Source organism: Amphiura filiformis, chromosome 6 (genome assembly GCF_039555335.1).
Source record: "Amphiura filiformis chromosome 6, Afil_fr2py, whole genome shotgun sequence".
Classification (NCBI taxonomy): domain Eukaryota; kingdom Metazoa; phylum Echinodermata; class Ophiuroidea; order Amphilepidida; family Amphiuridae; genus Amphiura; species Amphiura filiformis.
The window spans coordinates 48,244,860-48,389,038 of NC_092633.1; the positions used below are offsets into that span (position 1 = coordinate 48,244,860).

A 144,179-nucleotide genomic window follows, 5' to 3' on the forward strand; every position below is an offset into this window, starting at 1 on the left:
GCAGTCTTAAAGTGCTAATATTGAGCACATTAGTCTTATTTGTACTATCCCAATTATCTCAGTGACGCGTGAACGGATTGATCATTTTGTACCATTTTGAATCTGTATGAAAGTGTTAATTTTACTGCCAATACTTTAAAGTAAGTTCCCCAATCCACATGACTTATTTTGGTTGTGACACCCTATAGTGATGATTTGCAAATAGATTTGAAACTACTCTGCCAAGAAGTACGGGAATAAAAACACAACTCGACGTTTTAGCATAATTTGTTCTTAAATATCAATTTAGTCAAATCCATTCAGATCATTATACTTATCACAACAAGTAAGGTAGTTCAATATGTGTATACCACGTGTCATATTGGACAGCGAAAGACGGCAGGTGATTTTTGGTTCTTACAAAAAAAGAGGTTTTATTTTAAGAGGTTATTTTGAAACGAAATGTATAATGTAAGTAGGGTACTGAGATATTCACATAAAAGTCTCCGATACAATTTTATTTTAATAGATAAAATCATAAATTCATAAACATATGATGATCTTGTGTAGCAATACTTATTTTTAGAAATCGCCTGGTCAATCTTTAACGTTGGCGCGTTGAGCATTAAGGGATCTGAAATGAGCGTTTTGAGCGTTTTGACAGTATTTGTTGTGGGACATGAGAGCACATCAGACATATCAAATTGCATTCTGAATACGAAGAATGTCTTTCTGATATCAAATAATTTTCATTTTTGAAATTCACGATATAATACAAATTTATTTTTCACATTTTTGATATATAGCAGTCCTCGAAGTAAATTTTATAAATCTAATGATATATTTTTAAAGTGTATGTAGCTGGGAGGAAAAGCCGACGATCAATTGAAAATTTTGACCCAAAAAGACCTATTTTTTGTGGTGTTTTGGGAAAAAAATCCATATTGTCAATACATAAAGTCAATATTTTCAATTGATCATCGGCTTTTCATCCCACCTACAAACACTTTAAGTACAAATGATCAGATTGATAAAATGTGTATTACATTGCGAATTTCAAAAAATCTAAATTATTTGATATCAGAAGGTCATTCTTCGTATTCAGAATGCAATTCGATATGTCTGATGTGCTATAATGTCCCACAATAAATACTGTCCAAACGTTCATACCCAATCCCTTAAATTACACATTCGTATTCTAGAATTACGTGTCCATTTATGAACACCTGGTTTGACACTATTGGTCAAGAGACCAATGTGACATGCAAATCGTATGAATCGATTTGAATAAGCCCATATTAACCACTATAGGGTGCACAATAGTAATAAATTTCCCTATACTTTTGTGTACAAAATGGCCTCTCTATTCAAATGGCTCTACCTACCTTACGAAGCGACTCAATTTTTCAAAGTGATGTTTTCCTGACTGACAAACATACAAGCAAGTAAACAAACTAAATTAAATATATTGGTGACCATTGAATTTTCGAGCTACCGGACCACGAATGCAATACACTTTTTTCACCCAATTTTCAAAATAGAAGCACTTGTGATTTTACCTAGAAGCAGCCGGTTTAAGAAATACATGAAAAATCTGAATAAAAGCCCAGAATCTTTTCCAATCTTGGTAGATGCTTAGATTCAAGCCTACATTTAGTACCTGGCACAAATTTTTCCCAAAATCTGCACAATTTTTTTGGTTTTTAATATTGATTTATCTTTTACCGAAATGTAAAAACACCGCAGATCAGGACGGAATCCCACAAGAGACATTATTTGGTGATGTGAAATCTATAGCAAAATTCATTTCCGTTATAGATTGTCAAAATAATTTTTTTTCTATACGTTAATGTCGTCACCCTCATAACAAAACTGCCTAAGTCATTTTTACATGTTTCTCATTTGCAATTTTGATTTTCTGAGTAATAAGCCCATAATTAATCAAATTTCCAGCCGCATTCTTCATTAACCTGTGGAATATATCACAGAGATGTATTCCACAAGTTAATGAAGAACGCGGCTGAAAATTTAATAAATTAAGGGTTTATTACTCAGAAAGTCAAAATTGCAAATGAGAAACATATAAAAATGACTTAGGCAGTTTTGTTATGAGGGTGACGATGTATGAGACTCAGGCAAGTAACATACATTGTTCACAAGATAAGCCCCCCCACCCCGGACATTTTAGTATAATCCAAAAAGTACTTGATTTATTTTCTTGTTTTCATGTTTGGAACACACACACGTAATAGTTATGCTTCAAGTGAGCGGTTTCTGGCTACCTGTTTATCATTTACATTATCATTGAGCAATACAGCTATTTATATGCAGCATTGCGTCAAAGGAAATTTAATTTGGTCATCTTTTGAAGAATGTAACCAGTCAGGGTATACAATTGACAATCGAAATATGAATTCCGTTGATTCAGATTTATAGTAATTCGTTTTACCGTTTTACATGCATGCACTTGAGATTATTGAAAGACTATTTTAATATGGTTTGACCAGAGCGACATGAAAAAATGAAATTAACATTCCAAATGGATATATTAGATTAGATGTTTCTTGTAAATTTGCATTGAGAACTTACAATTTTAGAAAATGACAAATTGGTAACTGATTTTACACAATAACCAAATAACGGGTACAAATGCTTTTGCACACTAAAAACTTGGTTAGCCTGACTAACTTAAAGTTAGTCCAGATGGTGCCTAATTTGACTATCAGGAGGCTAGTTAAGTCTGGTTGACTAACTTGCTGAACAGGATGCCTATCAAGCCTTCTTGAATAACCTGGAGAGACGCTAGGCTAGTTTATGACTAACTTTAATTAACATAATTATTTATTAATTTAAAACTTTAAAGAAACTAAAGATAAGTCTTTACTCCATCTATCTCTAGTGTTTCATACAAATTCTAACATTTCTTATGTATTTCTTTTTCTTTTAAATTACCTATTTTTCCACATTTTAGTTTTGTTAGCCTACATGGATGTGCTATGGTATCCAAAGTTTCAGGGACGGTGTATAAGCTTAATATCCAAATTCTCTCGCCAGCTTAAATAAAGTGTTTTTTTTTTTAATTAATGTTTAAATTTTTGATTTTAGGGAAATTTAGAAACACATATAAAATGAATAAGAAACACTTAATTAAAAAAAAGTTGGGGAGAGAATTTTCTAAATTTGATTACCTTTCATATGACACTTTGTTTGTTGAAATTGGATCTATAGTTAGGTAAAAAAATTCTAGAATTTAGGTAATTTAGTGTTTCTAGAAAAAGTCATTTTTGCAATAACATATTCATCATCATCACCATCATCATCATCACTATCATCGTTATTAGCATCATAATCACGTCACTTTGTTGAGCATACTACATAGCCCCACAAAGAGAATACATTAGCATAGTTTTCACTTGCAAACTTAAGTCCTTCGCAGGTTGCAAGTAAAACCTGAAGGCAAAAATACCTTTTATTCACTGCCATTAAAAGGTGTAACAAAACTGGATTTTGCTGCATGTATAATATCGAGGGGAGATGTGTATATAAAAACCTGCTAAAGTAGTATTAAGGGTCCATTTTGATAACCCAGTATATCCTATAATACCAATAATAATTGCTTTGGACACCGTATGGCCATTTCTAAATAATTCATGCGGAGTAATCAGAATTGACCTATCAGTTCCTGAAATCAAGAATCATGGCAAATAGGCTCCATCATTATATAAGTATAGAAAACCACACATAGATATATCGAACTTTAATTCATACATGTGTTTTAGAGTAAAAAAAGACAGCAGTTGCTATTGTGATAAATAATATTACTGATTTATATCGTTAACCCTAGAACTACTGAGCCATATTTTGTAACATGGACTGCGGGGGGCACCGAATTTTCTCCTCAATATCAAAGGAAATGACTATTTCAACATAACTGACAAGTAAAAAAAGTCAGTAGCTCTTTAAGTAATGGAATAGAGTGAATTGAAAATCATTGATTTTACTGTAGAAACCAATGGCCTCATCACCCCCTGGTCATCTTTCACGGTCGCTGGGGTAGAAATTCTATCACTAAAATTGTTTTTTTTTTGGGACGAATACAAAATCTTAGGGGGGGGGTTCGTAGTTCTAGGGTTAAAGATGTGAACTTTGATGATCGAAATGTGTTACCCGCTTTGTTATAAATAAATGCGTCATATTCGCTTATACATAGAAAAAGACTAGAGTAGTTGGCGTAGTTAATGTACTAGTGGTCTGACTAACCTTTAATGATCATAAAGGTGCCTCTTGGCAAAATAAAGTATTTAAGATACTTATAATAAGAAGGTGTTTTTCCTATCTCTCAACATCCACGCGTCCTATGATAACTATTACTTTTACTCCTGAAGTAGTAGAAACAAAATGGATTCATTGGCCACAGGCAATCCCCTTAATGTGAGTAGTCATGGAAACGTGTTCAAAGTATTGATTGTTATTTTGTTTCAGACAGGAACATACACTTAGTCGTTTCTTGCCCAGGAGGTGGAAACTTTTGAATGATAAGTACATTCACGAATTAACGGTTTGAAAAAGAATGAAAACATCCAAGAACAATCATAAAACACTGATAGATGTCAAAACAAAGATCTATGGAACTGTTTCCCTTCAAGTTATTTTTGCTCTGTTTGAAAAAAAAAGTATCAGGATGACTTCTGAGTAGCTTTTCCGAAGATAAATCGTATGTACGTTTCCTTTTTTTTTTTTGTTGATTGGATGACGTTTAAAAAATTTGAGATCTTGGTACTGGAAACCACTGGCTACATAATGTTTATGTACAAAAACTTCCTTGCCGATTAAATCGTTTAGAAAAATATCTTCAAATTTGAATTAATACTTTATGGTATATCAGAACGAGATGACAATAGAGTTGTGAATGGAGCAGTTCAAAATGAGACCTTTTCATCCTGAAAATTAGGCGCATTGCATGAACTTCGACATGTCGTAAAATCAGCTTATTTCTACGCAACACCAGCGTTTTATATACGACGTTGGTGTCCAAAATGTGAAATCGCAATATCATTTTTATACGCAAAGTATCACACACATTTCAATGGGCAATCTCTGCGTATGGACATAGCGTGTAAATTTAGTCAATTTTTAACACTACGCTGTACCTTTATTATAATGGTTTGTTACAAACAAAAAGGATCATAATAAAAAATTAGATTTTCCTTCGTATGTTCATTATCCTTGAGTGTCTTTAACATATTGTGAAATGGACACATTTTGTGCATTTTTAACGATGTATCTACGTTGATCTCGCACGTGGAAAATCTTAAAAAACTGGCTAAATACGTGACTTCGCTTCGGTACAGGAGAGTCGTTTTGAATAGATACCTACGTTTGGAAATCGCAATCTCTCTAATATCTTAGCTTTTACTTCGTGTCTTTCCTAGTTCAGGTTCAAACGCTTTGCCCGATCGCCCGAGTTTGGCCACTTTTTGCCAATTTGGCACATCAAATTTGTACTGCGTACAATGAACTCTCATGCTTATTGTCAAAGATCTCAGAACAACAGAAAATACCTAGTCAAAAAACAAAAGTTTTCATATACTTACTTGACATTAGTAAATAATTAATATGATATTTATTTGAAAATAATAAATTTAAATACCACTTTGCCCCCATTGTTTAAAATTACCCATCTTAAGAGCACCGACCAGATGGTCCATGATTCAACTCAATTCATTCACGTTTGCTACAAAAAGACACGAAAGTGGTCTAAGCTGTCAGTTTTAGGGACTACTTTACACAATTGGCTATATCTTCTTGAAACAAAGCTTACGTAGTTGCTCAAGAAATTACATTGACGACCAAGTATACGTCAATACAATCAATAAATGGTTGCATAATACTATTTTCGAAATTGTATTATTTTTTTTTTTGTTACAACCTGTAGTAGTAAAATATAGTAGTTTTTGTATTATTTTACTCTCCACACAATATACATGAATGGATTCCGCGTGTTTGATGTTTGATTTGTTTGTACCTCCTACATTTCCCTTTTGATCTTGTTGACTCAGGCAATAGAGACAGTTACAAATCCGTGTCTAGGTTTCATGCCATTGTTAACTTATAATAATTAGTTACTGATTACTGATGACAATTGAAGAACTACCGTACCCGAAGGCGACAGTGTTCGTCTGGAATTCACATAGTAAACATCTCAAAAAAAGTAACTAACCCCCTTAAATAAGGGCCATTATTCAAAAGGGGGCTACTGTATAGAAAATCTGTAAAATGCATTGCAAGCAGAATTTATTTCTGCGTATTTTGACACCTCATTTGATACGATAGCCCAGAAAACAATAAAACACCGGTCAATTTAATGTAGTGAGGTCCAGATTTGAAAGTTGCACTTACATACAATTTTTTACAATACAAAAACACTCAAATATCAGTACACAGATTTCCTTCCATTACACTGAATGCAAAATCAATAGAATTTACTGCAACTTTCAAATCTTGGGCTACATTGATTTAAATGTACGCTGTGATGTCAATATTTAGTCAATTGCTACAAATGAGGTGTCAAAATGTGCAGATATAAATTCTGCTTCCAACGTATTTTACAGAGTTGTAATACAATCACCCGTTTTTGAATACTTGTCATTATTTAAGGGGGGTCAGTTACTTTTTTTGAGATGTTTATAAGGTAACTTATTGAACACTACTGCTTCGGAATAGTTGTTAATATTATTCAACGTAAAGATACTCGAAAATGAATGCAACAGGCGGCAGTAAAAGGGCATAGAGGTAATTGTTGTCAAATAAGTGATAAGTAAAGTCGATAAAATGTTATGACTAATATATACCAGATCAATGTCGATAGCAAGAAGCTTTCTTTGTGTGGAGGGGTGTGGGGAGTGTGGGGTGTGGTGGGTGTGGTGTGTGTGTGTACTAGTTGGTGTACTAGTTGGTACCACGGACGAAGCAAAGCTACACCACACACGCCAGGAAACACAAAACGTTTTTAAAACGTTTTCAACAGGTTATGTATAGTTTGGATTTTTGGTTTTGGTAAAATCATTTTAATAACATTAAATTTGAATGTCGTCAAGTAAGCAGTCAATTGCTATCATGTTTTTGTGTCAACTATATATTAGCATTTTGTCTGGCCTAGGTAACTTCGTTCATTTCATTTCCCAAACTTATAGATTGTTAAACAATTAAAGTGGTACAGTTGTAATTTCGTTTCTCTGAAGAAAATAAAGGAGATCATGGTAACAATATTATATGCAGTGGAATCAGTTTTTGGCTAACGTTACCTTATTTCTTTACTAGTTAGGGCTAAAAAGCTATGCTCAATTAACTAAATCGTCCAGAAAACGAGTTTGGCCACTTTTTTTTTTTTTTTTGCGCATATCATGCTTGCATTGCGTAAAATCGACTTTCATGGTCAGCAATTGCATTTTGTCTTTTCAGAAACATATAAAAGAGGTCATTGCGTAAATGTGAGATATCAGCAATATCTTGCCTAACAGAAAAACTTTAATTGGTGTCTTTACTAGTTCAGGTTCAAACGATATGCCCGATTTGATTTAATCGCCCGAGTTGGGCCACTTTTTGCCAATTTCGCACATCAAGTTTGTACCGCGTAAAATGAACCCTCATGTTCATCGTTAAAGATCTCCAAGGTTTTTCATGTTTTTCGCTCACTTGATTTACATTAGTAAATAAATAATATGATATTTATTTCACGATCTTCAATCAAAATACCACTTAAAATACCCCAATGTTTAAAATTATCCATCTTAAGAGAATCAACCAGATGTTCATGATTCAACTCAATTCAGTCACTTTTGCTACACAAATACACGAAAGTTACACAAACTGTTTTAGGACTGCTTTACACAATTAGCCATATTTTCGCTTGATTTTTCTGAAACGAAGCTATTGTATTAGCTTAAGAAATCACCTTGACGACCAAGTAAATTTCAATACAATCAATATTGACATATTTGCCTAGTACTGTTTTCTAGTTTTTCTTTGTTACTCTTTTAAAACGAAAGATTGAAAAATCAATCTTAAAGATTGTGTTGAGGGAAAAGTCTAAAATTAGATTGAAAATGCAATGAAATTTAGTTTGATTTTTCAATTTTTAAGACCGATTTCTCAATCTTAATTTGGACTTTTCCTTCACCCCAATCTTTCCATTTAAGAGAGTACAATCTGTATTATGCAGATTTCATAATAAGCTCTCATTTTAAAGACCCATTCAGTGATCCCAATCCCAAAAACTAAATTGTTTGTATATAACTCAAGAACCGCAGCACCTATAAAAGTATATCTGTGATATTTTAATTCTTCTACATGCTCGCTATGAATTGAGCAATGCAATTGCCAAAGCTCACTACCATTCGTAAGATGCTGCGAACTACCAAATCACAACAGTTTAAAATAATTAATAACCTTAATGGGCCCTTAACCCTAATATGGTATTGTACAATTTTTGTTATTGTTATTGTTATTGGAAATATATCTTATATATCTTATATAAACATATAAACAAAAAATACTAATGATAATCAGGACTGAATTAATAGCAAAACTAATCTTCTACATCAGGCTAAACTTGAAATCGCCATTGCCTTAAACAAATAATTTTCATGATAAATCTGGCCAGCTTTCCCTTTCCTGTATGCTGTTTCCGAAATGGTTGCAAAATAAAAATGTTGTTCATCTTTTATTAATTTCAGAGATACATAGTTTTGACGGGTTAATAACCTATTATTATTAGCAAGGTCATTTTGGTTACACTACACCCATTTAATTATCTTTGGTCGGAAAAACAACTACAAATACCTACGTAATCCTAATACAGAGTGTCCCTAAAAGAAATGTATCGTCAGAAACTTCGTTGTTTGGGTATTTTAACGCCACAATTAAACATAGTTAAATAACTGGTGTGGTTAAGGAATAAATCGGCTGTCGCGTACTTTTTGAATTTTGACAATTGACCACACCGTTCTTGAAATATAAGAATTTTGCGAAACTCCCTAATTTTCAGAACTTTCCGCGGAAATCGATGATCTGTGCTAATCACTGCGCATAATCAGCGCATGAGGCGTCTATTGTCATTGATAGATATTTGACTCCGTGGAACGGTTGAAAATGAGGTAGTTTCGTAACATTCTATTATTTGTAAAACGGAGCGGTCAATTGTCAAAATTCAAAAAGCATGTAATACTAAGTAGCTGATATACCGTATTCCTCAACCACATCGGTTATTTAGTTGTGCCCCATTTATGCTTTAAAATACCCAAATAATTCAGTTCCCGACGATACAGTTCTTTCAGGGATATCCTGTATCATCAATCGGAGAGATTAATCAATTTACAAAATTGCAGGTGAGATAAATGTAAAAACAGAAAAAAAAATCACGCTGTGTGGCAAATGTGATCACTTTCCCCACAAATCAATACATGTAGAAATCGTTTCGAATGATACTTGATTGTTTCACAATAAATAATCTAAAGTACAAATTCAAAAGCTAAACGTTTGTTATCAAAGGGGTGAGTTTATGGTGGGTGGGTGTGTGGGGTTGTGTTGATGGTAAGATAATTGTTATGGATGTGTAGGTAGGTATGTACACTTTGGGTTGCATATACTGTTTTTATACGATGTCGTTGATAGTTTTACAAGTATCAGTAATAAAATAAATATACCAGTATAAAGGGGGTAGTATGTGTGTCTGCCTCTGTCTCCGTGTGTATGGGATGTGTTCGTGTGCAAATACAAGTGTGGGGTGTTTATTATTTTGTGGAGTGTGTGTAGTTGAATTAGATAACGAAAGCAAGTATTTGTAAAATATTTTCAATGATATGTGCATTATCTCGCGTGACACATGTTTAGCTATTACAGCTTTGCATATAGTTTTAGCTCAATCGGCATCGGCTTCCATAAAAAATGAAAAATAAAAAGATGAAAATGTCATAGACTAACATGGAAATCGTTTGGAAACGAGATGTATTCATGACTACGGGAAACATAAGCAGCTAAACTGGACTTCCATTCATCTTGAAATATGCACCACGCATACAGAAATGGAACGTTGCGCTTACTACCTACTGCAATAATGGTTGAACCTCGAGGAGTTTCACTAGTCAGGTTTACCAATCTATTGCACACACCTCATCTATGTCAAACCACGTATACCAGTCCAGAAAATGCAGTGTTGTTAATTAACTATCCTTACCAATGTATATACGAGATACTTTTTTGTTATTGTGCACAAAGGTAAAGACCGGAATATGACGAAATGGTTTGAATGGAAGAATACGGAACAGTAACAAGGAACAAAGGAATAACGCTACATTTTTATTGTAAAATACTTTTCTGTATCGTTTACTTAATTTAACACTTCATCTTGAACGCAAGGGTGTTATTACAAACGTAACGGGCAACGGACGAATAGTTTCAGCACTAAACTTTGGTTCGCTGTTGGCGTAGGCGGTCTCAGCGATCACTAGACGTCAAATCTATACAACTTCCATTTGGAATCTATTTAAACATTGTGTTCTACCTATGCACATTGTCATAATACAACACATCAGTTGGTTTGTAAAGCAGAGTCACTGCTAATTAATTCTAAGAAAGACGGGAAAATGAGGAGTTGTTCTATGTTGCGGCGGATATTGCCAGTGGCTTTCATCTTCGCTTTACCAATATTAGCCATAGCAGAAAACAGACATTTGGATAACGGTAAGAGAAATGAAACTAACTCTTCTTGTGTCTCAGTGACTTAGTGTAATCATGGGCATTATTTTTTCTCTTTGCGTGATGTTTGTTATATTCTGCGATCCTTTGATCATTTGCTTCATTTTTAATATCATTTTATACATCTCTAAATCATATATTAACGAAAATACATATATAGCTTTAATTATCAAAATCACACCCCAAAATATTAAATAATAAGAGGATTACTACTGTACGGAAACAGTATTTTTATTAAATAGTTTTTTGTGTACACTGACAATTTTCATTTAAAGCTTCGCTGAATCATATATTAACGAAAATACATCTATAGCTTTAATTATCAAACTCATACCCCCAAAAAATCAAATTCTAAGATGATTACTACGTTATTTAATAGGTTTTTTTTTTATGTGTACAATGACAACACAACTTCTTACGCAATGGATATGTAACAAGCGAAATGACTGATAGAGGGACAATACTATAATACTATAATTGGTAATTCAACTAGAAACAAAAGGGCAATACAATAATTAACAATAACTCCTAAATACTACTTCAAGGAAATGGTGTAATACAGTTCTTCGTGTGTTATATTTCGGGCAATATTTAAGACAAAGCTGTCCTTGAAAAAGTAGAAAGTTGAAAATTTTGTTGAATAATGATAATACCCTAAACCAAAATCAAAATTTTATTTTTGAAATAAGTTATTGTGTCTGCTCTCGCGAATGCATTTTTTTTCTTGTTACGGTGATACTGGATTGCAATAGCTGTTTGCTTGTTTTGTGCTAACAAAATTATCAACGGTCAATTATGACAATTATTGTAGCAATTGTTTTTCCACATGTGTTTAAAAGGAAACCATATCGTTTTGGCTTAGAAGTAAACATTTCCAACGCAATACCGTTGATTTTTACCCTAGTTTATAACGAGTTGGTGGTGTATTTGTAGTATGAAGTTTAACTTTAAAAAACGGGTCGGTATTTCTCATAAATAATTCATAAATAACTGTTTAACAAAATAAGCAACACAATAGAGACACCTCGCTTCAAGAATAATAACGCTCATGCTTAAATGAATACAACGTGTAGATTGTATCTGACTATCATATAACATGTTTACCTACCGATACTTCACACATTAATGGTGATAGGCAGAAGAAGTAGTTCACTCAAACCGTTTGTATTAACCTTTTACGGTAAGTAATTTCGACCATTAAGGGGTGGAGTATGAACGTTTGGACAGTATTTATTGTGGGACATCAGAGCACAGTAGACATGTCGAATTGCATTCTGAATACGAAGAATGTCCTTCTAATATCAATTAATTTTGATTTTTTGAAATTCGCAATGTAATACACATTTTATGGCAAATGATTACAAATTGATATTTTTAATATTTAACAGTACTCGAAGTAAACTTTATAAATCTGATGATTTATACTTAAAGTGTATGTAGGTTGGATAAAAAGCCGACGATCAATTGAAAATTTTGACCTTTCGTATTGAAAATATGGATTTTATTCTTAAAACACCAAACAAAATTATGAAAAGTCAAAATTTTCAATTGATTGTCGGCTTTTCCTCGCAGCTACATACACTTTAATAATATGTCACTAGATTTATAAAATTTACTTCAAGGACTGTTATATATCAAAAATGTGAAAAATATCAAATTTTTATTTTATAATTTGTCATAAAATTTGTATTATATCGTGAATTTCAAAAAATGAAAATTATTTGATATCAGAAAGACATTCTTTGTATTCAGAATGCAATTCGATATGTCTGATGTGCTCTCATGTCCCACAAAAAAATACTGTCGAAACGCTCAAAACGCTCATTCCAGATCCCTTAAGATTTAGATACGTTACCTATAAAATAAAAAGCTTAGTTTAGCACTATAACAACAATCTAAATGTAGAGCATTTCAGTAATAGAGTACCGCTGGACTTCTTCAATGAAATGACGAGTTTAATAGTAATACGATCATTTTGCCCCGTTTTGCATTTGCAGCTATTAAGTATTGGTACCTCCATATTTTACACATCGAGAAAAGAAAGTCGTCACTACTTTGAGTGAGTGTTTATACCGCTGGATACATAGAATTAACACAAACATAAGAAAGAAAGTTGGGTACATATGTGACCGTCCACGTCGAAACACTCGTAAAGTTTTCTTTTCGTGTTTAGAAAATATATATCATAAGCTTTACAATGATATATAATTTGACTTCAAACAATATCCAGAAGCGGAGTTATATTACATATCAAATTGTCATAATTGGCGGTCACTTCAAGTCATCCTCAAGTCAACAAGGTTCAGGAATGTCCTCTCATTGTTGATTGTTAATTAACCCACCACTTGAACAGGATTTGGCAAAAGCAAACAAAGACTAAAGCTATTTACTAACTCTATACATAAAGCTTATTATCCTCTCCAACAATAGGATTAAAGATTGGCGTTTGACTGACACTAAAATGAGAAACATGTAGGACAAACATTAGGTAAATATGAATACAACCTTTATGCACATTTTGCACTGTAACTCGAAATACAATATGCCGACTTTATGTGCGGTTTGAGATGGATGGTCACATATGATTAAAAGCAGTACGATGAACGGATGATACTAGATTACACATTATGAAATATTGCACAGCTAAACATGCTCCGCTCACCTGTAGTAAGCTGCGGTCAGCGTGTGTTATCAACAGATAAGAAACCGCCTTGAACTTCAACTAAGTAGTGGGGTCTTTTTATTTTGATGTGTTATTAAAAGATACTGATAGGCTGTGCAGATAAAGATGGCATTAGTTTCAATGGTGTAGAGGAGTTTGTTTCATTCATGAGGATAACGGTGAATAGAATGTTAACCTGATACTGACCAAATATAGATTCATGCATCATTTAATGTTTTGCGTGCTAGCCACAGGCGCCAACCAACAAAAATCGAAGTTTTGAGAATTTCTCAAAATATCAAGAATTATCTTAAGAACTACTGAAGCAAAACTAGGCTTGTTTGTACTCATTTTAATGCATTTTTAATGCTGATTCCAAATATGGTCATGTGAATGTACAATTCTAAAGTTTTTGAATTTAAACTTATGTTCTGCAGTCCACACCCGCATTGATAGAGTTATAGATATAGATATGTATGCTTGTATCAGTTGGGTATTTCTGTATCTTTTACGGGTGACCGTACTATGTATAGGTGTAAGGAATCCAAAACGTCACACTACAGATTTTGTACTTTTGTAGTTTGTTACTGTTTTAAGTATTATATACGAAAAGCAAAAGAGAAACATAAATTTATACTGTCTTAAGTAGCATCAAAAGCAAAGCTGAACCAATATTATATTTATAAGTGAAAAGTGAAAGTTGTAAGTATAAGTGAAAACAAAAGAATTTAAGAACAAAGAGAAAATACGAATTTCCCTTACTTGTGTTACCTAGAAAGGAAAACAACCATAGTGGCTTTTTTTTCTTTTTTCTTGGTAGAAATAAAATGATAAACGATTATAATAGTGGGCCTTAGTTTTTTCTTGGGTGAAAACGAAAATGATCGGCCGGTCATATACACAGACCATTGTATACCGAGAGTACAGGGTGTAACAATAAAATTTGTACAATTTTGAAAATAGAATGACACAAGTGTGCCGCTTATGTTGTGGTTTGATATTTATATGTCTATCAAGATAATTTCTTTAGCCATCAGCTAAGCTTTGTTTCAATAAAATCGACGGTATAAAAGTGAAGATATGGCTAATTATGTAACCTAGTCTTAAAATTGCTTGGGCCACTTTTGTCTAAACTGTTACAAAAGTGACTGAATAGAGTTGGAACCATGAACGATGCTCTTATGATAGGTAGTTTTAAACAATGGGGTATTCGAAGTGATAGAAATGATTACATAATAGAATATCTCCTTGAATTTTGGAAAGTCACAACTAATCACTGACATAACAACCTCATTTACTAGAAATCGTGGCTGCAGCTCAACAACTTCAACCCCAATTCACGTTGGAAGAGCGTATTTTTATGGTTGTGGCATTCGGTAGCACATGGAGTCAAGCAGAAACCATAAGATTGTTTATAGCTCATTTTCCAAACTCATGTCTTCCATCAAAGCATACAATTACATACATACATATACGAATTTTTTATTCAATAATGAACAAATACATTTGGGCCACCAAAGCGGCATTATAAATCATTACATGAATAAATTACAAACAACATGAAAATGAACAAGAAGAATTACTTGATTTTGGTGAGCCTATTTCGCAGTCTCCAAATGATGTTGGTTCCAATCATGGAACTGACAGAAGCATACTTGGCAACAGCCTTGGAAACACGTTTAGGGAAGCCAAGTTTCTTCAACCCACTTCGGAAACATGAGAGCTTTTGTTACACGCCATTTCAAAAGATCACAGCGTGAAAAACCAAAACATATGCAAAATATATACAAGAAACAATTGAAAAACAAAAGAAAAATGAAGCAAGCAAAATTATGTTTGCGGAAACAGGTGGGTTTTGAGGCCTTTTTTAAAGGCAGAGACTGTTTGAGCACTTCGCACAGATGACGGTAAATTGTTCCAGATCAGAGGTGCATTGTAGGTAAATGCCTTGTCGGCAGCGGATTTAAAAGTCCAACTGCGTATGATCGGCACATTCAAACGTGTGCGATCTGAGGCGGATCTAAGTTACATATAACTATGAGAAGTATGTGGAATTTGTTAACAGAAATGATGGCAATAGTGGTCGCCCCAGAACAGCTAGAAGCCAAGCTGAACTTAATTTCAAAATCCTATTGTTTTGTACTTATAGATGCAAAAACTGTTCTCAGTTTTACCAACGATATCTCAGGGATATGAGAAATTACTTTATTTATAAGATAATTTGAAAGAAATTTCATGACTTCATTTATAGATTTTAAAGAAAGATCATATTGTCATTAAGTTCATGTTAATTATATGAAGAAACACGACTTATAATTCTTTTGTGTCAGTTCTTTGATCATGTTGATGTTTAATGCACGATAAGCATATCTACGCGGTACAAACTTGATATGTGCAAACATGACAAAAGTGGCCCAACACGTTTTCTGGACGTTTTAATTAATCGGACATAACTTTTGAACCCAAGCTAGTAAAGAGACCAAATAAACGTCTTCTTTTAGCCAAGATATTACTAATTGTATTGCATATAACAATTGTGCCATAACTCTTTTAGTTTTTTCCTGAGAAGTCAAAATGCAATTGTATAAATTTTATTGTTACACCCTGTATAACGTGGTACTGTAAGTACGTTTTTGGCATGTAGCAGTTCGTTACAGTCTTATCTATGATATGCATGGGATAAAATTATTAAAAACATAATCATAAGACGGGTTATTGTTGGAACCCTAATGCAAACGATCCAAAGGCCTTGGTAATTGATAATAATATTACGTTGATGCGAAGTGAATTTATGCGAAAGTAAAAAAGTTGTTTTTACCTGTATAGCAAAAACCACTTATCAATGTCAATGATCATTCGTGCATTTTTATCGTGATAATGTAGTACGATATGTATCGCCATGATCAATGCCCTACGTGACGACTAATAAACTTATGTCGACATACCAGGGCCGACATATAGCTTCTTTAGCATGGTCGGCTATAACGTAAAAGTCGTGTTTTGCATATTGGTAGGATTTTATCACAGTGTTTTACATTATACGAAGTGTTGATACACTGAATACAATGTAACATGGACATGTTTGTACATCAGATGATGCGATAAGAAGGTCGTACATCCTGATTTTTCACGGGTTAGTATCATGTTTTATTCTTTATCTAAAGGTGATTGACTCTCAGTAGGTTGGTACTTTAGGTATTTTACATAAGTACTGTCCTTTAATATACCGACCTGAATTCGTGTAATCATCCGCACCTGAATGATTTCAACTCTATTTCGCTATCCAATTGTTTGATGGTCATCGTCCTCTTTTCTTTAGACGTTTCAAACAAAACAGTGGAAAATGGGTGGATGGTGTAGCTGGATCGCAACATGTTGCACAGTTTTTAGCAGTATGTTACCATAAAACAGACCAACAAAATCCTAGATCGACTTTTAATTTAATTCGAAGACACATTTAAAAATGTCTATAAATTGAATTTCAAAAAAATCTAAATCATTTGATATCAGAAGGACATTAATCGTACTCAGAATGCAATTTAGTGTGTCTGATGTGCTCTCAGGTCCCACAAAAATAATGTACATACTGCAGTTACTGTCCGTTTTCCTATACGCAATACACAGTGCTCTTTCCCATTGACGCGTGACCTTTACAAATAGCCCTACGTTAACAGTATGGGGATATGACTAGTTAACGTCGCTGTGTGAAAAATAACCGGCCAATATTAAAAGTACTCTTCTAAAGTTCTAGAAAATATAGTTTTTTAACATGTCCTAAATTTTAGCTAATTTAGATGTTTGGAAATATTCGTACTTTGGTGTTTTAGTTAATGTTATAGGTAATAGTACATTGCCTAGTTAACGTCGCTGTGTGAAAAATAACCGGCCAATATTAAAAGTACTCTTCTAAAATTCTAGACAATATAGTTTTGTAACATGTCCTAAATTTTTAGCTAATTTAGGTGTTTGGAGAGGGTCGTACTTTTGTGTTTTAGGAAGGACATGTAAACGACAGATAACACCAAAAATATGAAGAAATTATTTCCAAACCGTGTTAAGTCAAAAATCATTATGTTGCTCATTTTCAAGAATGCTGGTTTACAAAACGCACGCCATTGTCTGATTTCGTGAACAAAGCCACACATAACATTGTTTCCTTACGTTTCCTTTATAATCGGTTACCCAACTGAAGCTATGAATACCAGCTTTATTGCGATATCGCACATGAAAACAGTCACTTGTGCACAACCAGAGAAGATCCGATTTAATCAGTTGAGCTGTTTCAATGAGTGTTATCTTGGTTTAATAGCTTTTAATGGGGTTAAGTCCTGCAAAGGTCGAGATGAATTCTACTGTAGACATGACTGCATCATGATAAACGTCACTATCCGAGCTCTTAGTTATTCCACGAGAACAAACAGAGACAGCACCGAGATTCGAACTCGCATACACATTATTGCACAGGTATCTAATGCCTTGCCGCTAATTTGACTGCTTGACTGATTATTAGTATTTCACATTTTATTGGGGTGCCACTACGTACATAAATAAGCAACGTCGCTATTGAACAAAATAAGCAACACAATAGAGACACTTCGCTTTAAGAATAAAAACGTTCATGCTTAAGTGAATATAACGTGTAGATTGTATCTGACTATCATATAACATGTTTACCTACCGATACTTCCCACATTAATGGTGATAGGCGGAATAAGTAGTTCACCCAATGCAGTTTTATTAACCTCTTACGCTGAGTAATTTGGATCATTTAGATTTAATAGTAACTATAGCTTTAGCACCATAACACCAATTTTCTTTAGTGTAGAGTACGTCAAAGCTAGATTACTGTTTGTATTACAATGATATTTTTAGCAATGTGATCAGAATGCCCTGTTAAGCATTTGCAACTTTCAAGTATTGGCATTACCACCATATCAAATACAAAGCGGGTGGTATGTTTTGTATGGATAACGATGCATCGCGAATTTGTTGCAAATACGGTGACATATTATAGTGATAACCTGATACTTACCAAATATAGATTCGTGCATAATTAAAGGAGTATTTCGTGATCCCAGCATCCTCTTTTAATGACATGTTTCTGTAGATATTCACAAAATTTCAGTTTATTCCGATTTTGCGGGTAATGCATGATTATATGTAACGTGTCATGTCAAAAGGACACACTTTTGGGCAGGTTATGAATTTTGAGAATTTTACATATCTTAAACATAGAGATATTTTGCTCCACAACGCCGTTTTCCCCAATGAAATCGGACATTCCTAAGCGAAGATATTGAGTTCGGTAGTTATGGTATTACAAAATTGGAAATTGAAATATCGGCCTTTAAAAATATTATTGACAATGTTGAGAGTAGGAATTAACTTGAAAAATGTCTCAAAAAATACAAGATGCCAGTTTTATTCCGGTCTGAAACTATCAGACAATATTTTTAACATAATAACATCACAAATTCGCAACAAACCCAAAATGTGAAAAAATCACCCACAGACAGACTTTTGGCTATTTCTCCATTTACGATCCCGCCCAAAAGTGTCTCCTTTTGACATGACACGTCACATATGTGTATTACACTCCTCCATAGACAATGTAGTGTAATTTCTTTCTATTGTACCAGAACGTAATTCAAATTTCAAGATATTTTTGCTAAACGAATAAATCAGCAGGAACTTTTTTGTTCATAAACATTATGTAGCTAAAGGAATGCCCTTGTAAAGGAATATTTCAATCAGGAATTGGGATAACGCATATAAAACTCAATGTAGAATAATATATTCATTTGGGTAAGTTTTTTCTGTACCTTATAGACGAATCCAACGAGCCAAGTCATGGTCAGGATTTAATCGGCCATTGTATTACAATGATATTTTAGTAATGTGATCAAAATGCCCTCTTAAGCATGTGCAACTTTCAAGTATTGGCATTACAAGTATTGACTGCCCAATTGGGTGGATTAAAGCCGCTTAAAATTCGATGTTAGATTCTTTTATGTTGTAAACTGTCACCATTCTTTTGTCTACGTGTAACACGGGTGATAGAATTTTAGGTGAGATGGAGCCGACGAGGACCCAAATATGGCTGCCATTGAGGTGTAGGAATGCGTGAAATTGGATTCGTCTATATTAGGGAGACCGTCACGATGTTCCGAAAGTCATGCTACATTTTGAGATTACTTTTTTAACACTGCACACAGCTTTCACGTTCATATGTGCACTTTATTTCAATCACGTAATTTCTTGAATTAGATCACCACTAAAAGTAACAAAATGACTCTTTAAGGTGGTACTACACCCCCTGATAAATTATGTAACTAAATTGGCATATTTCTCAAAAAATACCTACACACTGGTAACAAAAGTTATGTAGGCTATACTATAGGGGTAAGAAATCCAATTACTTCACTGAAATTTCAGTGATTCAAGACAAGTGGTTCATTATATATGTTAAGAAATGAGGTATATTCTAGCGGTACCTCTTTTCTTATCATAAATACCGTACCGCTTGTCTTGAGTCACTGAAATTCCAGTAGTAACTGGATTCCTTGCCCCTATAATATCAATAACTTTTGTTACCAGTGTGTTACATAGGCGTAGGCAGCTTAGGGGACAAATACATTTTTGGTGGCATCATACAATACATATACCGGTTTTGTTTTAATAAGAGACTGTGCTCTTCGAGCTTTAAAGGGTTCATTGTGACGATGTGCGGAAAATATTTGTATTTTACACTATTTTAGCCCATGATCGGGGTGAATTTTGGTGGGAAAAGGGGCTCCATGCCTCTTTTCTTTTCCTTTGCCCTTCAGAATTTCTCTTTCGTTTTTTGGCAGAGGGGCACTTTTTTCATTTCTTTTTTGTCAGGTGGGGTACTCTGCCCCCCCCCGCCACCACGCTGGCTACGCTACTGGTGTGTTATAGTCCAAATCAAATTTATCCAGGGGTGTAGTACCACCTTAATGTACCACGAGCATAGAAAGTCCAATAACCGAGAAGAGACAAAACTTTGACATTAAACTATACATCATAGAAAATGTCACACAGAATCAAGTTTTCAATATTTGCATTTTATTCAGCCCTAAAAGGCTTTTAAAATTATTACTATTGAGTGCAGACAGCAACTTGGGAGTATAAGTACGCGGAGACTGGACGGTCTTTGGTACGTAACGGCTCATCACAGTCTTACCCATGATCTGCATTGTGATAAAATTATTACAGATATTATTGGACGGTTTTATGTTTTAGTCCTGATATTAAGGTGGTATTACACCCCTTAATAAATTTGTGATAAAATGTGTCAATTTTTCTCAACAAATAATAACACATTGGTAACAAAGGAGCAAGAAACGCAGTTACCACACTGGAATTTCAGTGACTCAAGACAAGCGGTACGTTATTTATGATAAGAAAAGAGGTACCGCTAAAATGTACCTCATTTCTTAACATAATTATATAATGAACCACTTGTCTTGACTCACTGAAATTTCAGTGAAGTAATTGAGATACATAACCTTTTGATACCTGTGTGTGGTTATTTTTGAGAACAAAAAATAAAATTAGCGAAATGTATCAGGGGGTGTAGTACCACCTTAATGTCACAGAGGCATTTAAAATTAAGGTACTGCAATTATTCATGTAATGAAGAAAGGAAAAATCATTTCACTTGTATAGTACAACCAATTACCTGGTGTCAATGATCAATCGTACACAGACGTTATAATCATGATCTAGTACGATATGTACCGACATAATCAACGCCCTAACGTGACGACTTAATGCAGATATCGTCACCCGCATAACCAAAGTACCTAAGTCATTATTACATGTTTCTCATTTGCAATTTTGATTTTCTGAGTAATAAACCCGTAATTAATAAAAATTTCCAGCTGCATTCTTCATTAACTTGTGGAATACATCAAAAGAGATGAATTCCACAAGTTAATGAAGAATGCGGCTGGAAATTTGATTAATAGAAATGAGAAACATGTAATAATGACTTTGGTTATGAGGGTGACGATATGTAGCATCTTTATAATTCCCCCACGACAATACGAAAAGCCATGATTTATGCAATGTTGTGTGATCAAGCAAAATCAGTCTGAAGTCGGTCATATACAATTTTCAGTTTCTTATTGGATTGTAACAAGCTACATTTTACAGCAAATCCCATTGAAACTGAACAACTTCTTCAAAATAATATGAAAAGTTAAAGAGTTTCCGAAACAATAGGAAACAAAAGGAAAATTTCCTTTGTTTGGCTATATCTCAAGATTAATATACCCGACTTCCGACTGATTTTGCTTGATTACGTCACATATTGGTATCTCTTTTGATGTATTCCAAGTTAATGAAGAATGCAGCTTTTTTTTTTTTTTTAATTATGTGGTTTATTACTCAGAAAATCAAAATTAGAAATGAGAAACATGTAATGACTTAGGCACTTTGGTTATGAGGGTGACAACATTATATATACGAAGTGTTGATGATATGAATACAATGTAATTTAACATAGCTAGAGTAGACATGTTTGTACATCAGATGGTGTGATATAAGAAGGTCGTGCTTCTTGATTTTTCACGGGTTATTATTATTTTTTTCCCTTTGATTACCGACGTGAATTCTTGGAAGCAGTACTCACCTAAATGATTTACATAATATGCCACTTCCAAAATTTTTTTTTTTTAATATAGTAATAAAGTACCAAAACTAATAAATATAAATCTTTTATCTCCTCGTGTATACATTTGGTGGATGTTTGCTTAGCAAAGTTGTGATGCAGTATCTAAATTTGAAATTGAAATGTGAATCATAGTACGTACATTGCAGGTCAAAATCTCACAAATTGTCATCACAAATCAACATACAAAGGTGTTCCCGTCCGGGGCGGCACTTAACACAAATGAACATACGGGCATTTCCCTCTGATAGCTGCAGCTCCGAAAGACCCTAAACGAAGACCTTTGATTTTTATATTTTTTTTTCAGCTCTAAAAGACGCTCCAATTGCTCATTCTTTACATTTCTGGGGGTTTTCAGATTCGCAGCTCCAAACGACCCCCTTTTACCGGTACGCCATTAGCTCAAAGACCCATCACATCAAACGTTCATGGGAGCATACCCACTAAAAATGTATGATGTGCCCTCGTCATGGGATTCCCATAGCTAGCATGCCTATAGACAGTTTTATGCGTTGATGTAACTCGTATCTGTTCTTATTAAAACAATGCAGACGATAATGAAAATCCAATGTTTATCCAACTTACTAAACTTTAATTACGGTATTTCAATTTTGAAATCGAGCCAGATTTAAAGGAAATTAGTGTAGACAACACGCCGTACTAGATAATGTAGACATCGCGCGAGCAGTTAAGAGCGGCAGGTGACACCCACATTCTGCATGGGGTTTAACTTAATAACTCAACAAATTACAATACCTTTTCGGATGCTCGCTTTGCAATGCAAATGCATTGCAAAGAATGTGTAACGTTTTTGCTGCATTTGCATGTAAAATGTCATTATTTATGTCTTCATCATCATTATGAATGCCCAATAGCATTTCAAGTGTTTACACTAGACAGATAAAACATACCTGCTACGATGCATGAAGTAAGGAGTTATGAAATACATGCAGGGATAACTCATTTGTGAGTGGACGCGGCGAATCAGCCGTAAACTCGGCAAATTGTATTCTGAGTTAAAGTGTAAAATGTATGCGAAGGTCGCATTCATAGGTGTATCAATTCGTTGCGACAAGTATCTTATCAAACGCTGTTTAAATCAATCAATAATACTACTGCTGAAGAGGATAATAAGCTTCTACCTATTTCTATAGAATAGTTCTTGTCTTTGTTTGCTTTGACTAAATCCTGTTCAAGTGGTAGATAACAAAGCATTGTATTTCGTCTAGGTATGTATAATCAACAATGAACAATGAGAGGGTATTTCTGAACCTCGTTGACTTGGGGATGATTTGAAATGACCGCCAATTATGACTGTTGGATATTTATTACCAGAAATGTAGAAAAAGAGACACATGTAGAACCGATAAAAAATACAATTTTGTCGAAGGAACAGAGTTCAACAAATCATAACCGCACTTTTGGATATCGTTTAAGGTCAAATGATATACCATTTTAAAGCTTATGGTATATATTTTCTAAACACGAAATAAAACAAAATTGACCGGGGCCGACATTACGGCTGATTCGCCGCGTCCAGTCACATTTTGTCTTCTGTACTACCTGTGTTATAGCTATTGGTAATGGATAGCGAAAGGAGTACCATGTAATTCTCTTACGACCGATCGATTGCTGGGATTCCGAAGACGACGCAAGGAATAACAAAACCTGGAAGAAATGTGTTATTATGACCTATTATTATTAAAATGACCTATTAACTCTGATTACGAGCATCTAATTACCCAGGCTAAATACAGAAACACTCTTGGTCAAAGCACTTTTTGTACCAATTTTTTGCCAAGAGGGTCAACTTGGTAGGCCGACTTTCTCTTTTCCGCAACTTTGTTTCTTAAAGATCGAAATAACAACTCCAAATGACGGAACACCTGGACATATAGATCTGGAAAACTTGTTTAACTGGTCGAACGCTACGAATTTCCTTCAATCTAAATCCAATAAAGTTTGTGTATTACTTATACGTGGGTACGTTAACGTATAAACCAAACATAACTAAGTAACTGATGTGGTTGTATCAGCTAGATCACCTACTTTTTGAATTTTGGCAATTAACTGCTCCGTTTTTGAAGTATTTTACGAAACTACTTCATTTTCAGCCCTTTCCACAGAGTCAAATGTGATGTCCCATGTCAAATTCAGCCACTTGTCTAATATTTGTAACATTAATAACATTACAAATTCGCAACAAACCCAAATTGTGAAAAATCACCCAGGCAGATTTTTGGCTGTTTTTCCATTTACGATCCTGCCCAAAAGTGGCTGACTTTTGACATGGGACGTCACATTTGACTATGTGGAAAGGGCTGAAAATGAAGTAGTAAAATAACAAAATTGATAACCTGCCCAAAAGTGTCTCCTTTTAACATGCACGTCACAAATACATATCAATGACACCATATGCGTTGATGATGCACAGTGATAAACACTCAGAATACAGATAATCAATTGACTGTTTAACGTTACCTTTCAAATAAATATTGTGGTGATTGTCACTGTGAGCAAGTAACTCCTTTTCAGGTGTTTTTTTTATGTGCTGATTATATCTTTTATCAAAATCTGAACTGGGTTACGGGTTAAATTTTAAAATAATATAGTTTGAGTGCTCAGTGCCAGAAGTGGGTAAGCTTCCCTGTTTACACATGGCAGCTACACATGACAGCTATTGCACATACCCACTTCTGGAACTGAACAGTCGATATATCAAAGCAATAAAGCTTGAACAACCTCCCCAATTTTTTTCCGTCATAAAAAACCGCCCGCATTTACGCCCAAACGACCTAAGATAATCGTCGATCCATCCTTGGCGCTTATTTTAGTGATACAATTTTGACCCCAGCACCTTACGGGGGTAGGACCGGCCATCAAAGATGACCAGGGGATGAGCCTATCATTGATTTCTACAGTAAAACGAATGATTTTTATTTCCTTGTTGTAAAATTATTCCAAAAGCTACTGACTTTTTACATGTTAGTTAGGTTGAAATAGTCAATTTGTTAAATATTTAGGAGAAAAATTGGTAATAATAGCATTTTTTGCCGAATTTTGAGCCGAAAATCAAGCCAGAATTTCCCAAATTTACATGGGTGACCTCCCAATATGACGTCATAGCGACATTATGTGAGGAATGTTTGTACTTATTTTGATATCACTGGATATAGGAGACCAATTATAGCTATATATTGGTGACGATTAAAATTGAAAATTAGGGGGGGGGGGTGCAACAACCCCCACCCATTCCGTGTTACAAAATATGGCTTAGTAGTTCTAGGGTTTAAAAATAAAAACACTCACGCTTAAGTAAATACAACGTGTTGATTGTATCTGACTACCACTGAAAATATTTACATAGCCACACTTTTCACTTTAATGGTGATAGGCAGAATAAGAAGTTCGTCCATACAGTTTAATTTAATTACTCACCATAATGGCTAAAAATCCTTTATGGTGAGTAATTTCAACCGTTTGGATTGAAGATTTGTACTAACATATATTTTCTGTAATGTGCAACAAACCGCGCGCTTCTACGCCTTTTACTGTAATAACCAAAAATGAAATTTCACTTTCATATGCTAATTGTATACAATCCCTCATTTCAAATATATAGTTTTGGTTTCTCTTTTGTTCAGAAACCAAAAATCAAGGGATTAAAAAGTAGAGCTGATCTGATCTGCAATCATAACACTATTATGCTGGGAGGACACAGTATAGGGTATATAACCAGAAGTATACAATAGCCTATTGTGCTAACATAATTATTATCATGATTGATATCGGAAATCTATCCGCGGACGACAGTTGATGCTCTCTGTCGAAGGTAGGTAGCATATTACACTCACGAGTTCTAGGCCTAGAAATCATATACATGCGCGTATACTGAAGGATGGGGTGGGGTGGGGGAATTTGTTTGTTTGTATGAAACATAAACGATGCATGGAGATGATTTGATTATGAATTAGTTTATTATCCCCAGGAAGCACAACCCATACCTCTTTAAGAGGGGCTCCCTCCTATATAACCACCTCTTTCCTAAATTACCCCTTTCCCCTCCTCCTCCCCTACATTCGATATCTTCATCTCGAGCTCTCCTCCCCTTCTCTTTCACTTCCAATGCTCTCTCTCGTATGTTTCTCTCTCCCGGCCCATATCCCCTTGCCCTCCAACCCCCCCCCACTCCCACACACACACACCCCAATCTTCTCCCCTCTATCTTCTACTTTTTGCAGTAAAATTGCTTCAGTAAAAGTCATTAGGTTATTAGAGGTCATATAATGGCCTTCCATCGATTCTGGTACATGGGATTAAGGACATGAATCGATTTTGTTTATAGCACCTATACAATTACAGTAGTGGTCCCTTTTGTAATGTCGAATGCAAATATTTCGATGGTCTATATATTTTCACAGTGAAATCAGCTTAGGCTATTTCGTAGTCTCAAGCCAATGCTTTCAAACTAAATCAATGCTTTCAAATGTAGACTGTTTTGTTCGACTTCTCTGCTCGTGAATATTGCACTGCGAAATTTAAACATTTCTTTTGTATACTTAGGTCAGGTAACTCGAAAATCCTGTAATTTTATTCGTCACACCACTTATAAGAAACTGAAACCAAAACCGAAACTACCTGTCACAAATGTTTAGTTTTAAACAAAAGGTAGAAACAAAGAGTTCGATATCTTGTGATTCAAGTGGTTAGGCAGGACAATAGGAAACCACGTGACCAAAACCAAAACCAAAACTAAAACTATATATTTGAAATGAGGCAATGACCATGAAAAATCACATTTGTACCCATCCAAATCTATGTAGAAATTATTGAGAGCGTTTTCGTCAACTTGTTTGTGAAAATTTTGACGGTTCAATGGTTCCTCAACCCCCGATCGTCTTAGCTATAATACTTGAGAGGGCAATCGTTTATATCAATACCATTGGTATACAGTAGTAAACTTATACAGTGATTGATTTACGTGACAGGTCACTGAACTGATGACATATTAGATATTGTTTTCCTTAAATGTTCAAACTAAAATATCAATGCAGCAATTAATTATCTATTGTTTTGTTGTAACTGATCCACTCAAAAAGTATATGATGGATAAAAATACTTCGCAAAAGTGCATTCGTCAAGATAATCGCACTTGACCGTGGATTTATTGAATTTAGCTACTTTTCTATTTCTGTAATCGCAGAGTGACAGCGATTGGTTTTTAGCCAATGAGAAAGGGTGCATTTTGTTGCATTGAGAAAAGCGCGCTACTTTATTGGTTAAATACCTATCACTCGTCGCTCACCGATAGAGTATAAATTCACCTTTACATAACAAAGTTGCCGAAGCAATATCACGCCGAGAAATAACATGACACTGGATGAAAAACAAAATCCTACTACACTACAATCTACAATCTTAGGCTTATAGGCCCTAAACTTTTATACTCTACTATACAATCTTAATCTAACTTACTCTACACCCTTATCTAACTTACTCTACACCCTTATCAAACTTACTCTACACCCTTATCAAACTTACTTTACACCCTTATCAAACTTACTTTACACCCTTATCAAACTTACTCTACACCCTTATTAGACTTACTTTACACCCTTATCAAACTTACTCTACACCCTTATTAGACTTACTTTACACCCTTATCAAACTTACTCTACACCCTTATTAGACTTACTTTACACCCTTATCAAACTTACTCTACACCCTTATTAGACTTACTTTACACCCTTATCAAACTTACTCTACACCCTTATTAGACTTACTTTACACCCTTATCAAACTTACTCTACACCCTTATTAGACTTACTTTACACCCTTATCAAACTTACTCTACACCCTTATTAGACTTACTTTACACCCTTATCAAACTTACTCTACACCCTTATTAGACTTACTTTACACCCTTATCAAACTTACTCTACACCCTTATTAGACTTACTTTACACCCTTATCAAACTTACTCTACACCCTTATTAGACTTACTTTACACCCTTATCAAACTTACTCTACACCCTTATTAGACTTACTTTACACCCTTATCTAACTTACTCTACACCCTTATTAGACTTACTTTACACCCTTATCAAACTTACTCTACACCCTTATTAGACTTACTTTACACCCTTATCAAACTTACTCTACACCCTTATTAGACTTACTTTACACCCTTATCTAACTTACTCTACACCCTTATCAGATTTTCTTTACACCCTTATCTAACTTACTCTACACCCTTAGACCTATGAGCGCCAGAATGGTACGTGGGTAAAAGCTGAATTTGTAAGCATTTATTTCTGGTCCCATGACTTTAAACTTGGCAGGATATTGACGGATACGAAATGCTGTCTGTTTCTGAAAATAATTACAATCTTCTCTGCTCAAGGGTGGGCTATTTAAGTTTATGCAGTATGTTGATCATTGCACATGGTGATTTTTTTGTAGTTTTCTCGTAACAAACCTTGCGGCTCTACGTTGGACCAACTCGATTTTGTAAATATCCGATGTTGTATGGGGGTCCCAAACGGAGTACGCGTATCCATGCAAGGGTCTGACCAGAGTAAAATGTGACGTGTCATGGCAAAAGGAGACACTTTTGGGCAGGTTATCAATTTTGAGGTTTTTACATATCTTAAATATAGTGATATTTTGCTCCACAACGCCGTTTTCCCCAATAAAATCGGACATTCCTAAGCGAATATATTGAGTTCGTAAGTTATAGTATTATAAAATTGGAAATTGAGATATCGGCCTTTGAAAATATTATTGACAATGTTGAGAGCAGGAATCACCTTGAAAAATGTCTCAAAAAATACCAGATGCCAGTTACATTCCGGTCTGAAACTATTAGACAATATTCTAAACATTAATAACATCACAAATTCGCAACAAACTCAAATTGTGAAAAAATGACTCCGGGCAGATTTTTGGCTATATCTCCATTAACGACCCTGCCCAAAAGTGTCTCCTTTTGACATGCCACGTCACAAATACACCTGTTGTTTAACCGCTACTGGACATCGTTTAAGATTTCTGCTGCGGAACCACTTTGCTCGGTTTGCTTTTGCTGTGATGTTATCATGTATTGAGACCATTTCAGTTCAACTACAAGATACGGATGGTGTAGAACAGATTCCAGTTGATCAGATGCCATCTTGTAGGTATGCATTATCGATTGTTCTTGGTAGCGATTCTTAAAGTTTTACATTTCTTTGTGCTGAATGACATTTGCCATTATGTTAGACCACTCCACCAAGGTATTTAGGTTAGACTGATGAGTCTCACTATCTGATTTGATAACTCGGTAGAGAATGCAATCATCGGCATATAGCCCTAGTTCTGTTTCACTGTGAATATTATCAGCAATAGATTACAAACTCAGTGGCCCCAATGATGTGCCCTGGTAGACTCCAGACTTTTCATGAACTGGTTAAGATGTTTTCCCCTCGATGAGCTAAATGCAATAAATCGACCAATGTACTTTGCTTAGTGAATTATTCTGTCTCATCGCATTCCCTGCCCCTTTGTCTATGATTAGTATTTTGTTTTTATGTTGTCTTGTCACTCTGCCTTTGACAAAGATTCTGCGCAGGCTATTAACCCAATTTTGAATTTAAATAGGGGTCTGTAAATTATGCAAGTAGAGTCCAGAAGAGAGTTTCTGGAACATGCAAATGACAACATTATCTATGCAATAAAATAGTATTAAGTTTGATGGCTTATCCTGAAATTTTTAATACAGATTACTTTAGGATTTATATTCAACTGATTTGAAGAGAGAGAAACAAAATCACTGTTATATTAAGACCACTTACCCGATATTCGTACGCATGACCATCATGATCAACGCCATCGTGGCGACTAAAATAATACAGACATGCATCATCTTTAGAAGTCAAATAATAAAGTCATGATTTACATATTGGTAGCCCCCCCTATGGTCATATTCGATGGCCGGTCCTACCCCGGGTTAGGTTCTGATTAGGTAAAATATTTATCACTAAAATGAGCTCAAATAATAGATCTACGATTAGCTTAGGTCGTTTGGGCGTATACGCGCGCGTTATTTTTGAAAGGACAACCAATCTTAGGTGGGTTGGTACAACCCCCTCCGTCCTCCTAGTTCTAGGATTAATAATATTCTGTCTTATCTAAAGGTGAATGACTCCCAGTTCGTTGGTACTTTTTTGGGGATATGGTGGAATCATCACCTGCCATGCCCACGCAAATGATTTCAACTTTAGTTTGTCATTAAATTGTTTTTATAGTCTCGCCGTCGCCATTAATTTGCATTATTTGATATGACAATGGGTTATTCTATTTACCTCCCTTGCTGGAGATTCTGCAATTCCAACCAAAGATAGTAAGCTATCTATTCCCATCAAACACATTGAAAATACCTTTAAACTTTGGTAAGTGTGGTGTATGATTTCCCATACAGCAGCCAAATTGTGTTTAATTCAACGGGACCTCCGTCTTTTTTACAGCTTTCAGCTACATTAGCTATAAAACGTAGATGAAAAAGATATCTGTCAAAATATTCATTTGATCGTCGGCTTTTTATCCCAGCTACATACACTTTAAGTACATATCATAAGATTTAGAAAGTTAGAATAAGTTTGAAATGTCTCACTATTCAGGAAAGTAGCTTGTGACCATGATCATTCTTTTTACTGTTTTCTTAAGGGCTCTGGTATGAACGGTTGGACAGTATTTTTGTTTGAAATACTTTCATAAATATGAACACGAAAGGTTATCCTTTGATTGATTTCAATCCATCTCCGTCGTATCTAAAAGACAGAGTTGGGAGAAAAACATATTAAAGATATTGGGCTGAAAGGCTGCATAATGAGCAACACTAACCAGATTTTAGTTCAGAGTGAATTAGGGATTCAATCATGTTTCACCGTTGTTCATCGCCGTTTAACAACGATGCGGCCGCGTCGTCTGCGTGGTTTACTTCGCGAGGGCAGCTTTAGCTGCCCGAGCGAAGTAAACCACGCAGACGCGCCGGACGCGAGTTGTTAAACGGTGATGTACAACGGTGAAACATGATTGAATCCTTTCAACAACGAAAAGAAGCTAAATATCGTATAATTCACGATTATTTTACGAGGAATGTCAGTTAATTATTGCCACTCAGCCTTACAAAAATTTCGATGATTTCTCTTTTGATATCAGCAATAAAACTACAGAATAAAACGGCAATGTTTAGCCGCTACCTGAAAAATACTGAATTCAACTTGTATGCTGGCATACGCACAAAGGTTCCAGGCATGACGAATTTTACGCGCTCTCGCGTAACGCGTAGTCTCGCACGCGTTCGCGTACACGCTACAGTAAAAGTGTGGGTTCATCACGGTTTAACAACGGTTGGCTCCTGTACAAAGGTATAGGAAGAGTTGTTGAATGTCCATTTGACTACTTTCTCTAAACCACTGAATTAGAAAACTGTGCAATGTGTCCCATAGAATAAAAGTTTATGTTCTACAAAACTGTATTATACAAAATTTCATGCATCCAGATTATATTGTATTCGTTTGCAACCAGCCTACGTAACGAATTCGGGAACATTAAAATCTCACATTATGCCGAGAACTTTCGCCGGGAGCATCAACCCCAGGTGCCACACACTCATAAGGGTTTAATTGCAATTCATGAAACTGAGGTCGAATTCTTTCACCATTAACGTTATGTTAAATAGTAAGAGCTTCCAGTGTGCGCCGTTAAAATTGTTGTACTGCCACGAGCTTCTACTCCAGGAAATATGCAATTCATGATAAAGTTTGAATCGAATTTTGGCTCAATGTTTGCCTCTCAAATTCTTAATTCTTTCCTGGTATTCTTAGCTTTTAAGTTTTTCAGTGCTTCGCCCCCGTTCCGCATCTTTGGCCCTGGAACCCTTTCTCCTCAAGCGGGCCTCTGAACCCTGAGCTAGAAATCTATAACTACTCGCATCGATTCGTGACAATGGGTAACAAGGACGTTTTCCCTGTTCGGGTATATCAAACGGAGTCCGAAATGTCAGAATGGGTACGAATTAATATTAAAAAAAAGTAATAAAACTCGACTATTGGTTTTAAAATAACCGTTGCAATATTGTAACGATAATAGATGAAGCTAACTCCAACATTAAAAGTCGTTTAAGGTTATGAAAGACGAATAGAAAATACATTCTCCTGGTTATATATTATTGTTGTCATAAAAGGACACAAAAGGAAATCACGAATGTTTGGCTGTGAAATGCAGATTATTAAGATGAAAAGTAACTTGAATGAACGTATTTTTTCAACACCTGTTCTTGGAATTAATATATATATATATATAGGCTATATATATATATTATATTAGTATATTTTATACATAAAAAACTGGTGAATTCTAGTCTCGACTGTGGAATACCACATTCAATACTAATTCGACAGTTTTTTGGTCATATCTTCGGAAATACACCGATATGTTAATGAGAAAAATTGGAGCTTTCATTAAATATCAATATATTACAGGATTATTACGGGATTTTATCATTTATAAAAACACTGTTGACTACCAGTATCATGCTGTATAAATAAACATCTAAAAAAATGACTAACTCCCCTTAAATAATGACCATTATTCAAAAACGGGTATTGTATTACAAATCTGTAAAATGCGTTGGAAGCAGAATTTATTTCTGCGCATTTTGTCACCTCATTTGATACGATAGCCTAAAAAACAATAAAACACCGGCCAATTTAATGTAGCGAGCTCCAGATTTGAAAGTTGCACTTACAAGTAAGTTATAACCATTCAAAACACTCAGATATCATTACACATATTTTCTTCCATTATACTGAATACAAAATCAGTACAATTTGCTGCAACTTTCAAATATTGGGTTACATTGATTTAAATGTACGCTGTGACGTCAATATCTAGTCAATTGCAAAATATGAGGTGTCAATATGTGCAGAAATAAATTCTGCTTCCAACGCATTTTACAGATTTGTAAATGTAATCACCCGTTTTGAATAATGATCATTATTTAAGGGGGTTAGTTACTTATGTGAGATGTTTACATGAATGTACATAAAAGGGACGACATTTTGTGTTATACGTCCATTTAAAAGAATTTCATTTTTTAAACATATCGGACCTACCGTTTAGATATCTGGTTATTCTTTTTATACTATATGTGTTGTAAACTGTTTCACATTGAACTGTCTTTACTTCCATCACAGGCTCCAAAATGTTCATTCGAGGAAGCATTCACAAGTTACACTACAGAGTGTCCCAGAAAAAAATACCGAGTGAATAAAATTGAGCGTAAGACGAAAAATAGACATCAGAATAAAAAAAAATTACATGTAGCGCATAGCCTATTCTATTGTGCATCAGATACCAACATTTTATTTGATTCGGTTGACTGGTTGCGAAGAAATTAACGATTACGTAATGCGCGCATCAATGCAGTTCATTCCAAGTTTGATCAACAGGCGCTTTTTTCATACTCGCTCACCGCTTCCTAAAGTTTATGTATCTCATTAAATTTAGTCAACATTATCTATTTTATCATCCGTTGGTGTTACGTTATTCTTGCTTTCACAGAAGATGAATAACAGTTTTTCCGAGAAACCCTTGATTTCTGCAATTTGAAGCTTTGAAACTTTCTTTAGGTTGTGCATGTAACTTTCCAAAGAACATTTGCGCCAAGAATGACACTGATCAAGTGCTTACAGCTTTACGTGTGATTTTTGACACCATGCAACATTAATATTGAAGTTTTAAAAAAGATTTAAACTTTGCATTATAATTTCTTGGAAATATTCCAAAAACATTAATGTGCGTCAGAATTTGTCAAGCCAGCTGGAATTCTTTATGCAATAATTCTTTTTGCAACATTTATATCAACGTTAACACCGAGCATCATCTTACATGCAAGCTTTCATTTTCAATATCGTGCAGGTTTTCAAATCTGAACAAAACCTAATTAAATGTTTAGCAAAAAACGTGTTGTTTAAAAAGAACGAAAAGGATTTCACCGGGCAAACTATGAAGCCCATTGACACTAACTGTTAACCACTTGTATATTGCGTATTTTGTGTTAATGGATCTTACTTTCAAACTTGGAATGAAGTGAATTGACGCATGCGTTATGCAATCGATCATTACTTCGCAATCAGCATTGGATTCTGTTGTCTATTTCTCGACTTACGTCCAAATTCATTCGCCCGGTATTTTTTCTTGGACACCCTGTATGTACAAAAATTATTTGAGTGTTACATCATATGTTAGATTCTTATCTTTCACGTGACATTCAAACACTCTCTTTGACATTTTGTTTCCTGACGATTCCTGACTATGTTTAGTGTCCCTATAGGCTATACAGCTCTAGCACTTTCAAAGCTTAAATAGATTCTGTAGATGTTACCTTAACACAAAATGCCTAATGCTAAAGAAATTCTGATATATAAAATTCTTTCTATTTAATAACATTAAAGATACACACCAGCCCATTCACTTTTTTAAGTATCTAAACATCTACCACAAAGTAATTTCCGCCATTCAAATAATGGCCATTATTTCTAAACGGTTGATGCTATGTCAAATGTGGACATGCAGTCGAAGCAGAATATATTTCTGCGCATTATGACACCTCATTTGTTGTAATGGTGCCGATATTGATGTCGCAGTGTACATCTAAATGAAAAAAGTAAAGTTTGAAAGTTGCAGCACAAAGTCCTATTACGTGGTATTCAGTGTTCATGGAAGAAAATGTTTTCTACGCTCATACAATTTACCGTTTAGGAATAATGGGCATTATTCAAAGAGGGGTAATTACTTTTTTGGTAGATGTTTATAAGATTTGCACGACAGCTTCAAATCATTTGATTGCAATTTGATCGCTATTGAACCATACTCCATTCAACTTGTTCTGTGCGACGCCAGTATTTACAATATGTCGAAACATTATCGTTAATGCTGAAAAGCTCTGAAACATGTTGATACACCAAACCATATGTAAACAAATTTACTTTTTTCAGATTAATTGACGGTACACAGATAATGTAAAGAGGCGCTTTTTACAAATAGTTAGTCAAGACCAACTACAAGCGTAATAGCCTTATGCTTACGTGATGTAAAACCTATTACTAAAACAAGAAAGCCGCCTATGATTTGCAATAATGGTAATCTAATACTTTGTTCTCATAGCAAAGAGTTTTTCAAAAAAAAATCAATGTTCATCGGCAGGAGTTTAAAGCAGGAAGCCATAGACAACTGAAACCTTGGTTCAAGTATAAAGGATATATTAAAAGAGATATTGAACAAGTTGATTGCCATGAGTAATAACACCTCACGTCAAAACTTAGAAGAGTCGCACTATGATAGTGCTTATGCATACTTGGACCGCTCACCGCTGTATATTCAACGGGCCACCTGATCGAAAGAGTCCTTTAGCGTCCGAGTAATGGAAAGACGATATGGCGAAACAACATAATAACATTTCAAACAAGGGGAATCATTGTTGACTTGAGTTTATCATCCTTCCAGATGTCTTCAAAGTCACTTTTTTCCTAATGTCAAGAAGTATAGTATTCGATTGTATTTGGCAATACCAAAAGAGAATATAATGTAATAAATAATTACACAAGCATCTCCAATGGTAGTGAGCTTTGGCAAAAATTGCATTGATCATTTCATAGCGAGTGTGGTTTTTGAGTTATGTTGTACAGAGGGCTGAAACAACAACACTTTTGTAAAACGTACATAATTCATTCACAGTAAATCAGGCAAGTTTTCAAAGTATATGATTTGTACAAAGAACTTTTGCAAAAAGTCTTAGTGCTATTTTTTCGATAATATATTGATTTAGAAAATGAAAATCAATTTGTTGGCTGCTTCGACCAACAATAGCTCGTCTACCCTTAACCTATCCATACATTGAATATCCGGGTTATAAAAACAGACCAAAGAAAGAGCATAAAATATTGAATTTGTTCTGTAGTATTAATCATGAATATAATGACAGTGCATGAACATATGCGTTTAAAAAGGCTTTTTTTTCTTCAAATGTATTAACAATAAAATACTATCAGTAATTCTTCTTAACTCGGTACTAGTGCAATTTTGAGGTTTCTTCAAAAATGAAATACAACTGTAGACAACATTTAAACGACACATATATCCATAACTTTGTTTGAAAGAAATATTCCGCTTCCATTCTACATCCGCAGCAGCTGGAATTAACATAGATATCAAACCAGTTAGAATAAATAAATAAACTTGGTAATTGTTATTACACCTATAATTTATTAGTTGTTTCTGTCCAGACTGCAGCTAAAGCTAAACATATATCACGATCTAACAATCAACCGGATGGAAGACAATGGTATTGTTTATTCATCTCATTGCATATAATATAAGAAGCAACTTTACATATCACAGATAAATCACAAATCCCGAGGCAAAGCTCACATACATGACCTTGAAATGTCCTATACAAAGAATTATTAAGGGCTGGGGTATGAACGTTTGGACAGTATTTATTGTGGGACATTAGAGCACATCAGACATTGCATTCTGAATACGAAGAATGTCCTTCTGATATCAAATAATTTTGATTTTTTGAAATTCGCAATGTAATACACATTTTATGGCAAATCATTAAAAATTGATATTTTTGATATTTAATAGTACTTGAAGTAAACTTTATAAAACTGATGATTTATACATAAATTGTATGTAGGTGGGATGAAAAGCCGACGATCAATTGAAAATTTTGACCTTTCGTATTGAAGATATGGATTTTTTTCCCAAAACACCAAAAATAATAGGTCTTTTTGGGAAAAAATCCATATCTTCATTATGAAAGGTCAAAATTTTCAATTGATCGTCGGCTTTTCCTCCTAGCTACATACACTTTAAGAATATATCATTAGATTTATAAAATTTACTTCGAGGACTGTTATATATCAAAAATGTGAAAAATATCAAATTTTAATAATTTGTCATTAAATTTGTATTATATCGTGAATTTCAAATAATGAAAATTATTGATATCAGACAGACATTCTTCGTATTCAGAATGCAATTCGATATGTCTGATGTGCTCTCATGTCCCACAAAAAATACTGTCGAAACGCTCAAAACGCTCATTCCAGATCCCTTAATAACGGACCAATATTAAATGAAACTTTTATTTTTCCCACTTTTTGTCACAGAAACATTGGTCTACTTTTCCGCTTGTATTTTATACATTGATACTCAAGAATAGAACACAATTTATATGCATCATTTGCAAAAAATTAAGAAATGGTAATAATTACATCAAATGCAATTATTGTCTACATGTTAATGCTATTTCATTATACTAGTATGTAATTGGGTTGTTATAAAAATGCGTACGCTTTTGTTAATGAAAACAGAAACTGGCTAGGATGTCTTTATGTCTTCTTCTTGACCTTTGACATGATAATAGAATGACAATAACACGAGTTACCAACTGCGCCAAAAAGAGAATCTTTACACTTGGAAAAATAATCACAATTTACAAAACTGAACAATATTGGATTTTTAATAGATGCACAATATGACACCACATTGAATCCAATGTGACCTCAAGAAGTAGAGTTACAAGAAATTGAATAGACGACGTCCAGTTTTAAAAGTGACAAACTGGCCTATACAAGACGCAAAAAGATTCCAACAAGCGCAACATAGTTTCATCAATGAAGCTTTATTTAAAGCAGTTTTTATTTCAGTTTTTACTTCTCTGTACTTTTCATAACTTTCATTTTATTTGTCAGTTCTTTTGTTTCAGTTTTCCTTTTGTTTCTTTTATTTTAAATTAAAGGCACTCATGAATTAGCCATTCACCACTCTCAGACCAAATGTCTAGTCTAATCAAATTTGTCTAACTGTGCTTCTTGAAGTCACATTGGATTCAATGGGATGTCATAATGTGCAGGATTAGATAGTTTACCTAAATTAGAAGATTTATCCAAATATAGTTTAGTTTTAAAATTAGGATTTTTCTTCCAAGTGTAAGGATACTTTTTTGTCGCAGTATACTTGTAGAAAGTTATTATGTTGCTGTGCTATATATATATCGCGTTTCAAATACTCAGACGCTAAAGCACCCTTTTCTTCACCAGGTGGCCCATTGAATATAGAACGGTGGGTGGTTTATATGTGCGTACATGGCCACTTTCGTGGTTTTGACATTAAGTGGTTACTCATGACAATCAACTTGTTATCACTTAAGTGCACAAGGGACATATTAACCAACCATTGAGTTTTCCGTGGTTTCTTGTTTTAACCTGTGTGTGGAAGAACTAACCAACTTACAAATTTCCTTTCAAACACACTGTGCGTCAGGCGGCATGACGTTACGTTCGAGGCTGGCGAAAATACAAGGCTGACAGCCCCATTCAAAATACACGGTTAGCATTTATAAATTGAAAAATAACATACGTACAGCGTGGTACATTGTCGTACCCCAACGGTTTTAGAGTAAGATAATTTTGCTTTGACACCACATAACAAATTTAGAATTGTTTGTGAAGATTTCATGATTATGTGTTAATCCAATGGCGACGTAAAAAATTGCGATATCGCTTCCACCACCACCTACTGGGCGCTCAGAATAAAACATTACTACCGGTATAATCCTGTTACCATTGGTTTCATTTGATTTTAACCTCACTTAAAGATGGTGCTATTAAGCCTGCAGCTGTTTTAGACTAAGTAACTGCAAATAGCATCTCCTTATATTATGAATATTTTTTTTTGAAATTTCTTGTATGTCATTCATCAATGTGCCATGACGTGATCAGAAAAGGGGCAATCCCAATCCATGTTGTTTGCATAAAGATTCAATAATTGGGTTTCTAATCTTTGTTGCAACATTATCGAGATGTCGCGATGTGGTGTAAATCTAATACCTAGAAGAACTGACAGGAAATAATGTACATAAACATCTAAAAAAGGAACTAACCCCCCTTAAATAATGGCCATTATTCAAAAAGGGGCTATTGTATTACAAATCTGTAAAATGCGTTGGAAGCGGAATTTATTTCTGCGCATTTTGACACCTCATTTGATACGATAGCCTAGAAAACAATAAAGCACTGGTCAATTTAATGTAGTGAGGTCCAGATTTGAAAGTTGCACTTACATACAAATTTTTACAATACAAAAAACACTCAGATATCATTACACAGATTTCCTTCCATTACACTGAATGCAAAGTCAATAGAATTTACTGCAACTTTCAAATCTTGGGCTACATTGATTTAAATGTACACTGTGACGTCAATATTTAGTCAATTGCTACAAATGAGGTGTCAAAATGTGCAGAAATACATTCTGCTTCCAACGCATTTTACAGATTTGTTATACAATCACCCGTTTTTAAATAATTGTCATTATTTAAGGGGGGTCAGTTACTTTTTTTGAGATGTTTATTATAGAACTTGCGCAATATACCGTATTGCATTCAATTAATACTCATTACCAAAGGAAATGATCGTGTAAAACTGGCAGTTGATGGGCCAGTGAGTATTATTTTATTTAAGCAGAAAGATCAATTTGAAAGGTTATAAACTATATTTAACTGTTGCGATTTGGTAGTTCACAGCATCTTGCGAAAGGTAGTAAACTTTGGCAAAAATTGCATTGATCATATCATAGCGAGTGTGTAGAAGAATTCAAATATCACAGATACACTTGTGTAGGTTCTGTGAGTTCTGTTCTTGAGTTATGTTGTTAAGAGGCCTGAAACAACCAAACTTTTCTAAAATGTACATAACTCATTTATCAACAATAAATCAAGCACGTTTTCAAAGTATATGATTTGTAGAATGAACTTTTGCAAAACATCAAAGTGTTATTTTTCAATAATTTATTGATTTAGATAATGAAAATCGATTTTTTTTTTGCTGCTTCGACCAACAATACCGCGCATACCTTAACCTATTTAGCCATTGTGTGTTATGGTAACATTTACTGTATAGCCGGTGGCCTAAAGGGAATCTAAACATAGAGGAACAACTATCATTGATCTTATTTTCAATGGCATGTGAATGATACGAATTAAGAGCAAATGGAACTAACATTAATGAAAGATTACTAATCATATTTTTATATAAACAAAAGCAACGATCATTCAATTATTATTGTTTATTATCTTTACTTAGGGTATTCCCTAAAACTTGTTTTTATTGGACCCTGCAATGTACACAATTACCAATTGCTACAAAACTGGTTAAAATTACAAACGTTACTTACATACATTGTGTTTTAATAACTTAAAAGATATTAAAATTGCCCAATTTACAAATTGCAAGATCACTTGTAACAACATAATCATGATGAGCAACTTTGTTTGTGGATTAAAGCCTAGCATATTACAATTTTTTACCTAACCCACTCCATGGGTATCGACTACAGAATTGTACATTTTCATGACAATATATAGAATCAGCTTAAAATGCATCAAAATGAGTACAAACTTATTTGTTTTTGATTATTTGCTTGCTTGCTGGCTTGTTTCTATTTTCTTCCTTTAAAAACAATCGCTTGTTTTCCGTCAGATAAAAATCTATTGAATCTATTACGACTGCTTGAAGCTGCTATGTCAGCATTTTTCTCCGTGACTGGCACCAAGGCATTCCAAGAATAGTCTTATTATATTTTCTCTTATTTCTTAGAGTTAGGTCTACATATTTACAAACTGTTTATATATGTACGCTCGTAATAATCTGATATTTGAGGCCGTTTTAAAAACCAATAAATTGGTTGTATAGTATACTGTTCCTCTTGTAAACACTTCATAGAGTTTCTGATCACGAATTACCTATATAAACATCATAAACAGTCATGAATACGTCCATTATCCAAATACAGCTTTCAAAACAGTGAGAAATGGTAAGGGTATTGGCCTGAATAGTTCGTGATAGTGCTTAATTAGCACTGAATTGTATTCACACCATTAAGATTTAGATTTAGGGCTAGAGGCATTATATTTAGGTAGATGCTAATTGCCCAAACCTTCCAAGTTAGTGAAGAAGTCAATTTGGGAAAAAATGTCAGCTATTCGATTTTGTCGTAGTAAAGCAGTTTTAACTGCTTTTTGTGAAATAAAATGGGTATTTTTACCCCGGGGGGGGGGGGTTCTTCGAAAAAAAATTTACGGGGATGTGCCACGCAGACTTTCGGATGCTGACTCTATACCTACTTTTTGCTGTTTTTGCCACCCATCAGTATACCAATTTTTCACAAAAATCACCCAAAAAGCACCCAAATTTGCCCTAATTGGGCGCTTTTAGGGGCACTTTTCCCCAATGCGCCCAATTGGGCGCATTGGTCTCCACTGAAAACCCACCCATCCATATACCAAAATTGCTGAAAAGGTACCCCAAAACCGTGGCACATCCCCGTCTACCTTCAACCAGGGAGAACCCCCCCCCCCCGGATTTTGACTTACGTGTTCTTGTTGACTGCTTGTTTTCTTAAGTCCTTATTCCTTTCATTCAATTGTGAAGGACAAGTTTTCCTTTGTACTAATAAGGAATATAAATCGCGTATATATTCCATTTGTGTTACGTGATTCAAATATTCACGTCCTTCCTGTTTGCTATATGCGATCATAATGCTGTATAAGGGGCCAAGGATCCATGGTTTTGTTTTCATTTCATATTATAGATTTTATGAACTAAGATATAATGTTTTTGAATTAAAAATATTATTTTATTTTGTCAGACGATGAAACATAGCACAATCTATGAAGTGTCAATACAAGTTATCACTCCAAATTCAATCATTTTTAGTAGAAAAAAATTATAAAAAACGTGAACTTATAAGGTGCGGTTTTTGTTGTTATCGTTGCTGTTATTGCTGTTATTGTTTGTATACATCATTTAACGGCAATAGTGATTTCAGTCTATTCATTCCTTAATAATCAATGAAAGACAAAGGAGTGAAACTAAGTGTGGTATGCAAGCTCTTCTGCATGATTATAAGTGTTTAGACTTGAACCAAGTATGTGATTTGGTCATATTCATCTGGTACAACAGAATAATATTTTGTTAATCCAAACAATTTGTTTCCTGACATCAGGAGTAATAACGTTTTCCTAACACAGAAACTAATACATATCCGGTGTAACCTTGCTTTAACAGCTATATACTGAGTTGGAAATAAAAGTCATGCACCCCACCCAGGTGCAATGGGACGCTGTTAGGGGTTGTCACAGTCGTTGTACTGATGAACCCTGCGCCAATTGTAGGATGCAAATATTCTAATGACGGCGGAATAAATGTAAAGCGCTTAGAGGCTGTTTACGGCAAAAAGCGCAATATAAATATCTACATTTACATTTTATTTTTTATTTTTTAGGCATAAAGCAAGGATGATGTTGTTAAATATCTGATTTTAATACATATACAACAACATGTACGCAATTGCAACTAAGCAAAATTACCAATAAAGCAGATGCCGTTGGAATCACTAAAACAGGAACGAACTTCAACCCTTTATATCGCACCTGCTGATTGAAACTAATATGATATTTGTTACGAAGGTAAATACTCAAGGCCAAATACATCTTTTCCCAGTACTCATAAGAATGCACAACAACAACGCACTGTCTGATTAAGCTATCAAAATCTGAATCTTTAATGAATATTGTATAATATGATTGACAATGATTCTGCACATAAATTTAAATGCACACACTTTATAAATTTCTCTACTAATGATTACTAACCCGGCAGTCTTCTTCTTGTTGATTACAAAGTTCTGTTGCACTCAGTGTTCCGGACATCTGATATATAATCATGTTTAAACTTGTCTTGCGAAGACCACTGTTCAGCGATGTGCAACAGCCTTGGCCTTATGCTACTCTAGTACTAAATATGTCTGCCCAGTGTGGGGAAAATCAACTCATGCCAAGAAGGTGGACCCATCACTCAACTCATGCTGTCGACTTATCACTGGATGCCTCCATCAACACCAACGGAGAGTCTCTACACCTTAGCTGCTATAGCCCCTCCAGATGTACGCCGACAAGTGACCAGCATGCAAGAGCGTGAGCGTCTGACCACTGATATGAAGCACCCCATGTTCAACCAGCCTGCTGCACCCAAACGCCTTAGATCCAAAGGAAGCTTCGTAAGCAAAGTTCATCCTCTTGGGACAGTCTCCAAGGAAGCGGAAAGACTCACTCTGAGGAAAGAGAGATCTCCTAAGTCACCAGCTATGGAACTGCAACCCAATGAGCAGCTACCACCTGGAGCTGATTCCACATGGCCTCAACAGACTAAGATCAGAGGTCGGAAGGTGCAAGGTCGCTTTGCAGAAATGGGGCTACCTACCAGAAGGACAAAACAATACCTGTGAGTGTAGAACGGACGGTTCCACAGACTATGGAACACCTGTTGGTCTGTCAACCGATGGGGCAACATTGCACACATGAGGACATAGCTGAATTCAACGATTTTGTGCTCGTCACTGCGTCAGCTATTGGCTCGGGCGCATTTGACCCTGCGCTTGGACACGCTAAGAAGAAGAAGCGAAATGCAGTGAATTTATATGTCTTTTGTGTACAAAATCCTCGCACACAGGAGCAAAAAAAGGTCAAAATTTAGGTTCTTTATGTTTTCTTGGTCAAAAAGTCCAACATTTTGGGCAAAGTATCCACTTTTCTGAAAACTCTGCATGTTGATTTCAGACCGGGATTTTAGACGGTACAGCGCAATATTAATCAATGTAATATTAATTTGAAACTTTTGCATGCACATGTGTTATTTATCTCAAGTTGGCCATTGCTGTGTCACGGTTGTTTGATGGGATCATTTATTAGATTTTCAAACAAAACATCAAGTATAACCAAATTTTAGGCTTAAACAGCTAAAAGTGATATCGATCTAATATATACAGATGCTTTTGAGGTGTTCTCAACTTTAATTTGCCCTCTTTTACAAAATTATTCACGTTTACAGTATTTTTTAAAGCTTTTTCGGATATAAAATGTACCTATTAATGCCAAAATTGGTGGCGCTATTTAGTTACTGGAAAATACCCTTTCAAGCTTTTAATACAAATAATTCCTTTTTCAAGACGAAGATGTCGAAAAAAGAAAAGAATATATTCTATTATATTAACCTAATATCGAAAATGAATTGATGAAAAAACATAGTTTAATATGATTTCACCCTGTTTAACGACATGTCCCTATTTTTAGAAGGCGTTGCACTGAAAGCAGAGAATAATATCAAACGTAATAATATGCAATAATATTTGTTACATGTCTGTGTTTGTATCATCCTATCAGTGATTTAAGAACGAGATATCGAACCAAAATATTTCCTATATGCAAAGATTTATACAACTATATTATGCACATTTGAGTCAAATTCGTTCTTGCTTGTCAGAATAATTGCATGAAGATTCGAACAAGATTGTTTTGCTGTGGCACACAAGAGACCTCAAACACAATTAGGCTAAGAAAGATGTGTCACGTAAAACATACGCGATATGTGATTTGTAAGTTGCAAAAGCTATTTCACATTTATATTTTGGCTCTTTCCTTTTGCCTCGCGGCCATTGCATTCTATGCTTTTTTAATAGAAAAATTTATACAAAATATCTTTAAAATCAAAGAATGTATTTGCGAGTAACTGCAACTTTTAAAAGCAATCGTATGGTCTACTGAGACAAACCTTTTTAGCTTTTCACATATTTTAAATGTCAAAACTAGTATATGATAAAGCACAGGAAACCTTTTTGCTCGCACACTAAATGAGTGCGTAAACTTTAAACAAAAACAATCAAAATATCATAATTAAAGGAGGATTTCGTGATCCTAGCATCCTCTTTTTATGACATTTTTCAGTAGATATCCACGAAAAAAGCTTATTTCCAAAATTTCAGTTGATTCCGATTTTGTGTTTGCGAGGTATGCATGATTATGTGTATTACACTGCTCCATAGACAATGTGTTGTAATTTCGTTCTGGTGCACCAGAACGAAATTCAAATTTGGCGATATTTTTGCTAAACGAATTAATCTGCAAGAAATATTTGGTACATAAACAATATGTAGCCAGAGGTATCCAGTGGTGTAAAAATCTCAACTTTTTTTGGGAAAAGTGGGGGGATGAGGCTGTGGATCACGAAATGCCCCTTTAAGCAAAGAAAAAATGTTATAAATTTTCTGCCGCTTTTACACTGCACTATTTTCTATTACTGTGAAAGTAGCAGCACAGTTAATACCTTTTCTTAGAATTAACACAATACAATAAAAGACAATGCAAAGAGCATTTGCGCCATTTCCAAAAGGCTCACAGCGCTTAAAACACGTTAATAATGTTATAGCTATAAGCGTGTATTTTTTAACAAGAGTTGGTAGGTTTATAAGTCTAAAAAACCTATTTTATCATTTTATGATTTTCAGGTTTTTTTTAAAATTTAAATTTGAATTTTTTTAATCATTCATATTCATAAATTGATATTTCTTAACAAATCAGACCATTAGTTTAAGTAGTACAAATAGCCACACATATATATATTTAGCTTTTATTCTAAAATGCTTACATTAATTAATTGGCAGGAAAAAACAATACCGACTTACCTAGCTTTGGAGCTGAAAGGGTAACAAATATTTTGAGTAGCCATTTTTATATTGTACGAACAAAAATCAGTGCCACTTTCCAAACTAAGTTTGTCATGGTATAGTAATACAATAACTGTCTTTCCGTTGCTTTGTTTTTATTTCAACTTGTTAATATGATGCTAATATTTATCTTTACCCGTTATTAAGGATGTCGTGGTCTCATTTCTATCCTTTGCTTTGCTAAGTCAAATAAGAGAACAGCAATAAAATATTGTAACAACGTCTGTGTTTAATTGAAGGGTTGACAATAGACTAGAAAAAGTGTGTAACTGGGTTTGTATCTATGCGGTGTTTGTAAGCGGCTTGGGCGGCGTGAGGCCTCACCTATGTTCGAGTTTATTATCTATTTGACCCATATTAACCTGATGTGTCTTCCATTCTAATGTCCAATTTATTTACTAATTTTGTTATCACGGAAACTATTCTAGCATCGAGTAGTTGAAACTGGGGCTATAAGTTCCACGCCTGTAGGTTGTAATTGTTTAATTTGACATTTTCAATATGTAACAAGAGGCTATCGGTTTTGTTCTATTCGTATATTGTTCATGTTAAAGTATTAATGTATTACATTAATTAATTGGCCGGAAAAAACAATACCGACTTACCTAGCTTTGGAGCTGAAAGGGTAACAAATATTTTGAGTAGCCATTTTTATATTGTACGAACAAAAATCAGTGCCACTTTCCAAACTAAGTTTGTCATGGTATAGTAATACAATAACTGTCTTTCCGTTGCTTTGTTTTTATTTCAACTTGTTAATATGATGCTAATATTTATCTTAACCCGTTATTAAGGATGTCGTGGTCTCATTTCTATCCTTTGCTTTGCTAAGTCAAATAAAAGAACAGCGATAAAATATTGTAACAACGTCTGTGTTTAATTGAAGGGTTGACAATAGACTAGAAAAAGTGTGTAACTGGGTTTGTATCTATGCGGTGTTTGTAAGCGGCTTGGGCGGCGTGAGGCCTCACCTATGTTCGAGTTTATTATCTATTTGACCCATATTAACCTGATGTGTCTTCCATTCTAATGTCCAATTTATTTACTAATTTGTTATCACGGAAACTATTCTAGCATCGAGTAGTTGAAACTGGGGCTATAAGTTCCACGCCTGTAGGTTGTAATTGTTTAATTTGACATTTTCAATATGTAACGAGAGACTATCGGTTTTGTTCTATTTTTATATTGTTCCATGTTAAAGTATTAATGTATTAAACGTATGAAAATTATCTCTTCTCAAAATCGTTTTGTTTTGATCCTTTAGTCGCCCATGCAACAATTATCCAGTGCTAAATAATGATTCGTTTTACAAATGAGGTTTTGAAGTTTTTAATCACCAGTTGTTTCAAAATGATACAATTACTAGGGAGAAGAAATAAGTTCTCCATGTACACATTTGACCAAAAGGGTGAGAATTTACCTGTAATGGGTCGGTTGAAGCATCTTACATTTAGCATCTTGATCTAAAACAATGGCTTTCTTGGATTAAGATGTAACACTCATTATGTGGCCACAAGAAATTAGCTGCAGTTTAAGAGCTTGATGCTGACATCCGACTAATTCAACCAATCACGGATGGCAATTTCTTCATTGACATGAACGCCTTTATCCACGAGCGCTGTTGCTCTAGATCTTTGCAAATGTTCCAGTCTCACCATTTACAAGTGAATTTGTCATCTCTTCTTGCCAGCGAAAGAACTACTGCTCCTATAGTGATTTAAACATTTTGGAAACACCGACTGAATAAATCCTTCAAAGAAACCCCCATACATAAAGATGATTGCATGGGTGGCTGAATTATTGTATACATAAAATTAACGAAAACAAAAGCACCAATAAATCAATCAAAACATTGATATTGAGAATGTTTTTGTACATTATCTTGAAAAGTGCAACTTTTTCTGAAAGCATCATTTTTGAAAAATGTAATTATTTTTGACCTAAATAATTTTTTAGAAGGAATAACTTTGGGAGGGTAGCAAAAGGATTCCTCTATTCACAAGTTTTGAATTTTTTTCAAATCAACGAAATGTATGTCAAGTTATACAACGAAATTTTAGTAGGGTGGGGTGAATTCTTTATTTAGGATGCATCGTTTCAATGGGAATTTTGATTTTAATAATAAATATATGCCACCTGATCAGGTTGGACTCTAGTCGGTTCCAAGAAAGCATCAGAGCTAACAACATCGGCTGATGACGAGGAAGTTCCTCGAAAGCGCTCCCGGTAAGCGAAATAAACAAGTAGTGTTGAAGGTTAAATTAATATTTGGCAAATATATTGTTGTTTGATCAAGACAGAATGACCAAATTGGAAGCAGACGCAATATTCAAACAATAACAACTCCGTGTAAAATAGTCAATAAACCAGCAATTGGTATGTGGTTTTCAATAAATAGGGAAAAGATCTGATAAAACAATATTTTGCCTGATTTTCAATGAATATATTAGCTATAGCATGGTTTTCTTAACAAACTTCATGGAGCAAAGCAGGTGCTATTGGTTGCAAGACTTTTATTTGGACAGGCTGTAGCTACTACTATTGGAATAGGTTGGAGCTGAAAACTCTCTCCGTGTCCGTGATGCATGTTGCCTTGGGTGCCGGACAACGTGCTGGGCTATTGACTTAATTGGAAACGTTAAATTCAGGCTACCGTCATCCCCTTTAGAATAGATGTTATCCATGTTCTATAAGCTGCATGTCCTATCAACGACTGCTATACCTTGTTTAGGACATTCTAAAGAAGTACCTGCATGTGCAACCATGACTGTTTCAAAATAGCCCGCCAAAGTCATGCAGGTAACTCCGAGGTCGTGCATTCGATTAGTTTGAATGAGGAATACTACGGGAACCAGTGCCTTTTGTTAGAAGTCACACATGAGTGAAGTGGATAACCTCTATTGGGTAAATGAAACACGGAGTTCCGTCATCCTTCGGATGGGACGCTAAACTATCGGTTCATGTATATCACAGTCAGTTTTGTAAAGGGAAAGGCGTTTACCCATGGCTGTTCATTTGGGCATCCTCCTTTTTAAAGCAATAAAATTGGAATAAAAACAAAAACTAAATTAAGAGAAAACGTAGTAATTTATAGCGCGCTGCGCACCGGCACAACGCGTAGACACTGACCAACTAGCCTCAGCACACTTTACAGGTTGTTGCTGACCAATACGACCCCATATCATTCCACAAACCATTAAACACAGGGACTTGCAGCTAGGTAAGCAGCGCACACCCTAGACATTCCACAATTGACCTTCCTACCCGAGATTCGTACAGGTTACAACGAGACAATTAGCAGTAAGTTCCTTGTCTGGGGAACTCCAAACCACCGTCGTGGTCAGAATTTGTATTGGACTTATTTCTAAAACTACTGGTAGAGTTGGCTCAATCATCTCTATGCTTGGTAACAGTAATACAAATTGATAAATCGTTTTATCTTCATTTGGAAAAACGTCAATTACATGACTGCAAATTTGATCGAATCATGTAAAAATGGCTAAACCAATTTTGTCAGAAAATCTCTAACTTACATGCGTTAATGAACAAATTACAATTTTGTATGCGTTTCAGGCTAGAATAAACTAAGCCAACAAATTAATGATCTTATGACACAGTTAATTGTTTTATTGCGCAAAATTGTAAGCTTATGCTTAAAATTATGGAATAATTTCTCTTGATTATAAGTTTATTTTTGATATCAAAGCGTAGTTATCACAATAGAAGTTGACATTTTCAAGGAAAATTTAATAATTATAAACATCATTTGGTGTTCAGTTTTTGTGAAAATAATTGTTGCCTCGAGCGGTGATTTTTCATGTACGTAATTTTTAGAAAACCACTTATTCTAAAGTGGTTTGGAAAAAATATATTATTTAAATTAAATATAGATGGATAGTGTTATGGAAAAAAAATGAAGCTACTTTAAAGTTTGGGCATATATTCCATTACCTAGAGTTGTGTTAGCATTAGTAATATGTTCACATACCGGCATTTGCGCTTTTTGATTATAGATTTGTCGGGGTGTGTGTACGTTGGTATTTCTTTGACTCAAGGTCAGAATTTAGACAGAAACATCTCCACTTCTTACTTGTTAATTTTGCTGCACTTTTTATTCGTTCTGTACAACAAATTCAACATTTTCACAGTTTACAATATGTGTGTTCTATAAAAAGTCCATGCAAAATTTGTTTTATATTAACTGAGAGTTCGCATGCTTACCGAAAGTTTAGTATTTCAAAATAACACTATTAAAAGTTAAAGCAATTTTCGTCCTAAAGCTTCCACGAAACATAGCTTATACACAGTGAAGGGAATTCGCCAGCGAAGTGTTAATACGTGTAACCAGATTAACAACTGGATCATGTCTTTCAGTTCTACACCACGATCGTAATGATCATTCATTATTCATTCATTCATTCATTCATTTATTATTTATCACTCATCAAATAGCAAAAAGCTAGAATACATACATTCAAAATCATAATATAAGTGAGAGTGAATGAATCACAGAAAAGGCCAAGAAGAGGCCTGAAAGTATGTGATCCCGTGATTGATTAATTCATCATTTGACATGGCAGCAGATTGTCACTTCAATGAAGTAACAGTAAGCTGTCATATCTTGATATGAATTAACCTAAATACATGAAAAATAACAGTTAACAATAGTAAACAAAAATGCACAACACAAATAATTAAGTAATATAAAATATAAATATCCAATGTGGTCATATAAACCGCATACAATAAGAGTTAATAGTAGCTTCGCATAAGATGTTTTTAAATACATGGCGGAATTGAATAATCGATGACGAACTTTTAATGCTGTTATCAACATTATTCCATAACTTAGTAGCTGCATATTTAATACATTTTTCACAGAAAGCTCTTTTGATAAATGGAAGCCTCAAACGATCTTTATTTCTGGTGTTTAAGTCATGGATCTTAGATGGTTTTACAAACAAATCATCAAAAACACTTGGTAAAAATCCATTATCATGTTTGTACGTCGTACATAAATAAATCAAGTTCAAATGTATACATATCCCTGACACTAAAAGTAAAGATCGCAACACAAAGTCTATGGCACGTACAATCAATTCCAAAAGGTGCGTAACGGAACCAGGAGTAACGTAACCACTTGGCTGGCGAATGTGTCTGACAATTTTACCTCATGTGCTGTTATGACGAAACCAAGACGCTAAACCAGCAGTGGAATCATCCCAGCAGACACAAAACGTTTTCGACATCATTCGCAAAAGGTTATACAAAGTTGTCAGAAAACGTTTAAATGTCGGGTTATATAAAGGGTATATTAAGGGTATAAAACGTTTTCATAACATTAACACAATTTTTATAATCTACTGCTCATCAAACAAAAAATGTTTTAGAGAAAACATTTAAATGTCGGGTTATATAAAGGGTATAAAACGTTTTAATAACATTCCAAAAACATTTTTGGAAACTTAATACAAAACATTTGAAACAAAATGTTATTTTGGGGTTGAAAAAATATCTTAAGAACATTTCTGTGTTTGCTGAGTGCAAATATTTTAACATAATGTTATTTAAGTGTTGACAGAATATTTGGCAAAAAATGTTTGCCAAAATAGTTTACAATAACATTTTTGAAAAAATATAAAATATTGTTGTAGTGTGTTTTCATACAAAACGTTTTAAAACGTTTTCATGACCTTTATATACCCCGACATTTTAATGTTATTGAAACGTTTTCATGTAAACCAAAAGCCAAAATATAACTTATTTAAAACGTTTTTGTGTTTTCTGGGTTTGTTTACATTATTGACCTGTTAAGGGGTTATAAAACCTTTACGAAATTGATCTCGCCTTCCAGTAGCTTTGAGATGATTAATATGTAGTGGAGTCGCTAGCAATCAGCGATTGATTTTTGATCAATGAGCTAATAATTATATTATTTCCGAAGCAACAGTGCAATATTGGAAAATTTCAATTGTCATAGGCTGGCGATGCTAGTATAATCATTTAAGCTTCCAGATGTAGATCGCATATTGAATGGAAATGGCGTATAATATAATAAAAGATCAGAAGTGGTTCACAGTTGTTACAAAGACAAAACATTAACAATCAGGTTTTTTTAAAGCTTATGCACAAAACATTGTTTCCAAGAGTACTTGTGTGTACATGTTATTTACTTATAAAAATCATATTACAATGCATTATATTCAAATGTACATAAGTTATTCATCTAGTACTGTATTGTCATTTGTTTTCTTCAACGTCAAGGATTGTTCTTATGCCAAAACATCTACAAGTTACTGTATATTGTAAGATACGACAAAAAGTACCAAAAAATGTCTTTTCATTAAAATCCACATAAAAAGGCAGAGTGCATAAGATGTTAAGTGGTTATGGTACTTCCTGTTTTTCCTACGGCACATTTTTATCCGAGCATATCACACAATTTGTTCGATTTTGCTACGTTTGCTTCAATTTGTAGCCACAAATTTAAGTATGTTTGACAATATTTCTTAATTAACCCATGCATTGTACACGTTATCACCGTCAAGTGGGTTGATGGTTTTTAATTAGTAGTAGCTATTTAACAATCCCACTGTTAACCATACATATTATTATTGCAACATTGTATTCGGAATAGAGCATTCTTAATTAAACATATTCTTCTGTTTCTCATCCGCAGAGTAGTTATACAATTTGTTTGATATATTGATTTTAGTTAGTTGTACTTAAGAAGTTTAACACAGATTCGTTAGTATCCCCATATAAATTGCTATTCGCCGTAGAATTAGCGATGTAACAGGTTTAAATACCATATAAGTGAAAACAATGTATTGCCCTGGACTAGACATACACTGTAACTCTGCATCGCACCAAATAATCAAAGAATAGGCATAAAGACCTTCATCGTAATTCTGTGGAAATTTCACATTCCGTGGACGTTTCACTCGCACCTGCGCAATTAGTGTCCTTGCAAAACTTGCAATGAGTCCATTTAGGACCTTGTTGATCAAAAAGTATCGAAATCTTAATGATTCAATTTGACATTACGTCAGTAATGAGCACTGATGTGAATATTGACACTTGTTATTGATTAATCACATATTTCGATCCCATCCGAATGCATGAAACAACAAGAATAATCCAACGAGAGCGGAACAGATTCCCTTGAATGGATACTGAAGGCAGCAGGATTTTACTGCAACTTTCAAATCTTGGGCTACTTTTGTTAAAATGTAAGCTGCGACTTAAATATTGAGACCATTGAAACAAATGAGGCGTCATATTGGACACAAATTAATTCTTCTTTGCCTGCATATCCTAAATTTGGCATACAAATATAATAACAGTCATTATTTAAGGGAGGGTAATTACTTTTAGGTAGATGTTTATATAAATGACCATGAAGTATCTTTCTGTTGAATGAAATTTGTCCCTACAATTTACCAAAGAATCTTTGGACTAATATTGTTTATCTGCATATTAGAGTATAGGCTAAATCTATATCATTCCACAACTATTTGGATATGTTAGATATAATGTAGATTTATTAGAGTATATTTAGCGACATGTATTTAGCGTCATATATTTAGCGTCATGTATTAAGCGACATGTATTTAGCGACATATATTTAGCGTCATGTATTTGGCGACAGCTATCAATTAGATTCCTGCAAAGTCAACGAGATTAGTCGTGTATTTAAATAGTGAACTGTTGCCAATGTCAAAATGTTCTTTACATTGGATCAATAGACCTGACATTAATTGGAATGATAATAACACACGCCCAAGTCACCAGCTATTCCACTTGTTGTTGTGCCATATCGCCTTTCAAATACTCAGGCGCTAAAAATACTCTTTCCTTCACCAGGTGGCTCATTGAATATACAACAGTTAGCGAGGTAAGTATCCTTGTATGGCCACTTGTATGGTGCGACTCTTCCAATATTTGACATGAGGCTACTCATGACAATCACCTTGTTAACACTTTAGTGCATAAGAGACATATTAAAGGATATAGCGTTGCATGTCTGCAGTGCTGCAAGTCTCGTTCCATTTTAATTTTAACCTCACGTAAGGATTGGGCTATTCTATTTAATATCCACACTACCCTGTGGAAGATTTAGCTGAAGTCTTCCACAGAGGGAGTATGACTTTCGAATACAATAGACAATTGGGTAACTTCCATTTGAAATACTCACTCCAGTTGTGGAAGATAAAGGTAAACCCATACTACAGAGAGAGTATGGGTTTCAAAATGATTAACCCTGATCAATTACCTTACAAAAACATACTCCCTCTGTTGAAGATATTTCCAGAATCTTCCATTGGGGTAGTGTGTATTTCAACTGGAAGAGCCCATTGTTGTGCTACTAAGATCGTAAAGGCAAAACAGAGTTGATGACCTCTCCATTCAATAAAGCGTGCAGACCTTTCAACTAATGAGCCCGTAAAATCGTTCACTTACCAAATGACTCACACAAAATGTATTAAGAACTTTTACAGAGAACACTGCTCGTGTTATAGCATCAGAGAAGTAGTCTACATATTTAGAAATTAGTACGTAGACCAAAAATACACTCTTTCATGTCTTAAAAGCTACCGTTCAAGCATATTTTATGTTTGAGACAAATTTCTTCGTAGGTTCGATGAAATTGCCGTTTTTCTAAAAAAACCCAACAACAAACATTAACGTGTAGTTTGAACTGAGGCGAAACAAGTTCACATGTCGGGGATAAAACAAAAACTATCCCCTTATTAATATTACTATTAGAATAATAGAACCTACACCATGCAAGTATATCATCATTACAATCATTATCTATAACTCCATTCCACAGGGAACTAGGATCTAAAAAAAACAGACGGGCTCGGGACTCGAACCCATGCATTTAAAACGCTTGAACAGAATGACACATGTGATGCGATCAGTCGGAACTCGGAAATATTGATTTTGAGATATAGGCAAACAAAGGAAATATTTCCTTTTGTTTCTTCGTGTTTTGGAAACTCTTTAATTGCTCATATCTTTGGAACTGGTTGTTCAATTTCAATGGGGTTTTCTGCACAATGCAGCTTTGTAAATGCTTTTAACTATTCAATAAGAAACTGAAAATTTAATATTTCCGAGTTCCGGCTGATTTTGCTTGATCGCATCACATATGCGATGCGATCAAGCAAAATCAGTCGGAACTCGGGAATATTGATTTTGAGATATAGCCAAACAAAGGTAATATTTCCTTTTGTTTCCTTTTGTTTTGGAAACTCTGTTATTGGTAATATCTTTGAAACTGGTTGTTCAATTATAATGAGGTTTTCTGCAAAATGCAGCTTTGTAAATGCTTTTACTATCCTATAAGAAACTGAAAAATTAATATTTCCGAGTTCCGACTGATTTTGCTTGATCGCATCACATATGACCACACGGCCCATTATAATACCAGCTGCTTAGTGGAGTCACAATATACTTTCACATTGTGAGTGCGTTATGTGTTGTGAAAGGGTCTTGAGTAGAACAACTGGCACTTGCAGCGTCTAAAACGTGACACTACGATTACAGCATCCAATCTCTATATCAAATTTCAGCACAGGACAAGGGAACCTTAACTCTTAGATCATATCACTCATTCATTTTTGGTAGAACATGGACTTTTTGAAGACAAAAAGGAGAGAACTATTCAGCCTATTTTAACACCACGTTTATTTACTGACAGAGAATGATCCAAACTTCTTCTTACTTTACATGCTTTATCACCCACTGCTCTGGTATAGTTCTGCATGTCGCTTATTTATTGTTATACAAAATAATTGATGATTATAACTATTTTATGATGTAAGATATATTCATTCATAAGCCAACTGTGCACTCGGTCGGACATCCGGGAACATTGTCCCCTTTGCACAAGCGCGCACATAGCAACCAGCTCGAGAAAGGGGTACTGCACATGCGCACACTGGTTTTACAAGGCTATTTCCCCTTTGTGACGTCAGCCGGACCGAGAGAATGCAATAGAAAACGTCTGATCAGTGCGCAACTAACTAGCGTCTCCTGACATTATTAAAATAATTGGTCAACTTTCTTATCTGTCATTCATCAGTGGTCAGAAAAAAGACAATCCGTGCTGTACATTATAGAACATTATATAATTGGCGGAATAATATTTAAAATAATGTACTTATCAGGAAAAAGCGTGATCGTGTGAAACTGCACTTCAACAAAATGTACAGTAAGATTGAACGTATTATTTAGACATCGCGTGTTAAAGGAAGTGTCCGGCAATCACAACATTATGTCCTATATGTTGGAAAAATAATTATCAAGCACGAATGACATGGTTTTATTTAAAACAAACTCATATTGACCATAAAAATGAATAAAAACAGCAATCTCTCAACACGCGATATTCGAAATTCCGCGCCGAAATGTTCTAGAGCAATGACGTCATTGTTATTTGTACTCATTAATTTGTCGTCAAGCTTCAATGAATTATTGGGACGTCATTGCTCTAGACAATTTCGGCGCGTGCTTGATAATTACTTTTCTAACATATAAGACATAATGTTGTGATTGCCGGACACTTCCTTTAATGTAAATCAAGGTGTCATTTTAAATTTTGGAGAACTTTTGGAAATAAAAGGGGAGTTAATAGGACAAGACTGGAGAGCTGTAACAGACTCGTGACACCGTCTCTTTTATTTGAAAATTGAAACTGAATTTGATATAAAAGAAAACATAAAACGTGTAACTGTTTTCAAACACAGGTGTTGTATAACACTTCTAAGGATACCATCTCATATTTGAACTATCACGAAGGTGTAAAAAGCAAATCTATTCCAGATGTGTAATTTAAATTATCTTGAAGATGATTTTCAAGGAAAAACTCTCTTGTCATTACACTTCTGGTAGAGTCTAAGCCGCAAATGATTATACTCTTCTTCTTTTTTTTTCTTTTTCATTTTGTTTTGTAAATAGCTTATGTATAAAGAAAACCTTAAAAAACAATATTTCATAGACTATGTATGTTTCCATGGCCGAGTGGCTTTTGAACCACACTGGACATGCTCTGCTCAGGAAATTAATAAGTTAAATAAATTTCCCACATTTCAAATTAGACGAGCATCGTAAACATAATCATAACCATGATAAGGGACGCACCATTAGATTCTCAGGGTGGGGGTAGGAAGTTTTTCAACAAAAAAAACTTCACCCACTACATGAGCAAAAAAAAACTTTCCCCACCAACACTAAAAAAAAAAAAACCGAAAAAAAATTTCCCCCGACCCCAACTTCCTACCCCCCCCCCTGAGTATCAAATGGTGCGCCCCTAAGAAGCGTGAGCGTGAGCACAAACGTGCACTCAAAATGAAACCTATAATTAAGGCATACAAAATAAGAACAATAAAGATCTGATCAATAACATACATCCGATGTCCTTCAAATGAAGCCACCCTGTGAAGATATATTTTGGCCTTCTAGTAATTAACCTCTCTTGTTTGCCTAATTGCTTTGTTGTTGTTTCCTCTAATAACAACATTATGACACTGCATTAAATCCAATGTGACCTCAAGAAGTAAAGTTACAAGCAATTGAATAGACGAGGGTCCTGTCAAGAAATAAAGTTACAAGCAACACTGAATAGACGAAGGTCCCATTTTAAAAGTGGCAAACTGACCTATACAAGTCGCAAAAAGATTCCAACAAGCGCAACAAAGAGACGACACAGTTTCTTCAATGAAGCAGTTTTTATTTCAGTTTTTATTCTCTGTACTTTTCATAACTTCCATTTTATTTGTAATTTCTTTTGTTCCTTTTGTTTTAAGCTAAAGGCACGCGCAAATTAGCCGTTTACCACTCTCAAACCAAATGTCTAGTCCGTGGAGTTTTGAATAGACCAGTTTGTCAATTTTAAAACTGGACCTTCGTCTAATCAAATGCTTGCAACTTTGCTTCTTGAAGTCACATTGGATTCAATGGGGTCTCATAGTGTGCCGGATTAGATATTGCATCTATAAAAAAACAAATTTACTCCAATATGGTTCAGTTTTGAAATTGTGATTATTTGTAATGATACTTTTTTGGAACAGTATATTACGTCTATAATAGAGGTAAAAGTAAAGGTAAAGGAGATGATGCTGTATATACAGTGATCGGAGTGCCCATCTCTTTCATTGGCGATTGAGCTACAACTTCTCCATAGCAAGTATGTTACCTTCCCAGCATTTAAGAATGCCGGTACCCATTTATACAACTGGGTGGAGGGGCGCTATCGAGATAAAGTGCCTTACTCAAGGGCACAACACGATGTCGTCGCCGGGGCTCGAACCCGCAACGATCCAATTAATGAGTCGTCGGAGCCCTTTCCGCTCGGGTACCGTGCTCCCTAGAAGTAATGATATAACAGGATTAATTACTATAACGACAGATGAAAACAATTTTTGAATGTATTGCTCTGCACTATAAGTAGGCTGCACTCATCACATGTCATACGTGTGCAATGATAGATTTAATACAGTACCGCTTTTATGAAAGATACTAATCGTACAGGTGTGAGTAAAACATAAATTGATGTGAAATTTCCATAGAATTGTGATCCAGGTCTTTATGTATATTCTTTGATAATCAATGACGCGATAAATTCAGAAATTGTTTTCACTTATCGCTATGGTAAGTCATCCTGTTACGTCACTACCTCTGCAGTCAGCAAGTTACTAGTGCGATTTTGGCCTGCATGTTACATAACCAACGGAAGAAGTTGAAGTTTTGAAATATTTTCGCAAAATATCAAGAGCTATCTTAAGAACGACTGAACCAATACTAGGCTTGTTTGTACTCATTTTAATGCATTTTTGTGAATATGCTCAGAAATTCTTGCTTAAAGTAGAAAATTCTGATTTCAGACGGATGGGTTTTCAACACATATTAACACCAGCGTTTGCAACATCTGTCAATCTTTATGGGAGGGCGAGTTAGCGTAGCGGTAGTTCCCTCGCTTTGCACCACTGAGGTCCCGGGTTCAAGCCCCGGCGCGGCCCAAGGACTCACGTGCACTTGGTTTATACCGATTCCATGCTCACTCTCGCAGGTTTTCTCCGGGATCTCCGGTTTCCTCTTGCTTTCAAAAAATCGGTGAATAGTTGTTTGGTTATCAAATACTTCCTTCACCCAATGGAATTTGGGGAGCTGCACAGATAATTGGTGGATGTTACAATCTAAGTGCGGATAGGTCTGCGCCCGATGTTCGGCTGCATCTGGCCTATATGATGCGATCTGATTTTGATGATTCACCATGGCAGCGAAATTACAGCGCTTTGAGATCTAGCTGGAAAAAGGCGCTATATAAATCCGAAATGTATTTATTATTTATTATTATTTACAAGAAAACGTGAATATAAACAAGATCAAAATAGGCGCGTACTCCCGCTTCATCCATGAGCAATAATACATGAAACAATATCGACGTCATTCCGTGTTGGTTGCGAAAGTGTAACTCCCGGTGAAGCATCGTCGGTTATAATGCAAGGTATGCACAATGCAATAGATTTACTAACACGTGTGATCTATCCCTCTAGCACTGTCTTGTAGAAAAAGGAGGTATCTGAAGTAGCGGCTACATATAGAAACATGTCTTAAACCATGGTCTAATCTTATAAAGTACATAAAATTGTATATGTCTTTCAGAAGAGTTGCTTGTAACAATTAACGATGTTGGAATGTCTCTGGAATAATAACACAATAGCAATATACAGACTATGTACATCTGCGAATTATTAAAAAAATACGAAAATAACGCAGATATTGCAACAACAAATAGATAGTATTTACTCAACAAACTGTCTACTGCATAGCAGAATTTGGTCAATGTATTTTACCATAGCAACGCGGAAAACGTGTAACATAACTGTTTGCAAAATACATTTTTGCTGTAACTTTGCATGTATTTCAAAATAATAAAAAGAAAGCTTCAGGAAGAAATTCAAGATGTCATTTATCCAGTAAAAATGTCAATTATGCGCTTTTACGTAGATATATTTTTGACATGGGGGGATGGGTTGGAAAAAATGCTTGAAATATAGTGAATACAGCACCTTTGGGCAACAGAATAAGTTTATGGTACAAATGCGCGCGAAGCTTGCGTAAGATTTTGCCAAGCTCAAATGGTAAAATCTCAGTGGTTTTAAAGTTGAACAAATTCACTTGAAAAAGCGCAAAAATGGGCACTTTGTAGGTTATTCTGACAAATATGAGCTTAATTTGGTAGGAAACTCACATATAAGCGTCAACATGTTTGCATGGGCCATCCTCCCTTATCAAAATATTAGGAACGATTCATCCCCTATCCCCCGCCAATCTACGCGTGTGCGTCGTATTTAAGCAAGCTCATAATACGGTACTTGTCACGCGTTTCTTTGTTTTCTTGTTGACTCCTTGTTTCCTTACTTCATATCCTTTCATTCCCAACAATTTTGAAGGGCAAGGTTTCTCTTGTACTTTATTTAAATCACGTATAAATTTCATTTGTACTACGTGATTCAAATATTCACTTCCTTCCTGTTCACGATTATATCACTGTCCAAGAGGCCAATGTACCAGAGTTTATTTTCATTTAAGGTCATAGATTCCAAGAACATAAAATCCATGTAACCTCGCCGTAGCTATACATACACCGAGTTGACAAATATGTAGACAATTTGGTTTCTTAGTTAATTAAAAAAAATTCCGAGTGACCTTTGCTTTGCATTTTTACAAATTTAAACAATTTTTATTTCGTTAAAGAAGGACTACAAGCTATATTAAAATGATTGGTACTCATCAATTTTAATATTTATTATAAAGCCAGCTTCTCCCAAATGTAACTTTGTGTCCTCTTGAAATGGCCAAAATTGTTAGTTTATGACCATTTATACCATTTACCTACAGATTAGGTGGATCTTATGTTGTAATTTGATACGACAGTCTTGTTAATAATCAGTCGAAACTGTTGGGTACCAATCATTTTGATACAGCCTGTATGTGGTTTAGATTTTAATTAATGGTGCTCATAATTATGAAAGCATATGCACGCAATTCCAATAACATAACGCTTTGCACTACAGTTATTTAAATTTTCTCTACCTCGTAATGAAACCGAATTCAGACTTATTAATACAATTAAAACTATCAAATACAAAAAATGTCATTGAATATCATTATAGCAGATACAAACTACAATCCTTTACAGTACTGCTACTAAAACTAAAATATCGTTTCCATTGAAAATTTACTTTGATTTGGGAACGAGTTTAATTCAGAATCTGCTCTTTTCAATGATATTTTATCTAATACAGCGGAGTCCTAGATTTCGTACAAAAGCTCCCCAAACACGAAATTACTTCATTAATCACTCTGTATCACTGATATTAAAGACATAGATATCGAATGAATATATTTCCAATATGCAAATAGATTGTAAAAACTATATTATTATATAATGTACATATGAGTCAAATCCGTTTTCTAGGAATAATTGCACGAAGATCCGAATACGAAGAGAAACAAAACATTGCAACTTTTAAAACTTGGGTTAATCTTGGTATAGTAATCACACAATAAAGGTCTTCCTATGTTCCATTTGCTTTTTAACATCAACATGATGTTAATGTGTATCTTAATAATAGTTGCTAGAGATATCTAGGTTCCGGCCCTAGCATTTGCTTTTCTAAATCAAATAAGAGAACATCGACACAATATTGTAACGACGTCTTTGTGTAATTGAATAGTTAACAATAACCGGGAAAGAGTGTGTAATTGGGTCTTTATCTATACGGTGTTTGTTAGCGGCTTGGGCGGCGTGAGGTCTCACCTATGTTCGAGTTTATATCTATTTGACCCATATTAACCTGATGTGTCATTCATTCTAATGTCCAAATTATTTGCTAATTGCGTTACCGCGGCAACTATTCAAGCATCGAGTTGTTGAAACTGGGGCTATTATTTCCGCACCTATAGGTTAAATTATTGATTTTGACATTTTAAATGCGTTAATAGAATCTATCGTTTTTTATCTATTTTTATATTATCTCATGTAGAAATATTTAAACGAATGTAAAAAATGATGACGTTTGAATTTGTTGTTATGCTCGTGTGATATGATTTTCTTACGAAATATAAGAAAGAGAATAATCAGAAATAATTAGGTTGATTACTACCCAGCAAACACAAAACGTTTTTGAAACGTTTTTAACAGGTTATAATTTGGATTTTTGGTTTTGGTAAAAATGTTTTAATAACATTTAATGTCGGGTTATATAAAGGACAAGAAAATGTTTTAAAATGTTTTGTATGAAAACACACTACCAAAATATTTTAAAAGTGATTTCAAAATGTTACTGTAAAATATTTTTTGCAATATTTTTGCAAGCGTTTTTGCCAAATATTTTGTCAACGTTTAAATAACATTATGTTAGAATATTTACAGTAAGTTATTACAAAACGTTTTTGAATGTTATGAAAACGTTTTATAAAATTCATGTACCCTTTATATAACCCAACATTTTAACGTTTTCTGGCAATCTTTTCTAACCTTTTGCGAATGATGTCAAAAATGTTTTGTGATTGCTATGTAATGCCTGTTTCAACCATATTTTCATTATTTTGTACTTTGTTTTCAAAATTACAAAAACAATGGCTTTGTGTTTTATCTGGTCACTTTGCCTTTGATAAGCTACCAAAAAGACTCTGTCCCTGCAACGAAGCTCAAAAAAACCTATTTAGGATGCACCTTTTCAAAGGGAATTTCATTCAATAAGAAATACATTTTGTCAGACAATAACAACTACGTGTAAAGGAGTCGATAAAGCAACATTTTGTAAGTGGTTTTCTACAGTATTTTTAAAAGATTCTAAAAAAACAATATTTTGAATGGTTTCAAGCAGATATGTTAACAATAGCATGGTTTTATCATATAGAGAGCACATTTGATTGTTTCATGTGTAAAAATGTATAAAGCAATGTGGTCAGAAGAAATTACATTTATTAATAAAGCGATAATGATATTATATAAAAGTGTCGATGAAAATGGGAACAATTTTGTGTATGTTTTATGCTAGCCAAATAAAATATCTTATAAGGAAATTGAAAGACTGTTACGTGTTTTTAAATAGTAAGCATAACCCTAATTGCTCTTGATTAAAACATTTATCAAAGTTTATCTATCACAAGAGACTTCAAGGATGATTCACTTTAAAAAAGATTGACTTGATTTGGGTTCTGTGAAAATAATGGTTGCCTGGAGCGTTGATTTTATTTCTCAAAAAACTACTTCTCCCGAAGTGGTTTGGAAAAAAATGACATTATCTAAATTAAATTTAAGAAGTAGTGCTACATACTGCTATTGAAAAATAAAGCCACTTTTAAATTGTGGACACATAATACGTTAACCATAAGTTTGTATTCCAAATATTTTCATAAATATATATATATATATATATACTATTCGAATTCTAAAAAGCTAAATTTAATAGGATCTTTCGAGTAAAACATCAGTATGATTTTCAGTGAAGTTCCCGTATAAGATCAGCTAGGCAGCCATGCACCTGTCGTCTTTTATTTGACTCGAAATATAAAGGAAACTTTGCTGTACGTAGAAGTTATTAATTTTTGTTTTAATATTTTAAAGGTGTTTCGTGATTTTATGTCAATTGTAAGTGGCAATTATGTGACAATGTATGTGATTGATGCTTTGCTGATTTAACGCTTTATGTTCATAGTTCATATAGATGTGTCGGTGTACTAGTGTGTGTGAGCTGGTATTTCTTTGACTCTGCACCTTTGTTCCATAACCATTAAGGTATAGGACATTTTTTGTTTTTGCTATAGCCCCCGAATGAAATGTATTTAATTATGTTTGTACACATTCAGGTAGCATTGTGTGTGAATTTTACATCCGAACTAAGTGCTATTCTTTTTTATGGGCATTTTAGTGTCTAAAATGACCAAAAAATGAGGGGTTTTCAATATTGCCGTCCATTTCTAATCGTCACCCACATAGACTTTACATGTAAAATAAAAAGGCTCATACAAATTTAATAGCACCTAGTTCGGATGTAAAATTCACACAAAATGCTTTTTGAGTGATTACAAAGATAATTAAATACTTTTCATGCGGGGACTATGTGGAATTTTTTTTAAATGTATTCCTTGTACAATGAAATTGCACAATAAAAAGGTGTCTGGTTACGACAGAACCGATTCCAATTCCCACTTGTTAACTCTCTCCACGCGGGTGCCGACTGCAGACGACAAGTTAGGTTTTTTTTTAATTAAAAAATTTCGGAATTGTACATTTTCAAGACCATATTTGGAAATGCAATAAAATATATACAAACAAGTACTGGTACAGTGGTTCTTGAGATAGCTCTCAATATTTTGAAAAAATATTTCAAAAGTTGAACTTTTTTATATTGAAGGCTATGGCAAGTACGCCGAGCAATAATGTTCGTATGTTTACCGACAGCTTAGTATTTCTAACATTACAACAATTACAGAACAATTTTGGCAAAAACAGTTCTGGCTGCCGGTAATGCCATACATTTCTTTGAAACACAGCTCATATTTTGACAGTGAAGAGAATAATAGTGTGCAATTTTAACTCAAAGGATGCTATGACAAGAAAAGGCGCAATTTACAGCGTAATCATCATTGTTTACACATACATCTTGGGGATTTACAGCACCGTTACCAAATTGATCCAGTAGCTTCAAGTTTAATCGGTAGCTACACGCGATTGATTTTAGACAAATGTGCTACTTTTTTGTTTCCGAAACAAGAGTACGATCCAGCTCATTTATATTATTAAGCTTCAAGATCTAGAGTGCATAATCAATGGGAAAGGCATATAGTTTGATAACAGATCAAAGGTGTTCCCCAGCTCTTTCTGTAAAGCATGTTATACAACACAACCCGAGTTTTACCTTTAAAATGGGATTCCAGTGTTACTTTTTGTGTACATGTATTTGACATGTTAATATCTATATAAATAAAAGGAAGTCGCTAAATCTTGTGCACGAATAGACTCAGAGATGATTTCACTTTCAGCTCTGATTTATTCGTACATTGATCGGGTACATGTTGCCATTAAACCATCTGAGGTTCATTTTTGCAAAAATTGATGGTAACTAAGATAATAACATAAAAAACTGTCGTGTTGCTATGCAAAATCGCATGCAGTGGCACAGTGTGAACCGCGTAATAATATTTCCATTAAAAAACCATACGCAGAGCAACATTGCCCTGTTTTCTGCCAACTGCGAGGTGGCCAAGAAATGATTCAGGCTATCTAGATGCACAACATCGCGTACTTTAAGAATGATCTTACGAGCTTTTCGCCCCTACGCAGACCTACGCACCCCATTTTCCACCACTGCACCGAAGTTGGCAGCCAAGAGATTAAGGCTACGTCGCGTGAATTTCATTATTTATTCTTGGCCTATAATGAATCGTCGTTTAGTTTTACAGCCACATTCATACGGGAGATTGAGGAATATACGGGGAACGCATTGCACTTTATTTGGTTGGAAACGGTCAAGACCAAGAATTGGCCTCAAAATCAGTGAAAATATGGTTAAAACCGGGGTTTTTCCCGGGATTTTTTGTTGTCAAAACTCAGTGGTAGCCCGGTGGTAGCGCGTACCGTAACTAACTGGCAGCAGGGGGTTGGCGTTAGTACGTCGGCGTACTGAGCAATGTGACGCGCACGTACGGGTGCATAATATGCACAGACCAAGTTTCCGTGCCAGAGAAATAGAAAAGAAAAGAAAGGAAGACAAAACTGAAAAGGTAGGCCTATGGATGGGTCGGGTTGAGGATACGAGAGGAAAAAAACCTAAAATAATGAGAACAGAATTAAATAGATAAAATTCAAACGGGAAATCACAAGCTAAGCAGGAAATATGAAAAATGGGAACAAAATGTAGAAAAAAAGCCAAAACTAAAAGGAGAAATGTAAGAAATGGTAGATTTATAAAATAATGCATGGGAACGGGGCTCAATAAATGAATAACATGGAAACGGAAATCACGAGCTAAGCAGCATGGGAACAAAATAGACCTATGCAAAAGAAACTGAAGAGAAAGAAAGGAGCTAAATGAATAGAAAAAAAAGAAGAAGACAAAAAAGGTAGGCCTATACGGGTAGGCCTATATTATACAGTTTATGATTACAGTAACTAAATGAAACGGGAGCAAACTAAAGAGGGAAAGAAAGAAACTAATCAGGAAAATTAAGGGAAAAAAGAAGTTAAAATTAGAAACTAATCTCGAAAAATAAGAAAAATAAATAACAACTGAAGGAAACGGGAAATCACAAGCTAAGCAGCTAATAAAAATGAAGCTATAAAGGGAAACGTATAAGAAAGGATAGATTTAGAAAATAATGGGAATGGGGTTAGGCCTAGATAGATAAATAACATGGAAACGAAAAATCACAAGCTAAATAGCATTTTGTTTTAATGGAAACAAACTAGGTCCGTGCAATAAACTGAAAAGAAAATGGAAATGCAAGAAGGGACAGGTTTAGAAAAATAAAATTTACCTTTCAATGATTCTACCTTTTCAGTAATTCCTCCTGTTTTAGTGATCGCTCCCATTTACTCATCTAGCGGGGACCCGCGCGAAGCGCGGGTATCCCGCTAGTCACTTAATATTTCAATGTATAGTTATATTGTTCAAAATCTATTGTTTTAACGTGTACATACGTCATTCTTATATAGTGCTGCCTTGCCAGTTGTTTTCTTGCTTGCTCTTATGGAGATAACATCTACATGTGGTTGAATATTGTGCGATAAGGCATAAACACACAAAAAAATCTTTTCATTAAAAAAGAAATCCTACAAAAGTCAAAGTGCTTCACTCATTATTTGAATCCTTGACGATGTTAAGTGGTTGTGGTACTTCCTGTTTTTCCTACGGCACATTTTTATTTATCCGGGCATATCAAAAAAATCGCGTTCGATTTGCCTTTGTTTGCTTCAATCCCAAGCCTCACATTTATATATGAGCTAGTATGTTTCATACTATTTCTCAGTGATCCCATGCATTGAAAAGGTTATCATCGATGCAACATCGTACAGTAAGCCAAAGAATTAAGGTACCGGTTATGTTCACCCCTGTATATCTTAAATAAAGACAAATATGTTAAAATTGAAACAAACAGTCAATACCTGTACTCCTAAGCTCTGATTTAAGACCTTATGTGTTGAAATTGGTTGAGGATTAAAGAAACGGTAATCTAAAAACCTAATGAAGAAACGAAATCAAAAATTGCAGTTTCGTGTTCTAATCAATGAAAGCACGATGCAAGTTTTAACGTGCTAATCAATGGACGCCCAGCGCTAGTTCTCTTGTTCACGAACGCTTTGGGTACAAATCAATAGGGCATTTAATGCAGCAAAATGCAACTTTTAAATTGGTATCTTCTTTGGGTTTTGGGATCGCCGTGACTTTTTTCTTGAACAATTTCAATGAATGAGGTCTTAAATTCGAGCTAAAAGATGCAGATATTGACTGCTGGTTCCAATTATGACTTATCTGTCTTTGTTTAGGATATACAGGTACCTTAATTTTTTGGCTCACTGTATTTCAAAATAGAGGATCATTAGACACATTCTTGTGTTTCTCATCCTAAGAGCAGTTATACAATTTGGAGGGTATATTGTTTTAGCTGTTTTCACTTTCTGTTGCTAACAAATTCTCCGGTATTCGTATTCCCACATAGATATTGATAAAATGAAAAGGTCAAACGAAATAGCAATTGTAATGGTCAGCTTGCTTAACAGAATGACCACACGCTTACGATCGATATTCAAACAATAATTCTTTCACTTTAAGGGATCTAGAATGAGCGTTTATGGCGTTTCGACAGTATTTTTTGTGGTACATGAGAGCACCTCAGACGTATCGAATTGCATTATCAATACGAAGCATGTCTTTCTGATATCAAATAATTTTCATTTTTTGAAATTCACGATATAATACAGATTTTATGACAAATTATTAAAATTTGATATTTTTCAAATTTTTGATATATAACAGTCCTCGAAATAAATTTTAGAAATCTAATGATATATTCTTAAAGTGAATGTACATTTTAGCTGGGAGGAAAAGCCGACGATCAATTGAAAATTTTGACCTTTTATATTGAAGATATGGGTTTTTTTTTCCAATAAGACCTATTTTTTTGGTGTTTTGGGGAAAAATCCAAAATTTATTGATCGTCGGCTTTTCATCCCACCTACATACACTTTAAGAATATATCATTAGATTTCTAAAATTATTATCAAAAATATCAATTTTTAATGATTTGCCATAAAATGTGTATTACATTGCGAATTTCAAAAAATCAAAAATATTTGATATCAGAAGGACATTCTTCGTATTCAGAATGCAATTCGATATGTCTGATGTGCTCTAATGTCCCACAATAAATACTGTCCAAATGTTCATACCCCTTCCCTTAATAACATTGCTCATTGTTTTCCCGCTTTATGCCATATTGTATTATTGACTTGTTCAATAAATTTAGTCCAATTCATCTTTTATTTATAAGTTCAATGGCGAATTGAATTCATGGTGAATCTGATATTTGGTTAACTTGTTGTGTACAATAGACGACACTTGCTCTGTAATTGCATTTCAACGGTCGTTAACCATTAAGAGGTTGAAACCATCAACCAGCGTTCCGTTCCGCCCGTTCCGCCGAGCGGAACGGGCTAAGACTCATAATCGGAAGGTTGCGGGTTCGAGCCCCGGCGACGCCATCGTGTTGTGCCCTTGAGTAAGGCACTTTATCTCGATTACTCCTCTCCACCCAGGTGTGAAATGGGGAGCTGTTATGAATATTGTCCATTGAGCGCCGCCCAAAGGTATGAGCATGCCTTGGGCATTGTATGGCATTCTAACGACGGCGGAATAAATGTAAAAGCGCTTTGGTACATGTTCACATGTGAAGGGCGCTGTATAAACACCAACATTTATTTTTTATTTATTATATGAAAAAATATATTCTGCAGAATCAGTATTAACAAATGTATCCCTTCATCCTCAATAATTATTGTGGACAATTGAGGCGATGTTAAGGTTTGATTACTTTAAAAGGTAAATACAGATATTCTAACACATGCCAGCCTTTATTAGGGCAGTGGTTATGTGAACATAAGTCTATGTGAAAACAAGTCAAAATTAGACAAAAGGAATGCGTGGGAATGGCTTAATTAAATTAAATTTAATTTGATTCACTTGGAACAAAGACAGTAATGAGGGTAATTGAATTATATTATCTTGTTTATCCTATATGATTCTAGAAAGTCAAAATGTGCAGTTGCATGAATGGTTCACATGTCCTTTCACTACGGACCACAATAGCTTCATCCCAATAGCATAGTCCAATAACCTCAATTACATAATCATAGTTCAAACTTTGACCTCAAGTTGCAGAGTATGAGTTTTTGCACCCAAATCTTCAAATTGCATTCAATTAATGTACACATGTATTGGGGTTTAAGAACTGTTCCCCTGATAGATGAGCATGATGTGGATCCTAGTGTTTTTATGTAAATTAATAAGGTGAAGGGTCAGCTTGTCTTACTCCCAAGTTGAGTTGATAATGTCAAGGGTCGTCTCGTACTGACAAAAGGAAATAAAGAATGGCCAAATTATAATTTAATTTAAAGCCATAATGCACGATCTTATTATAATGAAATTGGTTAGTATTTTAAAAACATGATTTTGTGGCATATTTGTAACATTTACACATGTCCCAACTTACACCTAAATTTAATCAGCTCGATATGGTGTGTGTGTGTGGGGGGGTCAACAGGGCAAATTGGACATACGGTTGTAATTATGAAAATAAGTCCCCCGTATAACGGTCAAAACATCCAGCGTTTTTGTTTGTTTTTTTGGGTTTTTTTACTATTACTTTGTTATTTCGGCTTACAATAGACAGAAACCCTTCCTCAGGCTGACAGTTGTTACTAATATTATTTCAGCACATTGGGTAAAGAATGTCAAAATAAAAATTTGATGGAAATCGTACATTAAGTCTTTAATACTAGTATCATCCATATGGAACAAAGACGGCAATGAGAGTAAAACCCGCGGAATTGACGAAAGTAATTTTAGATAAAAAATTAATATTCATTTTTGATTCTTGGCAGTTTATTTGAGCAAATGAACAGTGCTAGCTGCACAACTAAAGGAAAGTTACTAATATTATTGCACAACCCGAGAAGTAAAAGCGACCTTTCGTATTTCATAATTAATATCGTGAAGTAATATCATTAATAATACGATGGTATTTAAGTAAAAACGTGTCGACTATTATACTATTATGCACATGTACACTATAATGGAGGTGCTTATTTGCATCAATATGAATTAAGGGGTAAACCCTTGTATAATAATAGTCAATAAAAACGTGCAAAAGGGTCTGTTACTAAGCGATCAAATATCGTACTTTGACGATAGGGTTTTTAATTTTCTGCACCACCTGCATGGAATTATTTATGCCATCTACCTGTTGATATATACAAGTAGCCAATCGTTACAAATGCTTGCTGATAACTAAAAATGCTCTATAAAAATTATAAAAAAAATGGTACTGTAGGTATTTTGTGTATTCATTTTTTTTTTTTTCAATTATATGTTAAAATTAGGAAGTGATATGGCCAACAAGAATCCTCTTGTTCAGATGAATATGGCAATTTTATTCGTACTTAAATATAAATAAATTTCGGATTTATATAGTGCCTTTTTCCAGCTAGATCTTGAAGTATTCAAAGCGCTGTAATTTCGCTGCCATGGTTACGCATTACAATCAGATCGCATCATCTAGGCCAGTTGCAGCCGAACCTGGCGGAGACCTACATGTATCCGCACTTAGATTGTAACATCCACCAATTATCTGTGCAGCTCCCCAAATTCCATTGGGTGAAGGAAGTTTTTGAGATAACCAAACAACTAATCACCGTTTTTTTGAAAGCAGGAGGAAACAGGAGATCATGGAATCGGGATAAACCAAATGCACATACAGTCCTCGGGCACGACCACTGCGCCAACTCGCTCTCCCAGTTCACTTAGAGTAAGATTATTTTTTATTAACGTGTGAACTACTCTTAAAGTTCTCATCCCCGTAATTAAATTATCTTGTACCACTTTTTGCAGAAAACGTGTGCTAAAACCCAGAGCTTTAAAGGTTAATTCATTTGCATTTGCATCAAGGTTTGTCCCTTCCGACACCTGCACCTGGGGCTCTAGTTATTCTTGCAGGTGCTAACCTGTACGCTGCACTGTTATTGCGTCCTTCCTTGTGGTTTTTAAGGTGGGACAAGGACCTAAGAGGGACATGTTGGCTCAGCAGTCTAAGACTTCGACTCATTATTATAATCTTCATATCACCCCTATTCCTACTCCCAGTTGTAAAAATGGGTACCGGCTTCATTTAATGTTGTGAAGTTAACAGACTCGCTCACAGGGCCATCTAAAACCACGATCTCATACGTAGATTGACTTGTTTGATGTTTCTGCTAGTGAATATTGCACTGCGAAATTTAAAAACGTCTTTTATATACTTTGATCAAAAACCCAGATTTTCTGTGGGTCACGCGTTTAAACTGAAATGAAAACTGAAGGCTTTCTACAAGTTTTAAGTTTCTAACAAAGGGTACAGACAAAAGTATCGGTAATGACGTCAGTCAATAGCTTAGGCAGGATAAAAGGAAACCACGTGACCAAAACCAAAGTAGAGGTGTTAATTTGCATCAATATAGATTAAGAAGTAAACCCTTACACAATAATAGTCAATGGCCTGACAAATCAACTGTTTAATAAAACGTGCAAAAAGGTATGTTACTAGCAATTAAATATCGTACGTTAAAGATACGGTACAGTATATTATAATTAAATAATATGAATCTTCCATCTATACCGAGGCCGGTCGACTGCATATTCGTCAGTACACGCTTTTCAATACGGAATAAATGCTAACCTCTCGTGACATCATCCAAGCAGCAAAGTTCATTTCCCATTGAAAAGCGTGTAAAAACGGATATGCAGTTTACCGTTCTGACCACTCATTGTTAGTACTGAATGACGTTTAAATCAAACTGTTCAGTATTTTTACAAAACTGACCACAATACCTAGAAGGCACGCATCACACAAACGCAGTATTCACGTAGAGCGTTCACCAACAGTGATTGAGACTAATTTTGATACCGCATGACCCTCTCTGATGGTACGGTTCACCGACGTTGTGTGGAACAAAACATGGCATCTCCGCAGACACAAAGGCGTTTTGCAAGCGTAACCAAGGAAGAATATGAAGAAATATTAAGAAATAAAGATATTGAAGCAACAAGGAAATCCACCGAGAAGGCTATCAAACTACTACGGACATAATCTTAATGAAAAGGGGTAATTGCGGTGAAGAATTTGACAAGCTTACAAAAGCCGAACTGGATTCAGTACTGTGTTTGTTTTATGTGGATGGACATTGACGTGTGGTAAATGTTTTCATTTATGAGTTTCAGTCAGCTTCATATTATATAATATGTGACTTTGTTGACATAGAAGGTTGTATGAGAATATACTGCACTTGACATGAATTATTTTCATCTCGCCTTACCGATGATGAATATCATTCATGGCGCGTGCAGTATATTCTAATACAACCCTCAATGCCATCCAATATTATATAATTGTCCGCATCTACAATCACGCAATTACTTATATTGTGTCAACTACTTGTTAACATATGGAATTGACCAATCGATAGACGTGCGCTGAATAGTTATGTTCTAAATATTTTGTGTATTTATATATACTTTGCGACAACAATTATGTAACTATGCTGTCTAAAGCAATACGGGAAGTAAAAGATCTAATTAAATATTTTATACTAATTAGTTTAATTTGAAATCAGTAAATAAAAAAGGGAATCCAATAAAGAGAAACTGGGATGTTCTGATCTTAAAAGTCTGAAAGAGCCAGTTGAAGTTTGCATCTTTGCCGTGCAACAACCGCTCTAATTTACAGTAGCGTAATATGAAATACCACTGAAATACTTTGTTCCTTTGATCTTAACCCCCTTTTCACTACTAGTCATCTATTAGCATTTCTGATTGGTTGATAACTTGAAATGTTCATTCTAATTGCCAATTATAACTAGCCTTTTAAACTACTTATAGTCAAACTTGCATTTACAGATGATCTTATTAATATGTACCCTCCTTGATTGGTTCAAAATTGGACACAATATTCATTTTGGCCAATCAGCAGGTAGTTCTCATAGGGTTCAAACATGTTAATGCAATAGTGTGCCAAGATGTTTTAAGTGCTACGTTTTACGAACCCAAATCATCTTTTTATTAAATACAATAAAGAATATTTCGATTGCTACTGCTACATTCCATGGAGATTTGCATGGCTGTTAGCTTTTATGATGAACATAGAGGGTATGATAAAACAACGTTTCTGATTCGCTAATATTAAAGGTTTTGTGAAAATTACTCTTTTCTTCTCCAGACTCCAGTAAGTGGTATTGTGTAGGATTATTAGGATATGTGTTTTTAATTATTTGGAGTGTGTGTGTTTATCTGTTGCCAAAATACAAGAATCCCTAGACACAATAGGAAGAAGAACCAGGATTACTGAGCTACTTTTTTTTATAAAACACAAAATAATAATAAGTAATGTAAAACAAAACAGGCTCATCTACTTAATAAAATAATCGGATTGTGTGGGTATCTCCATCCAGCTGAGAGTGAATCCTTTAATACTATTTTATGCCAGAAGTATTGCTTGCACTTCCGACGATGTTCTTATGCGTCAGGTGACGATACGTCGGGGTGACGATGTTCTTATGCGTCAGGTGACGATACGTCGGGGTGACGATGTTCTTATTCGTCAGGTGACGATACGTCGGGGTGACGATGTTCTTATGCGTCAGGGGTGACGATGTTCTTATGCGTCAGGTGACGATGTTCTTATGCTTCAGGTGACGATATTTCAGTTGACGATACGTCAGGTGAAGATACGTCAGGTGACTATGCTCTTATGCTTCAGGTGATGATTCGTCACGATTCGTGACGATGTTCCAGGTGCACTGCCTATATAGTGTACACTTAGCTTTTTAAATAAATATATGACATACTATGTCTATACTACTTTATGCATGCTATGTTCACTGGTCATGCATTGCAGATTATTGTAATTCATCGTCTGCAACTTTGTCATAAAATGTGTTGTTTTGATACTTTTACCAGATGGCTGTCTATTTCAGACTTCACAATTTAATATTGCGTCAATTTATAGGTCAATATGTTTACATGTCCATATAATCATGACTCTTTTTTGTTATTATATATTTGAAAAAAAAGGTTCATTACCATCAAAACAGATCATGTTTATTATACCACCCAAAATAACTTTTAATAACCTTTTCTAATATCCAATTGAACCACTTTGAGGTAAAATTCTCAGAAAATAGTATAATGGACTTGTTTGTAGGCAGCACCCGTGCAGAAAAAATAAACAGACTTTCATTGAAGTATTGATATTATAATTGACATGCAGAAAGTCAGTGCTTAAAATCCATATAAGAGTGTATTTGACCTAATTCTAATGACATTTAATAAACACCCTGTGTGGATTTTATCAATAACACTTAGGGATAGACGAAACACCAATGCAGCGTCAATACCTCCTAACAATGCAACATACACTATTGGACTTCGTAACGCACGTCGGAATGTACAAGTAGAATGATCTAAAAACGATATTTTAATCTTCCATATCCGGTACTGACACCTATAAGCACTGTCAATTTAAAACAGATCACAGTACAAACACTTCCCACATCATGCATCAATGATCTGTTCGAAACAGTGTTTTGAGTTACATTGCTAATTGCACTGTGTAATTGAACTATGTAGAGCTTTATGATAATTGCATTAAGATTTCTATCCTCGATAAAAAAATTCAAAAGCTTGTATTCCCATATCAAAAAATGAGACCTATTCCGGATAACTTCCCGATAGTCACCGGGTAGACACCGGCAAATTTCACATGCAAATTAGTTAGGTAGCGGGTGACTACCCGATAAATTTTTGGGAAACCATAGTGGATACCTTTCAGGTAATAGGTACCGGATGACTACCCGATGACTTTTTTGGGAAACTAGCGGGTAACTACCCGGTGACTTTTTTTGGGAACTAGCGGATAACTACCCGGTAACTTTTCGGGGACCTAGCGGATAACTTTTGGTGACAATATACCTGGTGACCTCTTTGGAGACTCCCTGTTGACCTTTTGGGGAATGCAGAAATACAAATTCATGAGTATGCACAAATTTATTAGACAGTTATAAGCTTATTATTTGAATTGTAGTTTTTTGTTTATTACAACTCTGTAGGCATGGCAGTTGAGCTTATAAAGTGCTATCTTGCAATAAGAAACTTGAAAGTGTACAATGTAATTGTAGTTATTGTACAAAAATATTCTTCTGATTTAATTTGGTTCATGCACACCTTTATAAGGTGCATACCTTAATTAATGTGCAACCAAATTGTTATGATATAGCATATGTATTACAGCATATAGCATTTACAGTACCTAAATGTGATGACACAACCTATAATTTTTATATCAAATATTATAATTTATTTACAACAAATAGCTTAACATAAAGTTTATATGCAGTTAATTAACACATTACATGTAGCTGATGATTAGTAATTTAATTGACATTAATTTACTGTCAAAATCATGTATGATTTACTAGAAAAGATATAAACTAAAACATTCAAATGTGTCATAGGTACATTGTACATGTACATTGTATAAAGACTGCATCAATATACAAATCATTTCATACAAATTTTCCTACCTGCATTATCATATGAAATCAAGCATTCAATGGTTTATAATTCCTACAGCATGCTCCAGATTAATTAGTAAACATCTTGTAATGTCCTACATGTAAATCCATACATTTTGGACCACAAATAACTTGAATATTCTGCACAAATGTATTCCAACTGCCAACAGCTAGCTGCTCCATTTTGAATTGATTCAGTGACCTTTGACCATACACCCACCCACAATGCATTCTTAAGATGCTTTATGCTATTTTCAAGGTCAAATTAAAAGCGGATAACCACCAGGTAACTCCTGCAAAGAATCTATGTTTCTGGGAACCTTCTGGGTAACTCATTTGAAATATTTGAGTTTATGGGAGACTACCGGATGTCTACCCGAAAACTTTTGGATAACTTAATTAGGTATCCGCAAGGTATCCGCTAGCGGGCACTTTTGGATAACTCTGGAAAAGGTACCCGAAAGGTTTCTGATGACCACCGAATGGTCATCGGGTGGTCACCGGGAAACTTTTCTTTTTGCTATGGGTTGTTTAAAGAAAAACAGTTTAGAGCTGAATCCTTAGTGTACCTCAACATATGAGCCATTAAAATACCAAAATCACTGGATTAATTTATCTAAAAACTTGGAATGAGATAGTGTATGCCCCCTCCCCCCACTATTTTGGTCATTCGGGGGAAACGGGGGGAAAATGTTAAAAACGTCACAATTTGCTCCTAATCAGACTCCATTCGGGGAACTGAACAACCTGGCCCCCTCACTTTAAATGTGCTGCGCACGCCACTGCTTAATACGCATTTTTTGCATGATCGCTATAGAATTTTACCAAATTTACATAGCAATACCACTCACGTGACGACCTGCCTTAACAACCTAAAGTGTTAAACGCTGCACTGTTTTGTTGGCCAGACCAGCGAAACGCCCATGGCTACCGGTTGGTGATAGAGTGATTGGCACGCTAGGGGTCTGATATTCGAATCCCTACATTAACAAACAACTTCTTTGCTCAACTCTCTCTTTTTCGTTCTTCCTTTCCTTTCCGATGACCCCAAACCATTTTTAGTGATATTCATCTGGGAATCAAACCATTTTTAGGATAGTTCCACTTGCCGGGATACAGGCACCTATAATTCAATTCAATTCAATTCAATTCAAGAAACATTTATTTCACAACTTCAAAAATACATAGTATAATGAAAGACAAAGATAAAAAGACTAGTTTGCGTCTGACGTCACTGTCAATCAAATTCTCTACGATCCTTGATTGGCTAATAGCGCGTATAAGGAAGCTCGATTCATCTGACTGGTGCCGATCGAAGAAAAGGAATAGCAGTGAATGGCGAATTACGTACTCTTACAAGGCAAAAAGCAACTTTTCTAGGCATTGTTGACATGGTGCCTTCACCAAAGAAAGTTTCCTAGTATAAAGACCTAACTTTTGAGATGGTTTGTATGTTTAAAGGTGCAAAATTAACAATAAGGCGCCCGGTTTTACCGCCGTGTTCGGCAACTCATATCATCACGACACTTGTAAACAAACCGTGCTCGGAGTTTGATTGACAGATGACGTCAGACGCAAACTAGTCTTTTTATCTTTGTCTTTCATTATAAATTGATAAATCAAAATGCTGAAACTGTGTTGTCTGGCTGTGATAGATAAAAACGGAATAGGTTCTCTTAAAACATGTCATTGACCTTGCTTCTGGTTTTCTGACATCATGACATAGCGCTGTTTCTACAAACCTATAATTTTGTATAATCAAATGAAATATATACCTAAACAATCGCCATTTGTAATGGTCAAATAGGTTTTTTTCACTGTAAACTGAGGTGTTTCTTTATGACATATCCTGGGCTTTAATTTGCTTTTTATTTGAATCAAATGGGACAATTGGTTCAGAAGTTGCGAAAGGAACAAAGTGACACGAATTAATTTTGATACTATTCTGCGTATTGTATTTCTCATGTATTGTATTGTTTTAAAAGTGCAATATTAAGGAATTTAAGGATAAAACTTTATTTCTGAATAACGTAACAGGTTTATTGCATATAAACTGTACTAATAATAATTAGTATAAATGTTATTGTTGACAAAAACACGTTTTTTGTTCAATCTTCAATATGCATAATTTGCTGCCAAATAACATACAGAGTGTCCCAGAAAAAATTACCGGGCAAATGAAATTGGACGTAAGTCAAAAAATAGACATCAGAATCCAAACATCCAAACATCAGCGTGTAGCCCATCTTGTTCTGCATCTTATACGCCAATTTTACTGGAATCGGTTGACTGATCGCGAAGAAATGAGCGATTACATAACGCATGTGTCAATTCACTTCATTCCAAGTTTGAAAGAAAGATCATTCAACACAATGCGCACGAGTAGTTAAACTGTCAATGGGCTTCATATTTGAAATCCTTTTCGTTCTTTTTAAACAACATGTTTCTTGCAAAACATTTAATTAGGTTTTGTTCAAATTTGAAAACCTGCACGATATTGAAAATGAAAGCTTGCATGTGAGATGATGCTCGGTATTTGCAAATATCTTTTTTCGTTAATGTTGATATAAATGTTGTATGAAGAATACTACATAAAGAATTCCAGCTGGCTTAAAAATTCTCACACACATTAATGTTTTCGGAATATTTCCAAGAAATTGTATTGCAAAGTTGAAATCTTTTAAAACTTCAACATTAATGTTGCGTGGTATCAAAAATCACACGTAAAGCTGTAAGCACTTGATCATTGTCATTCTTGGCTCAAATGTTCTTTGTAAAGTATATTTGCACAGCCTAAAGAATTAAAGTTGGAGAGCTTCCAATTGTAGAAATCAAAGTTTTCTCGGACAAACGGTTATTCATCTTCAGTGAAAGCATGAATGGCATAACACCGTCGGATTTTAATATATAATGTGGACTAAATTTAATGAGATACACAAACTTTAGGAAGCGGTGAGCGAGTATGAAAAAAGCGCCTGTTGATCAAACTTGGAATGAACTGCATTGATGCACGTATTAGGCAATCGTTCATTTCTTCGAAACCAGTCAACCGAATCAAATAAAAGTTTCGTATGTGATGCACAACAAAATAAGCTATGCGCTACATTTTGAATTTTTTGATTCTGATGTCTATTTCTCGACTTACGTTCAATTTTATTCACTCGGTAATTTTTTCTGGGACACCCTGTATTCAGTATTCTTAACTTGTCATTTTCTGTCTTATGTCGCTTTGAGTTTGCATAATTTGTTACCTTGCACGGAATTTTGAAAAACATCTGGTAACCATTGAACGACCCATTTTTGTCATTTTCTACCAAAAAATACGCAACATTTGACACATCGCAGGGTACCTATACAAACCTTTTTTGGAAATCGCCTTCATAAATTTTCTAAATATTAACAAATAAAACAAAACATTAAATGTCCAAATGTCACGCAGCAAAATAATATCAAATTACAACATTTCCACCTTTACCATAAAGCTTCTGTTATAATAACAGTCAATCAAAAGTTTGATCAACAGACACATTCCCACGAAATTTCAAGTCAAATGCTTTTTTAAACAAATCACCTTTTTTCGGGGCAGCTTCCCCTTAACATGTAATCCAACGCTTCGTCGTCTCAGGATAAACTAATAAGGACTTACAAGAGACCTTAGGGTCGGAAAGATGCTTTCGTTATTTAGCAGAAATTAACACCAAATCAATGAGCAGGACGTATTCTTCCATAATTTGTGTTGCACAAATGAACTTCGGCATACTTACAACAACATAAGGAATCGGAACTTAATTCTCTTCACGCGGTTGTCGACTGCAGACGACATGTTTAATAAAAAAAAATCAAAATTCAAAAATGTCAGAAATGTAAATTTTCATGACCATATTTGGAATCAGCATGAAAAATGCATTAAAATGAGTACAAACAAGCCTAGTATTGGTTCAGTAGTTCTTAAGATAGCACTTATTATTTTGAGACAAAATTCAAAACTTGGACTCTCTCCGCTGAAGCGCATGGCTAGCACGCAGAGCATTAAACAATAAGGTGTTTGCAAAATGCCATTCACGTCTACTCTACTTTGACCTCAACATCAACGTACTCATTGTTTATCTATGGTAGGGGGTTTCACATTAGAGGGGTTTTGCATCTTCTAATCGGTGAAGTAAACTGCATTTAGAGAAGACTCCAATGAAGCGATAATGAGAGTAACAGCTAGCTGGAAGTTATTGGAAATACAATCATGTTTTTGTTCCATGTGTAATTAGGTTCTCACAAATGTTTGTAACGGGATGTGACTTTGTATCCAAAACATGTTATTAATCTCACAAAATTTACAATACACCTTCAGCACACTTACGGTAAAGGTACGGTAAAGGAGGCGAACTTGTATAAACAGTACACGGAGTTCCCATATCTCATTCATTGGTGATTGGGCCAGATTCCTTGCAATGGTGCTGTTAAATGCTGTAGGGGGGTCGCTACAACTCCACAGCGAGTCTGTTACTTTCTTGGCATTAAAGAATGGCGGTACGATACAACTAGGTAGAGAGGAGTAAAACACCTTACTCAAGGGCACAAAATGCATGGCCAGGGCGGAGCTCCATCATGCAGTTATTGTTAACTACATGTATGCACACAATACAGGGGCACTCACAATAGGCAATTGACCCCTACTGGTAGCGCTGTGTTGTTGATATAGGAGATGAACTAGTTAGCGTCATATATGAAAAAGTATAAAAGCTATGATTTTAGTACTTGCTCTATGTTTCAATTATTCTTTTCAAAATATCTGAATTTTCTACCCGGTACAAGCGTTAATAACGAGGGACCATACATTTGTATGAGAAAGAAATAAACCATCTATATCCAAAATCCCGTGTTATTCCAATGCACATTTTGCTTCACCGGGCCGCCCTGGCTTGGTCGCATTCCCAAGAGGGGTGTCACGAAACCGTAATAGGTACAAATTTAGTACTTTCTGTCAATCAAGTATGGTTTATTCTCTACATGTAAATCTTTAAATCGTTAGCATAATCCTTAAAATAACGTGGGACCGCCTTGATGAATAAATGACAGTGAAAAATACCCCAAAACTCAGTCAGTGGAGCCTCGCCAGTACATGTCAATAGCGTCATTATCGATTGGATTAGTCGACCGTAGTGGACAATTCGATCGCTCCTTTGATTAATATTTTAACGTGGTAATAAATTATCTTCACTAAGCGGGTTTATGGCTGGAAAGGTCACGGTGAATTTGCCGTGGACATAACTGCACTATGCGAACCCGCGATCTCGTGATCATGAGGTCTGTGCTCAGACCACACGTGTCCATTTACTTGAAAATTCTACTAATATTTTAACAAAAAGAAAACTCTTGATACCCAAATAAAATTTGTAATCTAAACGTCAGGTGCTTTAGGCACTTGAATCATAAAAGGTGGGTGATTCAAATAGCATTATCTGGACGATATCGCAAAGCAATTATAGCTTTCTGACCGTCTGGTCACACTGTAATTTATTTAAGGAGAATGTATCGGTCACAATGTGTGTTACAAGCTCACAATGGTCTAGAAATATGGTGAGCTAAATCCATGAACTAGGTCATAGGTCAACCCTCCTTGCTGAACAATATTCTTTTGCATGTGTTCAACCGGTAAAGAAATAACGGAATACATCAATTTAATTTGTAAATCGTGTTTTTAATATGCCACATCATTTTTGGGATTTCATTTTTAATCAGAATCAATTTTTCCACAATCTATACCATTTTTACCAAAAAACCAAATGTATAAGAACTAATGTGTTTCATCCTTCATAAAATGATGTGCGTCTTTACGCCCAGATGACTTCAGTCAATCGTAGAGCCATCCTTTGCGCCTAGTTTAGTGATACAGAACTATACGGAGCTATACAAATATAACGATATAATATGACGTTTATAATTTAAAATTGTGTGGGCTGCAATAGCCCCCTCCCTTCCCTTCAGTAGCGTAGCCAGCGGGGGGAGGAGCCCTTTTCTATCACAATTCACCCGATCATGGGCCAAAATAGTGCACATTGTCACAATAAAGCCATTTCCATCTCTCTAAAAACAAAAATTGCATGTTGCAACTGCAATTTTTTTTTTTTTCAGCTGTGCCCCTGAAATTTTTTTGCCCCCCCCCCCCTGACCAAGAAAGCTGGCTACGCCCCTGTTCCCTGCTCCCCTTCGTAGTTCGTGTTACAAAATATGGGTGAGTAGTTCTAGGGCGATAGTATACGCCCACACATTTCACCTGCCCGCTTCCTGCAACCAATTAGAATTAGTAAAAACTGTGTCATATAAAACTAATTTGATTGGGTACTTGTTTACCACGTGACATTTTGGGCAAGAATAAAACGCTATGATTGGCTACGATAGGCATCATATGAGGTAAACACTGTTGGATATTTCCATCAAAGATTTTGAATATGATTAACCTGATAATAGAGTTTGATACAGACTCACATATTTAGTGATTTTTGGGGACACCGATCAATTGTCACCTCGATATCGCAACTGTCTCCTTACCGACGTAGGTATATATTTCACCTCAAGCACTGATACATCTTCCTCTATTTTGATGCAAAGTTCAAAGCATAGAAGATTTCACCTTTTCGGTAAAATCCATAAGCCCTTTCATATCTAACCTTGATACTGTATTAAAGATGCGCACATCCTTAATGCGCACGTTGATCATCGAAGAATTGCGCAGTTAGGATGTGCGCATGATGATATTACGTCATACGGGGTAAATACGCATAAATGTGGTTTAAGGGAAGTGATTTTAAACATGTAGGCGACATTCCCTAATTTGTATGTGACCTAATCCTTCCATACTGTTTCAACAGTATCAATGCTTATTAAAGCTTTTTAAAATATTAAAATGGTAGCCATGGTATATGTATCAGTATAATTGTATACACATTTAATCTAATAATACACATTACCCCCAGGGTAAAGTGCTTTGGTAAAAATGTTATCACTAAAATTAGCGCAAAGGATGGTCTACGATTAGCTTATGTCGCAACAAGGATCGAAATCTTTAAAATACTGTTTTCGCAAAATAAAATAAATATGATATCTTTGTACAACCATGAAATTCATTAGGACGTTTCTCGACTTTCATCAAAATAAGTCTAATTACGAAGCATATGAATACATGACCGAAAAATTGTCAATGTAAGTAATACTAATAATGCTATTGACACTTTATCCTATAGAATACGTACAATAGTTTACAATGCTCAAATTTCAATATACATGTACACACAAGGTTGGCGAATATTTCCCGCCATGATATATTCAAGCTAGATTTGATATCTTTGCACTACAGGCTGAGTCAAAAGGAAGCAAACGTGGTTGTATTCAAATGAGTATAACTTTAGTTTGCTGTGAGCAATTGCAACAATTCTTTTTATTATTTAGACGTGTAGCATTTGCTCTTTCCAGTGGTACTTTTAATTTTAGCAGATTCCTTGCAGATCTCGAGTTACAGCCCCTCAAACATGAGTTTACTTCTTTTTGACTCAGCCTGTATGTCTCTTTAAAAACAAAAACAACAACAACAAGGAATTGAATGCTCTGCGTTCTAGCCATATATGCGTAATGCTCTTCATGCTAACCATATTAAAAAAGTCCAAGTTTTGAGATATTTTCTCAAAATATCAAGAACTATTTTAAGAACCACTGAACCAATTCTAGGCTTGTTTGTACTCATTTTAATGCATTTTTCATGCTAATTCCAAATATGGTTATGGAAATTTACAATTCTGAAATGTTTTAATTTTTGAAAGTTTTGAGATTTTCTAAAAAGCTCTCTCAAGAACCTCTGGACCAATATTACGCTTCTTTGTACTCATTGTAATGCATTTTTATGCTGATTCTAAATATGGTCATGACAATTTACAATTTCTGAGTTTTTAAAATGAAATTTGAAACCTGTCGCCTGCAGTCAACACCGCGTAAAGAGAGAGTTAACAAGGTATTAGACCACTTTCAAAATCACAAAAGTCTTTGCATTTGAATCTTACATACTTTTTCTTGGAAATAATTCCCGTACAGTATATCGTAAAATAAATATACCAAGGTCTGCATTTGCGCTTTCACCTAGTATTTTATCAATAAAATAAAAATAAAATATGTCCTATTTATTGTTTGTTTGATTTTGTATCTGTATTATGTTTATTTTTCTTCTTGTTCTTACTATTTATTGCCTTTACATTTTCCTCGTATGATATAAATAAATTGTTACGGGTTCAGATTTTAATAAGTAGCACTAAATAGTTTAGTGTTTCAAAGTAAATTATTCTCTTTAAATGTGCAAGGCAAACAATTTCCGCTTGTTCATTTTTACTGTTTCTAAATAATAACTATATTACCTAAAACAACCTAGGCATGTCAACGAGGTAGGTACATAAGACAAATCAATAATATCCACCACCTGATCATGATAATTAGTCATCACACATCATTGTAATTAACGATATCTTATGGGCATCAATAATATAATCAACTATTGTGTCTGTCATATGTATATCTTCCAATCAATATAAGATGATTAGATATCTATATCAAAAGGCAAGAGGTAATTACTGATTATTAATAACATTAGTAATATGTCGGGCTTGTGAAAAATCTAAACATTTTGCTTTGGACCTCGGAATATCCCTCGGGGCTACGCCCCTCGGTTCCAATTAACCTCTTAATGAATAAAGTCTGAATAAATTAACAAGCATTGTCTAGTCAAAGAAATAGGCGTCAATTTGACGTCATATCTATGACCCAAATGCGTCTTATGTCGATGAATGTATTTTGTAGGGTGGAATAAACATCTCTCAGATTAACAGAATACAAAGACTTCAAAATTGGACTGCCAAATTGTTTTTTTGTGCTAGAAAACGAGATCATGCCACACCATATTTGAAAAAATGTCACTGGCTTCCAGTAAAGGACCGTATCATTTTCAAAATATTGCTCTTTGTTTTCAAAAGCTTGAATGGACTGGCACCAGATTATTTATCATCTTGTCTCACACTGTACAGTCAATCTCGTTCTGGACTTTGCTCATCCGCAGATGTCACACGTCTCGCAGAGTCCACATTTTCTCAGAAATCTCTCAACTATGCTGCCGATAAATGTTTTTCGCTCGCAGCACCAGGTTTATGGAATAAATTACCCATCAATAGCCGTACTTCAAACTCAATATACAGTTTTAAAAACAGGTCTCAAAACACATCTCTTTCAACAGTAGTTTTTTTCACTCAGATTGTTGTTTATTTATTGCTTTTTAAATATTATGTTGTTGTTGTATATTTATGCGCTGTGGTCTAAACGAAATGGCGCAATATAAAAGCCCAGTGTATGTATGTATTGAAGAGGAGCAATTAATAAACTCCACTAAGCATCGTTGGTGTTTGTTTCTTTGTTCGCCAAGTAATAGAGGTGACCAAAGAGAGCACGTGTGGCCGAGTGGATAAGGCGCCCGACTCATAATCCATAGGTTGCGAGTTCGAGCCCCGCTCGTGCCAACGTGTTGTGTCCTTGGGCAAGGCACTTTATCCTCATTGCCTACTGGGGATGGGGTTGGGTTGGATTGGATGTTTGTATAGTTGTTTGTTTCAATGTTGCAATATTGGCGCTGATTAAGCTGCTGCCTGCAAATTGCATTGTGTCTGTTTAGTTGTGTTTAATGTACAATTCTAGCAATTTGACCTGCGGGTCACCATTAGAGTTTGAAATAATACCTTCCTTTTTTTTTTTTTTAAAGACGTGTTCCAATGCACTGAAACATTGTTGATATCAAGGCAGCCGGGAAGAGATGTATTTTGAAAATACTTTTCAATTGGAGTCGAAAATCGGAAAGACTCAAGGTCAAAATCAACATTAACCCGACCTCACTTCAGAATGCACAGAAAACACACTGCTTATTTGAGTTAACAAAATTAGAATCTTTAACCCTAGAACTTCTGAGTCACGTAACTTCGCCAACTTATAGAATCAGTTGTCAGCATGACCTCATAATTAGTCATTATTAATCTTTTAATCTGTTGCACTCTTTTGCAGGGTATGAACTGCTGATGAACTGACAAAGATTACAATAATTCAATGTTCACCGAATCTTGTTTTCGTATTTGGGTAAAAATCCTTGAATTAGATTATTTTGCAACACATAAGCGAGAATTTATGAAGTAGGTGACCCATTAATAGAATAGGTGAAATGTGTGATCTGCAGAAGAACTTGATAAATTAAATGTATTACTTATCAATCATGACACTTTGACCTTTATCAGCAAATACAACCAGAAACATTCTGGAAAAGGTTTTTGTTTTGTTTTCTCTGGGTAGAGCAAAATTATTCAAGCTTATTTGATGACGATAACTAAAATGGTGAGGTTGTAAAGAGCTATAAGTCATTGAACATCAAATAATTAATTACTAATTGCAAATAAGAATCATAGCTTTACTTAGCGGTATAAAATAGAAACCATTATATTTCTTGAGTGACTAAATTGACTGTTACGAGACAATGATTGAAAATAGTTATCTAGAATTAATTTTATGAATGTACTACTCACTCTGATATACTTTCAACAACTTTCCGTTAAAACATGATATCTAGTCGTTACAGACGAATGGATCACATTAAATGGATCACAGAGGGAGTATCAATTTTGAATAGAATAGACAATTGGGTAAACTTCCATTATTTTGTAATACTCACTCCAATTGAAGAAGATATAGGTAAAGCCATATTACAGTGGGAGTGTGGGTTTCAAAATGATTACCTTTGACCAATTACTTTTGAAAAACATACTCCCCGTGGGAAATAGTTCCAAAATCTTCTACAGGGGTAGTGTGGATGTCAACTGGAATAGCCCAAATTTTGCCTTTATATGGGTTAGTATTAAATTGATTTTGGGAAACGCTGGCCATATCATAGACAAGTGTCTGTAATATATCTTAAATACGTACATTATATCAACGTTTTTGAAAGACGTTGTACGTAAACTATGAAGATCTGCAAAAGTTGTAATAAAAATAACAGATGTGTCTAACAAGGTTCATTAACAGATGAATCAAAGGTTCATTACCTAATTGGATTACAGGAGAACATATTACTCTTTCCAAAAGACAGGGACTATTATTTTGCTAAAGCTCATAAAACCAATAATTCTGTGGTTGGATTATGGCAAGACAATTAAGAAACAAAGTCAATAAACTTAATAAGACATTAAAAAGCAAGTATTGTAATAAGGCCATCAATGAAAATGTAAAAGATTCTAAGAAATTATGGAGTACAATTAAGAAAATGATAATGTTACTAATGTACAAACTCAGAATGGGTTCCCTTCAAATGATAAAGAAACAGCTAATCATTTTGATAAGTGTAGTAATGATGGTGTTCATAAACGTAATAACGATACCTATAATGATGTTAAAACGCAGCTTTAAAATTTGATAATATAACACCAAGTTTCGTACTCGATCAAAGTTGTCAGTTTTCAAATAACAAAAGTATTGATAATGCATGCTATACAGACAATAGTACGCATTGACCAATAGGTACTACATACAAATAGTAACCATTGGCCAATGTGCAAAATTATATGTTCCATATACTGCCGTGTATGCAGTATCCATTTCCCAATGTTACTAACATTTTAAATGTTGAACGTATTTTCATTGTAGTGAATGATTATTTGAGATAATGTGCGACACTGTGGAATATAAAGAGGAGGATATGGGTATGTTAAAAATCAAAATGAGGTATGGGGCTGGCTGGGGGTGGCTACGGGGCGTTATCTCAAGGACAATATTGTTCAAGGTTCAATAGCAATCAAGCTTAAACTTTAAATTAACACCCGATAGAGGGCAGGGCCTGAAGAATGAGGGAAATTATGGGGTAAATATAGCCCTATAAAAACAAACTCACTTACGGCGGTTCGTTGAAGATGGGAGCTGCCGGCCTCGGTCCTTCGGACCTGCGGCCTTGTGGGGAGCGGTCTCCGGCCTTCGGCCTTGTTTCAAAAGTCGCCCAATTGGGCTACCAAATCGCGGGTTTAGCAACTCTGCTTGTTTTGATCTTATTTTAAGTTATCAAATTACTAGTTTTTATATTCTATGGTGTCAAATATTTATTCACAACGTTGTAAATACGTATTAAATACGATTAATAACAACAGAGGGCACTATCACTTTTTCTCATAAACTGCCGCATATGTTAGTAAAATTGGGAAATGGGTACTGTATACACGGCAGTATATGGAACATATAATTTTGCACATTGGCCAATGGTTACTATTTGTATATAGTACCTATTGGTCAATATGTACTGTTGTCTGTATCGGGTGGATAATGTGTGTATTAAAATTATTTAAATTAGCTGCTCCTGTCATCATTCACCCACTTGTACGTATATACTGCGCCAAGAAAGTATCCTTAATCACAATTTCAAAACTGAACCATATTGGGGGTAAATTTGTTTTTGTAATAGATGCACTATCTGATCCTTCACATTATGACACCACATTGAATCCAATGTGACCTCAAGAAGTAAAGTTACAAGCAGTTGAATAGACGAAGGTCCCGTTTTACAAGTGACAAATTGGCCTATACAACAGGCATAGTACAAGGCGCAAAAATATTCCAACAAGCGCGACAAAGAGACCACGCAGTTTCCTCAATAAAGCTTTATTTAAAACAGTTTTTGTTTCAGTTTTTCTTTCTCTGTACTTTTCCTAACTTGCATTTTATTTGTCAGCTCTTTTGTTTCAGTTTTCTTTTGTTTTAAATTAAAGGCACACACAAATAAACCGTAGCCATTTACCACTCTCAAACCAGATGTCTAGTCCATGGAGTTTTGAATAGGCCAGTTTGTCACTTTTAAAACTGGACCCTCGTCTAATCAAATGCTTGTAGCTTTGCTTCTCGAAGTCACATTGGATTCAATGGGGTATCATAATGTGCCAGATTAGATAGTGCATCTATTAAAAAAAAATTTACCCCAATATGGTTCAGTTTTGAAATTGTGATTATTTTTCTAATTGTAAGGATACTTTCTTGGAGCAGTATATGATGCGATCAAGCAAAATGAGTCGGATGTCGGGAATATAGATTTTGAGATAATAGCTATTAGAGTATTCAACCTTTTCTTTGTATTTTATTGTTCTGAGCAACACTACAGTTGCCATATCTCTAGAACCGTAAGACTAATTATGATGGGCTTTTCAGCAAAACGAAGCTCTGAGCAAGGCTCATGCAATAAAGTTGAAATTGAATTCTGATTTTAACGATGTAACCTTTCCGTCTTTAATTCTGTTTTCCTTCTATGTGAAAAAAAGCAAAGGTTACACCTATTTACAAGGATGGTGACAAGAATGAAGTCAGCAATTATAGGTCTATATCAGTCTGTCAATTTTATCTAAGATTTTAGAACGAACCGTTCATGATCATCTTTACCTTACTTTAAACAAAATTTGAAATCCATGTCTAGCAGGTTTTGGACTTAATCACAGTACTAATACTGCTTTTCTAAATTTAACTGACTATATCCTAAATAACATGAATGGCGGTAAAGTAACCGGATCAATTTTCTTAGATCTTAAAAGATCGTTTGATACGGTAAATCATGATCTTTTATTTGATAAATTGTATTCATATGATATCACAGGCATGTCACTGGACTGGTTCAAATCATATCTGAGTGGTAGATCCCAAGCTTTAAATATATATACTATTCGTTCTGATTTTAAAGATATTGATCTTGGTATACCGCACGGATCAATATTGGGTCCTTTGTTATTTATTATTTTTGTTAATTCGTTACCAGAGTATGTTAATTGCAGGTGCGTAATGTATGCAGATGATACAACTCTATTAGTTAGCTCACCAGATCCTACAATATTACAGACTGATCTCAAGAGTAATCTTGATATGATAGTTAAATGGTTCTAGTGTAATAAACTCACTAAAAAACATTAAGAAGACTAAGATCATGCTAATTATGTAAATTTCAGGACATATCTCTTACCTATGGAAATAAAAGCATAGAAATTGTAAATAGAAACAAATATTTAGGTTTTGTATTTAATCCAAACTTATCTTGGGGTGAACATGTAAATTATATGTCATCTAATGTATCTAAACGTATTGGTGTAATTGTACGAGTCAAGAAGTATCTTCCACCTAGTACTTTGAACATGCTTCCCAAAGCTCTAGTCTTCCCTCACGTTGATTACTATAGCTTTGTATGGAATAATATCAATACTTGTTATTATCATGAGCTCCAGATCTTGCAGAACAAGCTCGCTCGTATGCTTCTCCATGCTGACACCAGAACTCCAATTGACAAAATGATGGAAGACCTGAACGGGTAAAACTTATGTAGATGGGATAATCAATCACTAATTGTTACTTTCAAGTGTTTGAAACAAATAGCTCCATTGCATCCTACCTCTCATCTATTTTCACTTTTACACACGCAACACATAACAAAATATACTCCAAGTCAAACCCATAATGCGCTGATTGTTCCTGTATGGAATATTCTTGATGGTAAAAGAACCTTCAATTAATATTAGAAACCATGCATTTCAGTTTCTCTTAATGAATTCTTAAGGTATTTCAAAACATAAATTGATCATTTTCCGTGACAAATTCACAGGTTTCCCCATCTGTTTTCTCAGCTGCAAAGTGTACTGCTTTTTTAACCCTGCCCTTTATGCCGTCCCAAGGTAGTCACGCAGACGCTTACTAAAGCCGATCATTGTTTTGACACCTGAGTGAGCTCCTTCCCTAACTAAATAATATAAATCATCGGAGAAAAGAAATAACCAACCCACAACCATTTCGATTTCCGCTAACAAAACCTTAAACCGTTTAAACTCTCCAAACGCCTCGTGTGTACATTTACGCCTGAGGTGGTGTGAAGCTCTATTAACTGTTTAACTCACTACGTGACCAGATAATTGTACAATGAATATCGACTCCCAACCGCCACATGGAACAGGAATTCGTATGAGTTAAAACCCGGTGTGAAAGGATGTCAGAAAATACAGCGAGTCTATGAGGAATGGCACAGTCAGTTATGACAAAGTGAAGATTGAAGCGTCTTGGAACACACTTAAAGAAAGTCGGATATTGGGTTTTATCAATGAATTAAAGAATACATTATTTAGGGCATAGTTGAATGTTTGCGTTGTTTGAATACTACTTTCGTCGTAGCAATAGCTTTTCCATACCGACTGAGTAGCCCAACAGAAGTAGTAATGAACAGCTTGCAGTCATTTCAGATCAGTCGCAAAAAAAAAATGAGCCGTGTCTTTATTATTTTAATTAAATTAGCCTATATAATAGTTTTCTACTAACACGGTTCTTGTCTTCCTTAGTGTAAAAACTAAATAAATGGTTGGCATATCATACAGATAATATGTTGAACAAATTATTAAGAACACTCAAAACGTGTAAAAAGAAATAAAATGTAGGTTGTAGGATCTATGATCAAATTTTCATGGATGAAGAAAAGTAAAAGAATAAAAGGTGAAACTGTTCTTTTTGCATTCCTAAAGTTACTTTCCTTGCTATTTGGAGTATCAAGACACGGAAGGATTACAACCTAATGTGTTGATAGATATGTGGTAGCGCAATAATACGTACACCAAGAAATGTGCGACAATACTTATGCAGCATGTCTTTTGGTTTCTATCTTAACCCCTTTCCTGTTTTTCTCATTTCTATACTTTCTATACTATTCTATATTCTAACGCACATGATTTCTTTTTTTCTTTACTCTAATATGTCTTTGATTTTGTGCGATATGTATTTCTGTGATGAAAGAATGAAAGAGTAGCAGGATTACTTTGATATCATGTGTTGATAAACGTGGCAATGTAGAAACTGATACACCAATTCCTATATTCTCTTTTTTTCTGTCTATCCTTTGTTACATTGGAGTCCAGGAAATGAAAATGACTTTTGTATCACTCTTTTCCAGTTGTACAATAAATAGAAGGATTATATTGGTATCCTGGTGTTGTTGAAAATAGGAACACAATTCAGAAATAATGGATACAGCAGCTGTTCATAGATTTCTTCAGTTTTCCTTATTTAACTTTTCCCCAAATTTCTCATTTCGTTGACACATGATCTGTACAGATTTCAAACAATCCGTTTTCTCCTTAATATTGATCTATCATTCTTCTTTTCGTGTTTATCTTTTTTCTACGTCTATTGCAATTTTATTCTTTGGCTGCATTTCAATTCTATGATGGATGTGTGGTGACTATATTGATCAAATTATTGCAAAACCATGAGTTTCTCCGACTCTATAACTCCTGAACTAAGCCCTGTAGTTCATTTTCATTGCAATAAGAGGAACAATTTCAGATACATTACAACAAGGCAGAACAGATTTTAAATGTTGGCCTCATTATATACCTCGACCCCTCGTGGGAAGAATAAGAGGAACAGAAAAAAATTGGAACTAATTCTAGTTTTATCATTTGAGGTGTATAAAATGACAAAATACACTGGTTCCACTAAAGTAGCACAACTAGATGTCGTAAGGGTAATAGAATTCTTTCTATTGTATTATGGAGTACCAACAAATGGAAAGATTCCTTATCCTTATTATGTTGATAAATAGAGCAAAGTAGGGAAAATTAATACCAGTTCCTATATTTTTTCCAAATAAGGGCCCACTACCGTACAATAGAGAAGCAATAAATGAAAAGACTATTTTTATCACGATGAACGTTAAACGTTATATAATTATTAAGCATCGTATTATTAATATGTTATTACCATATGATGTTTATCCCAGCAAACACAAATCGTTTTCAACATCACTCGCCAAAGGTTAGAAAAGGTTACCAGAAAACGTTTAAATATCGGCTTATATAAAGGGTATATAAACTTCCAGCAAATATTCTAACATAATGTTATTTGAGTGTTGACAAAATATTTGGCAAAAAATGTTTGCAAAAAATATTTTACACTAACATTTTGAAAACATTTTAAAAATATGTTTATAGTGTGTTTTCATACATAACGTTTTCATGACTTTTATATAACCACAATGTTATTAAAACGTTTTACCAAAACCAAAAACCAAAAATATAACCTGTTTTAAAAACGTTTTGAATTTGCAGGGATAATATTACGATATCACGTGTTTATTTTCCAGCATTCTATTGTGTGTTCGCATCGCATGTCAGGCGACACGCAATCGGATAGGTACATAATAATAGAGTGAGAGATGGAGGGAGAGTGAGAGAGAGGGAGGGAGAGAGAGAGAGAGAGAGAGAGAGACTTGGAGAAATTCTATACATTTAGAATAGGTTTAGAAATGTTGCTATTCATTTATTCAATTATTTTAGAGATGGAAAGTCAAAATGGCATCCAAATGTGGCTTCGAAATTCCTACATTGTACAATCTATCATTAGCTGTCAAGTGGGTGTCATTGGTCGTGAAACTAAACATCTCAAAAAAAAGTAACCAACCCCCCTTAAATAATGGTCATTATTCAAAAGGCTATTGTATTACAAATCTGTAAAATGCTTTGGAAGCAGAATTTATTTCTGCGCATTTTGACACCTCATTTGATACGATAGCCCAAAAAACACCGGTCAACTTAATGTAGTGAGGTCCAGATTTGAAAGTTGCTCTTACATACAAAATTTTACAATACAAAAACACTGAGATATCATTACACAGATTTCCTTCCATTACACTGAATACAAAATCAATACAATTTACTGCAACTTTGAAATCTTGGGTTACATTGATTTAAATGTACGCTGTGACGTCAATATTTAGTGCAAATGAGGTGTCAAAATGTGCAGAAATAAATTCTGCTTCCAACGCATTTCACAGATCTGTAATACAATCACCCGTTTGTGAATAATGGTCATTATTTAAGGGGTTAGTTACTTTTTTTGAGATGTTTAGTTATGTTTGACTCAATACTTAACCTATGTAATTTAATGATCTGAACACGAACTTCATTCGAAATTGTTTCAATTTAACAGTGGGAGATCAGTGAGAGTTTGATTGGCATCGTTAAACGTGATACACTCTTGCGAATGAATGGAGGTGTACAACTTCCGATTTACAATTAAGCTACTAGAGAGCAAACTGCTCTCACTAGTTTCACATGCTTTTTCAATGGTGAACGAGGGCAACATTAATAAAGGATGGAATTTAAACATGACTGTCGGTTGACCGCCGGTTCCGCCCGACTCCGTCCGGTTTCCATTGTTTAGAACAATAGAGACCGGACGGAACCGGACGGTCAACCACCGATCGAGTTATGATTTCATCGGAGCCATACCCAATTACAGGTCATAATTTGCTATTTTTGGTCACATTAATTGGTTAAAACGTTATATTTCTAGAATATGAATTCATATGCAGTGATGGAATTTGATCGTAGCCATGAATATAACACATTGGCACGTCTGTATTCAGTTTGGCATTTTCAATGCCACTGTTGGTGAATCTGACTTCTAAATTATTTCAAATGTGTAGGAATACCCTAAAAATGAAGGATACACGGATAATGTGTTTTATGTCAAAAGAAAACCGCAGTGCATAAGAAATGTGAAACTTCAGTCAATAATGTGTTGTTGCAATTGTTTATATCTTGTAAGGGCAAAAAACAATTGTGTGTAAGGTTATATGTTATCAATAATGATATTTGAACTATAATCTAGTCAACTGGACTTACTATTTTTGAGTGGGAAATTTGCACGTCCAATCCTGAACGCATCATCAGCCCTACTGATCATCTGGCGGTAGAAGTTCATTGACCTGTGAAACGGATGTTGTAATCACAAGTCACCACCTTTGAGTTCAGATGATCAGTAGGGCTGATGATGCGTTCAGGATTGGACATGAACATTTCCCACTCAAAAATAGTTCAAATATCATTATTGTTTACTACCTGGATGAATGATAATCTTCACGTGTTATATGTTCCTAGACGTACACCCCTACTCCTTACAAAAAATGCACACCTTTGAATGTTGGTGATTTTATTTTTATTTTTCCATGAGCGGACAACTGATATAATTGAAGACCGAATTAAAAATTTAAAAAAGACTAGTTTGCGTCTGACGTCCTGTCAACAAGACCAAAAATGCCCTACTGCGCAGGTCAGCAACCAATCACACCGCGCCGTTGCCCTGACGTCAGACGCAAAAACTTGGTTTTTTTTAATTCGGTCTTCAATTATATTAACCATTTCAAGTAGATATGTTTGTAGAAATAAATTAGCTAATTCTCATTCATTTTTTTTTAATTCCAGATATACCTTCTCTAATCGTGACAGAAGAAGACCAAGATAATTCATCAGACTTCGGACTCCAAAGTGCTAATATCTTACTTGATGTTATAGAGCGGATATTAGATCGACTGGAAAGCTCTGCAGTACCACCATCACAACCAGATAACAACGATATCTTACAAAGTGTTCCCGAAACATCTTGGCCACCACTTGATAAAGATTTTTTACCACGTGATCTCATTTATCTACCGAAATCGTCATCATCAAGTAACGCACTGGCTTTGGGTATTGCGTCATATGGCAGGAGTAGGCAACGTGGATTTGCGCCATGTACCAAAGGTCTTTGTAGGGTAATCAGAGGGAGGAAAAGCGGTAACGCAAATGCCGGGGCAAGAGCACTACCTTTTGGGAAAAGAAACTCTGACGGTCCCGATACAGCCACGAGCTCAGTTAGAGGTAGACGGCGAGGTCGTGGTAGGCCACGAAGCCGAGGATCTTTACCCCAGCAAAATACCCTACCGTTCGGCAAACGACGTGTGTAACGCTACATATGCATAATGATTAGATCTGTGGGTAGATTTTCGGGATAAGCTCTTCAACATAAAAAAGTACAAAGTCATGGAGAAATTGTGTTTATCAAACATCAAAATCTGGTTCAAATAGTTTGATAAAGTCTGTTATAAGCATTATTTTCTTTAAGCAACGTGAGAAAGTGCGAGAAGCAAAGAGTGAAGCGAAGTTATTTTATTGTACATAAAACATTATAACAAGCGCTTTATTTTTCTCTAAAATAGTTACATAGACGTTTTGTTGCAGAACCCATCGTCCAAAAGTTGTCTGAGAGATTCAATTGCCTTAGTCTGAATGTGAATAAGTCAAAGAGTTATATGCATAAATGATATTTGCCATCTTGAAGTATTTAGTTTGATTTCTACTTATTCGCCAAATTCTCAATGAAAGCTCTATTAATACGTATTACTTGTGTCATTATGCGAACCAAGCAAAATGTCGATCGTCAGTTCTCGCCGTTGCACTTCGTGAAGTATGTCCGTTCACCTCGCCTTCAATTAGCCAGAAATGCAGAGGAATTATATAAAAAAAAAAAAACTGGAGGCATAACTACTTAGAAAAGAACGTGTAAAAATAAGCACTCGTCTTACTTATTACTTGGATACCAACAAAGTGACGTCATAAATGGCTTCGTCATAAAAACATTTTAATCCATCATTGTAGTATTATACGCTGTTGACCGGTACTAAGGACCACGAACATACACTGATGATTGATCTTTGGCGCTTGATTCTTAAGTGTTTCTTCATTTTTATCGACTGTTACATACGGAACATGCCAGTACATATATGAGCTCATAAAGAAAACGTGCTCTGGAAGAATAAAGCGACGTTAAATTGTTCTTCCTGTAATATTTAACAAAGAATAGTGAAAACGCGTGGAGGGAATATATCAGAATTATACTTTTATTGAACATGACTCATTTTAAACGTTTATAGGCTCGTTCATTTAATTGCTTATTATTACTACTTGGTTTTATTTTTTTCAGTAATGTTGTTCCTTTAATGTTATTGATGAATGATCGATTTGTTCCTCCATCTCCTTGTTATATATTTTAAAATGGTTAGATAAAAAAAACACCGCACAGTACGCGTGGTGACTTGTGCGTATACTGTTACGTGCATGTTGCATAAAACCGCAAGGTATTGTATATACGTGACCACGCAACTACGATTAGCAACCCCGTACTTAACTTGCAAGATCCCTTGGAGACGAAATCACGATGCATCCCCCTTAAGTAGTATTCGGCTTTGTATCCTTTAAAGGCACTGTCAGTAATCCCCAAGCACCGAGGGTCACCGCAAAATTATATGAAAGATAAAGGAACTGTTAAGTGTTTAATCAAGCTCATTAAGTATTGTTTGAAAACTTGACAAAAAGTAAGAAAACAGTGCTAACAAACTGTGTGATTTCCCTTCAGTTTGGCGTTCCTGTAAGTTTTCGTATGAAGCCTTTGTAAAATGTAAAATGTCATCCCTTTGTGCCGCTGCTTTTGGTTGTATCACTAACCACTTACACCATATTCTAATAGCATACCCTTGTTTACATTATTGATGATATTTTTTTATTTTTTTTATTTAGCGTAACACTGACAGTGCCCCAGCAAACACAAAACGTTTTCGACATCATTCGTAAAAGTTATAAATATAAAAGGTTGTCAGAAAACGTTTAAATGTCGGGTTATATAAAGGGTACATTAATGGTATAAAATGTTTTCATAACATTAAATAACATTTGTTGGTAATTTACTGCACAACAAATACAAATGTTTTACAGAAAACATTTAAATTTTGGGTTATATAAAAAGTATAAAAACGTTTTAATAACATTCCAAAAACATTTTTGAAAACTAAACAGAATGTTATTTTGGGGTTGAAAAAATATTTTGCAAAAAATATTTACAATAACGTTTTTAAAATGTTTTCACGACCTTTATATAACCAGACATTTAAATGTTATTAAAACGTTTTGTAAAAAAACATTTTAAGAACATGTTTGTGTTTGCTGGGTGCAAATATTTTAACATAATGTTATTTATGTGTTGACAAAATATTTGGCCAAAAATGTTTGCAAAAATAGTTTACAATGACATTTCGAAAACATTTTAAAAATATTGTTGTAGTGTGTATTCATACAAAACGTTTTAAAACGATTTCATGACCTTTATATAACCCGACATTTTAATGTTATTAAAACGTTTTATCTAAACCAAAACCCAAAATATACCTTATTTAAAAATGTTTTAAAAACGTTTTTTTTTTGCGTTTGCTGGACGCGCCTTACAAAATAGCATTACCGAACAAATGTTTTTGCTTAAGGGGGTACTACACACCTATGATAAATTTGTGACTATTTTTGCATTTTTATCAAAAATAATTACACACTGGTAACAAAAGTTATGTATATTATTGGGGCAAGGATCTACAACTACACTGAAATTTCAGTAACTCAAGACAAGCGGTTCAGCATATATGATAGGAAATGAGGTACATCCTAGCGGTACCTTGTTTCTTATCATAAATAACGAACCGCTTGTCTTGGGTCACTGAAATTCCAGTGTAGTAATTGGATTCCTTGCCCTATAATACACATAACTTTTGGTACCAGTGTGTTATTAGTTTTTGAGAAAAATGCAAAAATAGACACAAATTTATCGAGGGGTAGTACCCCTTAAGTAAATAAATATTGTTGTTGTTATAATACAGGTATAATAGTCACGATATTTTCCTCTCACATTAAACATAGCATCAAGTGAACACTTGTATGCTAGTATAGGCTCCACGAATGCTGCATTGTGTTCAAATCGTAGCAAAATGATGGACAATACATCTTACACTTATTCAATAATAACAAGAAAATCATAATTTGCCTTAGGCTTAAGTGCAGCAGCTCAGCAGCAGTTTCCCTGTTTAGGTACAATGGAACAACATTTGAAGACAATTTCTTCAGAAACCGTTTCCAGGGCAACTGGGGTTGCTTTTTATTATCATTGTTAGAACATCATCTTGTAAAAAAGAGCAAACAAGATGGCCGTTTAAAATTCACTTAAAAAGACTTGTCATATCTATCATACCGGGTGTCCCAATAAAACAGAACACTTGTTAAGCCCGCCTTTTCTCCTATTTCTGACAAGTTGATCAAATGTATTTTGGTATTTAAGAAACCTTTATTCGTTAGCTTTAATAAACAGAAAGAAATATTTCAATCTACTCACAAATTTTGAAGATATGCTGTACCCGTTTTCACTCTGTCCAAGGAGGAGGTTTGGCTACTTCAAAGACTGAAAAGGAGTACACGTACTATGCATGAATATCAAGCATTCCTCAATGATAACTTTATAAAATAACGAGCTTTGTTTAGAGAATGGGCTTTACCGATGGGTCTATATTAAAGGCTATGGGTTTTGTTAATTGTCATTAACTTGTCGGCAAAATGGATGTGGGATGGGACTTCTATTGCTATACTTGCAATTAAACTTTTTTTCTTCGTTATTTATAGCTTTTTGTTTTACTATGTTTCTTACTTTGTTGTTTCTTGCTTTCTCTTTATTTACAACATGTCATTTTGTTGGATAAAAGTGAAGTGAATTTACTGTGCTGCTTTGCCCTCCACCTGGTTGTCTACTTGACGAATACAGGTTTCAGCCCTAGTCCTCAATGCATTGCGTATCCTCCTTGTGCGCCTTTAATACTTGCGAATGCGCACAAGAAGGATATGCAATGCAATAAGGACTAGGGCTGAAACCTGTATTCGTCAAGGAGGCAACCAGTAGCAGTACTACGGTTGCTAAGATGTTGGAGGCTAGCTAGTGATCCTCGCTCATAGTGAATGCGTTCGAATGCCTAATGCTATTTCTCTATCCATGTCATTAACCGTGTGTTTCGTTTTAATCTTTGATGTAGCCAAACCTCATCCGTGGACAGAGATAAAATGTGTCACATTTGTTTTTAAAGAAAGAGGACGTATCTTCAAAACTTGTGAGCCGATTGAAATAATTGTTTTGGTTTATTAAAGCTAACGATTTAAGGTTTCTTAACATACCAAAATACTTTTCAAAAAATGGAGAAAAAGAGGGCACAATGAGGGTTCTGTATTTATTGGGACACCCTGTTTATAAAGCTATGAAACTAGCATTAAATGTAGGTGGTTTTGTCAGCTTCATATTCATTGTTATGCTCTTTAGTTTTCAAGACCCTCTTGTTTCTACTTGTGAGGAATTATACAATAATCATTGATTATTAATCAATAATTAATTATTGATTATTAATCAACAAGATGATCTTGTCAAGAAGCATTTAATGAGATATAAAAACGATTATCGTACAATCGGTTTTTTATATTTTTTTTGTCTATTCAAGCAGATTAAGAGTTTGTTAGCAAATACTGATTGCTGTGCTTTTTTGTTATTAAAAGATTGTGAATAAAAGAGAGTAATCAGTATTATTCAAGCTCACGAAATAAAATTGACATTAAGCATTATAAATATTTTATGTATGTTAGATGAGAATATAATTTTATTTTCGCATTAGACTATAACATTTATAATGACAATAGATTGTACTTTACTTTTGTTTGTATGAAAAACTTTGATATGATAAGTTATTTGAACATATTCAAACGATAGTAGGTGTATTCATTATGTTATATGTTATGTTACTATGTATTATTTTCAAATGAGAGCGGATGATAATGATTTGAATAACGCAAATCTATACATATATGATGCATGAACTGAATACATTAATTTTGATAGCACAGTTTCAGCCAATAAACTTATTTGAATATTATATGTGAGGCGCGGCGTAATGCAAAATAGAGATTATTATCATTTATATTCTTGATGCAAGATCAATCAGAGTGATATCCCTTTTGAAAATATTGTTTTCAACAAAACCTTTTATTTTTGTATATTGTGTGAAGCAAATAAGAGTATCTTGATTTATGTGATAATAATTATTAGAATGTATATTATATATATTTGAAAACGATGTTTTCAACCAAGAAAGCTATTTATCAGTTATACGAAGCGAGAAGTAGATAATCATCATTTATAATTGACGCAAGACCTGTGTGTAAGAGTAATATTTTTAACCAAAAAGTTATTTGTAAAGGGGTTGAAGCGAATAAAAAATTATTATAATTTTGACTGTTGATGTATGAGTCTCTAGACATGACAGAAATGTAAACCAATTAGGGAAAAAATAGTTGAAGTATGTGAATGATAGACGTGAACAATAATTGTTTAACATTGAATTTATGTACAAATATGAAATACATACGATATATTTAATTTCACTGTGCTTTGTTATTAAGTTTATCATATGTTTAGATACTGGAAATGTCATAATTTATAGTGAAGTATCGTTTCTGTCATAAAATAGTGTCAAGGATATTACTTCGTTTTATTTCATTTGCATTTATAGTCCAAACAGCACGAGTGAGATACAGCAAATAATTGATTCTTATGTATATATTTCTTGAACAGTATGAGTGACAAAAGTGTCGACACATTTAATATGCTTGTGTATGAGACTTTATATCTGCTTTATTTAATTTGATTTTGTAGCTCCCAGCCTTGAGTTACATACAAGTGACGGCGTAGCAGATGTTGAACTATACAGTAAGAAATATTCTCTTTTAGAAATATTCTCTTTTGGCGGCAAAAACTATAACAAAATCTGTTTCTGTAACACTGACAATTGTCTGTTATCACGTACTTCACCTTCTAGATATTGTATTTTAAGGGCTTATGATGAGTAACTTATACTGATTTTGTTAATCAAATTTAAGACTTAACTTGCTCTATTTCATGTAAGAAATATCTATACTATTGATAAATAATCATATAAATATAAATAAATAAATAAATAAATAAATAAATAAATAAATAAATAAATAAGTAATAAGTAATAAGTAATAAGTAAATAAATAAATAAATAAATTAATAAATAAATAAATAAATAAATAAATAAATAAATAAATAAATAAATAAATAAATAAATAAATAAATCAACCATTAATTGAATTTAATGATCGTCATATATTTTTATACAATTAATTAACCAACATCAGTAAGATAAGTCAATAAAAGATAAATGAGACACATAAACAAAACGAAATAATATAGAATAACTACTTTGCTTATTGCATCTTGTTTAAGTAACATCATATGAAATACTTATTCAGAGATATAAAGATAAGAAAACCCAAGATGAAGGTTAATAGCTAATCTAGTAGTTTGTAGTTAATACAACTTTCTTTTTGTGGATGTAGATACATTAAATGTGTTTATGAATGTCTTGTTTTTAAAACAGTTGTTATTCATTTGACTCATTACTGTGTATCATGATAATATATCACAAATATCCTACCCAGTAGCCTATTGACGAATCCAACGAGTCAAGTCATGGTCAGGATTTGGTCGGCCATATTTTGTTCCCCGCATGCACCAAACAGGTGTTGTGAGTGCCCAAATGGGTGGATTAAACCCGCTTAAAATTCGATGTTAGATTATTTTGTGTTGTAAACCGTCATCATTCTTTTGTATACGTGTAACACGGGTGATAGAATGCAGTTTATAATACCCTTCAAGGCCGCATCATCTCACATTTTAGGTGAGATAGCTGGGTCCCCGTCGCGGCTATGGCTGCCATTGAGGAGTAGAAATGCGTGACATTGGATTCGTCTATAACCCACCTACCCAACCATCGCATCACTTGCATACACAAGGAGTTATAGTCACCCCTACTTACACCAGGATTCTTGTGGTGTCCAGCATTATGTGTGTATACATTGGGCTAATAGTTCTTTCTAGGGTAAGGCCTCGTATCCATAGGCTGTTCCATTGTGGCGTGTGCCCTTGTTCCGTGTTTACTTTTTTTTCCCATGTGACCTGCCACACAGACAACGAACCTTTGTTTTGCTTAGTGGCCGCTACGGTTCGTTGTCTGTGTGGCAGGTCACATGGGAAAAGTAAACACGGAACAAGGGCACAAGCCACAAGGGAACAGCCTATGGATACGAGGCCTAGGGTATCACACCATTCATGTAGGCAACAAAAAAACGTACAGCTTGTGGGGTACGTTTTTTCTACACCGGTCCACCTTACCCCATATGAGATACCTCTAAAAATGGTATTTTCGAGCGTTTCAGGCCTTATGGGAACCATGATTTATTATCTACAAAGACATTTTACCCCACGAGTTATTGCTCAAGAGCATACATGCACAAGAGCACACCAACACTCAACGCGCCCTTAAACACCCACACACAAATTTACGAGTTTCAGATGTATGGTCGAATGAACATGAAGAAATAGACTCAATAATCCAAAAATCTAAACATCAGCGTGTAGCACATCGTATTCTGCATCTTATACGCTAATTTTACTACATTCGGTTGACTGATAAAGAAGAATGAGCGATTACATAACCCATGCGTCAATTCTCTTCATTCAAAGTTTGAAGAAAGATCATTCAACACAATGCGCACTAGTGGTTAACACTGTCAATGAGCTTCATATTTTGTTCGGCGAAATCCTTTTCGTTCTTTTTAAAGAATCTGTTTCTTGCAACCCATTTAATTAGGTTTTGTTCAAATTTGAAAACCTGCGCGATATTGAAAATGAAAGCTTGCATATAAGATGATGCTCGGTAAAGCAGAAACTTTTGGGCAGGATCGTAAATGGAGAAATAGCCAAAAATCTGCCGGTGGGTGTTTTTTTCATAATTTGTGTTTGTTGCGAATTTGTGATGTAATCAATGTTAAAAATATTGTCTGATAGTTTCAGACCGGAATATAACTGCCATCTTGTATTTTTGGAGCCATTTTTCAAGGAAATTCCTATTCTCAACATTGGCAATAATATTGTTAAAGGCCGATATCTCAATTTCCAATCTTATAATACCATAACTTCCGAGCTCAATACCTTCGCTTAGGAATATCCGATTTCATAGGGGAAAACGGCGTTATGGAGCAAAATATCTCTATATTTAAGATATGTAAAAACCTCAAAATTGATAACCTGCCCAAAAGTGTCTGCTTTTGACATGACACGTCACGATTATAATGGACTTGTTTGTAGGAACCACCCGTGCAGCAGAAGAGATAAACGAAGGAACTCCCATTGAAGTATTGATATTATAATTGACATGGAGAGAGTAAATGTTTAAAATCCATATAAGAGTGTATTTGACCTTGTTCAAATGACCATTAATAAACACTCTGTGTTGATCAATAACACTTAAAATATCTACCTTCGATCACAAATTATGTGCCACTGTGATACACTGTTTGCTGGAGTTATTTAAAGGCCCATTCAGTGATCCCAGCGCAGGTGTAAAAAATTAAAATTGTTTATAAATTGCTTAAAAGTGAAGGACAAGTCAGTCAAATTGTCATTTGGTATTTTTGAAATAACAAATTTGGCAAACAATGAAGAAAACCGCAGTACTGACGAAGTTGAAGCTCCATTTAAATACATGTAGCTAATTTAGATACTGTCAGTATCTAAATTACAGATTCGTGTAAAATGTCTTATTTTGTCTTATATACACGGCTTTCGGCTGAACCACTCGCAGGCTATGTTAGCACATCTATGACAATGATAAAGGTACCAAATTCTGAATTTTTATGATTTTTACGATCGTTCGGATGAGCAAATCACCGAATGGGCCTTTAAGTAAAAAAACTCATAGAATCATGTGGTACTCATGTTAGGTAAAAAACATCATAAATCATGACAAAAATAGGATCAGCAATTATACCTACAGCCTGTCAAAAAAAAATGTGCAAGTGAAAAGCGCCCTCTTTGGCAATTAGAAAATGCCATTGTGACCTGATGCTAATTACATCAACGTCAGGGGCGCAGTCTCAGCTCTTAAATACAGTTTGTTCGGTTCAATTTGCTTGTTTTAATATCGAGATATGATTAGTTAACGACAAAAGGGTAAAATTGCAATTGTGCCACTTTTACTAGGAGAGAAGGTTTTACAAGTAAATCAGTGATAGCATCAAGTTTATCAAGAATGCATCAATTACACAAACAATTTTGTTTACTGTTTTTACTGTTTTATTATGATACAGGAATAATGATTCTCTTTTCTCACTTAAAGTTAAAACAGATTAAAAGATAAATAAATATTTCACATTCTGCTATAAAATTAAAAACATGTGCATGTTAATGATTTTATCATGGTAAATACTGTTCTCTCTGCTGTCACTCAAGACATGTTAAAAGACAAACAAATATTGCACACTTATAGGTTAATAAACGCGTATTTATTGTTGGGAGAGAAATTAGACAAAATAATGCACGCTCTCTTATATTAATGCGTCTAATGCACGAGCCTCGAAGGGGGAGTGCATTAGACGCATCAACATCAGCTCCCGGGCATCAGCTACGGTCGTATCATTGATTTACATGTACATCTCCCTAGTAAAAGTGGCACAATTGTGATTTTACCCTTTCGTTGTTAAATAAACATATCTCGAGATTAAAACAAACAAATTGAACAGAACAAACGGTATTTGAGAGCCAAGACTGCGCCCTTGACGATGCTGTAAGCATCATGTCACAATGGGTTTTTCTAATTGCCAAAGAGGGCGCTTTTCACTTGCACAATTTTTTTTTGAGACATGCTGTATTAGTCTGGCTGCAAACTATTGTTTTATTGGGTAAGATGGTTTTGCCAGTTAAAGTGTTTTCATCGACTATTACTCTTATGGAAAGAACAACCCTCTCTTTAATAACCTCTGGATGTATTCGTACCAAAGTTCAGAGCTGTTCAGAATCGGTGTTAAAATTAAATGGACTTGTATATATTACCTCAGAATCCTCTATTGACATTCTTTTAATCTTTGTAAGCTTAGCAATCAACATTTATAATGGTGAAATAGAGCCTTTCATCACTTTCAATCTCCCACGACAACACAGTGATATCACTTTTACCTATTCAAAACCCGTTATCTAAATTTATTTGATCTATTCAGCAGTGTTTCTTTTAGAGCGTGTTAACAAAAAGCGTTGTTCATCACGATGTAATCCAACGCTAGGTCTCTGGACAAATTAACTAATGGCAAAGGGCACGCAACACATGCACCTTGGGGCACGCGGAAGATGCGTTAGTTATTTGGCAGAAATTAACACCGAATCGATGACCAGGACTTATTCTGCCGTATGTGGTGTTGTACAAATAACCTTTGACATACTTCAAGCAGCGTAGGAGAGTTTTGGTAAATGTATTGTATATTTTCATTCATTGTAGGTTGCTTAGAATGGAGTGATTTTGAATAGATAGGTGGAGAACTCTTTCGATGAAACCATAATGATAGCAACTTCAATTAGGGCTGGAATTATGGTAATTGAAATACTACAAGTAAACTGAAAAAGATGCATGTACATGAATATTTCAAAGTTTTAATCTAATCTTAGAGATGTTTGTATAATAGAAATGTTTCATGCAAACTCAAGAATTTTGACTTCAAGCTTAAAAGTGTAAAAAAAAATTGTTTATAAATTGCTTAAAAGTGAAGGATAAGTCATTCAAATTGTCATTTGGTATTTTTGAAATGACTAATTTGGCAAAAAACGAAGAAAACAGCAGTACTGACGAAGTTAAAGCCCCATTCAAATACATGTAGCTAATTTAGATACTGTCAGTATCTAAATTACAGATTTGTGCAAATGTCTTATTTTGTCAAAAATGCACGGCTTTCGACTGAACCACTTGCAGGCTATGTTAGCACATATATGACAATAACAAAGGTACCAAAATCTGAATTTTGATGATATTTACGATCGTCCGGATGAGCAAATCACTGAATGGGCCTTTAACGGATGAGAGTGTGGATCACGAAGTATCCTGTTAAGCCTATTAAACAACTATTTCGACTAACAATGGAGAGCGTGACCACGTATTGCCAATGCTCGAATTGATAGCAGCATTAGAGTGACCACAGGTGGCAGTCAAATGGCACGTACCCCAAATCAAATTTCTTACAAAAGCCCCCTTAAGGTTCAAATTATATTTTTATAAAAAAGGAAAATATTAACAGAAAAAGAAATTTGTGTGCTAAAAGTCAGATGCTCTTGGCACTTCAATCATTTAAAAGATGGGTGACCTAAATTGCATATCTGGATGATACCTGAATACAATAATTGCCTTGTGACCGTCTTCCGAACCCAATCTCTGCTACACGTTACGCTGCTGTTAACTCTTCTTAATTGTATGCGTGCAGAGTCAAACTTAATCATTACTATGCTTATAATACTCGATGTTTAATAATCCATCATGAGGAGACCAACATATCGTCACCCTGTTACGATAATTTCATAACTAATTTTTGTAGTTTTCAGAAAAAGTACAAAATATCGTTCAAGCATGCCTACTAAGCAGGATTACTTCAATACTCTACTCTAAACACTGGTCAGTAAAAAACCAGATGTCCAACTGACACAACTTCTTTGCACCGAAAGTTGTACCTTGGCTTTTGTTTAATTGTCTTTGAGTCTTTCCTGCTTCAACTTACTTCTTTCTTCCGTCAGCTGAAGAACCTCAGCAGGTAACCAAGGTTTTTGTCTCTGAGGTTTCTTTGCTCCTAAGACCTTATAAGCTGTTTCATTAAAGTCTGACTTAATATTCTGCCATATATCTTCCGTCTCTATGTCTGTGTCGGGTAGTTCAATTAGTGGGTTAAATTTTTCGCCAATTGTTACTCGGTAGTCACTGTAAGTCTGCTGTAGGTACAGCAGAAGAACTCCATGTTAAACAACCAAAATAGCTAGTGAGGTTTCTTCCGAAATACCAAGTTATTTAAGCATAAAATGGACAGAAACCCTTCCCGTCCATTATTACTAACATTATTTCAGCATTTTGGGTAAATAATACTACACAAAATTTGACGATTATTGTACATTATGGTTTTAAAGATGTTAATTGAATAGAGTGTACAAATGAAAATTACAATTACAAAACCAGCTTTATCAAAAAATGCTGGCCCACGCGATTTCCCCGCCATGTTACTGCAAACTGTGACCTCAGTCAGACCATTATGTCTGATTAGTGCCGATTATTTTTTTCATAAGGACACCAATATGAACGCACAGGTACGAATATTAGGTGAGGTGTCAAAAGTATAATTTCGTGACTTCAAATACTGCTTGTATTTCATATCTTATACATGTCACGCATTCCCTTCCTACTATTGACAGTAAGCCCTAATTATGACATTTACTATTGCAAAAAGTCATTTCATATCAAAATTAGACAATTTTCTTTGAAAACCAAATCACTCTTGCTTGATGGGATCATTTCCGTATGTCGTAACCTTGCTAGATGGCGTTTTTACTTTCTACTTAAGATACGATTTTCTAAACATACACTACCTTTATGTGGTGATCTCAATACCAGTGGCGGCGCCAGGAATTTTTATCGGGGGGTGGGGGGCTTGGTGGGAGAGCAAAGTGACTTTCAGGGAGGGCAAAATCAACAAATTTTTCGCAAAATTGCCGCAAAAAGTAGTATTTTTCGTAATTAAAAAAAAAATTATTCGGGGAGGGGGCAACAGGGGAAAGGGGTCTGACTGTGGGCAATTGCCCCCCCCCCCCATGCCCACCGTGGCGCCACCACTGCTAAATACAAGTTCTGAGTAAGAGTTACGTGTGGATTATTCATAACCGGTCGATACCTTGCCTCACTTTGTAGATCACAAACCAACGGTATTCGCATGCTAATATAAAAACGTGAATTTAGTGTCACCCCCTGTATAAATGCATACGTGACGGAGAATATTTGTTGGTATACACTTCGGTCGATCCATTCGACACAGGTGTTCTATTGTTATGTGTTGAATGGCGGCCAAATGAGAGATTAAAAGAAGTAGCTTTCAAATCCTTCTTCCAAAATGAAACCAATCAGCTAGCATACTTGTTTAAATGTTTTGATTCAACTAATTTGTGACCTAATAAGTGGAAATCTAACATGAGTATAGACAAAGTCACAGTTCTGATTTCTAAATTATTCGCTTATATACTTATATCGTAGCTTTTAGATTAGATCAAAGGCCATAAATATTCAAACCTTATCTCAAATCAGGTTAAATCAAAACTTGAGGGACAGTAATATTACTTAATAGGAACCATTCACGTAAAATGTCTGAAAAATTATTGATAATACGCTCGTATAGATCGAGCCGGTGGACAAGTTTAAGCTGGGTTCTCGTCCATATGTTAATAGATGAGGAGGCATAGATCATAGGCATAGATCAATTCTATATGTCTTTCTTCAAGTTTCCAAATTAAAATCATAGTATATATAAACCTGTCAGATAAAACACTCCACTTGAATGTTTTGAACTAATTTGAGACACTTTAGTATAGACAGAGTCACAGTTCTGATTTCTAAACTATTCGCGTATATGGTCAATTCCAGCCAAAGCGGGCCAAAATTCTCTCTGGGGGCCATTTTGAAAATATTTTCCTTTTCAATTCTAGACTTGTCAAATGAGACGATCATGTCTAGTGAATCATCAGGTGGAAGTGCCATCGGATTGAAAAATAACTTTTCTTGCTAGACCAAATAAAGTGTTAAATGCGCATATGCATGTTACCCACGAATTCAAGCATTTTTCACCTGTTGTACGCCATAAAATTTCACTTTCTTTAATATCTTTCAATATTTTATGTGTGACTCATATACACTAGAAATCGGTGAAGACTTTGAACGTAAAATAGAATTTTATTACATATATCTACAAAGAAATATTTTGGTTATTACAAATTTTAAGAAAGAACCAGGTGTACAGTTAAGATTGTGTCAATTCTTCGAACTCTTTCCAAAGTGGCTGTCATTTAACATTACTGTATTATTTCGAAAGATTAGAATAAATGCTTCATATAAATATAAAGTTAGATTTTGTATCTCGTCGCAGGATGAGGATCTCGGATGGATTCGTGGGTAACAGCGTCTGGAAAATAGCAATTCCTATTAATTTTTTTTAAAAAAAAAAAAAAAATACTTTTCCGTATGTCAATAATTCAGGCTGCAATGGCACTAAAATGAATTTTAATCAAAATTCAGACTACATGGAATATTTAGAATGGATCATTATGGCATTTTGGGTATAAAAATTTTGAGAATAATGAAGTTGCCAAATTCAAATAGACAGAGCAAACCGTTTTATATTATTATTTTAGTAAAATCATTTCATATTTTCATGCAGCAATATTCTATTAACTCGTGTTTGACAGTTCCTATGAACTAAAACACTATCAATACATTGTTAACTATAATTTAAGTAGGGATTCGTGGGTAACCAAAATGTTCGTGGGTAACACATATTTGAAGGTATGTATTGGTAAGCGGCAAAATAGAAAATATTACAGAAGGTTGGAAACCACCATGCGGTTATTCCTCCATTGTGTTTCAATGATTCCCGTTTCTCTAACCAATTGCATTTACCCAAAAAATGGTAATTTAGGATAATCAATCAAAACTTCATGATACAGCTTCAGTATACCTTCAAGAGGACGCTATTAAACAGGACTGTTTTGGAACCTATTTCGCATGTTTTCAAAATGTTAAGATGCATAAGAAACATATAATTTACGAGTAAATCCTTGGATTCGTGGGTAACGCCGAATTCGTGGGTAAAGCTATAAGTACTATAGTACCGTTTGGGGTTTGCGTTTCTTAGGTGTATAAACTGTAAGTACTGTCAAAATTATAGCATACCCATGGCTTGAATATGTGCTGATTTAAACTTAAAATAAACAATCTCCTTATTTTTCAAGGTTAGCATCTATTCGGGATTCGTGGGTAACAAAAGTTTAAGCCGTCGTAGATTTATTTTTAAAGCGGTGAACGTATTTTTACAATTTACAATTTTAAGCGCTTGTCAAACTAAATTCAGTGTCCAAAGTCATTAAATGTTAATTTAAGTTATGGTAATTATATTTGCTGGACTCGTGGGTAACAGTTGATACGTGGGTAACGTCAAATTTGATTTTATGGAATTTTATGGGTAAAACGTATTTGCATAAAATAATCACTTGGACCTCAGAATTATAGAACGAAACTTCGTTTCATGATATAGTCATTTATGGCATATTCACTTAACATTTTTCAGAACGATCATTTTATTTTTGATACGCGGGTAACAAAATTATTAGCCAAATTGACTTAATGGCCTCTAGAGTCCACAAACTTTGGTGGAATTCAATCGTTTTACATATGATGAGAGATCATGCAAACGTCTTTCTAACGGTAATAATTTCATTTTGATTGAAGGACATTCAATGACATATATGGTGCTTTATCTTTGAATTCGTGGGTAACGCCAATTCATTTAAGCTATCATAACTTGTCCCCTGGTATGACTTGCTAGTAAAGGCCTATATGCACAAAGAGAGCACATTGGACGTGACAGGATATGCTCCATCAATAACGTGATTTCCTTTATTAATGACATTTTAAAGTGGAAAGTTAACATAGAGAGAATTTTGTCCCGCTTTCGCTGGAATTGACCATATACTTTATGAATATAGTAGCTTTTAATTCAGATTAACAGTCTGCTTCGACTATATTTATAAATACCTATTTATAAATACGCATGTGGCTACCTCTGCGCTGCCATAGCAGCTTGTAGGCAAAAACGACTGCAGATTGTACAGCAAAACTGTCTATTATTACTGGGTGTGTAATACATTTTCTAGTTATAAGTTTAATATAAACTTTGATTATACGTATCTGAAAAATCCCTATCCTGTCTGTATAGTGGTCATAGTATGAGGATTTGGCTATGTCACGCCCGTGGGTCACATGCGTATTTTTAAATACGTATTTATAAATATAGTCGAAGCTTACTGATCAGGCCACAGATATTCAATCATTATCTTAAATCAGGTCTAATCAAAATCGATCACAAATTAATGAGATATAAACTTGAGGCAAAGTAATATAACTTTCTTGTATGTTTGCTTGTGGGTCCCTGTTTTGTTTTCTTGTTCTTGATATTCACTGTTCTTACATTTTCCTCTTTTGACATGGCTAACCTAAACTAGCCTTTACATGCCTATTCACATAATCAAATCAATAATTATATCAACCATCTGATCATGTCATTGACAGAATGAATGACTTTGTTGTCCGTGGTAGTAATGTGACATCAGTTGAGAAGGACATCAGGTGTACCATCTGGACCATCACGACATCACGGAACACTCACACTCCCAATTGCCACATAATTACGGAGCTGCGTCATGTGCTATACGTAGGTTGTATTGAATCTTTTGAAAGCAAAGGAGAAGGGAAAAATTATATAAAGGTATACATTTCTTAAAAAGAAATGAGCTCATTTATCCATTTTAAATGTCAGTTTTGGGTCAAAAAGTACAAAATCCCTCAAAGCAGCTTTTTGACCAAACATTTTTGGTCACCCATAAAAAATTGAATTGAAAACCAAAAACGGTAAAACATGTATTTTATTAATATCTAGAAAGTATTTTTTCGACATTTTTCTTAGTTTTTCAAATATTGACAAAAAATCAGTAAAACGCTAGAGCCGTGTTCAAATTTTTGAATATGGATGATAAAAAAAGTATTTGGGAAAAAATATATTATTTGGCAATATATATGTAGGAGTTTATGAAATAGATGACCTATTTTAATAGGTTAAATATGTGATCTGCAGAAAAACTGCAAAATTAAATTATACTGATCGATCACGGCACGTTGACCTTTATCAGCAAATGCAATTATCAGTAGAGAACTTCAGAAAATGCATTGCTCTGGTAAATGCAAAAACAATACAAGCTTATTTGAAGATAAAAACTAATATAGTGAAGTCATTGAGCAACCAAATAAACAACATTGTATAGCTTTACTTTAAAGACATAAAAAGAACACCGTTATATATTATATTGCCGATTGACTAGTTATTGCGTAGAATTGAGTGTTACGAGGCGATGGTTGACAATAGCTAGCTAGAATACATTTCATGAAGATATTACTCACAATCACTTAGATTTTACTATCAAAAACCTTACATTGATGTCTAGCCGTCTAAGACGGGTGGATCATAACTTTTAATTTTGGCTTTCTTGGACTCTCACAACGATTTGTGGCGTGATGAAGCAAAATCAGTCTGAAGTCGGACATATTTAATTTTCAGTTTATGATAGTTATGGTATGTAAAAAGTATTTGCAAAGCTACATGTCATTTTGCAGTGTGAGAAAACCCCAGTAAATTCGGGCAATCAGTTCAAAAGATATGAGCAGTTAAAGAGTTTTCAAAGCAAAATGAGACAGACGGAAATATTCCCTTTGTTTGGCTATATCTAACAATCAATATTCCAGACTTCCAAGAGATTTTGCTTGATCACATGACATTTTGGGAAAGATTTCGCCAATCATAAAATGGTGTTACAGTTTTTGAATGACTTTCAATCCACGAAGATCTACAGAAGTGCTAGATTAACAGATTTGTCTACACCATAGTAAGTATTAGTTATTAACTTGTCATAGTGTTGCCTATGAAATGGCCGGCTGTTAACTTCAAAATGGCACAACTAACATTCCGATTCCACCTTGAATGGTTTCGGGTACCTAATCCCACATCTGGAACACATTCTAGTAGTCCAATAAACTCCCGTACCAATCGTGCAAATCATGTTAAATTTGCCGTATTTTGCAGAGATACGGAAAAGGTGGTTGAACTTTTACACTGAGGTCAAGTTAAAAATTGCTCGGACTTGATTAAGGTGGTTCTGGACCCATTTTGGAAGTGCTCTATTTATGTTTTAAACATATTAATTGAGTAGGGCAGAGAACACTGATCCATATGCCTTTTGTTTGAAGCTAATCGGACATACGGTTTTCATAATACATACATTTTAAATGTCTTTGTATTGTATTGTTTTTATCAATAATCAATACAGTTAATGAGCTAAAATGACTTGAAAGTGCTCATTAATATGTAATTTTTGCCAATATTTTGCTAAAATCTAAAATTATCATACTTGCAGTGGGGTACTTTGTCGTACCCCGACGGTTTTAGAGTAAAATAATTTTGCTTTGACACCACATAACAAATTTAGAATTCTTTGTGACGATTCACCCGTGATTATGTGTTAAATCTAATGGCGACCTCAAAATTGGCGATTTTGTCGATTGTCGATCTAGAGCAGTCAGTGGTGGCGGCCGAATTTTTAGAAAAAATAAAATTATGAAAAAAAAATGGCCGCGGAGCGCGCTTGCGCGACGCAGGAGGTTGTCTGAGGGAGGATGTTCCCCCCTCAGAAATAAGAAACTGGTGCAAAATGAACATCTAATTGAAGCGATTTGGTGGACAATTTTGGCGCTATTACTCACGGTGTAAAATTTTAGTTTGGCGGCCGAATATTTGTGAAATGTGCGGTTCATGAAGCCTTTCTTGGACAAGTTTCCCTATTGTCGTAGGCCTATAAATTGTTTTAAACATAAATCGGCGAAAGAAGAAGCGAAAATGGCCACTTGTATATCGATTACGCAGGGGAGTGTAAAATGAAGAAAATTGAAGTGTTTTGGTGGACCATTTTGGTACTAGTGTGTAAAATTTTAGTTTGAAAAAGCCGCGAATTTGTTAAATGATGGTCCATGGAACTTTCCTTGGACAAGTTTTCCCTGTAAGCCTATACCGCAAATTGTGTTAACATAGGGCTTAAATTTGCAAATGTTGGAAGAAGAGCGAAAATGATCATATGTTTATCCACTACGCAAGGGTTAGTCTGAGGGGATGTTCCCCCTGAGAAGTTTGAAAAATTTGCAAGATGAAGGTCGAATTGAAGCCATTCGGTGCATTGTTTTTACACTACTATTTGAATCAATTGCTTTAAACAGAAAAAGGGCCCGAACTCAATTTGCAAAACTTGAGATTGGCAATTACTAAAGCATGCGAGTCCGTCTTAATACTGACTTTGGTGGCAAAATGTGAGGGGCCCTGCATATCGGCGGACCCGCAGTAATTTTCACATGCTTTTAGGACGAAGACCCGACTTCAAGCAATACCTAAAATAATCGCAGGCATATATAGGACCTACTTCCAATCGTCCCGACTGTGCGATTATTTAGTCGGCCTACTCAATTACGTGCAATTTAGTTTATCTCCTCCTTTCCTCCATTTTCTCTTCTATTTTCTCCTTTCTTTTCTTCTTTTTTTTTTGGGGGGGGGGCCCATCAGCCCCCTGAATCCGCGCCTTAAATAAGTCAATGTGTATGTTGGGGGAGGGGAGGGGGGTACTGAGGCCTACCACATTTAATAACGAACTTGCTTACTCTTTGTGGGATTTCGAATCGCAACACAGGTAATAATAAAAACAGTAGCAAACTTCACTTTACTAACAAGATACAACAACTTTACAACTTTCTTTTTAATTAATGAAACAAAGCTTATTTCTGACTCAGAGTTTAATTTTAAGATGCTAGCCGAAGTCAATAACTTTGCACATTTTTCGGGTTCCTTTGTTTCCACTCTTGTTAAAAGAAGACATAAAACCTGATGATCAGCTGACTCTTTCTGTTTTTTAAGTTTAAAACATTATTAACACAATTTGTGTGTTGATTGTAAACAAAACCAATAGGCCTACAATTGGCTAGTTTCAAATCTTTCGTAACATATTTTAAACCGTGTTTTTTGTACTGAAAATATTTTGTAAAAGATTTGCAATTACTTTGATTGGGATCGAACATTGCCACTTTACAATGCTCAAGGTCACCAAAACTCAGATGTGTGAAAAATCCTTTTTGTTAAAAATTGTATGAAATCAGCCCTCAGCGTAAACTAGTTTCTATACACTTCTAAATGTGAATGATACGGTAGGTAGCTGAAAAGTGTTTTGTGACGTTACATGTATACGTACATTAGGAAAACAATTGTTATTTAAAGCACCGTAACATTTTTCAAAATCGGGATTTTTACCTAATTGTAAACACCCTGAAATGTTTTATCGTGTAGGCCTACATGCCCCGCCAAAATAGTACCCGCCATGATGTGCTGCTGAGTGCATATCCCATAGACAAGCCATTGGATTATTCAAAACACTGTACAATGTAGGCCTAGGCCTAGCGGTGAGCCCGGGCTGCGAGATCTGGATCTGGATCATTTATACTCCAATAAAAGCAGTGAATTCTGCACCGGGATTCTGCATCACACTAGAGTTGGAGATAGTCTAGACCTACCACACAATTTATTCGCTACCTGAAGTCGCTAATAGAGAATGAGAGATTAGAATATTTGTTTATATTTGTTTTCAATTTTCTAATATTTTTTTCAATACGTTCCATTCAATAATTCTTTAGGCCTATTCTGTCATGTCTCAGAGTACGGTATCGCACGCGTACCGGTATCAGATAATCCGCGGTATCGAGTATCGCGCAACCTTAGTCAAAGGTCAAAACCAATTATAAAAATATGGCGTCGATTTCGTCGGCTTATCTTCGAAGCGAGCAGTGATTTTATCAGTTCTAAGTTTCACACGGATTTTTCATCTTTTCCTCAAAGTGGAAGGAATACACACCCGCTACAGGTAAGTGACGAAACCGTTACTACACATGAAGTTTTAGGGTGTGTCCAACAGTTTAATATTGAGGTTTTACCATTGTGAACATACCGATTCACATTATTATCGTGTTTTCTAAGCTTTCTATTTTCTCAGAAAACTGAGCAAAAATTCACCTAATACTAAAAATTGACTGTTTTGACTGTTCTTTAATTTCAACCGTATCAAACCTGAAACAAATGTGCTGCCTTGTGAACACAAATTTTGCATATCATTGTCAACTGGAAGGGGAAAATAAGTTTAATTTCATTGATAACATGAAATTGATGCATATTTGTGTTTTCAAAGCTGTGCATAATTAATGCATTTCCAAAATAAAAAATATTTTGGTACTATTAGGGTCTGCCATTGCTGATAAATAAGTGTGTCAAGTGGATTCACGTCAGCAGTTCTGAAATTGCAAATATGATCAAAATTGTGATGGGGTCATCATGTACCTCTCTTTGGCTTGTACAACTAAAAGCATGTAAGCTACATTATTATCAATACCACCAATAGAACGAGAAGATTTGCCCCTTCATTTTGCATACCACTTTGACCAATTTTTTTTCTCATTTCTTCACAAAATGCAAAAAACCCGCAAAAAAATGTGATGGGTGTAGTACCCCCTTAACAACACAAGCAATGTATTCCTCTAGTCATAAGGATTCAGAAAAAGTATAGTTATAGTATATGACCTATCTATGATGTACGGTTATGGAGTTATGAGCAAAAATGTAACATCGTGGCGTCATGTGTCTAATTGTGTCAACACATAGACTATGCCATAGTCGATTTTGTATAAAATAAACATGCATATGTTATTAATCATGATGAACGCATTCAGTTGAACTCGAAATAATGCTTATATCTATGACATCAAAATACTAATAAATGGTTATGAAAAAGTTTATTATAATTATATTAGTGACAGTAACAGTAAACTATACGTAGGCTTATATTATTGAATGCAACATATTATAATGGCATAATTATAATGGCACTTCAATACTGAACAATTCTGATTTTAGAATCTACCAGGTTATTAATCGCGAAAGCCCGATACGAGTTAAAAATCTAAACAGAGGGAGTACGGTGACTGAAAAGATCAGATGTGAAATTCTGTCAATTGCACACAATTAATACAAATCAGCGTTTTATGCTTAAATGTAATAGCCAAAGTATACAAAATGGGCAAGTGGACTACGGAGAAGTCTATTCAACACATGGAGCAAGATTGAAAAATGCTCCGATTTTGTTGAAAATAGTCCCGAATTATTTGACTTTCCATAGTAAATTAATAAAATAATAGTTTGTGCTACGTAGGATGTTTTGTTACCTCAATAACACATCAAAATCGACAATACCTATTGAGCCGCATTGAGTTCTAAACTGCTCAAATAAAGAAAGTCCGCAGTCATGTAACCCGTCCTACACCAAAACCTGATCTTGTTATGAAAATTTGATTGATACGGTTGTGTGCAGAATCTTGTTAGCTCTAATTTGATACCAAATTTGATACCAAACACTCAAAAGTGACAAAGACTGATACCAGTTTATGGCATTTGGTGCATTTTCAAAAGTTGCAAATCAAAACGATAACGCGGTCGAAATTGCTTAGCGTGGCATGTGGTCAAGCTTGCTTGCCCACGATGAACCCATGTCGACTATCCCAAGTGCGCACTTTATTCAATTGTTAATTTAAAACGCATGGATTGCTACAGTGCTTTACTGATGAATACTAGGGCACGATGCGATCGATATGACCTAGCGGTTGTTTCGGGCTATGTCAATGGTCGCGCTGTGCCATTCACCTCTACAGCTCCGCGTTGTCCATTTTTAATTTGCAACTTTTGAAATTGCACCAAATTTCATATACTGGTCTCAATCTCTCTGAATTTAGAGTTTTTGGTGGCAAATTTGGTATCAAGTTGGAGCTAACAAGATTCTGCACACGACTTCATCAATTAAATGTTCATAACACGATCAGGGTTTGGTGTAGGACGGGTTACATGACTGCGGACTTTCTTTATTTGAGCAGTTTATATTGAATCAATTTGACCTTGACAAATTGTTGTGTTACCTGGATTAGAAAGCACCCAAGATTGTTAAAACTATCCCTTTTCTGATTTCTTGCAACGAGACAAATAATTTGAGCCCAGCTTCATCACAATTAGAGCAAATTTCATTTTTGCCTCCGGCGGGTAAACATTGAACCTATTACGTTACAATATCACCCTTTTGCTTATAACTTCATAACCGTGCATCATCATAGATAGGTCAAAGTATACTTTTTCTTCTAGTAGAATGAGGGTACGGTTAAAATGCTTCCATCCCGCTATATTAATTAGCACTCATTAGAGAATGAATTTGGAGAAAACCTTCTGATAATTACAAACACTCGCTGAGCAGCAAGACCTTCCCTCCAAGCTTTTAATCCGATAAGCTGATTATCTATTTGTTTTCATGAATTGGAAGACATTCTTTGATGTATTACTGAGCTCAATTATCTGAAATTACTTTAGCGTGAGCCACCCAGGCTGGTGGCTCAGCATAGTATTTTATTTACAGAAGGTTTTCTCCCAATTCGTTTCCTAATGAGTATAAGTACTAATTCATCTGCCAAATATGACAACTTTAACATGATTTGCACGATAGTAGTGCATGTAAACTGGAATCATTGCACTATAGGGGTGCAGCAAAAGCCTTGGGGACCCACAGACAAAAAGCAGGACGGGCCCCTTTAATATCTCTTTTATCAGCTCTCTCCCTCACCCAATTCATTGTCGCTTTTGCTCGGGGCCCCTGAACACTTGGAACTTCGTCCACCATGTCACAGTCGTTGTCAGCCACTGTCCATTTTTTTAAATGATCAATATGTGAGTTATGCCTTTTGTCGTTGCCCGTCAGTATTTCGTAATAACATCATTTAGTAAAAAACATCAGTAGTAAAAAATCTGCGGCAGTACGTTAAAATCACAAAGCGTTTGGGTTCTGGAAAGAGATGTATTCCAAATCATTGTGATATCCAAGTACTTGACTAGCACAAATCAAACATTCATTTGTTTTGACAAGTACTTCATACGGTGCTTCATCATTTCTGTATATTTAGATTTATGATGTTTCTACACATAACGGATGTAATTTACTTTCTTTGTGATATTAGCAAAAGGAATGATGACGTATACGTATAGTTTAGAGTGAGTAATAGTTTCCTAAAACACAATATATAAATTAATAATATTTCTAAAGGTTATGCATGATATGGAACACTACACCTTGAGGACCTTCCTATAGATAGAATTTGTTGCATTATTATCTCCCATGAATAGCTCTGCGTCCTTGATTTAGGTGAATCGTTTCAAATTGGATACACCTTAGGTACTGGTTTTAAATCTTATATACAATTTCATATGTGAGTGGACGCGGCGAATCAGCCGTAAACTCGGCAAATTGTATTCTGAGTAAAAGTGTAAAATGTATGTGAAGGTCGTATTCATAGGTGTATCAATTCGTTGCGACAAGTATCTTATCAAACGCTGTTTAAATCAATCAATAATACTACTGCTGAAGAGGATAATAAGCTTCTACCTATTTCTATAGAATAGTTCTTGTCTTTGTTTGCTTTGGCTAAATCCTGTTCAAGTGGTAGATAACAAAGCATTGTATTTTGTCTAGGTATGTATAATCAACAATGAACAATGAGAGGATATTTCTGAACCTCGTTGACTTGGGGATGATTTGAAATGACCGCCAATTATGACTGTTGGATATTTATTACCAGAAATGTAGAAAAAGAGACACATGTATAACCGATAAAAAATATAATTTTGTCGAAGGAACAGAGTTCAACAAATCATAACCCCGCTTTTGGATATCGTTTGAAGTCAAATGATATACCATTTTAAAGCTTATGGTATATATTTTCTAAACACGAAATAAAACAAAATTGACCGGGCCCGACTTTACGGCTGATTCGCCGCGTCCAGTCACATATTACTTTTTGTCGGTATATTGGAAAATGTGCATCTCCGTTTCTCCTCATGCTGTTTCAAAATATTAAATTAATAATTTCTACCTGTGCACATTATTATCCAATCTGTTTTCTCAGCCGCAGAGTGTACTGCTTTTTAACCTTGCCCTTTGTGCCGTCCCACGGTTGTCACGCAGACGCTCACCAAAGCCGATCATTGTTTTGACACACGAGATAGCTCCTTCCCTAACTATATAATTTAAATAATCGGAGAAAAGAAATAACCAACCCACATCCATTTCTATTTCAGATAACAAAACCCTTAAAACCTTTAACCGTTTAAACTCTCCACGTGATCGGATAATTTAACAATGAATATCGGCTCCTACCCGCCACTTGGAACAGCAAATCGTGTGATTTTAAACCCGATTTGAAAGAATGTCAGAAATACACCGAGTCTGTGATGAATGACATTATGACAGTCCCTCATTTCAAATATATAGTTTTGGTTTCTCTATTGTTCAGAAACCAAAAATCAAGGGATTAAAAAGTAGAGCTGATCTGGTTTGCAATCATAACACTATTATGCTGGAAGGACACAGTATAGGGTATATAACCAGAAGTATACAATAGCCTATTGTGCTAACATAATTATTATCATGATTGATATCGGAAATCTATCCCGCGGACGACAGTTGATGCTCTCTGTCGAAGGTAGGTGGCATATTACACTCACGAGTTCTAGGCCTAGAAATCATATACATGCGCGTATATTGAAGGATGGGACGGGGTGGGGGGATTTGTTTGTTTGTATGAAACATAAACGATGCATGGAGATGATTTGATTATGAATTAGTTTATTATCCCCGGGAAGCACAACCCATACCTCTTTAAGAGGGGCTCCCCTCCCTATATAACCACCTCTTTCCTAAATTACCCCTTTCCCCTCCTCCTCCCCTACATTCGATATCTTCATCTCGAGCTCTCCTCCCCTTCTCTTTCACTTCCAATGCTCTCTCTCATCTGTTTCTCTCTCTCCCGGCCCATATCCCCCTTGCCCTTCAACCCCCCCCCCCACACACCCACACACACACACACACACACACAATCTCTTTTCCCTCTATCTTCTACTTTTGCAGTAAAAATTGCTTCAGTAAAAGTCATTAGGTTATTAGAGGTCATATAATGGCCTTCCATCGATTCTGGTACATGGGATTAAGGACATGAATCGATTTTGTTTATAGCACCTATACAATTACAATAGTGACCCCTTTTGTAATGTCGAATGCAAATATTTCGATGGTCTATATTTTTTCACAGGTGAATTAGCCTAGACTTATTCGGTTTTGTAAACCACGTCTTTCAATGTAGATTACCATGCTCGATTTCTCTCCTCGTGAATATTGCACTGCGAAATTTAAACATTTCTTTTGTATACTTAGAGTAGGTAACTTCAAATCAAATAATTTTACGATCCACACCATTTATAAGAAACTGAAACCAAAACCGAAACTGACTGACACAAATGTTCGGTTTTAAACAAAAGGTAGAAACAATGAGTTCGATATCTTATCATTCAAGTGGTTAGGCAGGACAATAGGAAACCACGTGACCAAAACCAAAACCAAAACTAAAACTATATATTTGAAATGAGGCAAAGTTAAGATTAAAGCACACTTAAGGTTAGCCGAGAGTTTTTCATGCGCTTGATTTCAGAGGGGCGTAAGTTCATAACAGAAACAGCCATGCAGAAAATGAACAAGCGTACCGGGACGTAGGCCTACTTACAATAGAATATCGATCCACGGTCAAGACATGAAAAGGCTATGAAACTTGGCTTAGCTCGTGCCCGGAGCTCGGATGCCGGGGGGGGGTTGGCACAAGCCCGTTTTCGGCAATTTTCACAAGGATTTTATAAATTTTAAAATTGATTGGGGGCACTTCGTCAAGCTACGCCCTGGAAAATGTGTTGATTTTGAATTTATAGCCTTGATATCTTTGATGAAATCAATGCTGATATTCCCCTGATCAAAAAGCAATTATTTGTAAATCGAATTTGGGATGAAAATCAACTATGAATTACATAAAATGAAAAACAATCAATCACGATTCACTGCACTCAGCGAATCAATCAAATAAAACTAAAAAGAAAGGAGCAAGAAAGAATAAAGAAATAGTGAAAAAGAGAAAAAAAGAGATAGAAAGAAAATGAACGAAAAGAAAGAAAGAAAGAAAGAAAGAAAGAAAGAAAGAAAAAAAAAAAAGAAATGAAAAAAGAAAGGAGAAAGAAAAGAGGAAAGAAAGGAAGTAAAAATGAGAAAAGAGAAAAAAAAAAGAAAATTCAGCCACACGGAGACTCGAACCCACGAAAATAGTTCATAATAGATTCCCAGTCCAACGCTTTATCCACTCGGCCATATATCACCTCACGCAATTGACTATTCTCAAAGCGGATGATATTTCTATAATTGGATGCAATTACAATGATTACAATCGCGTCCGCATTATGGCTCTTAGAATAAACACGCATGTCGGCGCTGAAATTTTGAACGAACTGATGGAGGAAAACCTCGTTTTTTGCAAAACTAGCTTAAATTTGGAGTGAAAATCAAATGGAATAGCAATTGGCAGAATGTTGAGAAATAATGTAGGTATTCAGATGTCTAAATTAACGTCTCGTAATCAAGATATCGATAATTTCACAAACCAGCTTTTTCTCAAGCAAATTCTCCAAAATTTTCCTCCAAAACGGGCTTTTAAAATTTAATCGGTACTGTATTTGGTTCTTCCCCATGGCAACATTATTTCTTTGATCGATTTGTAATACAATACGAAAAAGAAGAAAACAATCGCTCGGTGTGGATTTATACGGAGCGCACATTTGAAAAAAACCTCATGGAACGTGTTTTTGATCTTGTGAACATGGTGGGTAAAAATGCTTTAAACGAAGGATTTTCAAATTTATTCTAATAATTTGTATATAACACACACAAAAATGTTAAGCTACATCCAATGCACCAACATTTCACTCGCTGCGATATCTGATTACTGAGAAAACTCTGTTTTAGAGAACAACTTTATACGTCTTTTATACGTTTTTTATACGTCTCTTTGTGTAACCTTAAAGACAGTCGGATATTGGTTTTTATCAACGAATAAAAGAAACGTTTTTAAGGATATTGGTGAAGGAACGATTGCGTTGTTTGAATAATATAGCAATATAATCAGCAGCAATATATTTTCCATATCGAATGAGTATCCAAACAAATGCACTGGTGAACAGCTATCAGTCATTTCAGATCAGTCGCCAAACGTCGCCTCCAAATTAAAGTGGGTGTCAAAGTGCGATACAACTGTAATCGTTCCATTGCACTACAGTAAGCCAAAAAATTAAGGTACCAGTTACGTTCACCCTTGTATATCCTAAACAAAAGCAGATATGTCATAATTGGAATCAACAGCCAATAGCTGCATCTTTTAGCTCGAATTTAAGACCTCATTCGTTGACATTGTTCAAGAAATAAAGACACGACGATCCAAAAACCCAAGGAAGATGCAAATTTAAAAGTTGCAGTTTGCCACATTGCATGCCCTATTGATTTGTATACAATGCGTTCGCAAACAAGATAACTAGCGCTGTGCTTTCATTGGTTAGAACACAAAAGTGCAACTTTTTATTTCGTATCTTCATCAGGTTTTGGATGACCGTTTCTTTAATTCTCAACCAATTTCAACAAATAAGGTCTTAAATCAGAGCTAAAGAGTATAGGCATCGGCTGCTTGTTTAAATTTGACATATTTGTCTTTATTAAGGATATATATACAGGGGTAAACACAACTGCTACCTTAATTATTTTGCTTTACTGTACAGGTGCAATGTAACAGAGACATATATACAAAAAACGTATTCGGAACCTGGCTATAACCATCTTGTTTTAGTTTTGTCAACTGGTCTGAGGATGTTACAAGAACAAATCTCTCTCATCTTAATATTAATACTTAAGGGTAGACGAGGTATTGTTGGTCGAAGCAACCTAAAAATCGATTTTCATTATCTAGATCAATATATTATTGAAAAATAACACCTTGATGTTTTGCAAAAGTTCGTTCTACAAATGGTATACTTTGCAAACTTGCTTAATTTATTGTTGTTAATGAGTTATGTACGTTTTACAAAAGTGTTGTTGTTTCAGCCCTCTTTACAACGTAACTCAAGAACCGCAGCACCTATAAAAGTATACCTGTGATATTTTAATTCTTCTACACACTCGCTATGAATTGAGCAATGCAGTTTTTGCCAAAGCTCACTACCATTCGTAAGATGCTGTGAACTACCAAATCACAACAGTTTAAAATAATTAATAACCTTCTTTCTGTTCATTTCAAAATAACTTCAACCTGAGGTTTTGATTTCATCATGCAAATTGCACCCACTTTGGAATTCTGCATCCACCCAGGAGTTGACGCCATGGGTGTACCTATCACCTGGTGGTAGTGGCTTTTTTCTACCATACGGGCTTGCCTTTTTATATAATTGTCCTTCACATCATCTTGTAAAAAGAGCAGAAAATATGATCACTTAAAATTCACGTTAAAAGACTTGCCATACGGTATCTACCACCCCAGCAAACACACAACGTTTTCGGCATCATTCGCAAAAGGTTATAAAACTTTGTCCGAAAACGTTTCGATGTCAGGTTATATAAAGGGCATATAAAGGGTATAAAACGTCTTCATTACATTGAAAAACAATGTACTTTAAATATTTTAACATAATGTTATTTTTGAAATAAAGTGTTAACAAAATATTTTGGCAAAGTGGTGATACAATAACTTACATTTTGGACCTGATCATAATTATATATACGGACACTAATGGTGTTTCAACAGTTTATACCGATAACTCACGTACTGTGGTCCGACCATTATCTGTTAAAGCTACTCTCGATATTGGTAGACCAACAGCAAACTTACCAACATTGATCTGGAAGTGCCTTTGTGATACGGAGTCATCATGATCTGACTGTCTTCAGCGAAAGATCAATTGTTAATAAATCAACTATCGTATACATTGGTTGCAGCAGACGCTTCGGTACCATGGGCAAGGTCATATAACTCTAATACTGTGGGCCGACCATTATCTTTTGAAGCTAATCTCGATATTGGTTGATCAACACCATGAAAAAAACCACAAATCTCTTTCCGCAAACTTGCCAACATTGATCTGGAAGTGCCTTTGTAATATTGAATCATCATGATCTGTCTGTCTTCACCAAAAGATCAATTGTTAATAAACCAACTGTCTTGTATATTGGGTGCAGCGGGTGCTTTGTCACCATGGTCATTGTCATCGCCTGACTTCTAAATCTATTCCTTTTTATCTTCTAATGCATGTTTTGTTTTAGATTGTTCTCCCAGCCAAATCAATTACACCATATGATATACTAATGAATCTCATGACACACACCGACATCGCCCGGTTAATAATTACATTATACAGCAGAGATACTAAAATCAATACCCGGGATCGATACACGTGAATGTGCTATGCACGATTTGATATTCAGACGATCTCGTTTATCAGCTATCTCCCACACCCAATTCATTGTCGCTTTTGCTCGGGGCCCCTGAACCCTTGGGGCACATGAACTTCGTCCACCATGTCACAGTCGTTGTAAGCCACTGTCCATTTTTTTGAAATGATCAATATGTGAGTTGTGCCTTTTGTCGTTCCACGTCAGTATTTCGTAATAGCATCATTTAGTAAAAACATCAGTAGTAAAAATCTGCGGCAGTACGTTAAAATCACAAAGCGTTGGGTTCTGGAAAGAGATGCATTCCAAATCATTGTGATATCCAAGTACTTGACTAGCACAAATCAAACATTCATTTGTTTTGACAAGAACTTCATGCGGTGCTTCATCATTTCTGTATATTTAGATTTATGATGTTTCTACACATAACGGATGTAATTTACTTTCTTTGTGATATTAGCAAAAGGAATGATGACGTATACGTATAGTTTAGAGTGAGTAATATTTCCTAAAACACAATATATAAATTAATACTATTTCTAAAGGTTATGCATGATATGGAACACTACACCTTGAGCACCTTCCTATAGATAGAATTTGTTGCATTATTATCTTCCATGAATAGCTCTGCGTCCTTGATTTAGGTGAATCGTTTCAAATTGGATACACCTTAGGTACTGGTTTTAAATATTATATACAATTTTGATATTACAACAGGATACTTTTTGTCGGTATATTGGAAAATGTGCATCTCCGTTTCTCCTCATGCTGTTTCAAAATATTAAATTAATAATTTCTACCTGTGCACATTATTATCCAATCTGTTTTCTCAGCCGCAGAGTGTACTGCTTTTTAACCTTGCCCTTTGTGCCGTCCCACGGTTGTCACGCAGACGCTCACCAAAGCCGATCATTGTTTTGACACACGAGTTAGCTCCTTCCCTAACTATATAATTTAAATAATCGGAGAAAAGAAATAACCAACCCACATCCATTTCTATTTCAGATAACAAAACCCTTAAATCCTTTAACCGTTTAAACTCTCCACGTGATCGGATAATTTAACAATGAATATCGGCTCCTACCCGCCACTTGGAACAGCAAATCGTGTGATTTTAAACCCGGTTTGAAAGAATGTCAGAAATACACCGAGTCTATGATGAATGGCATTATGACAAAGTTAAGATTAAAGCACACTTAAAGACAGTCGGATATTGGTTTTTATCAACGAATAAAAGAAACGTTTTTAAGGATATTGGTGAAGGAACGATTGCGTTGTTTGAATACTATAGCAATATAATCAGCAGCAATATATTTTCCATATCGAATGAGTATTCCAATAAATGCACTGGTGAACAGCTATCAGTCATTTCAGATCAGTCGCCAAACGTCGCCTCCATATTAAAGTGGGTGTCAAAGTGCGATACAACTGTAATCGTTCCATTGCACTACAGTAAGCCAAAAAATTAAGGTACCAGTTACGTTCACCCCTGTATATCCTAAACAAAAGCAGATATGTCATAATTGGAATCAACAGCCAATAGCTGCATCTTTTAGCTCGAATTTAAGTAGTGGCCTTTTCTACCATGCTGGATTGCCTTTAAAAGACTTGCCATATCTACCACCCCAGCAAACACAAAACGTTTTCGGCATCATTCGCAAAAGGTTATAAAACGTTGTCCAAAAACGTTTCGATGTCGGGTTATATAAAGGGCATAAAGGGTATAAAACGTTTTCATCACATTAAAAAACAATGTACTTTTAATATTTTAACATAATGTTATTTAAGTGTCAACAAAATATTTGGCAAAGTGGTGATACAATAGCTTACATTTTGGACCTGATCATAATTATATATAAACTGAGCTCAAAAAGAAACTTATAATTTTTTACAACTTGTGAATCACAAGGTCATATCTTAAAATATGGTCAATCAAAATGACCCAAAATTACACACAGGATTACCTTAATACTCTACTCAAAACACATGTCAGTAACCAAGCAGTTGTCCAACTGACACAACAGCAAAATGCACTGTCATGGGACAGCTTCCTGGACTTCCTTCACTTTCACAGCCCAACATTTGGCACCCAGAACAAAAAATATGTGAGAATGCACACAAGATCCTTGCACAGATGATAAAACGGTGCTGCTTTCTGCTGTTCATACACTTTTTTCATGAAACAGGGCTGGGCTGTGAATGTGGTCCAGGAAGCTATCCCATGTCAGTGCATTTTGCTGTTGTGTGCGTTGATAACTGCTTGGTTACTGACATGTGTTAAGAGTAGAGTATTGAAGTAAATCTGTGTGTAATTTTGGTTCAATTTGATGGACAGGATTTCAAGATATGACCTTGTGAAAAATTATAAGTTTCTTTTTGAGCTCAGTTTATATACTGGACACTAATGGTGTTTCAACAGTTTATACCGATAACTCACGTACTGTGTCCGACCATTATCTGTGGAAGCTACTCTCGATATTGGTACACCAACAGCAAACTTGCCAAAATTGATCTGGAAGTGCCTTTGTGATACGGAGTCATCATGATCTGACTGTCTTCAGCGAAGGATCAATTGTTAATAACTCAACAATAGTGTATATTGGTTGCAGCAAGCGCTTCGGTACCATGGGCAAGGTCATATAACTCTAATACTGTGGTCCGACCATTATCTTTTGAAGCTAATCTCGACAATGGTTGATCAAAAGCATTGATCTGGAAGTGTCTTTGTAATATTGAATCATCATGATCTGTCTGTTTTCAGCAAAAGATCAATTGTTAATAAACCAACTGCCATGTATATTGGGTGCAGCGGGTACTTTGTCACCACGGTCAATGTCATCGCCTGACTTCTAAATTTATTCCTTTTTATCTTCCAATGCATGTTTTGTTTTAGATTGTTCTCCCAGCAAATCAATTACACCATATCAGATACTAAATCGTGCATAGCACATTCACGTGTATCAATCCCGGGTATTCATTTCAGTGTCTCTGCATGCTGTATAATGTAATTATTAACCGGGCGATGTCAGTATGTGTCATAGCCTGACTTCTAAATCTATTCCCTTTATCTTCCTATATTACGTTTTAAATTGTTTTCCCAGCAAATCAATTGCAACATGGATTGATTACACAAAGCAGATACTAACGATTCCCATGGTCATGGACTCATGGTCATCGCCAGACATCTAAATCTATTCTATTTTTTTTTATCTTACCTATGTTTTAACAGGTAATACTAATGATGCTTAAGGCGATGACCTTATAGACCTTTTCCTTGTTTTAGTATTAAGTGATCATATAAAGATTGTTTATTCGCTTACATCCGATATATCCCCTCCCCACCCTTAGGGCTTTGCCCAGGGGTTTGTGGGTTGAAGCCATGAAAGCTCTATATGTTTTTCACTTGCTCTATTCGATTCTTTGAATCGCTAGAGTTGATTCTTTGTGTCATGAAACAATACTAAAGTTCTATATACAAAGCGAAAGCCTCAGTTTACTTGGCGGCCCCGGCATATATATCAGCACAAGAACTGTCTGTTTTAAGATTTGACACTATTTGTGATTTGGTAGTTCACAGCATCTTGCGAACGGTAGTCAGGTTTGGCAAAAATCGCATTGCTCATTTCATAGCGAGTGTGTAGAAAAATTCAAATATCACAGATATACTTTTGTAGGTCCTGTGGTTCTTGAGTTATGTTGTAGGAGGGCTGAAACACCTGCAACACTTACATAAACGTACATAACTCATTAACAACGATAAATCAAGCAAGGTTCGAAAGTATATGGTTTGTAGAATGAACTTTTGCAAAACATCAAAGTGTTATTTTTCACTATTATATTGATTTACATAATGAAAATCGATATTTCTTGGCTGCTTCGACCAACAGTACCTTGTCTACCCTTAAGACTGGCAATTGACAGATCTTCCCTGATCATGACCTATCCAGATGAGCAATGGTTTTTGGGGTTGTGGTGAGCAGGGGTGGTTTCGGATTAGGATGTATAGGTGCGCCATTGCTACAGAGCTATGCGCTCTGTAGCCATGGCGCCTATGTTCAAGGGTATTAGGTTTGACAGACAACGGTGGCCGATCCTTGCAAAGTAGGTCAATAGGTCAAACTAAGTGACATATGCTGAAGTCAGTCAAGCGTGGTGGTGGACAAGCAAGCAAAGTTTTCTACACTATTTCAATGCAAAGTCATGCTCTGAGACAGGAAAACTTGTCTCTGAAACACAATTTCATCATTAAAATCTTTAATTTTTGCAGAAAAATTAAAGAAATAGTTCTGAAAATTTCCTCTGGTGAAAAAAAAAAACGTACCGAGGAAAAATATGACAGGGCTCACCGACTTGGAGATTTGTTGGCTAGCGCCTATTGGCCGTTGCCGGCGGGGTGGAATAGCGTCGAGCATCCGTCTGATCTTTTCTCTTCTATACTTTTGTATGTTCCTTTATTGTAGGCCTACTCTGTAAATTGAATTTGTATTTGTATTTTGGTGCGTAATTTTGTTATCAAATGTATTCATAAGTTATGTAGATTTAGCAAAAAGCAACTATTTCGTACAGCCTGTTCTAATACTATCATCTCAACTTCTGATGCTGCTAAAATAAAAGATAATAAAAAGCTTAGCACAACGCCTAGAACGCCCCTAATCTATAAACCATTAAACAACAACAACAAAGGGACTTTCATCAAAGAAGACATTTCACATTTGACTTCGGAACCAGGATTAGCTCCCCGAGTTTCGTACGGGTTAGCAGGAAGTTCCTTGTTCAGTGTAATTTCAAGTTAGCTTATTTTTTTCCATAATAGCATACTAGACCACCGCCAGGGTTCTAAACCACAACCTCTCGCACCATAGTCAAACACTACTATTACTCCATTTGTTCCCAACAACTCTTGGATTCATAAGGATAAGTCCGTTTTTGCTGGTTTGCATAGAAAAGTAAATTTACAACTTAAATCTGCACTACACTATACGCGCTTTATTATATTAGATATACCGTCAGTACTTCTTTGCGATATGTTCATGCAGTACAAATTATTGAAATCTATCGTCGGCAACTTTGTCATAAAATGTGTTGTTCTGATATTTTTACCAGATGACTGGCTATTTCAGGATTCATAATTTTGTATTGCATCAATTTATAGGTCAGCATGTCTATATATCTAGATAAATTCTCTTTTTAATAGCAAAAAGCGCACCAAAACAGATCATGTTTGTCGTTTCGCCCAAAATAAGCACAAATAAGCAATTTTTACATTTTTTTTAATAATAGCTTTATCGTTGAGGTAAAATCTGCAGTTTACTGGACTTGTTAGTAGGAAGCACTTCACTTGTGAAGAAGAGATAAACGAATTTCCATTAAAGTATTGATATTATAATTGACATGATGAAAGTCAGTGTTTAAAATCCACTTATTTCAAATTTATGACATTTAATAAACACTGCGTGTGGATTTTATCAATAACACTTAGTGATAGACAAAACACCGATGCATCGTCAATATTTCATAGCAATGCAAAATGTATTTGGTAGTGCCACGTGTAAGCATAGATATTTTAAAACCGATAGCAATGTAATCGCTTCTCCAATGTTAATCCATACCAAATGTTGTTAATTTCGGTTTCATTGCTAATTTATTGTTTAATTACACTAAAATTGAGCTTTATCTTCGTAAAATGGGTTCAATGCTTTGTAACAATTTTTACTTTATCAAAGCAAATAAGTAGCAAAATTAGAGAATTTTAAAGCGACGCTCACCTCATACATAACTTTTTTTGTAAAGGATTGGTCACATTTGAAGATTTTGCATAATCTGTGTCCAAATAGTTTTAAGTGCAACTTCTTTATGGAGAAATCATTAAGCATCAAAACTTACGTTCCTAATAATATCGCAGCCGTAGTTTGCAGATGAAAATATAGTTAAGGGATGGGCCATTTTTAAGCGATCTACAAAAAGTTTTTTGATACGTTCTTTGATTTCTAAAAAAGTAAAAATCGCACTTTAACAAATAACGGTTAAAATGAAAGCCATTATTGAGGGGGTAATTATTGTATCAATTTGAAAGGCCTGACACCAATATAAACATTTGTTTCGGTGACCCAAGTTCATAGTCACAAACGCCCACGCACTTTTTACAGATGGCCTAGAATTGCATATTTCGGTTTCAGCGATTGCCCGAAAAAAGGTTGTATGTTTTTGAAAAGCGTTTCAGCTTGGAATGTAGATAGTTATTGTTGACATTACTGTTCGCGATTTTTATTTATGCACTCTTTAGCCGACAATTTTCAATGCATTTTACACGATAGAAATGTCGCTTACATAAATACCGATATTTTTAACAGTATCGGGTTTTTTAACCAAAATACCTTCCACATCAGTTCCCAAGAATTGGATGAAACCATAGATACCATATCAGACTGCAGGTGATGGATAGATTTTAAACTAGAATTAAATGAATCAGCGTATGCCCTCTCAAAATTTATTTCGAGATATATCGCCTTGTGCAATTTTGGACAGCTTTTTGGCTGTTTTTTATAACAAGGAAATGTTTTACTTACCCCAAACTTCTCACGTAGTCCTTACTCAATGTCCGTTGCTGTTTGGTATTATTCCAGTAATCCGATTTTAGTTATTTAATTACATTTTAGCACAAGTTTGCACACCGAACGGTGTGCTATATTCCCAAATCTGTTAATGGCGTCCGATGGCGTCAGGCTCGCCTTATTTCAAACCAAGTCGTAGATGTGTGACACTAATTTCACGGTTTTTATATTGGCAATTCAAACCTACGACAGATTTGGTGGTTTGCGATAGGCGATACCATTTTCCACGATTTTATGATATCCAGCTATATAGGCCTAGTATTTCATTTGATTACACTGAACATGGACATGATGAAGCTAAATCTCTACAGCCATCATGCACTGATCATTATTTTGCAGACCCGGCCTTTCGCATCGGTTCCACATGTAGTAGTCCTAAGCACCACATTAGATAATGTTAACAAAAAATATTTATAAAATATGCAGGGCCGGATTTACCATTGGGTCAGATGGACCAGGGCCCAGGGCCCCCGAAATCATGTTTCTTTTTAGCCCGAATACACCATATTTTGCACCAAAATATGCTAACATTGCAAATTTTACGCGCTTCGCGCCCACTGGCCTTTTATAATTATAACAAAATTCACCTTCATTTTGGGCTAAAATTGTCTGAAATCGAAATGTTTCTCGCGCTTCTTGCGCAAATGTCTTAGTAAAACCCATCTTATTGTAGGCCCCTTATTTGTAAACCAAAACGTGGTCACTTGAGTGCACATGCCTTCCCCACGGTGAGTTTGGGGCCTCCGAATTTTGGCCTGGCCCAGGGCCTCCAAAAAGGTAAATCCGGCTCTGAAAATATATATACAAAATTAAATTCATGTTAGATTTATATAGCGCTATGAATCAACTAGACCGGTTGCAGCCGAACACGGCGCACACCTATCCGCTGCTAAGATTGTAACATCATCACCAATATTATTACAATATGGAATTTTGAGCGCAATGAATGAGCAAGAGCCGCCTCCTGTGTGAAATCTGCTATGGGAGATTTGATGATCATAATCTAGAGCAACACCTGTGTTGATTCAATTCAATGCCTCTCTTTTATCTATTGACCTCAAATAAAACGATTCGAACCATTATAAATAGCGTCCCTGACCTAATGTGACACATATTTAATGAGGCGAAAAGGGATTGGTCTGGAATATATGCTTGACTGAACTCAATGCGATCAGTACACTGTCCTATGCCTTATTGTGATGAGGCGGGAGTTTTAAAAACACGGCCCCTGAACATAACATAAAGCCCGAACATATTTCCAGACAAGGAACAATAGCCATAATACAGACAAACTGTCTGGCAATGACGTCAATATTCTATAGTATGATCAGTACAAAATAGTCTGTGATCGTCTACAGTATAATCAGTACTAAAAGTCCAGAGCGATTTTTCATTTATTTTCTAAAATTAAAAGAACCACTTTTCAGCGGGAATTTTTGTAAGTTGCACAGCTGAAGTTGTGAAAGGGTTGAAAGACTACAATATTACGGCATAAACAAGAATATGTTTGTTTGGTCTTTATTCCTATAGGCACATCCCTTAAACGTCATAAAGACGGCAACAGTCTATGAAACATTACGAACTACAATTGACGGTATGGTTTACCACTCGGGTGTAACAACTAACACTCTGCCTCACTTGATCTCAAACAGCCCACACCTTAACCAAGTTTACCTATAATCTCATAAAATGACCTCTGGATGTACTTCAGAAACCAGTTGGCTTCATTTGTGTCTTTCTATAAGCTTAGCAATACGGTTTTTCATCACTTCTAATCTCCCTCTCTCTCGACAACACAGTGATATCGCTTCTACCTTTATCTATTCAGAACGGTTTCTTTCATAATCAGAGGATGATTTAAGGAAGTCCCATCATGCACTGCGGAAGTGTTATCACTAGAGTTTCAACTGCCACTTTACTCTTCAAATCCCATTGAACTCTGTGCAAAAGGTGTTGTTTTAGAATTGTGCGTGTGTCATTATTACTTGGTCGATTTCAGAACAAAAGTGATGTGTGTTTAAAGGATAATTCACACCTTCTGTAGATAACATAAAATGTGAAATCGACCAGCATCTTCACAGCGTTTTTAGGTAAATATAAATGTACAAATTCAAATTTTACCATGCACTTCTATGCAGCATAGCTTAGCAGTGGTGTCATGTTACTCACACTGCTCGCCTGCTGCACAGTAAACCCAGTGGGATGGTGGATGGATAGTACTTAAATCATCCTCTGTTTCATAATATAACACGTTGTTGATCACGATGTAATCCAACCCTACGTCCCAGGCCAAATCAGCGTAAATTAAAGGAAAAACACCTTGGGGCACGGAAGATGCGTTAATTATTTAGGTGAAATTAACACCGAATCGATGACCAGGATTTATTCTTCCGTATGTGGTATTGTACACAACCTATGGCATACTTATAGTAACAACATGGAGAGTTTTGCTAATTGTCATTATGTCAACATTCTGTCATTCAGTTGTTTTGAATTGATTTCCCAGAGTATTTTAACAGCTTCATTGTAACAGTTCTAACTATAATGTTTGAGTTTGGTAAAAACGTTTTAATGACATTAAATGTCGGGTTATATAAAGGTCATGAAAACGTTTTAAAACGTTTTGTATGAAAACACACTACGAACATATTTTTTAAATGTTTTTAAAATGTTATTCAAAATATTTTCTACAAACATTTTTTACCAAATATTTTGTCAACATTTAAATAATGTTATGTTAGAATGTTTGCAGTAAGTTATCAAAATGTTTTTGAATGTTATGAAAACATTTTATACCCTTTGGATACCCTTTATACAACCCGTATTCTGGCAACCTTTTCTAAACTCTAGGCATTTCAATCATTTAAAAGATGGGCAACCTAAATAGCATATCTGGATGATACCTGAATACAACTATGGCCTAGTGACCGTCTTCCGAATCCCAAATCTGCTACGCATTACCCTGCTGTAGGTTCCTCGTAATCGTTGCAAACTAAGAGTCATACTAAATAATAATTGTCTTGTGGGTACAAATGATCTGTGTGTTCATGCGTCGGACACTATGCGCAGGTCGCAGCTTGCCACGCAGGTGTTATTGCGCATCAACGCGGCGATTTTGCTGTTCACGCATGAAGATCGAACGAGAATCACAGCGTGTATCCACAAGATGGCGGCATATGACGTCACGCTGACGGCCTCTATACTTTTAATAATAGCGGTTTGATACTCCTGAGCAAACTGTATTGGTTAGTAAACACATTTGTCGATCCATTCAAGACATGTTTTCTATTTTATGTGATGAATGGCGGCAATGGGAGAGATCAAACTAAGTAGTATCGTTGTGGTTCCGTTCAAATCCTTCTTCGAAGATGAAACCAACCAGCTAGCGTACTCACGGTTTTTCGATGACATGGAAAAAAATGATGTAAGACTACGTCATTTTTAAGTAAAGGTGAACACTGATGGCGATATTTATTTAAATAAAATCATGTTTTCATCTCTACAAAGGGTAGGCACGGACATTAAAACATCAGAAAAAGAGTAGCAAAATAGCAAGGAAATCTTCAAAAAAACTTATTATCATAAGATGTAAGGAATACCCTATATTATTTGGATAAATTAAATCTGAAATACATGAAAATAGCGCCCTCAATTTCTACACAAATATACAGTTTATAGAATAAAAATTACCACAAAAAGCAGGAAAAGATGAATAAGTTGATAAAGAAACGAAAATCTATGTTAAAATAGCTAAAAAATATATGTATATATTAGTATGATAGTTGTTGGTATTGTCCATGTCTAAAATTCAACATTATATAATGTTTTGTTAAAAAAAAAATTAATAAACGACTACATCAAACAACCGTGTACTTGTTTGAATGTTTTGATTCAACTAATATTTGTGACCTAGTGGTAATCAACCATTAGTATAGACAAAGTCACAGTTGTGATTTCTAAATTATTCGCGTATATACTTGCATGAATATCGTAACTTTTAGTTTAGATCAAAGGCCACAAATATTCAAACCTTATCTCAAATCAGGTTAAATCAAAATCGATAAGTTTAATGTGATATAAACTTGAGGCACAGTATATCACTTAATAGGAACCATTCAGGTAAAATGCCTGAGACAGTATTGACAATATAGATCGACGGTTGGCAAAGTTAAGCTGGTGTCTCGTCCTCATGTTCATGTCAGGTATAGATCAATAGGTGTTTCTTATTAAGTTTCCAAATAAAAGCATTCTACATACATATGAAGACCTGAGAGCAAGAAGACCGTAAGTCCACGTGGCCCATCACCATGTATACACTAAAGTTACGTATAGTTTCGTAGGGTTTTATAATGTTTAAAGCATGTTCCTGGGTGAAAATATCATGAAAGGTTGTGAAAGATTTGTTTTGGCCCCTGAACATGTATAAAACATTACCAAACTATACGAAACTATACGCAACTTTAGTGTATACATGTTGAGGGGCCAAGTGGACTTACGGTCTTCTTGCGCTCAGGTCTTCATATATAGTGAAAACATGTCAGATTAAACACTCCATAAGACATTGAGGTATGTTGGATCGACACATTTTAATGATATTTCAGTTCTTACACTAACAGGTTGAATTAATAAATGTAAGAAATAAACCCAAGATTTATTGCATATAATTTTTTATTTGATGTTGCCTTGGGTATTGCATTGTATGTTAATTAAAATTATGATGATTGTACAACAAAATATACTAGCCTTACAAGTACCCGATTTTTAGTAGACTATTGCTTTGTGACTGTATGATTATCATAAGAAAGATGATTAGTTTTTTCGAGGCATTACGAAAGGTAAGGTTTCGTATATATCTCAAAAAAAGTAATTACCCCCTTTAAGTAATGGTCATTATTCAAACAACGCGTAATTGTATTACAAATCTGTAAAATGCGGTGGAAGCAGAATTTACTTCTGCGCATTTTGACATCTCATTTGATACGACAGCCCAGAAAACAATAAAACACCGGTCAATTTAATGTAGTGAGCTAGGTCCAGTTATGAAAGATGCACTTACAACAATACAAAAACATTCAGATATATCATAACACAGATTTCCTTTCATTATACTGAATACAAATCAATAGAATTTACTGCAACTTTCAAATCTTGGGTTAAATGTACGCTGTGACGTCAATATTTAGTCAATTGCTACAAATGAAGTGTCAAAATGTGCAGAAATTAATTCTGCTTCAAACGCATTTTACAGATTTGAAACATGAAAGGCACCCTTGACTATCAATCAAATGGTAACAAAAACTAAAAGTAACTTTCTTAACATTTGTTGACGATGGATTAACTTTCAACATCAAAATTACGTATAATTTATCAATATAACTAATATACAAGTGACGAAACCACTATTTTTAGCAATGGATAGTTTTTAAATGCTGCTTTGAAAAAAAAGGAACATGATATCTTTGTATAACCACGATATTGATTAGAAGATTGCTCGACTTTCATCAGAATAAGTTACGAAGCATATGAATACATGGTCGAGATATTGCCAATGTAAGTAATACGAATTTGTTTTTGACACCTATAGTAAACGTACACGTATTTCCGATACTCCAATTTCAGTAAATTGATATTCACAAATTTGTCGATATTTTTCCAAATGATATTTTTAAAACCTACATTTGAAATCTTTGCACGGTTTTGCTCTTCGGAAAACATCGACATGGAGAGTAAAGATTGTCCAGGAGGTGGGTATTCACGTCTCTCTCTTTTTTGAAAAAAAAATAAGATATTAGACGACTTCAGAAATCCCCAAAGACTTCCCGATTTTACAGTTTGGTCCTCTTACCTCATTTATTTTGATATTTGCTTGTCTCACTTAAAATAAATAAATAAATAAATTTCGGATTTATATAGCGCTTTTTTCCAGCTAGATCCTGAAGGATTCAAAGCGCTGTAATTTCGCTGCCATGGTGAATCATCACAATCAGATCGCATCATCTAGGCCAGTTGCAGCCGCACCTCAGGCGCAGACCTATCCACACTTAGATTGTAACATACACCAATTATCTATGCAGCTCCCCACATTCCATTGGGTGAAGGAAGTTTTTGATAACCAAACAACTATTCACTGATTTTTGCGATACAGGAGGAAACCGGAGATCCCTGAGAAAACCTGCGAGAGCAAGCATGGAATCGGGATAAACCAAGTGCACATGAGTCCTTGGGCCTCGCCGGGGCTTGAACCCGGGAACTCAGTGGTGCAAGGCGAGGGAACTACCGCTGCGCCAACTCGCTCCCCCGATAATTAGTTCTTGCCGTAGCAAATCATGTCAAAGCATTTGATTCTGGAAAGAAACGTATTCAAAATCACTATGATATCCAAGTATTTGTACTTGTTACAGGTGAAACATTCATTTGCTATGACAAGTATTTCGATTTATGTTTCTACAATGAACTTTTACTTTATCAATATTTATAATAATATGGGACGTTGATGTTTTACGAATATTTTGGAATGAATTATTTTTGCCCTTATTTCCTAAAACATAATAGACAGATTGAAAATCTTTCTAAAGGTTTGGGGGGGGGGATAGCTAAGATTGAGACCCAGGAGAGAGTGAGAGGAGAGAGACGGAGACAGAGTTGCCAGCAGTTATGTAATAAAACGTGGGTGGGCGTTTGTGTATTTTGAAGCTATGGTGAAGAATACGTTTAGAAATGTTCCTATTCGTTCATATTTAATCGATGGAAGCTCAAAGTGGCATCTAAACGTGGGTTCTAAATAATCTTACACAGTACAATCCATCAGTAGCTCTCAAGTGGGTGTCATTGATAGTGAAAACAGTTACGTTCTATGCAACACTTAACCAATGTGATTTATTTATCTAAACATGAACTTTATTTGTATGCGTTTCAGTTTCTCAATGATCGATGAGTGAGAGTTTGACTGACAGCGTTAAACGCGATGCACTTTCTCCAATTAATGGAGGTGTACAACTTCCGATTTACAATTAAGCTACTGGATAGCAAAATGCTCTCACTAGTTTAATCAGCCCTTTTTTCAATAAGGGTAACATAAATAAGCGCATTCTTTAAGGCACTATGCCCATTATTTCTGGAATGTGAATTCTTAAAGAGTGATGGAATTTGATCGTAGCCATGAACATATATATAACACACTTGTTGGCAAGCCTTTTTCCTTTCGGCATATTAAAGGCACTGTTGGAGATTTCTGCTAAGACGTTAAAATATTTGAACTTTGTAGGAATATCTTAAAAATGATAGATACATCTACAGCCTGTTTTTAAAAAAAGTTGCGCAAGTGGAAAGCGCCATCTTTGGCAATTAGAAAATACTGTTGTGAGGATCTTTACCCCAGCAAAATACCCTACCATTCGGCAAATGACGTGCATAATTATTAGATTTGTGGGTGGACAAACCTTAGCTCTTCAACATAAAAGTACAGTGTTATAGAGAAATCGTATTTATCAAACATCGCAATTTGGTCAAAAGTATTTGATAATGTCTGCTTTAAACATAGTGAGAAAGCATGAGAAGCAAAGTGTGATACAAAGTTATTTTGTTCTATATAATTATAACGTTACGAGCCCTATATTTTTCTATAAGTTAATCACGTTAACATATTGTTGCATCATCCATCATTTGTCTGAGGTTTTCAATTGCCTAAATAAAAGTTCCATGCATAAGAATGTTTGGCCTTCTTGATTTAATTATTTTGATTTTTAATTAGTCAAATCCTTAGAACTATGTATATTGAAATAGGCTTTCGTCTCATTTGCATATTTCATTTTTTAATGTTATTATGCGTACCAGCAAGGTTGATCGTCAGTTCTCGCCGTTGCAAATCAGGTTTCCGCTCCGACAATTGACCAAAAATACAGAGACATAATAGCTACTTAGAAAAGACCATATTGAAAGACGCATTCGTCTTACTTATTACCTGGATACCAACACAAGTAGCATTATCAATGACACATTTTGAAAACATTTTAATACATCATTGTAGTACCATACGCTGTGGACCACATACACTGATGATTGATCGTCCATGCTTCATTCTAAAGTGCTTCTTCATTTTTATCGACTATTGCATACGGATCATGCAACTACATATGTGACCGTACACCACGAATCAGCCGTAAAGACGGCCCGGTAAATTTTGTTTTATTTCGTGTTTAGAAAATATATATCATTAGCTTTAAAACGGTATATCATTTGGCTTCAAACGATATACAGAAGCGGGGCTATGGTTTGTTGAACTCTGCTCCTTCAACATAATGCCTCATTTCAAATGTTTAGTTTTAGTTTTGGTTTTGGTTTTGGTTTTGGTCGCGTGGTTTCCTATTGTCCTGACTAACCGCTTGAATCATAAGATATCGAACTCATTGTTTCTACCTTTTGTTTAAAACCGAACATTTGTGTCAGTCAGTTTCGGTTTTGGTTTCAGTTTCTTATAAGTGGTGTGAATCGTAAAATTATTTGATTTGAAGTTACCTACTCTAAGTATACAAAAGAAATGTTTAAATTTCGCAGTGCAATATTCACGAGGAGAGAAATCGAGCATGGTAATCTACATTGAAAGACGTGGTTTACAAAACCGAATAAGCCTAGGCTAATTCACCTGTGAAAAATATAGACCATCGAAATATTTGCATTCGACATTACAAAAGGGGCCACTATTGTAATTGTATAGGTGCTATAAACAAAATCGATTCATGTCCTTAATCCCATGTACCAGAATCGATGGAAGGCCATTATATGACCTCTAATAACCTAATGACTTTTACTGAGCATTTTTTACTGCAAAATGTAGAAGATAGAGGGGAGAAGAGATTGTGTGGTGTGTGTGTGTGTGGGGGGGGGGTGGTTGGAGGGCAAGGGGGTATGGGCCGGGAGAGGGAAGCAGATGAGAGAGAGCATTGGAAGAGAAAGAGAAGGGGGAGGAGAGCTCGAGATGAAGATATCGAATGTAGGGGAGGAGGAGGAGGAAAGGGGTAATTTAGGGAAGAGGTGGTTATATAGGGATGGGAGCCCCCTCTTAAAGAGGTATGGGTTGTGATTCCGGGGATAATAAACTAATTCATAATCAAATCATCTCCATGCATCGTTTATGTTTCATACAAACAAACAAATCCCCCACCCCGCCCCATCCTTCAATATACGCGCATGTATATGATTTCTAGGCCTAGAACTCGTGAGTGTAATATGCCACCTACTTTCGACAGAGAGCATCAACTGTCGTCCGCGGGATATATTTCCGATATCAATCATGATAATAATTATGTTAGCACAATAGGCTATTGTATACTTCTGGTTATATACCCTATACTGTATCCTCCCAGCATAATAGTGTTATGATTGCAGACCAGATCAGCTCTACTTTTTAATCCCTTGATTTTTGGTTTCTGAACAAAAGAGAAACCAAAACTAAAGATTTGAAATGAGGAATGATACATTTTCGGTTCTACACATATAATAAATATCAAACAGTAATGATTGGCGGTCATTTCAAAACATACCCAAGTTAACGAGGTTCAGGAATGTCGTCTCATTGTTCATTGTTGGTTATACATATCTAGACAAATTACAATGCTTTGTAACCCACCACATGAACAGGATTTATAGCCAAAGCAAACAAAGTTTAGAGCTATAGAAATAGGTAGAAGGTTATTACCCTCTTCAGCAATAGGATTATTGGTTGGTTTAAAAACTGTGTTTGACTCGTGCTATCAAATGAGAAACATATCGCACCAAAATAGAGGTACATATGAATACGACCTTCACGCACATTTTAATTCAGAATACAATTTGCCGACTTTACGGCTCATTCGTAGTGTATGGCCACATAAATTATACAAGCTCATAAAGAAAACGTGTTCTGGAAGATGAAATTAAAATACTTCTTCCTGTAAAATTGAAAAAAGAATAATGAAAACGCGTGGAGGGAATTTCAAAATTATACTATTATTGAACGTGACTTATTCAACGATTATCGTTCATTTTATTACTTATTACTAGTTGATGGTTTTACGCTTTCAGTAATGTTGTTCGTTGATGTTATTATTGATAAATAATCAATAATAATATTTCTCATTGTATGAGCGATACATCATGGATTCTTTATTACTTAGACAATGGAATTTACGTCACGGTGACGCGCGTAGGTGCATTTTGAAAGCAACCAAAAAGCTAAGGATTTGCTCGATGAAAAAAAAACATTAAGGTAGGTGTTACGTTATAAAAAAAATCGATCATAGATTTCGTAATAGTTTGATATATCGGATTTTCATATAGTGTGTTGATTACAAATTAAATCTGAGATAAAAAAGGGCGGTTAAGGAATCTTGTTTATAGTAAAGTCAGTACCGTATATGAGTATGTAATAAAAGAATTATTTCATATTTCACGCAATTAAATTCACGTGGTTTATGTGCATTATAGTGCATATTTCAGGTGGTATAATAAAACAGTATGATTATTAGAATTATCTTTTTGTTAACACAAAACAGAGTTTCATAAACAGTGCAACATGTATTATGCATAATCAAATGCAACCCCGGACCTTGGGTACCCGGGGATGGCCGGGTCGTGGTCCGGGGGTTTATGGTTTTAAAAGTTTGTTTTTTATGTTTTATTTTAAATAAAAAAATCTTTTTGCTACAGCCTGTACTACTACCATGACTATTGTCTCTACATTCAGCATCTATTATTATTTGTACTATAAGGTTAAACAACTCTACTTGTGGCTCTAAATCTGCACTGCGTTATACGCTTTATAAATACTCAGACACATTTGTGGGTTTTTTAAGAGTCAACGCAATGTTAAGTAATGAACTTGTGTGTAGGCAACACCTGTGCTGAAGAGGTAGACAGTTGCCATTGAAGTATTGATATTTATAATTGACATGAGGAAAGTCAGCTTTTAAAATCCATCTAAGAGAGTATTTGATTTATTCGAATTACATTCAATAAACACTTTGTGTGAAATTTATCAATAACATTAAGGGATGAGGCAAAACACCAATGCAGCGTCAATACTACTTAACAATGCCAAGTAAACATCTCCAAAAAAGTAAATACCCCCCTAAATAATGGCCATTATTCAAAAGGGGGCAATTTTATTACAAAACTGTAAAATGCGTTGGAAGTAGAATTTATTTCTGCGCATTTTGACACCTCATTCGATACGATAGCACAGAAAACAATAAAACACCGGTCGCTTTAATGTAGTGAGGTCCAGATTTGATAGTTGCACTTACATACAATCTTTTACAATACAAAAACACTCATCATTATCACTATCATTACACACATTTCCTTCCATTACACTGAATACAAAATCAATACAATTTACTGCAACTTTCAAATATTGGATTACATTGATATACATGTACGCTGTGACGTCAATATTTAGTCAATTGCTGCAAATGAAGTGTCGCAATGTGCAGAAATAAATTCTGCTTCCAACGCATTTTACAGATTTGTAATACAATCACTCATTTTTTAATAATGGTCATTATTTAAGGGGGGTTAGTTACTTTGTTGAGATCTTTATATTATTTGACTTGGTAAAGCATCTCATACACTACAGCTTGTCTCGAAAAACAATGGTGCAGCAATGGGCTATTACAGAAATTAATGGCACCCCCCCTAAAGAAGACATATGAATTTGTACCATAAGTTTTTGGGGATTCCCAGAACAAAATTTTATCCCAAAAAATTGGGAATTCCCATTTTGATAAAAAAATGCTTAAAAATATTGGAAATTCCCAGTGACCCTAAAGAAGACGTGCAAATTTTTGCCAACATTTTTGGGAATTTCCATACCAAAATTATAGCAAAAAAATTGGGAATTCCATCTTGATAAAAAAAATGCTCAAAAAACTAAAGAAGACAAGCAAATTTTTGTCAAAATTTTTGGGAATTCCCAAGCCT

The 144,179-nt window shown here is 35.0% G+C and overlaps 1 protein-coding gene across 1 annotated transcript; it reads left to right on the forward strand.

Moving 5' to 3' along the window:
• Positions 1-10,124: 10,124 nt before the first annotated feature.
• Positions 10,125-97,428, forward strand: LOC140155528 (uncharacterized). Its single transcript, XM_072178407.1, has 2 exons — positions 10,125-10,719; positions 94,986-97,428. The coding sequence occupies exons 1-2, from the start codon at positions 10,623-10,625 to the stop codon at positions 95,504-95,506; spliced, it is 618 nt and encodes a 205-aa protein (XP_072034508.1). The 5' UTR covers positions 10,125-10,622; the 3' UTR covers positions 95,507-97,428.
• The last annotated feature ends 46,751 nt before the right edge of the window (positions 97,429-144,179 follow it).

Bases quoted from the DNA above. Each gene is read 5' to 3' on its own strand.
- LOC140155528 (XM_072178407.1), top strand. From the start codon at position 10,623: ATGAGGAGTTGTTCTATGTTGCGGCGGATATTGCCAGTGGCTTTCATC. The intron at 10,720-94,985 runs GTAAGAGAAATG...TTTTAATTCCAG, and splicing joins AAACAGACATTTGGATAACG to ATATACCTTCTCTAATCGTG.